The 144,179-nt window shown below is 48.2% G+C and overlaps 1 protein-coding gene across 2 annotated transcripts; it reads left to right on the top strand.

The window, feature by feature from the left end:
- The first annotated feature begins 72,746 nt into the window (after positions 1 to 72,746).
- On the top strand, positions 72,747 to 120,995 carry HRH2 (histamine receptor H2). 2 transcript variants are annotated; one of them, XM_032625032.1, is made up of 4 exons: positions 72,747 to 72,897; positions 97,540 to 99,125; positions 118,223 to 118,385; positions 119,469 to 120,995. In XM_032625032.1, the coding sequence occupies exons 2-4, from the start codon at positions 98,050 to 98,052 to the stop codon at positions 119,493 to 119,495; spliced, it is 1,266 nt and encodes a 421-aa protein (XP_032480923.1). In that variant the 5' UTR covers positions 72,747 to 72,897; positions 97,540 to 98,049; the 3' UTR covers positions 119,496 to 120,995. The 2 variants fall into 2 exon arrangements, with proteins under 2 accessions (XP_032480923.1, XP_032480922.1); XM_032625031.1 differs by lacking the exon at positions 119,469 to 120,995 and having other exon boundaries at positions 118,223 to 119,284.
- The last annotated feature ends 23,184 nt before the right edge of the window (positions 120,996 to 144,179 follow it).

Genomic DNA, 144,179 nt, shown 5'->3' with positions numbered 1-144,179 from the left:
AAAAAACAGACCCAGTACTTGTCCTCAAGGAGCTCAGAGTAGCAGGAGAGATGGCACGTGCAAAACACTCAGATATGTGTTATTCAATTCTTTTGTCCATTCATTCACTCATGTGTTTGCACAACACAAATATTTCAGCACACACTATGTGCAGGGTTGCAGCAATGCAGCAGTAGCCAAAGAGACAAGCGCTTGATCTGCTGGAGCCCTCATTCCAGTGAGGAAGACAGACACCACACAAGTGAACAAAGGAACCCGACAATGTCTGACAGCAATATGTGTGATGAGAACAACAAAACTGGATAGATCTGCTTGGAGTGGGGGAGAGAGGTGCCTGGCGTGATCAACATGGACTTCACTAAGGAGAAGACCTTTGAGTGGAGACCCTGATGCAAAACGATGAGGAGGCGCCGCCAGGTAAAGATTGGGGAGAAGCACACCCAGATAGAGAGAGCCAGGAACAGGTAGGCCGGTCGGCTGAGGGTTGGATACAAGGGAAGAGGCGTAGGAGGTGAGGACAGGAATGTGGGAAAGGGCTAGATGGGGCAGGATGTGCCAGAAGACCGCAGTGGGAAATGTGAATTGTATCTCAACTGCAATAAGGTGCCTTGGAAGGGTTTTAAGCAGAGGGGCATATAGGATTGAGGAGTCTAAGATTGGATTTAAGAAGCTAATACAGGATCCAGGAGAGAGGGTGCCTTTGTCTAAGGGTGTGGAGTCAACATAGAAAGAAAAGGGGGCTTCCCTGGTGGCACAGTGGTTAAGAATCTGCCTGCTATTGCAGGGGACACAGGTTCGAGCCCTGGTCCGGGCAGATCCCACATGCCGTGGAGCAACTAAGCCCGTGCTCCACAACTACTGAGCCTGCGCTCTAGAGCCCATGAGCCACAACTACTGAAGTCCATGCACCTAGAGCCCGTGCTCCGCAACAAGAGGAGCCACCGCGATGAGAAGCCCGCACACTGCAACGAAGAATAGCCCCCGCTCGCCGCAACCAGAGAAAGCCCACGCACAGCAACGAAGACCCAACACAGCCAAAAATAAATTAATTAATTAATTTAAAAGAAAGAAAACGATGCGTTCGAAATGGAACTCGTAGGGGAGGGAGAGTAGAACCAACAGGACTGGCAGGTGGATGGGATTGGGCAGGTAGAGAACCAAGTAGACAGATAACAGCTAGCTTGAGCTCAGAGGTGGATAGTGATGTCATTTACTTAGATGGGGAGGAAGTGGTTGTTTGGGGGGCAAGGGGAGTGGGGATTGAGGGATTGAGGTTCTGGATGTGTATTAGGTATCCGAGTGACTGTGTTAGTAGAGCAGTTGGATATACAAATTCCCAGCTCAGTGGAGAACTCAAGGATGGAGATATAAATGTGAGTCATGGGTGCGTGGCCCTGATAGAAGCATAGCTGTGGGCTCACGGTCTCACCAGAAGGGAAGGAGCAATTCTTCCCCAGAGTGAGTGAAGGAGGGAAAGTCCCTTGACACCTAGTGTGTCACTCAGGGCCTTTTGATTATGAGCCACGGAAATCAATCCTGGCTACTGAGCATCTCAGAGACTGAGATTCAAGAAGGAAACAATCCAGACAGGGCTGAATCTCAGCAGCAGAAATTCAAGGACCATCTTGGGATGTCTTGGTTCCAGCTGCCTTCTGTCCCTTTAAGACACCTTGGCAAATGGAGAGTCCCAGGAATAAGGTCTGAAGGACCCGTATCTTGGCTGTGGGATGGAGGTGGGGTACACCTGGTTTCTCTAGTACCTCATGGGATATGGAATGCAGGAGGCGATTTCTCAGAGAAAACCTGCATGCTGTCTTCAGTGAAGGGAGGAAGGAAGCTGGGAAGGCAAGAGCAGCGGCCATCTTCTCCACCTGGCCTGCCTGGAAACTCCTGCACATCTTTCAAGAGATAGGTCAAAGGTCAAATTCTCTCCGAAGATTTCCTTGGCCTTCACAAATGAGTTTATATGCTCCTCCTCTGTGCTCCCACTCTCTGAATTGTAAGCACCTGTGGGTCTACCCATCTAACCCCCCAACCCCCCACCCCATAGACTGTAAGCACACCAAGGTCAGAAACGCACTCCTATTCATCAGTGAAACCCCAGCAGCTCACACAGGGCCTGGCATATAATCAGAACTCAGTTTAAAAAATTGCTGCACTGAATGTGGTGCCATCAGCTGAAGATAATTGGGATCACAACCCCGAGATTTCTTTTAATGTACCATTCTGTATTCATTTTAAAGTCCAGGGAGAGCTGAGTGACAAATTGCAGAGATCTCTCCCAAATGTCTTTCAAGTCACACAGCCAAATCAGTTCGGCAAATTATATGTAATCAACGAGGAAATCAATAAGTACTGGAAGTGCATTAAACAGTTTAGCAGATTCATTATGTATTTAGCACATTCAGTCCAATTTGCAGGCAGTTCAGAGAAAAACAGGCTTTAGCATGTAAACAGTGGCTCTGATTGAGCCTTTGGAGAGCCCTGGCTGCACAGCCTTTGGAGGTCAGAGCAGATCAGGAATCTCAGAGCCTTCCCACCCTGTCTAGCCCTGCCAGCCCAGGCCAGTCCCATGAGTCAGGGGTTTCCCCTCCAAAGGTGGTGAAAGTGATCTCACAAGCCCTTTCTTCTTGGAAATTTTAAGGGAGATGAAAGAAGGGAGGGGAGGGCGGGAGAAAAAATACAGAGAAAAAATACAAAAAAGACTTCTTGGAATTTTTGCCTTTCTCTCAATTTCTCAAAAGCCTCATGCCTCTGAAAAGCGGTCATTTACTAATTAATTCAACAAAGCTTGTCTGAACACTTGCTCTGTGCCAGGTCACAGGCCAAGCTCTGGGGCACAAGCTGAACCCGACCTGTACCTGCCTTCAGGCAGCTCACAGCACAAACAACAAGCCAAGTAAAGGCTCTGAGCCTTTCTGTCCGAGGAGGAAGAGGGGATATTTGAGCAGAGTGCTGAGGAATTATGAGTGCATGAGGGTGGCGTCTCACGGGGAGACAAACGTCCTCAAAGGGACAGAGACAAAACAATTTGTTTGGAGAATGACATACAGGTCAATGTCACCAGAGCATTAAGACCAGAGGCAGGACAGCACAGGCAATGCCTCTTGCATACAAGTCACAGGGCCTCCTCCAGTCCTCCTGGTTCAAACCCCTCTCACTGCAGATTCAGTCACTGGTGCTGAGGGAGGGAAAGTGATTGCTCAGCATCACCCAGCAAGTGGCAGGCACTAAATGTGGCTTCTGGCCACCGCCCCAAGTCCTTTGCAAATTCCCTCACTCACCTCTGGCCACAAATCTTCCCATCCTCCAATTTCTGAATTGGGTTGAGAAGTGGCCCCAACTTGGGAAATCATGGAGCACAGAGCCACTAAAATTCCCTTTTATTGATTTGGAACAATTAACACCAATAAAAGAATAATTCACCCTGGCAAGAATATAGTATGCACACCCACGCTAGATTGCAGCTCCCATGGCAGACATTGCTAATCAAGCCCTGCATTGTTTCCCACTGATTTCTTAACCCAGCCCTCCAGGCAGCCAATTAGGAAAGAGTTGTCACTTACATGAAAGCTTTTTCCTGCATACACGTTTAACTCTACCAGCTGTTACCATGGGTCAAGCAGTAAGGAGTGAAATAATAAAGGGAAAAAGAACAAATATTTAGCACAAATTATAAGAAGCCAAAGAAGATCCAAAACAGTGCCCAAGCAGTGACTGCATAGCAGCCATGCAATACTTAACAGCAAACACAGGTTATCAGATTTGGTAGCTACTGGGGCCTTCTGTCACTCCCTCGGCAATAGAAAACCAACTCAAGTGAACTTTAGCAGAAAACAGGAATCCACCGGCACATTAATACTGAAGTGGGCCTAGCTTTGAGGCAGGGGCTTACAGGATGTCATCTGATGCTTTCTTGGCCTCTCTTCTCTCAGCCCTGCTTTCCCTCACTCTGGCTTCCTTCCAAGGCAGAACTGCCCTTTGAGGGGACAAGTTGGCACAGCCTACATCCCCACAGCTCCCAGCCAGGGAGGGGAATGTCCTTCTTCCCCGTGGTTTCCACTCAAGTTCTAACTCGGGCTCTCACTGGCCCATCCTGGTACACTGCGCATGGGGAAGTCTCCCACAGGAAAGGAAAGTGATGTTAGCAAAAGGGGTGGATAGGTAAGTAAAAACTGATAGCATTTAGATAGCATGAAACAGCTATCAGCCATTACACTAATGATTGCCCACATAAAGGGGAGGAAACAGCCTCAAAGAGTGAGCCGGGCCCAGCGTGGAGGGAGGAGGGGAACCTGATGTGACCATTCTCGTCTTTAGGCTTCCCGTCTGTCCCTCTTCCTCCCCGCTCCTCAGTGAAACAGACAATTAAGAGAGGAACCCTCCATGCAGGCCAGGGTTAGCCGTGAGGGTGGAAGATGTCCTGGTGGCCTCAAAGTGCTTTTGATAGAGAGCCCTGCAAGGGCCAGCAGCTTCCTGATAAAAGAGCTTCTACTGACTCCCTGCCTTCCCTGGACAGACCCCTGGCCCCGCTCCGAACTGCAGGGCTGACTGACATAATGCTGTCCCTCCCAAACTGCAGTGTCAGAATTCCCTGGGGAGGCTGCTGAAATGCAGAGTCCTTGGCCCCCACATAGACAGTTTGATTCCGCAGTTCTGGAACGCAGCCTAGGAGTCAACGTTTTCAACAGGCTCTCCAGGGGATGCCGATGCCAGGGGCAGGTCTCTGTGCCACACTTTGAGAAACTCTAGTAAAACCGGGTTTGGAGTCCAATGGACGTGGCATCCAGTAGGTGCTCAGAAAGGGGTAGCTAGCTTAAGGCTCTGACAGCTGGCCCTGTCTTGCAAGACTCCCCAGGGTGCCGATGCAGATGAATTCTCATCTGTTAACAGACAGGCTGCCCCACAGCCTGATCTGGAGAACTGCCCCTTGGCCGCCAACCCCTTCTCCCAGTGGCCAGCACGACTGGGCCAGGAGTGGATATTATTCCAGGTGATCTGGGACCATCAGCTCCTCCCTTGGAAAGGCTGGAGTTCAAAGGCATGAGCCCTGCAAACAACCTGAAGGGGTGGGGCAAGCTGGGCTTTAAAAAAAGCCCGGGGCTGTCAGACCTTCTGAGTTTTTCTTTTTTTAAGAGAGGCCAGAAATGTTCAATCTTATAATATTTAAATGTCTGATCATGTTTTTAAGCATTCAGAATTGTCAAGGCCAGCCAAGATACATCTACAAACCACACTGTGAGTTTCTAATTTTGCTGTAATCAGCCTCATTTCCCAGCCTCCTTTGCATTTAAGTATGGCCATTGACTAAGTTCTGGCCAATTAAAATCTTGTGTAGCCAATCTAGCTGGAGGTTTCCTTAAAAGGGAGTCATTCTTCCTTTCCTCATTCCTGGTGCCTGAAGTACAGAAGTGATGGCTGGTGCTTTAGCAATCATATGAGGCACCAAGGTGACTTTGAGGATGGAAGAATGCTGAGGATGACAGGGCAGAAAAATAAGGATCTGAGTCTTTTATGACAGTGAGAAGCTGTCATACTAGCCCTGAGTTTCTGACTTCTATATTTCTTTTATATTTCTCATATATTTTATTTCAGTTATACGCAGCCAAACTTAGTCCCCTACCCCCTTCCCGGTTTAGATGAGGCCTGACCATTCTGCCTACCCTTTGGTTCCATAAGAAGACCCTGGATCTTTCTAGTGAAACTCAACGTTAGCTGGACTAGTTTGGATGGGTTTTATCCCTTGGAAAGCAAACATTCTCTCTTTGCTCTCTATCCATCCCCACGCCCATTGTTTACTCACCACAGACTACACTAGCTATCATTTTCAAATTAAACAATTGTTAAAGGATCATTTTTTAAAAAGGCGAAATCATGACTGTCATACAAATACAAAATGAACCTGTGTCAAAGATATGATTTAGTTCATTAATCATGAAGGAACAAAGAAGCTATCACAAGAGGTTCCAGGAGAATCCAAGGAACAGACTTGAATCAGTAACCGGGGACACTGCCATGAATTTGTTAGTGGATGCAAATCCCGCCTTCCACATGACAGAAATCAACTGAGTTGCCACAGCAAAATTCACTTGCATCAATGTGGACAAGAGTCATTTGCTTTACTGTCAGTTTTCTACAGCTTACAGAGATGTAAAATAGCTCGCTCAAAGACCGTGAAGGGCACAGCCCCCTAGAGAATCAGAAAACCCCAAAGGGTCTGCCAGACATTGTTTTTAAACCCAACTACAGTCATTCTCTGAGCATCCCCAGCTACTGAAAAATAGAGAATGTCTCGTGTCTTCCCAGGGGCACCCTCCCCTAACCGCCCCCCAGCTGTGCCCTTGACTTTCCTGCCTCAAAAATACCTACAGGGCTTCCCCGGTGGCGCAGTGGTTGAGAGTCTGCCTGCCAATGCAGGGGATGCAGGTTCGTGCCCCGGTCCGGGAAGATCCCACGTGCCGTGGAGCGGCTGGGCCCGTGAGCCATGACCGCTGAGCCTGCGCATCCGCGTCCGGAGCCTGTGCTCTGCAATGGGAGGGGCCACAGCAGTGAGGGGCCTGCGTACCGCAAAAAAAAAAAAAAAGTTCTTTATTGCTGAAAAATACTAATGCTCATGCAAGCCTCCAGCAAGTCGTAATTTTTTGCAATGTGATGTCACAGATCACTGATCACAGGTCACCATAGCAAATATAATAACAATGAAGAAGTCTGAAATATTTCGAGAGTTACCAAGCTGCGACACAGGGACAGGAAGTGAGCAGAGGCTGTCAGAAAAATGGGACCAATAGACTTGCTCGCCACAGGTTGTAAAAAATGCAATGTCTGGGAAGCACAATAAAGCAGAGTGCAGTAAAACAAGGTCTGCCTGTATAAGTCTGATGGATGTCATTTTTCTGCTTAAAGTTAAATTCCCACGGAGTCCCCTTGCACTCAAAGAAAAGCCTTAGTTCTAATTTGGGCCGCCCACGAGGTCCGGGCCTGTGCCCTTTCTGACCCCCTCTGTGCCATGCTCCCCTCGCGCCCTCTGCTCCAGTAAGCCGAGGGCCTCTGCTCTGGCTCTGTGTCTGCTCGTTAGGGACGCCCTTCCCTGATGTCTCTGCTCAAGTGTCTCTTTCCCTGACCACCCTGATCTATGGTGGGTTTTTTGTGTGTGTGTGGTCTGTATTTCCCCAGGTAGAACATAAGCTCCCTGAGGGCAGGGAGCTTTATCTGTTTTGTTCATCAACTTATCCCCAAACACCTAAAACAGTGCCGGGCACATAGTAGCCGCTCAATGAGCAGCAGTCATTGAATTGCTCCACCCCAGGCCCTGAGCCAGCCACCTTCTGCGGCCATCCCATTTCAAGTCTCAACACTCCTGTGTGTAATTGCACAGGCAGAAAGGCAAGGCACCATGAGGTGCCCAAGGACACACAGTAAGTGCCAGTGCAGAAGCTACCCCCGAGCCTGGTTGGAGCCGATGGCAGAGATGCTGCCACGCAGCAGGCAGGGCCGATGCCAGACCCTAAAGGCCCAGGACACCCAGCTGATGAGGCTGGACATTGTCTAGGGCAGGGGTTCTCCCCCTTCAACAAGCATCAGGATCACCTGTGTGGGGGGGGAGGTTGATAAACACAGATTTCTGGGTACCACCCCCTGAGTCGGTAGGCCTGGGATGAAGCCAAGAATCTGCTTTTCTAACAAGTTCCTGGACGATGCTGCAGCTGGTCTGGGAACCTCACTTCGAGAACCGCTGGTCGAGTAATGGGGACCACAGAAGGGCTTTCATCAGGAGAGGCAGAGTCCTCTTTGCTTTGGAAAGGGCTGTGTTCAGGCTGGATTGGAGGTGAGGAACCCCCGCAGGGGCGAGACCAGGCTGCAGCCTGAAGCAGAGCAGAGGGTGGCCGGGCTGAAGAGCAGGTCGGCGGCTGCGCGTCCCGTTGGGCCCTCTCCTGCCGCTGATGAATACATCTCCTTGGAAGAAGATGCAGGCCTCCTGGCTCCTCCCTCACCTGAAATTTGAATTCTCTTCCAAAGTGTGATTTCCACAGCCGCCCGGACTAGAGGCGGGTGTGAGACAAGCCAAATAACTCCAAAACACATGATTTCAGCAAAAAGGAATCACGGTCTCCCTGGCAGCTCTGGGGAGCAGTGGTGATGAATCCAGAGGCAGCGGAGGGGGATGCGGCCAGGAGCCTTTGGACAAGCCCCAGGACTCAGTTCCCTCAATTGTCAGATCAGTTACCCAAGAACTACCCAGCAGCACCTGCTCTGCCCAGGCCCTGGATGCTGAAGATTCAAGATAGGCCTTCCCTGCCAGCATCGAAGGGACCAGATTTATCCACCCTCCTAAGATGTGAAGTGCACACTGCAGTCTTCATTTTAATAGCTGTGCGCTTATTCAGAAGTAAATGAGAAAAATGTATAACTCACATATCCAGTCTGTGCTGCTGTGGAGAACTATTTCTTAGAGTAGAGCTACACAAGTTTTTTTTAAAGTGAACTGAGCTCAAGAAAATATTAATTAAACAATGTGTATCCAGCAATTCTATAATGCTTACTCGTTATTCATGGATTAATTCATTAAAGCCTTATAATAATCCTATAAGGTAGGTGCCATGATTATACCCATTTTACAGATGGAGAAAACAGAGGTACACAGTGGTGGGGTAATGCACCCACGGCCACACAGTAGGGAGTAGAGGGAGAATCTGAACCTAGACAGCTGAGACGTAGGTTCTGTGCTCTTAACAGCCTCTTCATGACACAGGCAGGACATGGGGATGTCCTCCAAACACTAGCATTTGGGAAGCACCCAGCAAGTCATCCCTTCTGCCTCAGCCATTCTAAGGCCTCAAAATGCACCAAAGTAGTGATTCAGGAGGCATGATGTAAAGAGCTGCCTGGATCCTTCCAACCACTCATTGAGCCTCCCGAGAGGACAGAGACGGACCAGTGCTTGGGTCTGCTTCTCCAAACATGAAGGGCCCATACTGTCTGTCTTGAATGCCCTTCCTTGATTGTGGGTAAGCAGGGAGGGATGCGGGGAGCCTGTCACTTGGGGGTGACAGAGGCCAGAGGGCAGAGCAGGGAGGAGACACGTCCTGGGGGGGACCCCCGAGGCCAGGATATGAGCCTTGAATTCTGCAGAGACCGATGTAATTTGGACTCTTCCAGATCTGAGGTTCCCAGTCCTCATACACACAATACCCACCATTTCATAACAAATATTTGAAAGTGAATCAGAAATATGTGTAACTGGCGTATCCAATCTGTGCTGTTACGAAGAGTTCTCTCTTACGGTGAAGCTGAATTTGCTTAAGTGTTCTTTTTAAAGTGTTCCCTTCACTATCCTGAAGTTTAGATATACACATGATTTTAATATATATGCACATATAGATGAACTCTCCCACCCATAGTGTAAAAGAAAAGAATTCATAATACAATAATACATATTTCAATATGTCGGTGCACTGACCTGACTACATTAGAAGATGGTTCCTATTTATATGGTCAACTGAAAATCCTACCAGAGTAAAAATGGAAAATCACAGGCAACGCCCAGATAAATAAATTTAATGTGTAACTTTTAGGACATAGATTTCTCTCATCATTAGGCCAAAAGAAAATGTTAAATTATTTTGAACAGCAAGAATTTTGAATATTTTAGAAATTTTTAGTGATGAAATTTAGTGAGGATTCTACACGTCACATATCACCACTAATTTAATACAACTTGGTTCTAAGTCTCTTGCAAGGAATATGCAAGGAGTGACTGCTTTACAGTCTTCTGGAAGCCCTTTTCAACTAAATATGGAGGTGGAAACTGGATGGGAGAAGATGAGTTAGAGGCGTGTCACAGAGAAATTGGCTATAGCTATACCACCCTGAACGCACCCGATCTCAGAAGCTAAGCAGGGTGGGACCTGCTTAGTACTTGGATGGGAGAAATTGGTCAATAACCTCAAGAGAGAATTTTTCTTCCATTTAAGTCTCTCCCTCTGTAAGAATCTTCTCCTGAATTACTGGGACTTCACGCAGCGTATTGTAAAAAGTTTTCCTTTAAAATATTGAAGTGTTATTATTTATATTTATACTGTTTAGCCTGGGGGAGACATTTTAAAGCCTGGAGAAATGCGGACAATTCTTCCTTGTACCTTGCTGTGTGGGACCCTCATGCCCAGAGCAGGACTCAAGCATCCTGGCCCCCTCCCCCAAATGCCAGCAGCGTTCCCAATCCTTGTGACAATAAGAATCACTGCTCTCCATTTGCAAAATGCCCCCTAGCTTGGAGATCTTATTATCCAGGAAAGAATCCCAGGTCTACGTGGTAAAGGAAAACTTCTGATCTGTGGCTTTATTGAGTCCCCACTGTGTGCCAGGTTCTCAGTGAATCCTGACAGCAGTCCAGAAGACCATTTTATTATCCCCGTTTTACACATAAAGAAGTGAAAGTGCAGAGGGGGAAAGTGACTTGGCCAAGGTCACCCAGCTGGTAAGCCCTTGGCTCTGTAACTCCACTGTCCTCATGTGTAAAATGGCTAGGAAGCAAGCACTCAGTACATATTTAAGGAATGAGTGAATAAAGAAATGAACAGATTGGGAGAGTTGTCTGGAAGGCTTTCTTCATTCTAGCACGCAATCCAGTATGTTTCTGGAATGTGTAAAATAAGAAATGAACTTCTGGTCTGATAAATCATGGAATAAGAATTCCTACTTCATATGAAGTTTATAAAAGTTAAACGAGATCCACATTTTGAAAGCACTTGGCATATAATATTCCTGCCCCTTCCTACATTCTTTACTCCACCCTCACTCTCCAAGGTCAAGATAAAAATTCACCTTAAAGGAACCCTCCTGCCTTGTTGGTGGGAATGTAAACTGATACAACCACTATGGAGAACAGTATGGAGTTTCCCTAAAAAACTAAAAATAGAACTACCATATGACCCAGCAATTCCACTACTGGGCATATACCCTGAGAAAACCATAATTCAAAAAGAGTCATGTACCACAATGTTCATTGCAGCTCTATTTACAATAGCCAGGGCATGGAAGCAACCTAAATGTCCATGAACAGATGAATGGATAAAGAAGATGTGGCACATATATACAATGGAATATACTCAGCCATAAAAGGAAACGAAATTGAGTTATTTGTAGTGAGGTAGATGGACCTAGAGTCTGCCACACAGAGTGAAGTAAGTCAGAAAGAGAAAAACAAATACCATATGTTAACACATGGAATCTAAAAAAAAAGAAAAAAAAATGGAACTGATGAACAGGGCAGGAATAAAGACGTAGACAAAGAGAGTGGACTTGTCGACATATATACACTGCAGAGTGTAAAATAGTTAGCTAGTGGGAAGCGGCAGCACAGCACAGGGAGATCAGCTCTGTGCGTTGCGATGACCTAGAGGGGTGGGATAGGGAGGGTGGGAGGGAGGCTCAGAGGGGAGGGGATGTGGGGATGTATGTGTGCACGTGGCTGATTCACTTTGTTGTACGACAGAGACCAACAGTATTGTGAAGAATTATACTCCAGTAAAATCCATTTTAAAAAAAAGATAAAAATTCACCTTAATAAAGAAAATCTTTCACTCGACTACAGCATTTTACAGATGGCAAAAGCACTTCTACATGCTCTCACTTGATCTTCAGGTAATTTGAAATGTTCAAAGAGTTGGTTTTGATCACCCACGAGATATCCAGAGACACCAGCTCAGGGAGGAAGATAGATCCCAGTTCTTAGCCCCTCTCAGATTCTCACATTTTCTCCCTCCACTCTTCAAGGATTCTGCTTAATTAACATTGCAAACAAGCCTTTGGCTAAGCCCCGTCCAGCACAATCTGGCCTTGGGTGAAAATTACTGCAACCAGCTCTGCTGGACTATTTCCCTTCCAAGCTTACATTGGCTCTTAAAGGAGCTTCTCCTCTTTCCTTCTGAAAACACCTTGAAGATACTCTTTGAATGCCCGTCCCTAAAGGGTTTACTTAGCAGATCCTTTTCCAGCCTCCTCCCCTTGTGGTGGCAGGTGGGAGCTGATGTTCTATTTTAAGGAGAAGGCGAAAACAGAGGGCAGGAGCTGGAGATGGCAGGACCAGGGGCAAAGCTCTTCTTGTTTGGAGCTGAGCATAGAGTCTCCACCCGGCCCCCAGGTGTGACACCCCGCATCTGCAATGGGGAAGGGACAGGAAGTTAGAAGTGGCGAAAATAAGGACAAAACAGCATCGCCAGCAGACACTTGGTGATCCTTGGGAGGACATTTGCATGTGAGGGACGTGAGTGGACAGAAGCCAGGGATTGTCAGTCCTTCTCACAACGAACCACTGTGCCTAACCCTGGGACATGGCGGTGCAGGCAGGCAGGAAAGGGGACCAGCGCTTGCAGTCGTGCAGGGGCAGGGGTTGGTCTCCCAAAGCAGCAAAGGAGACATCTGTTTTCTTCCAGAGTTCCCAGCTTGGACTCTTCCCGATGCCTGCCCCAGGATCCCTGGCCCAACCAAGGGTATGCTTTTGTTGTTGTTCATGCCACAGAAAAATTCAGGGCAAGAGACAAGACAAATTGTGACTGAGCTGCAGGGAAGGGGTGGGTCCATTCTGCAAATGTAAGCTCTCCGCTCAGTCCAGCTAAAGCCCTGGATCGCAAGTGCCTCAGACAGGGTCCAGCACCCACAATAGGTGCTTAGAAAGGACTTGTTTGTGGAGGAAAGAAGGAAGAGAAGGCAGAAAGACATACCTTTTCTGGCTGGTCATCCTTTTCCCTCATGTTTGTAGAGGGCTATGAAATGCGTGAATTCCAAGTATATTATCTTACTGCCTTCCAAAAGCCACCAGAACTGAACTTTTAACTAGAGCCTTTGTGTTTTAGATTAAACAGGTTTAAAATATCTTTTCAGGGGAGTGCAATGGATAAACCCTTAAGAAATACTAAAATTTCCAGCCCTTTGAGGAATTGACTATTGAACTCTTTTCCTTAAAAGGGAAAGAAATTCCTAATGGATTAGTGGATCCAGGCCTTGATCATCAGTGTCTGCTCCCATTTTAAAAAGAGGCGTCGTCTTGCAAAAGAAAGAAAATAAAGATCAATCCTCATACTGATTCAGCCTCGACTGGACCCAGCCAGCAACGAACAGGAAGTGCAGGAGACAGAGGACCACGTTAAACCACGCCAGGTGGCTGCAGTCAGCAAACGTGGGGAACGGGACGGGTAGAAGCAACAAGACAAATGAACACATTTCCTCAACAACAAACAATTGCTTTTAAAAACTGAGAGAGAGAGAGAGATGGCAGGGGAACCTTAAAAGGGGTCTAGGAGGAGAACACATCAATCATTATGGTGCGATCCATGCCATACTTGGATCCCATTAGAGCATGCGTTTTTAAGAGAGGGAAGAGGGGGGCAGTCACCCCCTAAGGGATCAAAACTTGCTTCTTGGGGGAGTGGAAAAATCTTAGCTATTACAATGGAATGTGGCCCTCCAAAGGACCGCAGTACATAAAGAAATATACAGTTCATCGGTGGTTTTAAAATTTCACGGAGCAGGGTGGGTAGGGTTGTGACTGGGGGGAGAAAATGTCTTAAATCGCTCCTTAAGGGGGCCGTGATGAAGAAACGGTTTGGAAACATACAAATTGTGAAGTACGCAATGTGAGGCAGCAGGGGAAATGTTGACAATTTACTGCGTATCTGATGAAGTATTGTTAATTTTTTAGGTACGATAATGGTATTGTGGTTACATTTTTAGAGTCCTTATCTTTCGAGACAACTACTGACAGAGTGGCAGATAAAGTAGATAGCAGGAGAGAGACGAAGACAGAGATTGAGAGCCAGAGATAAAGAGAGTTTCATTGATGTTTCTCAGAGCAGTAGACTTCCTTGTTGTTGTGTTTGGCGGGGTCCATCTTTTCTTAGACAGTGGTTGCTAACTAGTGGCCCATGGATCAAACTCAGCCCACGGTTATGTTTTGTTGGACCCTCGCAGTGTTTTAAAACTATTTGAGCCAACGTTTTCAAATGAGAGATTTCACTTCCCATTTCCAGCTTCTTCTGAGAAATCAGATCCTCTTGCACTTGGACCTGAGCCCTTAAACAGAGCCTCTGTTCTTCTGGTCACCACAGCCACCCTGGGTCATACTGGAAATACCCACGCTCACACTCTGTTCGCCTTCCCACCTTTCCCTTCCCTGCCAGCCCTCAGTGTATGGAAATTATATCAATAACAATGGCCACTAACCCCTGTCCACCAAATGAGAGCCAGACAGAGTTTGGTCCCATGATCTCATTGTACCCTCCAATCAAAGCAGAAGGTAGGTGCTAGATCATCTCTACTTTACAGGTGTCAACACTGAGGCTCAGAGAGGTGCAGTGACTTACTCAAGGCCACACAGCTACTTAAACCTGCTCCTTTGATTCCAAAGCTGGTGTTTTCATCTGTCACACCAGCTGCTGCCTCCTTCATGTGACGACAACACACAGGCTCAGTCTCCCAGACTGAGCAGTCCTGCTCTGAGGGGGGAAGGCAGGAGCCACTTCAGCTCCCCCAGGGACCTGGCCTCAGCCTGGCTGGTCCCCTGGCAGGAGTGTACCTGCCATATTTGACACCCAGAGTGGGTCATTTTTTAGCATTCCTTCCTCTATATGAGAGGGATATTCAATTATAATAATCTGAAATAAAATCATATTCTAAAGTGAAATTGACATATTTTGTGTATAAACTAAAATTTGCACTGTCAAACAAAAATATTACACCTCACAGTTGGTACTTTGTTCCACTGTTTTAAATTTTAAACACAAATACAAGCTCTAAGTAGCCACGTGGAATAACATAATTGAAGAAACGCAAGTTCAGTTTCCTTGTCTTTGCGGTTACTATGCTTTCATTTATTTCAAGTCTATTGTCCAAACTTGGGAATACACAGCATCATTAACCCCTCCCAAAGAGAAAACAATTTCAAATCGTTATGAACTTACTCTTAAAACGAGAGCTTGTAGCTGAGCCTGGGTGTATCACGGGCAACTGTACAATTGGGTGTTCTCAGAATTAATTTCCAGGTAGAACGATATATTTTTAAAGAATATGTAATATGTAATAAAAATGTGCTAATAGGAAGCCGACATATATTATTAAAACTCTCAACCAGGACCAAAGCAAGTGTTTAGAATTTGCATCAACAAATATATTTTCAGGGAGGAATATTTTATCACTAACATTATTTAGAATTGCAGGCACATGGTGGTAATAAGCAAACTGACGTTTTGTTCGTTTTGTCATTATTGTTCAATTCTGAGACAATGTACCCCTTATTGCTTCCCTGGTCACCCTGTGTGCTCGGTTCCTCCAGGACACCCTTCGCTGAGCCCAGCAGGGACCCTGTGTGGGCTCCCCACTGAAGCAACAGAATGGAGGAAAGTCCAAAATTTGTTGTCAAATTTGGTACCCTAAGCGAAAGTTCTTTATAAACCATGAGGCAGTGTATAAAACCCATCAGTATTCTCAATGCACAAGCTTTTCAATAGATTCAGCACAGTTGGAAGGTGCATAGCTGCTCTTTATTGAGTGATCACTTCTCACCTGTGAACTGATTCTTTTCAACGCCAACAATCGGGTCTGATACAGACTCTCTGGACATCAGCTGGGTGTTCTACAATTTAATTCAATTCTGACACTGTCTGGAGATAGTGCAGGCCCCTCAAGTTGAGGCCTCAGTCCCACAAACTGCCCCACTTAAGACAGCAGTCACAAGTCCCAGGTTGCCACGTGTACTTCTGACCAACTAGCTCTAAATTCAGGGGATTCCCACAACCTCCTCGTCAGGCTTAATACTTTGCCAGAATGATTCACAGGATTCAGGAAAGTGCTTTACTTACTAGTTCCAGTTCACTATAAAAAAGATGTAACTCAGGAAGCGTCCGTTGGAAGAGGTACATAAGGCAAGGTATGGGGGAGGGAAGGGGTGCTTCCATGCCCTCTCTGGACGTACCACCCTCCCAGCACCTCGCTGTGTTCACCAACCCAGAAGCCCTCTGAGCTCCACTGTTTAGGGATTTTTATGGAGGTCTCATTCCATAGGCATAAATCATTGGCCATTAGTGATTAACTCAATCTCCAGCCCCTCAGCCTTCCCCAGAGCTTAAGGGAGAGGCTGAAAGTTCAAACCCTCCAGTCATGCCCCGTCTTTTAGCAGCCATTCCCCCTCCTGAAGCTATTTAGGAGCCCCCAGACACCAGTCATCTCATTAGCATATAAAAGACATTCTTCTTTTTATTGAAGTAGAGTTGATTTACAACATTGTGTTAGTTTCAGAAGTACAGTATAGTGATTACGGGGTTTTTTCAGCACATTATATTCCGCTATAGGTTATTACAAGATATTGGGTATAATTCCCTGTGCTATTGAGTAAATCCCTGTTGTTATCTATTTTGTGTATAGTAGTGTGTATCTGTTAATCCCGTACTCCTAATTCATCCCTCCCCCACCTCCCTGTCCCCTATGTAACCATTAAGTTTGTTTTCTCTGTGAGGCTGTTTCTGTCTTTGTATATAGATTGATTTGTATTATTAAAAGCGTTCTTGCCACTCCCGAGTCGAGTGTTCCAAGGGTTTTAGGAGCTCTGTGCCAGGAACCAGGAACAAAGAGCAAATATATAGTTGTCACAATCTGTCACTTGGAGTGTCTAATGGCTTCCTCACCATAAGTCTGGAAGGTCAGTGCTGTCATCTCCATTTAAATGATTAAGAAACCGAGGCTCAGAGAGGTTAGTGGATTTGCCCACGGCGTCACAGCCAAGCCAGGATTCAAATCCAGGCCCTGGACATTCCCAGGTCTTCCAGATCCAAAGAAGGGATGACCTTACCCTGTTTGGCATGGGGTAAAAAGGAGACAGGTCCCCTCTGGGCATCACCCTGAAGCCAGGGATGCGAGAATCCAGCCCCACTGGATTGTGGGGCTGGGGTTGTTGACCATGGGCGAGAAGTTACCAGGAAGCTGACTTGAGCGGCAAGGAGGGAAGATGGATATGCTTGCCTGTTCCTGCCTATTTAAAGGACGTTTTAACAACTGAGTGAAACAGGGATCAAAGTGACCTTGTGCTCTGGGCCAGGCAGTGAGACACCTTCTAGATCAAGTTAAGAATGTGCCTTGGGCGTCCAGCTGGCAAACTACCAGGGAGATAGTACAAGTGCTCAGTCCTAGAGGAGACAGAGTGACAGGACAGATCTGCATCCCTATTTTAGGATTTGGAAACTAAAGCTGAGACAGGCAAAATGACTTGGCCAAGGTCACGCAGCCCCCAAGCGCCAGAGTCAGGCGCTGAACCCCCAGTTCACGTGATTGCGTGTTCAGGGACGTGTCCGCAGTGCGGGGACACCCCAGGACGAGCGAAAGGCTCCAGGGTCCTGATTTCTTCCTTGGAAGCCACAAACACAGCAAGAAGTTCCCACAGCAGTGACGACTCTGCCTACGACTTTTTCTATTCTGGGTGCAGGTTATGCAATTAGCATAAATCTGAATACATTTCTTGTTTTTTAACAGGAAATAGAAATACATGAGGAAAGAGATTAAAAAGCTCACGTTAACTAGTGAAATTATGTGTCATCCCTAGGCAGCCTTTGCTCTTATCTGCTACTTCCTCTGAGTTCTCACCCTCCGCGCTATCTTTGTCTCCCTGCCCCACCCCACACTGGATGCAGGCCTGATTACTTCGCTCCCCCAAATTACCAGGAACAAAAGGTTCTGTGTGTACCAGATTTTCACTCAACGTTTAGGAGGATGGAGGGTGGATATTGCACATCACTCAGCATAGGCAACGGCTTTAGCTTGAATATTATCCTAAAATCCCACCAGGAGGAATCTCTCGCTGGCCACATGGACCCTCTGATGCTAGATGCTTGCTTGTTGACATTTTCCAGGTCTTTCCCTTCCAGGACAGCCCGGCAGCCCCTCTCAGTTCCCTTTCTTTCCATTTTAAATCTCCTCTTGACTAGGAGACTTTAGTTCTCTCGTTCCTACTCTGTTAGAAGCTTGGGGCACACCCACAGCCCATCCAAGTGCCGTCCATGCCTGCTAGCCATCCTTGAGCTGCACGGAGAGCCTGCAAGGCATTGATTTAATCGTTTCCCTTTCTGTGACCAACTTCTAGGTCAAGGATCCCATCACCTGTCCCTAGGCGCAAAGGAAGTCCCAGGGCTTGTGTGTTGCTGTTCTTCTTTCTGATTCATCTCACCAGTCCCGTTTCTCTCCAGAGCCAGGGAAGGATGATGGAAGAGAGAAAGAAATGAATGGATGGCGGGCCCACAAACCAAGAGAAAGGGAGGGAACAAGGGGGCACTTTGGAGTTGGAGTCAGCCATGAATTTACTGATTATCACACATCCCTGGAGGGGTCCAGTCATGTGGAAAAGTGCCAATCTATCTCTTTGATGTGGATCAGATCATCTGAACGGTCATCGTGGTCTACTGTATTCGCTCCCGTCCTGCACCCTGTGAGCAGACTATACACCCTTAACCCATGGACTTGGACTTGGCCATGTGGCTTGCTTTGACCAATGGAACCTGAGTGGATTTTACAGTGTGGCCATTCTAAGCAGAGAATTTAAGATGCATTGCCTATTTGTGTTCTTACTCTCACGCTTACAGCGTTGACCGTGAGAAGAGCTCACTTCAGGAAGACCAAGAATTGGAGACACACGGAGCAGATTCGAATCCAAGCCCAGACGAGCCACAGCTGACCCACAGATCAGGGAGTGAAAAATAACCACTTATTGTTGCAAGCTGCTGACTGTTGGGGGAGGTTGTTTGTTATCCAGTACACACTGACTAATGTGGGCATCTAGTCCAACCTCTGTCCAAGGCCTAAAGCCACTCCTCACCAGTACTGCCCATTTGAAATCAAGCCTCAGCTTTCACATCTCCAGTGATGGGAGCTCACTACCTTACAAGGCTGCTTAATCCCATCTCTGGATAGTTAGATCCCAACCTACCCCCCACCCCACTTGAGCTCATGCATTAGTCTTAGTTCCCTCTGTTCTTCCTTCCTGGCCTCGCAAAGCAAGACCACCCCAGCACAGCCTGGCAGAGACTGAAGCAGTATGGTGATGCAGCCCTACCCCTTACCTCCTCTGACCTCCAGCTGTTCCTATACAACACGCACCCCTGTGCCTTCACCTCTCTACCTACTAGCATTGCCTATCCTCCACAAATGCAGAGTCTGGAATTGACCATTGCAGCCCATCAGCGTGGCCAGCGGCCAGACCCTCGTCTCTATTGGTCTAGACAAAAATGCCTGTTTAGAAGCAGACTCTGGAGCTGGACAGACCCAGGGGCAAGTCCCAGACCTGCTGTGTCACCTTGGACATGCCACTTCATTCTCGGAACCTCAATTTTCTCATCTGTAACATGAGGACAATAATTGTCTCTACCTTATAAAAGTAGTAATAGGCACCGAACACTTAACGCAGCACCCTACATATAGAAAGCACTCAACCTTACCTGAACAATTACAAGAGTAATTGTTTACTCTGGAGGCCTATTATATTTACTGTTACCTACCTTTCCTGAAGAATGTTTTCTTTCAAAATGGGTGTTTTAAACTATATTAAAATACCTATACAACACCAGAAAGAACAAAGAGAGAAAATCTGATCACCCACAGACAACATTGTTAAAATATTAGCTAACACTCTTTGGCAGAGATGTTTAACATTTCATGAGCCAAACGCTACCCCTCACCTTCCTCACCCAGTCCTGGGGGAGGTCGCAGAAGCAAAAGAATGAAGCAGCCTTTGGGGTCCTGCAGACTACTCTCGGATCCCAGGTTTGTCACTTGTCGGTGTGTGACCCTGGGTCAGTAACTTCACCTCCTGGAGCCTAATTGCATCTTTGGAATGTGAAAGGATTTTTTTTAAAACAGCTTTATTGAGATATAATTCACATATCATACAATTCACCCTTAAGGTATACAATTCAATGACCTTTAGGGTATTCAGAGAATTTTGCATCCATCACCACAATCAATTTTTAAAAATCTTCATTACACCAAAAAGAAACCCTGCCCTCCTCTGGAATTTCATAGAAATGGAATCATATAATATGCTGTCTTTTATGACTGGCTCATTTCCTTAGCTTTTTGTTTTCAAGATGCATTTATGTCATGTGAAGGAATTTTTAAATTATTAACCTGGACTTTTTCACATGCCATCTTCACACCCTGGAATCAGGGCTGGCAATATTAACCCTGTCAGCCCCTGTGAATAGGAAAGGCCAGGTATCTTCCATCTTTTCACATTCAATCCTCACAACAAACCCAAACAGGGCTTGGGACATTTTACTGATGGGAACACGGAGGATCCTTAAGTGGGGATGCAAGGAATTCCTAGAAAAGATGTTCCCTGCTTGCCTACTTTGCATTGCTCTGCCCACAAACTGGACCTCAGGAGGCAACAACCACCAGAGTCCCCAGAAGATGTTCCAGCAGACCCGTCTACATGGTCTCCTGGTCCCCGGACTCTGGGCTCTGGACCTCTGGGTCAGGGTCCCAAACCACACTGAGATCATTTTGTATTTTAACATCTTTCATTGGCCTTTTTTTTTTTTAATATAAAAAGCAATTTACTTCACCTAAGCATTTCAAAGCATACATATGCACACAAATAAAGCCTTTTAGTTAGACTCAGATTCTTATTTGTTTGACTATTATTGCATTTTTTAAAAAAACATCTTTATTGGAGTATAATTGCTTTACAATGGTGTGTTAGTTTCTGCTTTATAACAAAGTGAATCCGCTATACATATACATATGTCCCCATATCTCCTCCCTCTTGCATCTCCCTCCCACCCTCCCTATCCCACCCCTCTAGGTGGTCACAAAGCACTGAGCTGATCTCCCTGTGCTATGCGGCTGATTCCCACGAGCTATCTATTTTACGTTTCGTAGTGTATATATGTCCATGCCACTCTCTCACTTCGTCCCAGCTTACCCTTCCCACTCCCTGTGATCTCAAGTCCATTCTCTACGTCTCCATCTTTATTCCTATCCTGCCCCTAGCTTCTTCAGAACCATTTTTTTTTTTGTATTCCATATATATGTGTTAGCATATGGTATTTGTTTTTCTCTTTCTGACTTACTTCACTCTGTATGACAGACTCTAGGTCCATCCACCTCACTACAAATAACTCAATTTTGGTTCTTTTTATGGCTGAGTAATATTCCATTGTATATATGTGTCACATCTTCTTTATCCATTCATCTGTTGTTGGACACTTAGGTTGCTTCCATGTCCTGGCTATTGTAAATAGAGCTGCAATGAACACTGTGGTACATGACTCTTTTTGAATTATGGTTATCTCAGGCTATATGCCCAGTAGTGGGATTGCTGGTTTGTATGGTAATTTGTTTTTTTTTTTTCGGTTCATGGGCCTCTCACTGCTGTGGCCTCTCCCGTTGCGGAGCACAGGCTCCGGACGGGCAGGCCCAGTGGCCATGGCTCACGGTCCCAGCCGCTCCACATCATGTGGGATCTTCCCAGACTGGAGCACAAACCCATGTCCCCTGCATCGGCAGGCAGACTCTCAACCACTGCGCCACCAGGGAAGCCCAGTAGTTTTATTTTTAGTTTTTTAAGGAACCTCCATACTGTTCTCCATAGTGGCTGTATCAATTTACATTCCCATCAGCAGTGCAAGAGGGTTCCCTTTTCTCCACACCCTCTCCAGCATTTATTGTTTGTAGATTTTTTGCTCGTGGCCATTCTGACAAGTATGAGGTGATAGCTCACTGTAGTTTTGATTTGTATTTCTCTAATGATTAGTGATGTTAAGCATCCTCTCATGTGCTTGTTGGCAATCTGTATGTCTTCTTCGGAGAAATGTCTATTTAGGTCTTCTGCCCATTTTTGGATTGGGTTTTTTGGTTTTTTGACATTGAGCTGCCTGAGCTGCTGGTAAATATTGGAGATGAATCCTTTGTCAGTTGCTTCATTTGCAAATATTTTCCCCCATTCTGAGGGTTGTCTTTTGGTCTTGTTTATCGTTTCCTTTGTTGTGCAGAAGCTTTTAAGTTTCATTAGGTCCCATTTGTCTATTTCTGTTTTTATTTCCATTTCTCTAGGAGGTGGGTTAAAAAGGATCTTGCTGTGATTTGTGTCATAGAGTGTTCTGCCTATGTTTTCCTCTAAGAGTTTGATAGTGTCTGGCCTTACATTTAGGTCTCAAATCCATTTTGAGTTTATTTTTGTGTATGGTGCTAGGGAGTGTTCTAATTTCAGTCTTTTACATGTAGCTGTCCAGTTTTCCCAGCACCACTTATTGAAGAGGCTGTCTTTTCTCCACTGTGTATTCTTGCCTCCTTTATCAAAAATAAGGTGACCATATGTGCATGGGTTTATTTCTGGGCTTTCTATCCTGTTCCATTGATCTATATTTTGGTTTTTGTGCCAGTACCATACTATCTTGATTACTGTAGCTTTGTAGTATAGTCTGAGGTCCAGGTGCCTGATTCCTCCAGCTCCATTTTTCTTTCTCAATATTGCTTTGGCTGTTCAGGGTCTTTTGTGTTTCCATACAAATTATGAAATTTTTTATTCTAGTTCTGTGAAAAATGCCATTGGTAGTTTGGTAGAGATTGCATTGAATCTGTAGATTGCTTTGGGTCGTATAGTCATTTTCACAATGTTGATTCTTCCAGTCAAGAGCATGGTATATATCTCCATCTGTTTGTATCATCTTCAATTTCTTTAATCAGTGTCTTATAGTTTTCTTCATAGAGGTCTTTTGTCTCCCTAGGTAAGTTTATTCCTAGGTATTTTATTCTTTTTGTTGCAATGGTAAATGGGAGTGTTTTCTTAATTTCCCTTTCAGATTTTTCATCATCAGTGTATAGGAATGCAAGAGATTTCTGTGCATTAATTTTATATCCTGTTACTTTACCAAATTCATTGATTAGCTCTAGTAGTTTTCTGGTAGAGTCTTTAGGATTCTCTATGTATAGTATAATGTCATGTGCAAACAGTGACAGCTTTACTTCTTCTTTTCCAATTTGGATTCCTTTTATTTCTTTTTCTTCTCTGATTGCTGTGGCTAAAATTTCCAAAACTATGTCAAATGATAGTGGTGAGAGTGGACAACTTTCTCTTGTTCCTGATCATAGAGGAAATGGTTTCCATTTTTCACCATTGAGAATGATGTTGTCTATGGGTTTCTCATATATGGCCTTTATTATGTTGAGGTAAGTTCCCTCTATGCCTACTTTCTGGAGGGTTTTCCTCATAAAATAGTGTTGAATTTTGTCAAAAGCTTTTTCTGCATCTATTGAGATGATCATATGGCTTTTCTCCTTTAATTTGTTAATATGGTTTATCACATTGATTGATTTGCATTTATTGAAGAATCTTTGCATTCCTGGGATAAACCCCAGTTGATCATGGTGTATGATCCTTTTAATACTAGCATTTTTTTGCTAGTATTTTGTTGAGGATTTTTGCATCTATGCATCTATGTTCATCAGTGATATTGGCCTGTAGTTTTCTTTCTTTGTGACATCTTTGTCTGCTTTTGGCGTCAGGGTGAGGGTGGCCTCATAGAATGAGTTTGGGAGTCTTCCTCCCTCTGATATATTTTGGAAGAGTTTGAGAAGGATAGGTGTTAACTATGCTCTAAATGTTTGATAGAATTCGCCTGTGAGCCATCTGGTCCTGGGCTTTTGTTTGTTGGAAGATTTTTAATCAGAGTCTCAATTTCGGGACTTGTGATTGGTCTGTTTATATTTCTTCCTGGTTCAATGTCGGAAGGTTGTGCTTTTCTAAGAATTTGTCCATTTCTTCCAGGTTGTCCATTTTATTGGCATATAGTTGCTTGTAGTAATCTCTCATGATCCTTTGTATTTCTGCAGTGTCAGTTGTTGCTTCTCCTTTTTCATTTCTAATTCTACTGATTTGAGTTTTCTCCCTTTTTTTCTTTATGAGTCTGGCTAATGGTTTATCAGTTTTGTTTATCTTCTCAAAGAACCAGGTTTCAGTATTATTGATCTTTGCTCTTGTTTCCTTCATTTCTTTTTCATTTATTTCTGATCTGATCTTTTTGATTTCTTTCCTTTGCTAACTTTAGGGGGATTTGGTTCTTCTTTCTCTAATTGCTTTAAGCATAAGTTTAGGTTGTTTATTCGAGATGTTTCTTGTTTCTTGAGGTAGGATTTTATTGCTATAAACTTCCCTCTTAGAACTGCTTTTGCAGCATCCCATAGGTTTTGGGTAGTCATGTTTTCATTGTCATTTGTTTCTAGGTATTTTTTGATTTCCTCTGATTTTTTTCAGTGATCTCCTTGTTATTAGTATTGTATTGTATTGTATTGTATTGTATCCACACCTCCATGTGTTTGTATTTTGTACAGATTTTTTCCTGTAATTGATATCTAGTCTCATAGCGTTGTGGTCGATAAAGATACTTGATACGATTTCAATTTTCTCAAAATTACCAAGGCTTGATTTGTAACACAAGAATGAACTATCTTGGAGAATGTTCCATAAGCACTTGAGAAGAAAGTGTATTCTGTTGTTTTTGGATGAAATGTCCTATAAATATCAATTAAGTCCATCTTGTTTAATGTACCATTTAATGCTTGTGCTTCTTTATTTATTTTCATTTTGGATGATCTGTCCATTGTTGAAAGTGGGGTGTTAAAGTCCCCTACTATGAATGTGTTACTGCTAATTTCCCCTTTTATGGCTGTTAGCATTTGCCTTTTGTATTGAGGTGCTCCCATGTTGGGTGCATAAACATTGACAATTGTTATATCTTCTTCTTGGATTGATCCCTTGATCATTATGTAGTGCCCTTTTTTGTCTCTTGTAAGTCTTTATTTTAAAGTCTATTTTGTCTTATATGAGAATTGCTACTCCAGCTTTCTTCTGATTTCTATTTGCATGGAATATCTTTTTCCATCCACTCACTTTCAGTCTGTATATGCCCCTAGGTCTGAAGTGGGACTCTTGTAGACAGCATATATATGGGTCTTGTTTTTGTATCCATTCAGCCAGTCTGTGTCTTCTGGTTTGAGCATTTAATCCATTTACATTTAAGGTAATTATCGATATGTATGTTCCTATTACCATTTTCTTGATTGTTTGGGTTTGTTATTGTAGGTCTTTTCCTTCTCTTGTGTTTCCTGCCTAGAGAAGTTTCTTTAGCATTTGTTGTAAAGCTGGTTTGGTGGTACTGAATTCTCTTGGATTTTGCTTGTCTGTAAACATTTTAATTTCTCCATTGAATCTGAATGATATCCTTGCTGGGTAGAGTAATCTTGCTTGTAGGTTTTTCCCTTTCATCACTTTAAATATGTCTTGCCACTCCCTTCTGGCTTACAGAGTTTCTGCTGAAAGACCAGCTGTTAACCTTATAGGGATTCCCTTGTATGTTATCTGTTGTTTTTCTCTTGCTGCTTTTAATATTCTTTTCTTTGTATTTAATTTTTGATTGTTTGATTAATATGTGTCTTGGCGTGCTTCTCCTTGGATTTATCCTGTATGGGACTCTGTGCTTCCTGGACTTGATTGACTATTTCCTTTCCCATATTAGGGAAGTTTTCAACTATAATCTCTTCAAATATTTTCTGAGTCTGTTACTTTTTCTCTTCTTCTTCTGGGACCCTTATAATTCAAATGTTGGTGTGTTTCATGTTGTCCCAGAGGTCTCTGATACTGTCCTCAATTCTTTTCATTCTTTTTTCTTTATTCTGCTGTGTGGTAGTTATTTCCACTATTTTATCTTCCAGGTCACTTATCCGTTCTTCTGCCTCAGTTATTCTGCTATTGACTCCTTCTGCAGAATTTTTAATTTCATTTATTGTGTTGTTCATCATTGTTTGTTTTCTCTTTACCTCTTCTAGGTCCTTGTTAAACGTTTCTTGTATTTTCTCCATTCTATTTCCAAGATTTTGGATCATCTTTACTATCATTACTCTGAATTCTTTTTCAGGTAGACTGCCTGTTTGTTCTGGTGGGTGTTTACCTTGCTCCTTCATCTGCTGTGTGTTTCTCTGTCTTCTCATTTTGCTTAACTTACTGTGTTTGGGGTCTCCTTTGTGCAGGCTACATGTTCATTGTTCCCATTGTTTTTGGTGTCTGCCCACATTGGCTAAGGTTGGTTCCATGGGTTGTGCAGGCTTCCTGGTGGAGGGGGCTGGTGCCTCTGTTCTGGTGGATGAGACTGGATCTTGTCTTTTTCACTAGCCTTTAAAATAGCTCAGGACCATAAAACTCTTAGAATAAAACAGGTCAAATTTTTATGGCATTGGATTTAGAATGATTTCTTGGGTTATGACACCAAAGGCACAGACAAGAAAGGTAAAAATAGATATATTGGACTATATCAAAATTTAAAACATCTGCACATTAAAGGACACAATCCACTGAGTGAAAAGCCAACCCAACAGGAGAAAACGATTGCAAATCTTATATCAGATAAGGGTTTAATATCAGAATATATGGAGAACTAATAAATCTCAACCTCAAAAGAACCAACAGCCCAATTAAAAGATGGGCAAAGGACTTGAACAGACATTCCCTCAAAAAAGATAACATAGAATGAAATCTTACCATTTGCTACAGCATGGATGCACCTTGAGAATATTATGCTACATGAAATAAGTCAGGCAGAGAAAGATGAATACTGTATGATCTCTCTTATACGTGGACTCTAAAATATCAAACAAACAAAGGAAAACAAAACTCATAGATACAGAAAACAGAATGATGGTTGCTGGGGGAGGGGGATGAAAGGGTGCAGGAAATGAAGAGGGTCAAGAGGTATAAACGTCCTCCAGTTATAAAATAAATAAGTCATTTCAATGTGATGTAAAAAAAAGGAAGAAAAGAATTCACAGTAAATAAAAGATAAAAGAATATATTAAAAAATGAAGATACACAAATGGCCAAAAAGCACATGAAAATATGCTCACCATCACTAATCATTAGGGAAATGCAAATCAAAGCCACAATGAGACACCACTTCACATCCATTAGGATGACTACTATAAAAATGAATAACAAGTATCAGTAAAGGTGTGGAGAAATTGAAACTGTTGGTGGGAGTGTCAGATGGTACAGATGCTGTGGAAAACAGTGTGGAGGTTCCTTAAAACATTAAAATAGAATTACCATATGATCTAGCAATTTCACTTCTGCGTATATCCCCACAGGAACTGAAAGCAGGAACAAAGAGATATTTGTACAGCCAAAAATCACAGCAGCAATATTTCCAGTAGCCAAAAGGTAGAAGAAACTCAAATGCCCACTGATGGATAGATGGATAAGCAAAATGTGGTGCATACATACAATGGAATTCAGTCTTAGAAGAAATTCTGACATATGCTACAACATGGAAGGAACTTGAAAACGTTACACTAATTGAAATAAACCAGTTACAAAAAGACAAATACTGCGTGAATCCACTTATATGAGGTGGAGTAGTCAAATTCCTAATGACAGAAAGTAGAATGGTGGTTTCCAGGGGCTGGAGAAGGGAGAAATGGGGAGTTATTGTTGAACGGTTACAGAATTTCAGTTTTTCAAGGTAAAAAAGTTCTGTGGATGGATGGTGGTGATGGTAGTACAACAATGTGAATGCACTTAATACCACTGAACTGTACACTTTAAAAGATGTTAAATTTATGTTATATGTATTTTAACCACAATTAGAAATATAAATATGTGAGTGAATGAATGAATGAAAACAGCCCAGAGTTTTCTATATTTTCTTAAAGCCCACAGTCCTGCAAACTCCAAGAAGACCCAAATGTGTTCCCAAGGGGTGGGTGGAGGGTTGGTCCCTCCCTCCCCCCGGTGGGGCTGTAAGTTGTTTTTTAGGCAGGTGTGGGGTCTGCTGTACCTAACACCCTTTTGGTCCAGGCCTGGGAAGGCAGCACAGGGCGAGGGACAAACAAGAAGAGTGTCCCCACACTCCCAGCAGCACACAAAGCACTTACACTCACTCATCAGATTCATTTTGCAGAATGCTGCTCAGGGAACAATTTTATAGATAAAGAAGAAGAGGCTCAGAGAGGTTGAGTCACTTGCCCAAGGTCACACAGCTAGTAAGCCATAGAGCAAGGCCTCAAACCCACGTATGTTTTCCAAAGCCTGTACTCTTTCCTCAACCTCTCAGAGGCCTGGCCCAGAGGCTGAGTGATGCTACCAGCTACCTCAGAAATGCTCTCAGTATCATTTCTCCTCCCAGGTCTTCATCCTCCTCTTATAGAAAATGAAAGGTCCAGGGCAAAGATGTCTGTGAATGTCACTCATTCAGTCCTTCAGCAGGTATCAGTGAGAACATTCTGGGCTCCAGGCACTGCCCTGGCCCGTGGATGCGGCAGGGACAAGATGGACAAGGCCTCTGGCTTCACAGAGCTCACAGACAATAAACATGTAAGCAAATAGGAGACTCCCAGAGTAAAAGTGCCCCAAAAGACAAGCCCAAGGGTTTCTGGGAAAGGCTGCTTTTAAGGGCAGCCAGAGAAATCAGGTCTCCCAGAAAAAGTGACGTTCCAGCTGAGAATTAGAAAGGAGCCAGACATTAAAGGAACAGCAGAGAACATTCCAGGCAGAAATAACAGCAAAAGTGATGGGAATAAACTTGGTTTCTCAGAAAAACAGCCAGGAGGCCAGCGTGGCTGGAGGGTGGTGAGCGAGGGGTTGGGAAGGCAGGAGGAAGGTGCTGAGGGCAGGAAGCCAGGGAGCAGGGTTTGGATTTTGTGCCAACTGAGGAGTAACATCTTGGAGGAAGTTACAAGAAGAAGGACGCATCGTGGCCCCAAATGTGCTGTGTGAACTGTAGTGTGCTGTACACCTGTGAGATGTGACACCCTTGCCCTTCTGGGGTCACCTTTTGTGTCAAGTGAAGAATTCATCTCCCAGGAGCTCTGTTTTCTCCCTTTAGGCCAGTCTTAATACTCTGGGCAAACAGACACACCTAGGAGCTAAGTAAGCAATAAATTGTTCTTCTCATTTCCTTCCCTGTTTACCTCTCCGGCTCTGATAGGGTCTGGCCCTGGATTCTGACCTTTCCCAGGAACTCCCTATCTGAGCCTTCAACGGGCAGGCAAGGGTGACCTTCACCACTTGGGCAGTGGAGCCAGGGGTGAGCACCACCCTGGGCGGGCCCTGAAGGAGAAAAGGCTTAGAAGGAAGAGGGCCATGAGAAAGCTCCAGAAAAGGGGAAAATTAATGCTGGGTGGAACCTTGGAGAGCAGGTGGGGAAACTGAGGTCTGGAGAGAAAAAGCGACTGATCTAAGGTCACATAACAAGTCGACCCCAGTGTGAGGCTTTTTTACCACGCCCAGTAATCTGAGTGGTCCTGGTACATAACAATAATATTAATAACAATAACAACAGTATAGCTAATAATCATCAGGCTTTCGCTCTGTGCCGGACACTGTCCTAAGGCATTTACATGTTTAACTTCTTTGCTTCTCACAGCAACCATATGAGGTAAGAGCTATTAGAGCCCCAATTTCTAGAGGAGGACGTAGGCAAAGAGATTCAGCTACTGGTTAGGGTTCACACTCACATCTGTTGCCTCCAGAATTCCACTCTTTTTTTTTTTTTTTTTTTTTAAATTAGAGTATAGTTTTTTACAATGTTGTGTTAGTTTCAGGTGTACAGCAAAGTGATTTGGTTACATATATCTAGTCATATATCTATTCTTTTTCAGATTCTTTTCCATTATAGGCTATTTTAAGACATCAAATGTAGTTTCCTGTGCTATACAGTAGGTCCTTGCCATTTATCTATTTTATACATCTGTTGTGTCTGTTAATCCCAAACTCCTAATGTATCCCTCCCCCCACTTTCCCCTTTGGTAACTGTAAGTTTGTTTTCTATGTTTATGAGTCTATTTCTGTTTTGTAAGTTCATCTGTATCATTTTTTTAGATTCCACATATAAGTGATATCATATGGCATTTGTCTTTCTCTGTCTGACTTATTTTACTTAGGATGGTAATCTTTAGGTCCATCCACGTTGCTGCAGTTGGCAAAATTTCATTCTTTTTAATGGCTGAGTAGTATTCCATCGTGTGTATATGTGTGTGTGTGTGTGTGTGTGTGTGTGTGTGTGTGTGTGTGTGTGTATCTCACATCATCTTTATCCATTCATCTGTTGTTAGATACTTAGGTTTCTCCCATATCTTGGCTATTGTAAGTAGTGATACTATGAACATTGGGGTTTATGTGTCTTTTCGAATAAGAGTTTTTGTCTTTTCCAAATATATGCCTAGGAGTGGGATTGCTGGATCATGTGGTAACTCTATTTTCAGTTTTTTAAGGGACCTCCATAGTAACTGCATCAATTTACATTCCCACCAGCAGTGTAGGAGCAGGGCCCCGCTCTTAACAACTGCACCACCACACGGAGGCTCAGAGTGGGGAAATCCCTTGCCCAGGGTCACTCTAGCTCACTCACACTCATACTGTAGTCACTGCCAGACACTGTCCTCTAAAGAATATGTCATACGCATCTTTATATTGATGGCACCAAACACAGAAAAGGCTTGGCACAGAAAACACTGGTTGAATTGAAACTAATTGTGGTAACAAGTGTTGCTTAAATGTTGCAGATTCATTTTGTACATGCAGGGGGAAGAGAAGGGAATTGCAGGAAGGAAGCAGATCGAACACCCCAGCTGGTGACTGTTGTAGTAGAAAGCACATGGGCTTTCTGTGAAGTCAGAGACTGCTCATTGCAAGTCTGTGGCATCTTCAGCAAGTCATTTGGACACACGGAGCCTCAGTTTCCTTACCTAGAAAAGTTAGCATAACATCCTGAGCCTCACAGGACATGGATTCTCAACTGACGGACATAAAGCAGGAGTTGGCCAATTTTTTCTGCAAAGGGCCAGGTAATAAATGTTCTCAGCTTTGTCGGCTGTGCAGTCTCTGTCATAGCTTCTCAACTGCTTTTGTAGTAGCCATAGGCAACACGTATTTACAAAAAACAGGCAGCAGGCTGATTGGTCCACGGGCCATGGTTTGCTGATACAAAGTGCCTAGCCAAGGCTGAGCACATACAGAGCTGTATGTGACTTTCATGGGCCCAAGGCCTTTTTTTTTTTTTTTTTTTTGCAGTACGCAGGCTTCTCTCACTGCTGTGGCCTCTCCCGTTGCGGAGCACAGGCTCCGGACGTGCAGGCTCAGTGGCCATGGCTCACGGGCCCAGCCGCTCCACAGCATGTGGGATCTTCCCGGACCGGGGCACGAACCCGTGTCCCCTGCATCGGCAGGCAGACTCTCAACCACTGCGCCACCAGGGAAGCCCGGGCCCAAGGAACTTTTGCCTTTGTGGATCTCTTCCACTATAATAGAAATTTCTGTTTTTTAATGCAAATTTTTTTCTTATGATTTTAAAATAAACTATTTTTATATACACTAAAAGTATTGTGGGCCATAGACTCTGTGCCTATGTGCCTGATGGATGGGTCAGCACTTGGCAGACAGCAGACACTCAATAAATGAGATTCCCCTTCCCACCCCCTTTTCTTTGCTGAGTGGGACTGTGTCTTTGTTGTCTTGAGGTTTAGTAAGAAGGTATCAGAGAGTGGGTGGCTTAAACCACCCAAATTTATTTTCTCATGGTTCTGGAGGCTTGATCCAAGATCAAGGAACTAGCATGGTCAGGTTCTGGTGAGACCTTTCTTCCTGGCTTGCAAACAGCCATTACCTGACCGTGTGCTCACACGACCTTTTTTGTGCGATAGAGAAAGGGTGTGGGGGAGAGAGAGAGGAGAAGCTCTCTGATGTCTCTTCTTATGAGGAAACTAATTTTATTAGATCAGGGCCCCTCCTTTATGACCTCATTTAAGCTTCATTACTTCCTTAGAGTTCCCATCTCCAAATACAGCCACGCTGGGGGCTAAGGCTTCAACATATGAATTTGGGGTGGTGGGGAAGCACAAACATTTAGTCCATCACAGCCTGGAACTAGGCAAGGGGGCAGGACAGCTGCTACTTGGAGGTAACTATGAGCTCAGGCTTTGCAGTGAGGCCAAGTGGGCGTTAGATCCTGGTGGACCCTCCCCGGCATTTATCAGAGAAATCATTTCACTTTTCCTGCCCCCAGGTTCTTCATCTATAAAATGGGGATAATTAAAACTTCTATGTCTTCGGCTGCCATGGGATGTATGGCGAGCATTCAGCAGAGGCTCCCGCATGGTAAGCACACAATCAATGTTAGTAATAGTGCGTCAAGTGCGGACCCGTCCATCAGGCGCATGGGCACAGCACATAGGGCCCACAATACTTTTAGTGTCCCATGAAAATCATTTAATTTATTTTAAAATCATGATAAAAAATGTTCGTATTAAAAAAAAGACATTTCGAGGATCCACAAAATTCTGTTATGGTAGAACAGACCCAGAAGGCACAAGTTCCTAGGGACCATGAAAGTCATACACAGCGCTGTGTGTGCCTGGCCCTGGCTAGGCGCTTTTCATCAGAAGTCAGCAAACCGTGGTGCACAGGCCAAATCAGCATACTGCCTGGTTTTGTAAATACATATTGTCTATTGCTACTTGTGTACTGCAAAAGCAGTTGAGAAGCTGTGACAGAGACTCTGTGGCTCACAAAGCTGAGAACATTGATCACCTGCAAATTTTTTTGGCAGAAAAAACTCCCACTTTACATCCATCAGTTGAGTTAATCCATGCCCTGTGTTGGTGACGATGTTGTTGATGGTGATGGTGATGGTGATGGTGAAGATGAAGGGATAAGAATGATGATGAGGTGATAATGATAACCATCATGATGTTGATGATGATAATTGTGAGGATCGTCTCATTAAAAAAACAGAAACAGAGAGTGATCGGTTGGTCCCAGTGGCTGGGGTTTTTCAGCATAAGTCTCTTCCATCTCCAATGCAAGGAAGACCCACCAAAAAGAGTGGATGCTGGCATCTCTGGGTGGGTAGTCTGACACACTGAATCCCTTTTTCTGGGCTTCTTGCACACAGCCTTTCTGTTCAAACTCTTCCTCCAGATGAACTAATACTCGTGGCCACATTTATATGCTGACACCAGTTCTCTGAGGCCAGCTGGATATCCTGGAGCTAGCATCATACCCCATAAAAGTCTAAGAGCTCCTCCACAAGACCGTCTCCACTTGAGATGCCAGCCACCAGTCTCAGGAGCCACCCACACTTCTGACCGGCTGACTATAAATTTCCAGGTTCCCATGGCTCCCACAGACTTGATAATTCTTTAGAATGATTCACAGAACTCACTGAAAGTGCTATACTTATCATTACAGTTTTATTTTAAAAGATACAGATCGGCACCAGCCAGAAGAGACACATAGGATGAGGTCTGAAGAGAGGGATGCAGAGCTTCTTTGCCCTCTGTTTGTGGAATTAAGACACATCACCCTCCTGGCACAGCAATGTGTTCACCAACCAGGAAGCTCCACCATGCCACGGTATCAGAGTTTTTAGGTAGGCATGATGGAGTAAATCACCGGTCACATAACTGAACTCAGTCTCCAACACCCTCCCCTCCCTGGAAGTCAAGCTGGCCCAAAGTTCCAACCTTCTAATCACAGGGTTGGTCTTTCCGGTGACCAGCCCCCCTCCTGAAGCCAGCTAGGGCTCCACCGTGGGTCTCCTCACTAGCGCAACAAAGACACTCCTATCTCTCAGGAAATTCTAAAGGCTTTTAGCGCTACATGCCAGGATGAAAACCAGATATATTCTCTATTATACAACATCTCCCTTGGGAAGCCCCCTTTCTCTCCCTCCCCAAAGCTTTGATTGAATTCCCAGTCTCTGCACTTATTGTTCTCAACCTGGGAGACATCTTGCCCCTGGAAATGGCCTCTGCAGGGGCTGAACTCATCTTTCAACCATATATGGATTCATTCTGCTCACCTTTAGGTACCCACAGACCTTCCCTAAATCCCCCTCTGACCTGGATCCTGAACTTCAGCCCTCACCTGCTTATATCATCTCCTAGATCTGCCCAGATTCCCCATCTCACCCAACCACTGCCCAAGAACTCTTGCTGTACTTTCATAGCTCATCCCTACCTCAGACCCTGAGCTTGCCTAGCCTTCAAGAGGAGCCTTGAATTCTGGCTTGAAATGAGTCCTGAAAAGACTTACGTCCAATTGTCAGCAGCACATTCCCAGCTTTGCCATTCCTCAGTTGGGTGACCTTGACCAAGTCACTTCAAGTCCAGAAGGTTACCTTTCCTCATCTGGAAAAGAGAAAAATAATTCTCCGTTGGTCAGGATTTGGCTAGGATTTGCTGCAGTGACAAATGCATCCTCACATAACAGAGGTTCTTCCTCACTCATGCCCTCACTCACAGCACTGTTCTGTCCTATAACTACATCATCTAGAGCACATGGTCTCCAGGGTCACCAGGGCAGAGGGAATAGAAGGGGTGGAGGAGGCACATTGGCCCTCAGTTGTCTTGGCCCAGAAGTGACCGGCCTCACTTCCATTCACAAGCTACTGGCCCACAGTCTTTACATGGCTCCCACATACCTGCAGGGATTGCTGGGGGCTGTCTATGTGCTGTTTGGCAAGAGCCCAAATCTCTCCACAGGCTCTTTGACTCACTGAGAGGTAGGGAAAATCAAGAAAGCTCATGTATGTGAAAACTCCAGCCGCGGAGCAGGTGATGGGTAATCAGTTTCCGGATTCCACCAAGGGCCTCTGTGTGGCTTGGTGAGCCCTTCAGTTTTGATAAGAGACATGGGTCCCGTTTGTGCTGTTTCACAGTGCAGCCTCCTTGCTTACTGGCTGCCAGGATAGGACAGGTCCTGGTGGTCTGGCTTCTGGGGCTGTTCACTGTAGGCTGAGATAAGCCCTGCAGTTACTTATCCCAACTGCCCACGCCCAACCCCACCCCCGGATCAGAGATCCTAATTTCCCAGCCCTCAAATCAAAGCCAGAGACAGAGCTCAGCTCAAATGTCACTGACTTTTACCTTGGCAGTCAATGGTCCAAAACAATCTTCCAGTGCTGTCACTTTCTATTTTCTGGCAAAGTTTAGTCCGTGTATCTGTAACCAAGTTGGTTAGCAGAATGGCGTGCGAGACATGGATTCACGGTAACGATGACAGCAAAAATCACAGCAGACATACTGTCTCAGTGAAATCTCTCAACATCGCTGTGAAGGAGATCCTATTGTTATCCCCATTTTACAAGTGCAAAAATGGAGACCTGTCCCTGTGTTCCCGTGTCACAGTACACCCAGGTCTATTGGATTCCATGGCCTAAGATATGGACCACCCAGCTCCACGCCTGGGATCAAACAGATTTTGCTCAGGACCAGTGGTAGGCATATCTCCCAAACACAAAGGATCCCCAACTCCTAGGGTGTGTGAGGATTAAATTAATTCATCTTTCAGCACGTGTTTACTAAGTGTATGCCATGTCCGAGGACCTGGCTAGGTTCTGGGGTTAAGGAGATGAATCAGACATGGCGTCTTTAAGGAGCTCATGGGCCAGGGTATCATTACTTCCCAAACAGTATGAAAGAGGCCATGGAAGAATAAGAGGGAGGAACCTGGAAGCTGGAGACAGGGCAAGAAGAGCTCAAGAAAGGGCTGAGCCCTGATGAATAGATAGGAGTCAGGAAGCTAAAAAAGGAGGGTATTGCAGGCAGAAAATGGTATGTGCAAAGACATAGAGGCATGAAAGGCCATCGTCCGGGAACTGCAAAGGGCTCTGTATTGTTGGAACATAAAATCAAGGACGGGGACAGGGTGAGGATACTGTTAGGAGATGTGGGTGGAAAGGTAGCTGGGGCCAGATCATTCCTTCATTTGTTCCTCCATTTAAGGGCTATCCACTGAGCACCAAAGGCTCCAGGCGCTGTGCGAGACGCTACAGGTGCAACAGCGTTGCAAGAGGCAGAGCTTAAAGTGGGCAGGAGGGAGACAGGCAAGAAACCAGTGGATGAATAAATGAGAAAGTTTCAGAGACATGCGAGTAAGGGCAAGGGCCTTGAATGCCAGGCCAAGGGATCGGGGTGGTAGGAGCCCTGAAAGGGCTGTGGGCAGAGGAGAGATGAGGTTAGATCTGTATTTTAGAAGCCCACTCCATGTAGAAGGGGTGGTTGGTGCACAGCCTAGGCAGGTACCCTCAGCACAGGGCTGGGCACACAGTGGGTGCTCAGATGATGGCAGGGATCCAGCTCTCAGTTGTGGTATGCTTCCTGACCTGGGGCCTGTACTCTCCCCCTGCCCGGCCTCTGTGTCCCCAGGGACATCTGCTAGCGGCCTCCTAATCATTCAGCTGGCTCTGCGCCCAGCAAGGACTGGAGGGAAGGGACATCTTGATAAGCATCGAAGCTCCAGCTTTGACGTGTAGAGGAGGAGACAGGCCGAGTCCCTTGTGCTCTGCGGCTGACGACCCAGCCGGCTTTCTCCAGGGCCTCTTCCATCCCCTGAATGGATGGTGGATAGAGATCTGGAAGTCAAGAGTCTTGAGCATGACCCCTGTGTCCACCCCTTGACTTGCCGTATGCCCGAGACAGCCTGCTCGCCCACTCCGTGCCTCTGTTTCCTTCTTGGCGAAACAAGGACAATAATCCAGCCTCCCACCTCCCAGGACTATGACGGGGGCAAGAGAGACGAGCCATTTGCTCCTCAAGCAGCAGGTTCTTACTGAGCGTTTCCTGGGGGCTCTCCGTGTCGGCCGGGAGGGGAAGGACTGTGCAGCCGACAGAACAAGAGAAAGAAGTTGCTCGTCTTTATTGAGCACTGCCCAGGACCCAGGCTCTGCTCTAATAAGATTACACGGATTTGCTTCATTTAATTTTCAGAGCAACCCAGTGAGATGGGTCCGCCCCTCACCCCCTTTCTCAGACTAGGAAAATAAGGCAGAAGGAAGCTGCAAAACTTGCCCATGGGACGGACCACAAAGAGTAACAAACTAGGATGTGAACGTGGTCTGAGTCCAGAGCCCGTCCTCCTAACCCACTAGTCCGCACTGCCTCGCTGCCCACATGGGGCTCACAGCTTAGGTGAGGCTTGAAAATACTCAGAAATCGAACGTAGAGTCACACACTGAAAAGTTCTGTGGTATAAAGTTATGGGACAGGAGACAGAGACAGGAGGAGCCGGTGGAAGTGAAACCTGAAGGAGGTGGGTGCCTGGGGAAGGGTTTCTGAGCAGGGCAGCGGGGGCGAGGCTTTGACAGCAGTGGGGGGTGTCCTGAGAGCTCAGCAGGGGTGCAGGCCTGGCAGGCCTCGTGGGGAGTTTGCACTTTCCTCCAGGAGCGATGAGATTCACTGGAGGGATGTAAGCTGATTGTGTTTTGTTTTGTTTTGTTTGCGGTACGCGGGCCTCCCACTGCTGTGGCCTCTCCTGTTGCGGAGCACAGGCTCCGGATGCACAGGCTCAGTGGCCATGGCTCACGGGCCCAGCTGCTCCGCGGCATGTGGGATCTTCCCGGACCGGGGAACGCACCCGTGCCCCCTGCATCGGCAGGCAGACTCTCTACCACTGCGCCACCAGGGAAGCCCGCTGATTGTGTTTTGAAAAGAGTCCCCTGGACTTGAGGGACCACAATAGGACATGGGAAGACCAGTCATAGGACACTGCAGTGACCCCAGTGATGGGGGGTTGGCCTTGGGGGAGGAGAGAAGGCAGCTTTGGGAGGTAGAATTCACAGGACTGGATAGTTGAGAGAGGGTGACGCTGGGAAGCATGAATCGTGGAGAAGCTACAGGTCCCAGAGAGCATCTCGACAGGCTGGTTCTCTAGGGAAACGAAGGTTTAGTAAGAGTCATTATGACACACCCAACTAGAGAAGGCTCAGACAAACTTAGTCAGACCTGGAAACCCTGGCTCCACTGCCGACCAGCCAGCCATGTGACTTATGGCAAACCACTTCACCTTCCTGACCCTCATTTTCCGTCTCTCAAAAACAGAGATGTAAACACCCACCTCACAGAATTGTGGGGATAATGAAGGTCATAGCTCCTGCCACTTGGGTTTAAAATCACTGCTTATCCCTAGCTACAGTTTACTGAGCACGGACTATGTGTCAGATTCTACATTGTGTGTTATATACATGATCTTGGTAATCCTCCCGACGTCTCAGTGAGGTAGTCAGAGTTATTCCCTTCATTTCTCAGTAAGGAAACAGAGGCTCAGAGAGGTGAAGTGGTTTGCCCAAGGTCACGCAGCGGCTAAAAGAAGAGGTAGACTTTAAGCACAGAAAGTTCTTGTTTCAAAGCCTGTGCGTTTCATCACCACACTAGCCAGCAAGGGATGCGTTCAGGGGCAAGAAACAGAAAGTGCAGGCAAAGGTGCTTCTACATTGGGGGTTTATTACTTTCACATTTCAAGAAATCTGATCATAAATGATTCCAAGGTAGAGGTAATAGCTCAACCGTGTCATCAAGGACCCACATGCTTCCTAATTTCCCAGTCTATCCCTATCATTCTATTAGCAGTATCTTCCCTCATGCTAACAGTACGACTGCCACAGTTCCGAGCATCACAAATGTATCCTAAGAAGGAAGGAAGGGAGATGGCATAAAGAGCTTATCCTCTCTTATTATGCAGGAAAAAAGAATTCCCCAGAAACTTCCAGTAGACTTCTCTGTATGTCTCATTGGCCAGAAATACATCACATAAACAATCCTAAAACAATCAGTGGCGGAAGAGAGCAGAGATGACGTGATGTAGCAGCTTTCAAGGATGTCTGCATATTTTTGTCACTCTTCTCATCAAGAGGTGGGATCCCCTTAAATTTAAGCCAACCTTAGGAAGTTCCTGACCAATAAAATGTGGCATAAATGACACCATGTGACTTCGGAGGCTAGGTCATAAAAGGAGATTCATTTTCTACCCAGTTCACTGGAGCACATGTGCTGGAATCCTTAGCTGTCATATCAGTCTTATCTTGAGGCTGCCATATTGTGAGGAGGCCCAATTAGCCATCACAGAGATTCCACATGGAGAGGGCCTACATGAAGAGAGAGAGATGCCTGGCCAGCCCCAAGTGCTCCAGCCACACGTGACTGCAACTTCCAGAACAAGCCGGCCGAGGCTTTCCTAAATTCCTGAACCCACAGAAACCATGTAAGATATAAGATGATTTGTTGTTTCAAACTGGTAATGTTTGGGGTAACTTGTTACACAGGAGTAGATTACCAGATCACACGATCAGCTTAGGCAAACCATGCTTCATCCTGTGGAGTTAGACATGTCCGTGAGAGAGATACAGAAGGAATTCAGAGCCAAGCAGTCTCTTCTGAATTTGGGGAGGTGGGAGATGGGTGAGGAGGGGCTTTTCAGTAGCAGCGTCAGTGCAAAGCATGGCAGCTCTCCTGCCCACCTCTCTTCCTGTTCTCTCTCTCACTGCTTTCCCACTACATGGCCTTCTTTCTTCCGGGAACTCCTCATGCTCATTCCTGCCCCAGGACATTTGCACTTGCTGTTCATGTTTGGGGAACACGAAATCCACATTTAAGGAATATAGAAATAAGCGAGAGATAAACAGACACTCGAGTTGCCCTCCCAGTGGGCAATGGGCTTCCTGTCCACCCTCGAGTGCTCCAGTTCAGGACCATGGCCAGGGCTCCTGCACAGGTGGCAGACCTACCTGGGGCCCACAACAACTGCCATGAGTATGCTGGGCACAGTGTGAGGGGTTTTACAAACCTCCACTTGCTTCATCCTCACAACAGTCCTGTGAGGTGGGTGTCAACATCCCATTGTACAGATGAGAAGATGGAGGCCCAGGGATATCGATGAACGGTTTGCCCACTACTGCACTGCTTCCAAAGAGAGGTGGGCCAACACCAGGGCCCACACTGTTCCTTCTGCAGGGCTTATCAGAAATAGGGGGGATCCTAGAACTACAGGCCCCAGAGTCACAAAGAGAGACCCCTACCAGCCTTGGCTTGAATATTCACAATGACAAGGAACTCAGCCTATGACATTGACAAAAGTTCCTACCTGGCACGTTTGGGGAAGAGCGGAAGAACATGGGTCCAGGAAGGAGATCCTAGCAAAAGGCTGAAAGGCCTTGGAGTGGCTCTAATGGGAGACGGAACAGATTTTTTTTTTTTTTTTTTTAAACATCTTTATTGGGGTATAATTGCTTTACAATGGTGTGTTAGTTTCTGCTTTACAACAAAGTGAATCAGCTATACATATACATATGTTCCCATATGTCTTCACTCTTGCGTCTCCCTCCCTCCCACTCTCCCCATCCCACCCTTCCAGGCTGTCCCAAAGCACCGAGCTAATATCCCTGTGCCTTGCGGCTGCTTCCCCCCAGCTATCTACCTTACTACGTTTGTTAGTGTGTATATGTCCATGACTCTCTCTCGCCCTGTCAAAACTCACCCTTCCCCCTCCCCATATCCTTAAGTCCGTTCTCCAGTAGGTCTGCGTCTTTATTCCTATCTTACCCCTAGGTTCTTCATGACATTTTTTTCCCTTAAATTCCATATATATGTGTTAGCATACGGTATTTGTCTTTTTCTTTCTGACTTACTTCACTCTGTATGACAGATTCTAGGTCTATCCATCTCATTACAAATAGCTCAATTTCATTTCTTTTTAAGGCTGAGTAATATTCCATTGTGTATATGTGCCACATCTTCTTTATCCATTCATCCGATGATGGGCGCTTAGGTTGTTTCCATGTCCTGGCTATTGTGACGGAACAGATTTGATTTGAGCTTCGGGGACCTCTCCAGGGATGAGAGGAAAGGCTGCAGCGAAGCCAGGGGACCTGGAGGCCAGGGAGAGCAAGGCGGACGTGCTGTCATCACAGACACTGGCTGTGGATGGCCACTGGGAGATGACGGGCCATTTGCTCATCAAGGACAGCACAGACAGCGACTGGACTGGGGTGGTGGTGGTGTCTTCTTGCTGTACCGGGCCCCCTAAGACTGTCTTTTGCATGTATCCCAGAGGGAGTGCCGTTGTGTAGCTGGTGCCCTCCTGCTACAGATAAGATTAGTGGGTAAGGTCACAGGGAGGCCTGTTGCCTGTTAGTCTGGGGCCCTGGCAGCCACATCACTCGTTAGCTGGTTATTAGAGGCCTCCAGAAGCTGTGCTCTTCTGCAGAACAACCTGTGCCCAGCAGTTTCCCACCAGGCGCCCAAACGGTGCCCACCTCCCACCCCGCCAATCAACGTCCCTTGCAGGAATCTTGACTCTGCTAGGTTCCTAGCCAAGGGCTTGAACAACTTTCTCCCCACATGCATTGGAGGATAGAAGACCATTCGAGCCTGCTGTCACTGAATCGGAGGGGTTTCATTATTGCCCCTCAGGTAGCCTAATGCATCAACCATGTCTGGCTCTGCCCTCCCTGGACCTGGGTTCAAATCCTGCTATGAGCTTTAGTGGGTCCCTCTGTCAATCAGAGAAAGCGTTGTTGTGAGGATGTGAAGGTAAGAACTCAAGAGATGATCCTCTTCCCATGTCATCCTTCTGTTGACTCTTACTGTCCAAAAGAAAGATAATAGGTTTTCTGAAAGAGGCCAAACCCCATCCTGGCTGTAAGTCCTTCTAACCTAAATTTCACAGGCGGAGTGATGACTGTGTGTCCATCCATAGAATGCACTCGGGAATGGGAATGCCACCAGGCAATCTGGATTCTTCTTTTATCATTCAGCAAACCGTTGCTGAGTGTCCATTCTATGTGCTGAGAGCTGGGCATACAAGATGAAGATTTACGACCCCTGCCAACAGAGGGGCATCCGTATGAATAAACAGTTCCAATCGACCCGATAATTGCTGTCAACGACATGTGGGCATTTTCAGTGGGAACACTGGAGAGGGAGTCCTGCCTGATACTGCCTTTGAACAAAAGTTGAAAACTCATGTTTCCTTAATTCCAAGGAGTTTAGAGTTTAGAACAGAAGCAAGCACATTAATAAAAATATCAATACTGGGCTTCCCTGGTGGCGCAGTGGTTAAGAATCCACCTGCCAATGCAGGGGACACGGGTTCGAGCCCTGGTCCGGGAAGATCCCACATGCCACAGAGCGACTACTCCCGTGGGCCACAGCTACGGAGCCTGTGCTCTAGAGCCCATGAGCCACAACTACTGAAGCCCACGTGCCACAACTACTGAAGCCCACGTGCCACAACTACTGAGCCCACGTGCCACAACTACTGAAGCCCACGTGCCACAACTACTGAACCCACGTGCCACAACTACTGAACCCACGTGCCACAACTACTGAAGCCCATGTGCCTAGAGCCCGTGCTCCACAACGAGAAGCCACCGCAATGAGAAGCCGGCACACTGCAGCGAAGAGTAGCCCCCGCTCGCCGCAAGAGAAAGCCCGCGCACAGCAACGAAGACCCAATGCAGCCAAAAATATAATTAATTAATTAGTTAATTAATTTAAAAAAAATCAATACAACCAGATGATGGCATTCACAGATGTGTGGGCCATTTTCAGCGGGAGAACTGGAGAAGGGGCAGCTAATTCTGCCCGGGGGAGATAAACCAGGCTTCCAGGACAGACAGTAAGTGAAATTTGGGAGACCACAGGGACTCTATACCTTCTGAACATCCACAGCCTCCCTCCACACCACCCGGAGTGTCCTGCCCCTGGGAACTCCCCGCCTCGCTCGCTCAGCTCTGCTCACACGTGGCAACGTCCCCACGTCTGCTCCTGGGGGACCATCGGTGCTGGGCCCTCCCACCATTCCCCAAGGTGTCCACTGGCATGAAGCCAGCCTCAGGCTTCAAGGAAGGTGGGGCCAGTCAGGTGCTTGGCCCTTGGGGGTTTTTGAAAAATGTGCTTTTTCGGCTTTCTCTCTCTCTGCTTCTGGAAGCTGCTAATTCATGTTCTCCACCCCCTTCAGATTTCACAAACACACCAAAAATTGACTTACCCTCCCCCTAAAAGTGAGTTCATAGCCTGTATGGTTAACTCATTACACACTTTTTAGAGAAGAGAAAAAAAAAGCCTCAAAGCATTCAGATAAAAAAATGGCAGAGATGGAGTGAACTCCAGGTTCAGGGCTTCATCCAGCACAGCACGGCTGCCATGCGTCCTACCACAGGTCAATCAGAATCAGGTGGCTGTGAACTGGTCTCCAGTGAAAGGCTAAAAGTAGTCACCATTTATTCAACAAACAGTTATGGAACTCTTCACATGTGCCAGGCGTTGCTCTACACCCCGGCAATTCGTCGAGGAACGAGCCAGACAAACACGGACCTGGATTCCACTGAAAAAAAGAGCGAACAGTGAAATAAATGAGCAAAAAAACGGGTAAATAAGTCCATTTCAGAGAGTGACATACACCGTCAAGAAAATAAAACAGGCTAATGGGATAGAGAGTGATGGGAAAGGAGAGCTAATATTCATTGAGACAGAGTGGTCAGGGGGAGCCTGAATGATGAGAGGTGTCCAGTCGTATAAACTGATCAGACCAAGAAAGCAGCAAGTACAAAGGCCCTGAGGTAGAATGAGCACAGTGTGTTCATGAAATAGCCAGTGTGGCTGGAGCAGAGTGAGGAAGAGGCCGAGTGCTATGAGATGAAGAGTCAGAGAGGAAGGTGAGGCCCAGTCGTGTAGGGCCTTCTCATTTGGGAAAGAGGCCAGGACTGACCACCCCAGAGAAAAGTCAGCTGAGCGCTTGTCACAGAACTTAGGTGGACTGTCCACTTGCTGGGCAGGAGAACAGGATGCAAGGCCTGAGGTCCCAGCTATCCACTTAGTGACGTCACAGGGTCTGCTTACTGGAGGCTGCCTGACCTTCTGACGCATCCTTTTCTACTATTATGCCTGGTACTATTTACCAGATTAAAGCCTCTCTCTTTTATTTTTCCACTATGCACATGAACACCAGCTTGACCTTAGAGGCCTTTGAGTTGTCCAAGAACTCTGAAGTCTCTCTTAGTCCAAAGGTGGAGTGCCGTCCTGCTTCTAAACATCATGGAGAGAAGAGGGAGTATTAAATCATCCACCAATGCTGCTTCTTCGTTTTTCCACAAGGTGTCGCTGTTGAACACCGGTCTTTCACAGTCCTGTGGCCACATCTACCATAGCAGCTCACCCTGACTGCTCTGACCCTCCCTGTTGATGCCGCAGATGTGCCTCGGCTTGGCACCGAATTTCAGCTCCCCTGGGGAACATCCTACTCTCAGCTCTTCTTTCTGAAGCACCATTCCAAGCTTCAGAAAGTAGTTGGGTCCAGAGGGGTTTTCAGCCATATGAACTCTGCTCCTCCCACAAACCCAGACTTTCCTAGTTCCTTACTGAGGAATTCTTCTCTGGGGATGACTAGCAGATTCAGATCAGGAACATCCCAATGAAATTTCCTAATTTTAAATATCAGAGACCAGGGCTTGGGGGTTCCAGTACCTTCCTTTTCAAAAGACCCTGATATAATTTGTTTTAGAAAAGAAATTCGTTTAAGCTCATCGTTGCAAATCTTCCCATTTTTATTCAGTAGAAGCCAGAATGTCTTATTTTTATGTGAAATTTCCAGACCTTAAAAATACCACAAAGGCCTGTCAACTACAAAAAAAAGCACTATTAATAAATCATTTATTTATTTCTGTCATACAAACACATTATACTTATATGTGTGTGTGTGTGTACTTTTCCAAATTTAGAAATCCTTTTTTTTCTTTTATCAATGAGAAAGTAAAAAATGGCTCTGCTGTCAGCCAGACCCTGATGTTCCCATCTGAATATAAATGATACTCCATGCTCACAGAATACAAATTTAGTCCCGATGGTGTGGGGCTCAGACTGGGCCACGCCGCGTCTGTGTTTTGAACATGGCAGAGAAAAAGCCATTCAGAGCCACAAAAATAACTGATTTGACTAACGTGAATGATTCCTGCCTTTTTACTGCCTCCTCCAAGATGAAGTGCTTTAAGATACTCAATGACCAAACTGCCCTTCCTCCCTGACCACATCCAATGCAGCACATGCTTCCTTAATCCCACCTTAGAATCATCCAAGGACAAGGTCTCTAAGAAACCTTGTCAATCCACCCCCCACCCTGTGGTTCCTCTGAGCGATACTCCTTGCTGCTGCAAGACAAACAAACCTACCTTTTGATTACAGGTGTACTCCTGGTGGTCTTTGGACGCGGGCCTTTGACAAGAGCCTATCTTCAGCACCTTTCCATACCGGTCATGAGGGCTATCGACACCGTCTTTAACAGCTGCATCACAGCGCACTGTTTGGATGGCAACGTCTATGTTACTTCCATGTTTTCAATACTCCCCATCACATGTTCCTTTATCGTGGTATCTCACCACGCAGTGTAGCTATTTCGTCGCATTGTATTTACTTGTATTATTTATTTGCTTTATGGTAACTCTTTGCTTATTTTCTGTCTTCCCCACAGGACCATAACGTCCGTGAGGGAGGGCAGACCCCACCCTGCCCCCAACCAAAAGTCTGAGAAGAGCTCAGTGAATGGTGAACAGAATCCGATAAGTACTAGAAGACTGTTCATCACCAAAGGAAAGACAGCAAGAGGAATAGTGCAAGTTGCAATCTGGAGCACTGGCCCCAGAAGGAAGTTGCAGCCCGTGCAGGAAGGGGATGAGCAGGCCTTGGCTGGCTGCTTGCAAGCTGAGACTTCTCAGGGTCTATGAATAGCCTTCACACAGGGGAGCTCAGCAGCGTCTGAGGTCCTGGGACCAGAATCAGTGCTCTACTAATAAGGACAGCCTTGTGGTCGGGGCCGGGGTGACACCCACCGTTCACCCTGGAACTGAGCTTTTCCTCTGCATCCTTGTCCGCAACTCTGAAATTGATTGAGACAGACAGCGTTCTGTCTTTTAGCTCAGAGAATTGCAAAATGCCAATGGTCCCCACTGTCCTTGCTTGCCCAGCTATGCTATTAAACATTCTGGAAATCCAGAGAAACTCCCTGACTCTGCTAGGAAACAGAACTTAAGAGGAATGTCACTAACAGCTTAGTAGGTGTTGACCCCTATGTCGAGTTGAATCTGAGGAACCCCTGGGGAAGAAGTGTCCTCTGTGCTGAGTTTGGAAGGGAAGACCCTACACTTCAGAGCTGGGATGGGGTAGAATCAGACAGGGGAACTCATACTTATGTTACGGGCAAGACATGAGCCGGAATGTGATTGAGGAAAAAGAGATTGTGAACCCCAAACTAGAGGTTAGGAGACGAGTTGTGGGGCCTTGAGCCAGCTCCTGTTCCCCTCCACTTGCCATTCTAGAAAACAGAAGAGCGGGAATACATAGTCACCAAGGGCTCTCTCTGCTCTACGAATGGTCTGTGTTATGTGCTTTGGAACAAATCACATGTCCTTTCTGATCCTCGGTTTTTCTGCCTGTGGGGAGAAGAGGGAAAGAGAGACAGAAGGGAATAAGTGCTGATTAGAGTCATGTAGACTCTGGGCAGGACGTCATGCTGGGCACTGGGGGTGCAGAGATCAAAGACGCTCTCTGGGTCCTCAGGAAGCCCGTCATCCAGACAGTGGACAAGTAAACAGCTCATCATAATTCTTGAGCGGCAATCAGAGGCGCTGATGGAAGGAGGCTTCTTCAAGGTGCGACAGCTGAACCTCAGAGAATGAGTAGGAGTTTCTCCCCTTTCTCAGGGGAGAAAGGGAGAAGGACATGCAGGGGAGGAAGTGACGGCAGGGAGGCATGTTTTGTTTGGTGAGTGCCTAGCAGGCAAGGACTCGTGTATGTATGTTAGAATTTTGCAGCAAAAGTCACATAGTCCAGTGCCTGCGGGGGCTGGGGAGGTGATGTACGTGAGTGAGATGGGCAGGCGTCTGAGACCAGAGGACGTGTGGGAACTTCAGTGAAGTAAAGAACTCATGCTCTGCAGAAAGAGAGAGACGTTACTCAGTTCCATCCAATGGCCCTTGGTAAGAATTAGCCCAATATCTGACATTTTAGGAGAAGACCAAAATCTGGATTTTTATGTGAAATCCTCTAATTTGTCAATATCAACTGCAATGTGCCCCACAGATGAAAGAGGCTGGACATGACTCTTAGCTCCCCAGTTTGCAAGCTCTGGGAAAGGTAGTCTCTGGAGTCCCTCCCAGCATTTCTTTTCTAAAAAGGCATGTGGCATGGTGATTGAGAGCATGGGCTGGGGAGCCAGTAAGATCTTAGTTCAAATCTTGGCACTGGCTCTTCCCAGCTAATTCACATAGTTTATGAATGTCACCACCTGGAGTTGTGCAGTGTACAGCCTGAGCAGCTGTTTATGGTTGCCTTGTTTGTAACTATAAGCAAGGCCCTTCTCTCCAAGCCCCAATTTCCTCACTTGTGAATGAGGGATGATTATTTATGACAGTAAAACGAACTTACATAGGCTAAGTTGGCTCAATTTTGGGGCAGATAGTAAATACTCAAAATAGGACATTTTTTACCCTAGGGTCTTTCTGAGGACTCCAGCTAAAACTACAGGCTCTCTGGGGAGAAGCATTCCTTTGTGCCGGAGAATTCTGGCTGAGGGTTGGTAGGGAAGTCCCCCTCTCTTTGGAGCTGGGCTGGAGTAGAATCAGGGGAGCTTATGCTTTTCCTGGCAAGACATGACACAGGATTTGAATGTGGGAAAAGAGATTCTGTAAAATCTGGGCACCAGATTCAGGTTTCGAGAGAATTTTTTAAGGAATTTATTGGGAGAATCAGTTTGGAATAGATTTGGAAGTCTTAATTTTTTTTAAGCTTCCTGCACAATAAGGAAAAAGGAAGCACCCCTCCACTCCCCACCACCACCCTCACCCCCATCGAATGCCTGGCAAACACAAGGCCAGGGTCTTGGACAAAAAATGCAAATGGATTCATTGAAGGTTTGTTTACCAGAACCATTCTCAGAACCCTCCCTGCGCCCTCCCTGCACTCTCTCCCTGGCCAATTACCTCTCTGATCTCTTCCCTCCTGTCACCTGTTTATGGGTTTTTCAGTGTTTTTTTTTTTTTAAGGGTAACACCCTTTATTTATTTATTATTTATTTATTTATTTACTTATTATTTATTTATTTAGGCTGCGTTGGGTCTTCGTTGTGGTGCGCAGGCTTCTCATTGCGGTGGCTTCTCTTGTTGCGGAGCACGGGCTCTAGGCGTGCGGGTTTCAGTAGCTGCAGCACTCAGGCTCAGTAGTTGTGGCTCGTGGGCTCTAGAGCACAGGCTCAGTAGTTGTGGCTCACGGGCTTAGCTGCTCCTTGGCATGTGGGATCCTCCCGGACCAGGGCTCAAACCCGTGTCTCCTGCATTGACAGGCGGATCCTTAACCACTGCGCCACCAGGGAAGTCCCCTGTTTATGGGTTTACCTCTCTGGGTTTCAAACATATTGACACCAGGGAACTGGTCCTCATGTCTTTGCCTCTCCAACGTGCAGGACACGGTACACATTAGATGCTCATTAGAGTTATAGAGGGAGTGAAGGAAGGACTGAATAAATGTCTCAGCTCTTAAGGTGGCTGGAATGACAATGTTATCAGCTGAATTGTGTTCCCCCCCAAAAGTTGCTGTTAACTTCCAGTGCCTGTGAATGGGAACTTGTTTGGAAATAGGAATTTTGCAGATGATCAAGATAAAGTCACTAGGATGGCACCTAAGCCAAGGCGACTGTTGTCCCTATAAAAGGGGGAAATTGGGACACAGAAGTGCATACAGAGGGAAGCAGACACAGGGAGATCACCATCTACAAGCTGAGGAATGTCTGAGGCCACCAGAGGCAAGGAGAATGGCATGAACAGATTCTCCTTCACGGTGCTCAAGAGGAACCAGCCCTGCCGATGTCTTGATCTCCGACTTCTGGCTCCAAAACTGTGAGAAATAAATGTTTGTTATAGCAGCTGTCTTTGGTGTTTTGTTACGGAAGCCCAGACCCAGCTGGTAAGTGATGGAGCTGGGACTCACACCGGGAATCTGGCCACCCATCCGGTCCAGAGATACAAGACAACTTCACAGCTGAGGGCTTGGGTCCAGGGCTCTCACTGGGACTAGGGAGCTGAAATGCTGATTTAAACACACACAGGGGACTGCAGGCCATCAGCTGATGCAGACAACATGATTGCCCTTTACATTTGCTGCCAGCTTGATACCTTGCCATCGGCTCACCCCTGAGTAAAGTCCTTGAGTAAGATCTTATCACATCTGGGTCCATCCCAACCCTAGTGCATTTCACAGTGCAGAGGCATTCATTGGAAGGCAGCTCCCCTGGGGTCCCTGATGTGGGAGTTGGGGGACAGCACAGTGTTGTGTCTGGGCTGGACTGCCTGGATCCAGGTCCCAGCTCTGCCTCTCGGTAGCTGGGTGACCCTGGGCAAGTACCTGACCTCTCTGAGCCTAGTTTCCCTATGAGAAATGCTGACAATAATAGTGTGGGGCCTTTAGGGACTTTCCACCCCCTCACTTGTTCCCGTAAACCAATTCTTCTCCCTATCGTGCGCCACTCCTTCTCCCTATCGAAACCAATTCTTCTCCCTATCGTGCGCCACTCCTTCTCCCTATCGAAACCAATTCTTGGAGTTTTTCAGTTGACGGGGACTTGCCAGACAGCGGGTAATTTTCCAGTTGCCCGTAACAGGTATACGCCCTAACCGCCACAATGAACAGACAACTATAACGGCCAGAAGGTGGGACAAAAGTTCCTAAGCCAATGAATTCAAAAGTCACCACATTTACCCAATCATTGTGAGAATATACCCGCCCTATGAGTAAATAAACCTATAAAAAGTATGTGATTCCGCTTTTAGGGGTTCCCCATCGGCCTCCTGCGTGAGGTTCAGGGAACCCCGGTGCATCGGCTCCTAATAAACCTCTTGCGTGTTGCAGCGGCTCTCGACTCTTGGCGGTTCTTGGGCGAGTTGGAATCCCTCGTAGACCGTTTGGGTCTAACAATAGCACCTACCTCAGAGGACTGTAGTGGGGATTAAATACGTAAAAACAAATGAAGTCCTTACAAAGAGGCTGGCAAGTGGGCAGTGCTGTGTGTTCGCCGTTACTCTCCTGGAGACCGACGTGTGTTTCCCAGCTGTGACGGCCAACTTCTCCCTGGCCCTCCAGACCCTCTCTCTACCCCAGAGGCCCACTGTTTCAAAGAGCTCCCTTGCCCCCTGACATCTCATTGTGCTCAGCCAATGGGCAGTGCTGTCTGGAGGGAGGGGAGAGTGAGGTTGGTTCCGTATCCTCCACTTTTCCACTGTGTGGTCCCAAGGGCACAGTTGCTGCCTTCCACCCAAGGATGCAGCTCCTTCTAGGCAGTTCTTTCCCCCCACCCCCGTGTCCTGGTGTTAAAACCTGCTAGCTCTCTTGTCCCTTCAGCCCTGGAGGTAAAGATGCTCAGCTGTGGCCAGCTGAAGGTGCCATACCATCTTTCGTGGCTTCCCTGCATCCTGCCTTCTCCTTTGTAAAAAGCCCCTCTGCCTCATGCCTCAAATTACCCAATCAGAGTGTGCCACCCGTTTTCTGCCAGGACATTTCCTAATGCACGTGCCCTGTAGGAGTTATGTCAGGAAAATCACTTGGGGCCCAACAATAAGAAAACACACTTATTCAGACATGGTGTTAGCAGGAAATAAGCTGTGTCATCAGAGGGACTCGATGCTGAATTTCAGACTGGGTGGATGAAAGGGTCGGGTCAGGGATGGAAGTGGGGCTGCGTAGAGGAAGCGGGGGAGGGGTGGTGGTAGTTAAAGTCTTCCAACGTTGGTAAACTCACTGAGTTGGGGAAACGGTGCCCAGCTCGCAGGAGCAGCCATTGGGGAGGGCTCCGGTGCAGGGAACAAGCCTCTGGCCTCCCTCCCCACACCCACGTCTACAGGGCTGTAGGTCCCCCTGGGCAGGGACTCGGCAGTCAGGGGGCCTGAGGGGCCTTCAGGGGACCTATTATAGGCAGGTGCAGCTCAGAGCTAGGTCCAGGTGCTCTGTCTGGAGGCTCAAGGGCCCCTTGGAAAGAGCCAGACAGATGTCTGGGCCAGGGTGGAGGAGGCTCAAAACTTCCTTGCTTGGCCATTAAGATCTTGTGCTTTATAATAAGAAATATATATTCGGTCTTTGTCCTAATTTCTGGCACACAGCCCTAACACCCTTGGAATTTCCTAGCTGTTAAAAGCAACAAAAGTGTCTTGATATTCATAACAAAGCGCTTTCAACCACACCTGAATTTATGTTAATCAGGTGAGTTCTGAAAAGCACCTAAGGGGGCGGGGGGCTGGTTGCCAGGGGAACCAACGTGATTAAAAGTTTGGAACTTTCAGCTCCTGCCCACCTCTGGGAAGGGAAGATGGATGGGAGGTTGAGTCAACTGCCAAAGGCCACGATTTAATCAATCTTTCCTATTTGTAATGAGTCCTTCATAAAAACCCCGAAGGACTGGATTTGTAGAACTTCTGGGCTGGAGAATGCGTGGAGATTTGGGGAGAGTGGTGCGCTCCTGGAGGGCGTGCAAGTTCTGCACCCTTTCCCTTACATTGCCCTGTGCATCTCTTCCAGCTGGCTGTTTCTGAGTTATGTCCTTTTATAATTAACTGGAGATCTAGTAAGTAAAAGGTTTCTCTGAGTTCTGTGAGCCACTCTAGGAAAGTAATCAAATGCAAGGTCATGGGAACCTCTAATCTACAGCTGGTCAGTCAGAAGCAGGAGTGACAACTTGGATTTGTGACTGGGATCTGAAGTGGGGCAGCGGGACAGTCTTGCAGGATTGATGGGGGATCTGATGCCACATCCAGGTAGATAGGGTCAGAACTGAGTTGAACTGTAGGACTCCCAGCTGGTGTCAGAGAAATGCCAGGTGGTGTTAGAAAAAAACAAGCCACACATGGTAGCCATGATAGTGAGTAGGAGTAGAGAAGATAGGAAGAGGTGAGATTACCCCCCCAAATCCCCTTGACGTTTGATACTTCTCCTCTGCCCTCCTCTCCCATCCCCTGGTCTCTCTCTCTCTCACTCCCCAGAATACTCCTCGTATATCTTCCTCATCCCTCTCAAGATTTCCTATCTCCCAGCTCCAGTCTCCATCAGGTCTTAGGCAGAGCAATGTCACTCTTCCAGCATGTCCACATCAGGATCACCTTCAATAATCTGAAAGGTCATTAGACTGAGTACTTGACACACGTGCTTAGTGAACAGAAAGGCCTCCCAGCTACCAAAGGGGTGAGGTGGGGGGAGGGATTAGAAATATTTTTTGTATATAGTAGTAATAAAACCCCCAGCATGACAGTACATTGCTTAGAGTTATAAACTATTTGTTATTAAAATTACTAAATAATCCTAGTAGCAGATATTTATTGCATATTTGCACATTACCTAGTGTTAGACCCAAGCGGTCTACGAGGGATTCCAACTCGCCCAAGAACCGCCAAGAGTCGAGAGCCGTTGCAACATGCAAGAGGTTTATTAGGAGCCGATGCACCGGGGTTCCCTGAACCTCACGCAGGAGGCCGATGGGGAACCCCTAAAAGCGGAATCACATACTTTTTATAGGTTTATTTACTCATAGGGCGAGTATATTCTCACAATGATTGGGTAAATGTGGTGACTTTTGAATTCATTGGCTTAGGAACTTTTGTCCCACCTTCTGGCCGTTATAGTTGTCTGTTCATTGTGGCGGTTAGGGCGTATACCTGTTACGGGCAATTGGAAAATTACCCGCTGTCTGGCAAGTCCCCGTCAACTGAAAAACTCCAAGAATTGGTTTCGATAGGGAGAAGGAGTGGCGCACGATGGGAGAAGAATTGGTTTACGGGAACAAGTGAGGGGGTGGAAAGTCCCTAAAGGCCCCACACTAGCAGCATCCTAACGGCTTCACCTACAACATCTCAAGCTTCACAGTGAGCCTGTGGAGTGGGCTGGGAAACTGAGACTCAGGGTGGTGGGTGATTTCTCAAGTTCACACCCCTATTAAGTGGATTCGCACTCAGACCTGCTGGACACCAGAGCCACGGATGCCAGCAGGAGGGAATCCAACCCGAGACCCTAGGCGCTCAGTCACTACAATAGACAGGAGATGGCTTCAAAGGAGCAAGAGAAATGGCAAAAATATCCAGGAATAAACTTAGAGGCAAGCAGGCAAGGCCAATACAGCTTAGCAAAGCTCAACAAAGGGCAGCTGGGATGAGGGAGCGTAGATCACATTCCTGAGGTTGTAAGGTTGATGCTCCTCAAATTACCCCATTAATTTGTTGTAATGCCAATAAAAATCCCATTAATGCTTGGGAGAAGATCTTGACAGATTAGTTAAAATTAATTTGAAGAAAAACGTGCTCAAGGATAGCCAAGAAAATGTTCAAGAGATGAAAGAAGGAGGGGAGCTCATACTACTCATTCATTCTTTCAGTGGATATCTATTGAGTACCTATTATATAGGTCTGAAGATATAGACACCATCTTTGTCCTCAAGAAGCTTACAGTCTAGCGGATACTAAAATAAGCTACAGAGCTAGGGGCGTGTAAGTGGTGTTGTGGGGCCTTTAGGGACTTTCCACCCCCTCACTTGTTCCCGTAAACCAATTCTTCTCCCTATCGTGCGCCACTCCTTCTCCCTATCGAAACCAATTCTTCTCCCTATCGTGCGCCACTCCTTCTCCCTATCGAAACCAATTCTTGGAGTTTTTCAGTTGACGGGGACTTGCCAGACAGCGGGTAATTTTCCGGTTGCCCGTAACAGGTATACGCCCTAACCGCCACAATGAACAGACAACTATAACGGCCAGAAGGTGGGACAAAAGTTCCTAAGCCAATGAATTCAAAAGTCACCACATTTACCCAATCATTGTGAGAATATACCCGCCCTATGAGTAAATAAACCTATAAAAAGTATGTGATTCCGCTTTTAGGGGTTCCCCATCGGCCTCCTGCGTGAGGTTCAGGGAACCCCGGTGTATCGGCTCCTAATAAACCTCTTGCGTGTTGCAGCGGCTCTCGACTCTTGGCGGTTCTTGGGCGAGTTGGAATCCCTCGTAGACCGCTTGGGTCTAACATTTGGGGGCTCGTCCGGGATCCCCACTCGCCCCCGGGTCACAAGAACATCGGGAGTCGGAGGTATCAGGTAGGCTCGAGCCCAATTGTCTGTTTGTTTGTCGTTTGTTTGTTGCTAGCCGCCATTAGGAAAAAGCCGTGTGAACCGGCTTGCTGTGGAATCTGTATTGGACTCCTGGCTAGGCAGACGTGCCGAAAGCTGGTGTCCACGGGCCCCGGGGGACGCCCTGGTGGTCCATCTGGAAGGAGAAACAAATTTTGTCTCCCCTTCATCTGGTTCTGGCAGGTTATATAAGCTGCCATCTGAATTTGAGTTGGTTTCGGGTTTAAGTTCGCGGCGGCTGGTTCTGGCAGGTTATATAAGCTGCCATCTGAATTTGAGTTGGTTTCGGGTTTAAGTTCGCGGCGGCAATATCAATGTGTGTCTTTTGAAATTTTATTGTTTTTCTGTACTATTATCTTTCTTTTGACGGACGACAATGGGACAAACTATGACGACTCCTCTTTCTCTTACCCTAAGCCACTGGACCGAAGTTAGGGCTAGGGCCCACAACCTTTCGGTAGAAGTAAGGAAAGGAAAATGGCAAACGCTGTGTACCTCTGAGTGGCCTACATTTCAGACAGGGTGGTCACCCGAAGGATCTTTTTTGTTAGATAAGGTTGGGCTAGTCAAGTCTAGGGTCTTTAACACAGGACCCCACGGACACCCAGACCAGATACCATATATCTTGGTCTGGGAAGATCTAGTTCTCTCCCCGCCTCCGTGGGTCCGGCCCTTTGTTTCCTCAACAGGCACGTCTGCATGCGCTCCAGCACAATCGGAGATATTGGCCCTGAAGAAAACCCCAGACACGGAAAAGTCATCTGCTGCCCCGGACCCGCCAAAGGCGATATATCCTGACCTGCAGTCTGATTTGCTTCTTCTAGATTCCCCACCTCCTTATCCTCCGGCCCTAAATCCCATGTCGCCCCTAGGACCCCCAGCTTCACAACCCTCCACACCAGTAGGGCCACCTGTTATGGCGGAAAGGGGGTGTCCCTCGGCGGGCACCAGAAGCCGGAGGGCTGTTTCCCCGGATTCTACTGCTTTACCCCTTAGAGAATATGGCCCCCCCCCCGATAACCACGGGAATAGGCCCCTTCAATACTGGCCCTTTTCCTCCGCAGATCTTTATAATTGGAAGATGCATAACCCTACTTTCTCTGAAAACCCACAGGCTCTTACTGCTCTAATAGAGTCTCTTGTCTTCTCCCACCAACCCACCTGGGATGATTGTCAACAGCTCCTCCAGACTCTCCTCACAACTGAGGAGAGGCAACGGGTTCTCCTGGAGGCTAGAAAGAATGTGTTAGGCGCCAATGGACAACCTACCCAGTTGCCTAATGAGATTGATGCCGGTTTTCCACTCGTCAGGCCGAATTGGGACTTTAATACCCTGGAAGGTAAGGAGCACCTGAAAATGTATCGCCAGGCTCTGGTGGCGGGTCTCCATGGAGCGGCCAGGCGCCCCACGAATTTGGCTAAGGTAAGAGAGGTAACTCAGGGGCCCCAGGAATCGCCAACCGTGTTCCTAGAACGCTTAATGGAGGCTTTTAGACGATTCACTCCTTATGATCCAACCTCTGAGGAACATAAGGCCACCATAGCAATGGCCTTTATTGACCAGGCGGCCCCTGATATTAGAAAGAAGTTACAAAGGCTGGATGGCCTACAAGGTTTCTCCCTTCAGGACTTAGTAAAAGAGGCAGATAAGGTATATAATAAGAGGGAGACAGAGGAAGAAAGGGAAGAAAGAAAGCAGAAGGAACAAGAGGCTCGTGAGGTAAGACGAGATAAGAGGCAAAAAAGACATTTGAGTAAGATACTGGCCACTGTAGTCAGAGGAGGAAACAGTAGAGACAGAAATAGACAGGAAGGGCGAACAACGGATAGAAGGCGGCCATTAGACAAGGACCAATGTGCCTACTGTAAAGAAAAAGGTCATTGGGCAAGAGAATGCCCTAAAAAAAGGAACGGGGGAAGGCCAACCAGAGATAAAATCTTAACATTGGAAGAGGAAGATTAGGAAAGTCAGGGCTCGGACCCTCTCCCCGAGCCCAGGGTAACTCTTAAAGTGGAGGGGGAACCCGTCCAGTTCTTGGTGGACACCGGAGCCCAGCACTCAGTCCTCCTTCATTCAAAGGGCCCCCTTTCAACTAAAAGGTCATGGGTCCAGGGGGCCACTGGAAATAAGCAGTACTCATGGACCACCCGAAGGACAGTAGATCTTGGGGTGGGACGAGTAACCCACTCATTCTTGGTCATACCTGAGTGCCCATACCCTCTGCTAGGTAGAGACTTACTCTCTAAGGTGGGGGCCCAAATCCACTTTCAACCAGAAGGGCCCACCATAACTGACAACCAAGGGAGATTACTCCAAATCTTGACCATGAAACTGGAAGATGAACACAGGATATATGAAACACCCTCGCCTCCACAAGCTGACATGCAGGATTGGATGACTAGGTTTCCACAGGCTTGGGCAGAAACTGCCGGTATGGGAATGGCAAAATATCGGCCCCCTGTGGTGGTAAAACTTAAAACAACCGCCACCCCAGTAACGGTCCGCCAATACCCCATGAGTAAAGAAGCCCGAGATGGCATCCGTCCTCAAATACAAAGGTTACTGGAATTAGGGATCCTGGTAAGGTGCCAATCTGCATGGAATACCCCTCTTTTGCCAGTTAAAAAGCCAGGAACTAATAATTACCGACCGGTACAAGACCTACGAGAGGTAAATAAGCGGGTGATGGACCTCCACCCCACGGTACCCAACCCCTACAATCTCTTAAGTACTCTTCCACCTCAGCACACTTGGTACACTGTTTTGGATCTTAAAGATGCTTTCTTCTGCCTGAGACTTTCTTCTCTCAGTCAGCCTTACTTTGCCTTCGAGTGGAAGGATCCAGCCTCTGGGATGTCAGGCCAGCTGACATGGACTCGCCTGCCACAAGGATTCAAGAACTCCCCCACCATTTTTGATGAGGCTCTCCACCAGGATTTGGCATCTTATAGAGAATCCAATCCCCAGGTAACTCTACTTCAATATGTCGATGATATTCTTTTAGCTGCTGAAACCCAAGAAGACTGCATCAAGGGAACCGAGAGGCTGTTAACAGAACTGGGAACATTGGGATATCGGGCTTCAGCAAAGAAAGCACAAATATGTCAACGACAGGTTAGTTACCTGGGGTACTTGTTAAAAGGAGGACAGAGATGGCTTTCGGAAAGCAGGAAAGACACTGTTGCCCGGATACCGGCCCCCAAGAGTCCCAAACAAGTTAGGGAATTTTGGGGGACGGCCGGATTTTGTAGGCTATGGATTCCGGGGTTTGCTGAATTAGCAGCCCCTTTATATCCCCTGACCAAAAATGGCATCCCTTTTGCTTGGGGTGATAAAGAACAACGGGCTTTTGACCGAATTAAACGAGCCCTACTATCAGCCCCGGCTCTGGGGCTACCAGATGTTACTAAGCCTTTTCATCTGTACGTGGCCGAGAATAAAGGCATCGCAAAGGGAGTACTAACTCAGAAACTGGGCCCCTGGAATCGCCCGGTTGCGTACCTATCAAAGAAATTGGATCCTGTGGCAGCAGGATGGCCCGCCTGTTTAAAAATAATCGCCGCGGTGGCCGCTTTGGTCAAAGATGCTGACAAACTGACTTTGGGGCAGAACCTAACGATAACAGCCCCCCATGCATTAGAAAATGTAATTCGCCAGCCACCCGACAGATGGCTAACAAATGCCAGGATGACTCATTACCAAGCCCTGCTGTTAAACTCAGATCGTATTAAGTTTACCTCAGCCACAGGACTCAACCCGGCCACCTTGCTACCCGACCCTGACCTGGAAAGCACTACCGTCATCCATGATTGTCAGGAAGTACTGGCTGCAGCACACCGTAGCAGACCAGACTTGATGGATCAGCCCCTCCCCAACGCCGACGTTACCTGGTTTACTGACGGAAGCAGTTTCCTAGAGGAAGGTAAGCGTCGGGCGGGAGCTGCCGTGGTAGACGGGAAAGAGGTCATCTGGGCAGCCGCATTACCACAAGGGACATCGGCCCAATGGGCTGAACTAATCGCCATGACTAGAACATTGGAACTAGCAGAAAACAAAAAGGTAAACATCTATACGGACAGTAGGTACGCATTTGCTACCGCCCATGTCCATGGGGCCATTTACCAACAAAGAGGGTTGCTCACCTCGGCGGGCAAAGAAATTAAAAACAAAGAAGAAATAGTGGCACTGCTAGCTGCCCTCATGCTCCCCACTAAAGTCAGCATCATTCATTGCCCCGGACACCAGAAGGACAATACCCCGGTGACAAGAGGCAACAACATGGCAGATAGGGTGGCACGAGAAGTGGCTCTACGGGAAATCATACTAGAACTATCAGATGAAAGTCCTGGGAAACCAAATGATAGGGGAACAATTACCCCAGCCATAACTAAAGGAACATTATCTCCTCAACAAGCAAAATCCATGCTACAACAGATTCACAGATGGACACACTTGGGAACCAAGAAGATGGTATCCCTATTACATAAGACAGGTTATGATACCTCTGGATTAACCAAAATAGCTGAGCAGATTGCACGAGAGTGCATTCCATGCCAACAGGTAAACTCCCATAAAGGAAAACTTGAGGTCAGAAAAAGGCTCAGAGGAGACCGCCCAGGAGCCTATTGGGAGGTCGACTTCACTGAAATATGCCCTGGAAGGTACGGTAACAGGTATCTTCTAGTTTTTATAGATACCTTCTCAGGATGGGTAGAAGCTTTCCCGACAAAGAAGGAGACAACTACTGTGGTGGCCAAAAAGATCTTAGAAAAAATTTTCCCCCGGTTCGGGGCACCAAAGGTAATAGGATCAGATAATGGTCCCGCCTTCGTCGCCCAGGTAAGTCAGGGTGTGGCCAAATACCTGGGGACTGATTGGAAATTACATTGTGCCTATAGACCCCAGAGTTCAGGACAGGTAGAGAGAATGAATAGAACTCTAAAAGAGACCCTAACTAAATTGTCCATAGAGACTGGCGGTACAGATTGGACGGTGCTCCTTCCCTTAGCCCTGTTCCGGGCTAGAAATACCCCCTCCCGCTATTATCTTACTCCATTTGAAATACTATACGGGGCCCCACCTCCTCTTTTTACGCTAAGGGAGAAATTAAGTCCTGACTGCCAGAATAACACTGACTTATGTGCTAGGCTGTTGGGACTCCAGTTGGTCCAAAAGGAGGTGTGGTCCCAGCTGGCAGAGGCTTACCGACCAGGAACACCAGCAGAGGCTCATCCCTTCCAAGTCGGAGATTCCGTGTACGTCCGTCGGCACCGAACCCAGACTCTAGAGCCTCGGTGGAAAGGACCATACATCGTCCTGCTCACCACCCCCACGGCTATAAAGGTAGACGGCATCGCTGCGTGGATCCACGCTTCACACGTGAAGGCCGCACCAGCATCTGCAACATCGGAATGGCGAGCCCAAAAGACCAGCAACCCGCTCAAGCTCAAGCTTCTGCGATCATCAGATTTATAACTTTAACTCTGTTACCCCTACTGACTGTGAGTAATTTTAGTCCTCACCTGCCCCAGCATTTAACCTGGCAGGTAATTTCCCAAACTGGAGATGTAATATGGTCTGTTAGCCATACTGCTGCTCCTTGGACCTGGTGGCCAGACCTTTTCCCCGATGTTTGTAAATTAGCCATAGGAGCTCCCAATTGGGACACAGCACACTCCCATGATCGTCAAAATGCCCCATCCATACCCGGTCGGGCCGGCCAATACGGCTGCCAAAACTCGGGTACGCGACAGAAACTTAGCAACCCTACCTTTTATGTATGCCCGGGATTTCATCGCCATAGGCCCCTAAATTATCAATGTGGGGGAAAGGAACATTTTTATTGTAAAAGCTGGGGGTGTGAAACCACAGGAGACACCTATTGGAAGCCCACCTCTGGCTGGGACTTTATTAAGGTGACAGCCAATTATACACACCCAACCAACCCCTTAACTTATAGGCCTGAATGTACTAAATGGTGCCATCCCCTTAAGATCTCTTTTAGTAAACCAGGAAAAAAGGATAAAAACTGGATAAATGGCCATTCATGGGGAATCAGGTTTTATAAAGAAGGATATAATGATGGATTACTAATGACCATCAAACTAAAAATTGAAACCCCTACTCCAGTTCCTATAAGCCCCAACCCTGAGATAGGGCACTCTTTGCTACCTTTGGTCCCTCCCACAGCATTACCAGAGATAAGAAACCAAACTTCTGAGCCAAAAGGAATAACAATCAAGCCCAAGACCCCCCGGGACCGAATGCTCTCATTGGTCCAGGCGGCTTTTGAGGTTTTAAATGCCACAAACCCGGAGGCTACCAAATCATGTTGGCTTTGCTATGCTGCTCCTCCCCCTTATTATGATGCTATAGGATATAATTCTAATTATAATAATGTTAACACTCCAGATCAATGTCGATGGAAACAAGAAGGAAATAGTAAATTGACCCTGGCCTCAGTATTAGGAAACGGTACATGTGTAGGAACGCCCCCCTCGTCCCACCGACATCTTTGTGCCAATTTAAGCCTCCCACAGGGCTCAGGGTATCTCCTCCCTCCTCCGGATGGATGGTGGGCATGTAACACAGGATTGACCCCCTGCATTTCTTTAGAGGTCCTTAAAGCTTCAACCGATTTTTGTGTGTTAGTTCAGCTGGTCCCCAGACTCATTTATCATTCAGATTCATCCTTTCTAGATGAATATGAGGGCAGAGGAAGGTTTAAGAGGGAACCCATAACACTCACCCTGGCTGTACTCCTAGGACTAGGAATGGCAGCCGGGGTAGGAACGGGTACAACAGCCCTCATCCAACAACCCCACTATTATGATGCCTTAAGGCAAGCTGTAGATGTTGACCTCCGGGCATTAGAAAGTTCCATAACTCAGTTAAAAGAATCCCTCACCTCGTTTTCAGAGGTGGTAATGCAAAACAGGAGGGGATTAGATCTGCTGTTCCTTAAGGAGGGCGGACTATGTGCTGCACTAAAAGAAGAATGCTGTTTTTATATTGATCATTCTGGGGCTATTACCAAAACAATGGACAAACTTAGGGAGCGCCTGGACAAAAGACAACAGGAAAGGGAAAATCAAAAAGGATGGTTTCAATCATGGTTTGATAAATCTCCCTGGCTTACTACTTTAGTTTCCACCTTGTTAGGGCCCCTCATTATTTTATTGTTGCTTTTAACTTTTGGACCATGCATTCTGAATCGCCTGATAGCCTTTATTAGAGAACGCATTAGTACGGTACAAGTTTTAATGCTAAGGCAACAATACCAAAACTCGCAAAAAGAAACTGAAACTCCATGATTGGAATTAGTTACAAAAAAAAAAAAAAGGGGGGAATGTGGGGCCTTTAGGGACTTTCCACCCCCTCACTTGTTCCCGTAAACCAATTCTTCTCCCTATCGTGCGCCACTCCTTCTCCCTATCGAAACCAATTCTTGGAGTTTTTCAGTTGACGGGGACTTGCCAGACAGCGGGTAATTTTCCAGTTGCCCGTAACAGGTATACGCCCTAACCGCCACAATGAACAGACAACTATAACGGCCAGAAGGTGGGACAAAAGTTCCTAAGCCAATGAATTCAAAAGTCACCACATTTACCCAATCATTGTGAGAATATACCCGCCCTATGAATAAATAAACCTATAAAAAGTATGTGATTCCGCTTTTAGGGGTTCCCCATCGGCCTCCTGCGTGAGGTTCAGGGAACCCCGGTGCATCGGCTCCTAATAAACCTCTTGCGTGTTGCAACGGCTCTCGACTCTTGGCGGTTCTTGGGCGAGTTGGAATCCCTCGTAGACCGCTTGGGTCTAACAGTGTGGCTCTGGGGCAGAAGCAGACAGAAACAGTGAGGGCCCAGATATAGGCTCTTGAAAAGCGAGAGGTAGGGACTTGGGAAATAATAATCCTGAAGATGTTTATTGAGTGCTCTGAATGTGTTGCATCATTGCATCCCCCAGCAGTCCTGTGAATCAGGAACCCTGATGACCTCCACTTTACACATCAGGAAACGTAAGCCCAGAGACCTTAACCTGCTCAAGGTCACATAGTCAGTGAGTAGCAGAGTAGGACCCAGAATCCAAGTCTGTCCAACTCCAATGTCCCTGCTCAGAACCCCTACACACAATGATGTGATAAGACTAGATCAGTATGAAAGCATGGCTTAGTCAACCGACTGTGTTGGAATAATTATTTGAGAGAAGATTAACTTGATTTTAAAAACAAATTTGAAATGGATTAGCTATTTAAATGTAAGGCAAAAGCCATAAAAGCAATAGAGAAAGTAAAGGGAAATGGATAGGATATTTACATGTAGGACAAAAGCCATGAAAGGAAGAGAGAAAATAAAGGGGGAAAGGGTTTATAATTTTGAGTTGAGAAAGGTGTTTCCCAGCATGACATGAAGGTCAGTAATGATAAAAGAAAAGATCAACACATACAATCACATCGTGATTTAAAACTTCTTTATAGCACAAAGCACAAAGAAGAAGAACAAAATGAGAAAATACATTCACAACATATTTGATGGACGACACTTGATATTCAAGGAGCTCTTGGAAGTCCATAAGGAAAAGAAAAGCACCTAACAGAAAAATGGGCAGAGGACACAAACAGGCAACACTGGAAGGAGAGAGAATCCAAGAGTATTGGGCATGTTGCTTGCCCCACACACTGCCCCTTCCATATAATGCAATATCACTTGGGAATTAATAAGAATTAGGTTCAATCTACGTATACATGAAAAAATGCAGGAAATGAAACGTGATATTTTAAACTATATTTTTAAACTATATTAAAAACACTTTTTTTTATTTGTGGTGTGTGTATGTGTGTGTGTGTTTCAGATTCAGATTGCCTGGGTTGGAATCCCGGCTCTGACATATTAGCCATATGGCCTTGGGCAAATTACTTAACCTCAGTTTCCTCATCTATAAAATGAGGAATAACTGGGTCATCTTCAAATGGTTGTCTTATGAGTATTAAAACATATGATATCTTAGAACAATGCTAGGAGCATACTAAATGTTCAGTAGGTGGGAGCTACCATCATCATCATTCATAGAGCAAAAAAAAAAAAACAAAAAACTAGAACGATACACATCAAATTGTGAATGTCCACAGATGTGAGAGAAGGGATTGGGGTGGGGATAACACTATTACATTTGACTTCAGGCACATCTCTATTAATTAAAATTTTCATAACAAGTATGTTTTCTTTGGAAACTAATAGAAAGCAATGAGGAAGATTTCTCTTCTAAGTGGAGGAGCTGTCAGTAAAGAAGGAGAAAAGAGAGGAGCTGATGGGTGGAGAGAAGCAGAGACCCCTCCTGGTCCCCAGAGGGGGATCAGTGAATGAAGTAGCTGCAGGGAGTGGGGATGAGTGACTTTGGTTTCCTGTAAGGCAAGGCAGTGACTTGTTGATGGTGTTGCTGGGTTCTTACAAAAAACAGCCTCTTTTTTTTTTTTTAAACTTAAATGAGTTCAAATAGCTTTTTGTTCCTGGTAACCAAAAAATCCTGACCAAAACAAGTAGCTGATAACATAAGAAAATATACCCAACCTTACTGAGAAACAGTCAACGTTCACACACGGGCTGAAAGAACACATTTGGTCGATCTTTGGGAGAGCACTTACCCATGAATCTATTTGCTCTTAGATTTGGAGATTCCACCTTGAAGAATTTTCCAAAGAAAATATTGGACCAGTTCATGAAGATGCAAGTTCAAGGATGATGACATTGTTGGTGAGAAAACTAGAAACAACCTAGGTGTTCATCAATAGGAAAATCATTAACTAAGTGGGACAGCATGTCAGACAGTGGCCCTGTGATGCCTGGCTCCTGGTATTCACACCATTGTTTAATGTCCTCCCCTTGAGCGTGGGCAGGACCCATAACTTGCTTCTAACCAATAGAACACCTCAAAGTTGAGTGGGTATCACTCTGTGATTGGATAATAAAAGATCCTGACTTCTGTCCTGCTAACAGATTCTCTGCCTCTCGGCTTTGATAAAACTAATTGCTGTGTTGGGGAGGGCCGTTTGACAAGGAACTGAGGATACCTTCAGGCCAACAGTCACTGGGGAGCTCAGGCCGTCAACCAAAAGGAAACAAATCCTGTTAACAACTCTGTAAGTAAACTTGAAAGCAGATCCTTACCCCCCTCAAGCCTTCAGAAGAGAACCCAACCCAGCTGATACCTTGGCTACAGTCTAGTAAGAGACCTTGAAGAGAGGACCCAGCTAAGCTGCACCCAGACTCCTGACTCACAGAAACTGTGCGATGATAAATGTGTGTTGTTCTGAGCCAGTAGGTTTGTGGTCATTACTTGTGCAGCAGGAGATCACACTTTTCAAAAAAGTTACATTAGATTTATTTGCATAAATGTGGGGAAATGTCCATGTTACTCTTGCGTTTAAAAAAAAGTAGATGGGGCTTCCTCGGTGGTACTGTGGTTGGAAATCCGCCTGCCAATGCAGGGGACACGGGTTCGAACCCTGGTCTGGGAAGATCCCACATGCCGCAGAGCAGCTAAGCCCATGCGCCACAACTGCTGAGCCTGCGCTCTAGAGCCCGTGAGCCACGACTACTGAGGCCTGTGCGCCTAGAGCCGCTGCTCCACAACAAGAGAAGCCACCGCAATGAGAAGCCCGCTCACCGCAACAGAGAGTAGCCCCCGCTCACCGCAACTAGAGAAAGACTGCGCGCCGCAACGAAGACCCAGTGCAGCCCAAAATAAATAAATTTTAAAAAATAGAAATAAATTTAAAAAGTAGATGGCAGAATAGTATATGTGATATGATCCCATTTTTACAAATAAATGTCTAAAAATATTTGTATGAATAGCTAAAAGTCTGGAATGAGATATAGATCAAGCTACTCATAAGCTTATCTCTGGGAGTAAGATTTTGGGAAACTCATGAAGGCCATATGGTTTGAATTTTTAAAACAAGCTTTATTGCTTTGAGAATCAAAATAATAATCATGAAATTATTTCCATTTAGAAAAAACAATAATAATATGCAGTTAAAATATCAGAGAACTTTAAAAAATATATTTGGTCGTGTGTGGGAGATACTGCTTAATGGCCAACCCAACACTTCCATTCCCAGCCCTCTTCTCCTTTGCCTGCTGTCCACATAGAGGCTGGAAGGGTGACATGGGATGGCCATGTGATAGGTCTGGACAAACGAGACATAAGTGGAAGTCCAAAAGGAGGACAAATGTCACTGCCTTCTCCCGTTCCCCTTTCTTCCTGGCCTCACAAAGCGTCCCCTGGTGGAAAGAGGCCATTGCAAAACCATATGATGTGTGCTATGATAGCGAACGGGCATCAGGTGAAGGCTTCATGGAGGGGCATGGGATCCAGAATGGGAGCTTGAAGCTGAACTTCCAGAGAAAGTTAATACCTAAGCTTGGCAGGGGAACAGGTGGAGAGGAAAAAGGGAGAATGCCACAACAGAGGAAAATTGCCTTAGTTGCGGCATGCATGTGGGATCTAGGTCCCTGACCACGGATCAAACCCAGGCCCCCTGCATTGGGAGTACAGTCTTATCCACTGTGCCAGCAGGGAAGTCCCTGGGACCTTGTTAATCCAGTGTGAGCTACGGACCAACATCATCAGCATCACCTGTGAGCTTTTAGACATGCAGACTCTCAGGTCTCAGTCCTACTTAATTAGAATCTACATTTTAACAAGGTCCCTAGGTGGTTTGTATGAATATTAGAGCTTGAGAAGGACTGGTCAGACACAGGTTCTCAAACTTACCTTCACGTTGGAATTACGGGGGGAGATTTAAAAGCTACCAATGCCTGGCGTGGCGGAGGGATCGACTGGGAGTTTGGGATTAGCAGATGCAAATTATTATATATAGAATGGATAAACAACAGGTCCTACTGTATAGCACAGGGAACTATATTCAATATCCTGTGATAAATCATAATGGAAAAGAATATGAAAAAGAATGTGTATATATATATATATGTATAGAATGTGTGTATATGTATAACTGAATCACTTTGCTGTACAGCAGAAATTAACACAACATTGTAAATCAACTATACTTCAATAAAATACTTTTTTTTTGCTGTACGCGGGCCTCTCACTGTTGTGGCCTCTCCCGTTGCGGAGCACAGGCTCCGGACGCGCAGGCTCAGCGGCCGTGGCTCACGGGCCCAGCCGCTCCGCGGCATGTGGGATCTTCCCGGACCGGGGCACGAACCCGTGTCCCCTGCATCGGCAGGCGGACTCTCAACCACTGCGCCACCAGGGAATCCCTAAAATACATTTTAAAAAACTGAAAAAAAAAAAAAAAGAATGCCCCAACAGAGGAAAATTGAGTCACCATATTCTCAAAGAGCAGCAGATTGAGGATTGAGGATGGGATCCCATTTTCTGCACATGTGTATTATTTCTTCCTCGAAGCAAGGTGTGTTCAGCTGTAAATTGTAAAATCCCTGAATCACAGTGGGTGTTTCATTGCTTCACAAGGGAAAAAGTTGGCAGGTCGGTGTTTCTGGGGCTGGTGCAGGAGCCCTACAGCGTGTGGGTTCTGAGTCCATTTCTCCCATCTTTTTTCCCTCACGGTCACAACATGGCTGCCTCAGCTGCACGATCCAAAGGAGGAAGTAGCAGAACAAGCAGGCAGGGCAGCAGGAGAAGGTGTGCCCTCCATCCCTCTTTCTTGTTACAGGTGGGAAATTTCCCACCCCTGCCCCAGAGATTTCCCCTTCGTCTCATTGGCCAAACCGGGTCACGTGATAGTCTCCATCTATAATGGAGGTTGGCAAAACAAGTCTTGGACTTTCCAGCCTTTGAGGTAGGTAAAGCAAGGACAAAGCAGGGGTGGAAACCGGTGTGGTAGACAACAGCTCTCTGCTCTCTGCCCCTGCCTGGATGAGGGACAGGCTGCCTAAGACTTCTTAAGCTGGGCCCCAGTCTCACCTCCAAACTCCTTGCCTCCCAGGACTCTGATTAATGACCCAGCCTGGCTCCCAGAGGATCAGCCTAGCGTGATGCCCAGACCTGGCTTTTCCTTTATTCCAGGAGTCCTCAGTTCTGGGCTGCCTGTGTCCACCAACACATCCTCCAGCTGCTCTAAATATTGCCTCCCATCCTTGTTTTAAGACGTGGCTAATAGCTCCTATTCTGTGCGTTAGGGTTCTTCAGAGAACAGAACCGATAGAATGTGGAGAGAGAGAGAGAAAGAGAATTATTTTAAGGAACTGGCTCATGCCATTAAGGAGGCTGACAAGTCCAAAATCCACAGGGTGGGCTGGCTGGTTAGAGACCCAGGATGAATGCATCATCTCCTTCTTTGGATTCCCACGGAACAGTGTATTTTCTAGCGGAGTGGGCTGGGAGAGCAGACTATTTAAAAGCAGGGGCTTTGGAGGTAGTCAAGTGAATCCCCCAGCTAACTGCAGGACCTTGGAGAAAACTCGGATTTTCTGAGCCTCAGTTTCCTCATCTGCAACCTGGGGGAAATAATAGTATTTACCTCACAGGGCTGTGGTGAGAATTATTTGAGATGATGTGCTATACAAAGAACACAGCATAGTGTACAGAAGACGGTAGCTGCTCAACAAATTGTGTTACCTCCTATCCTGTGAGCCAGAACTGGGGCATCATGCAATCTTAAAGTCACAGGGAAAATAGCCAAGTTGGGCTCCTTGGAGTAGCCCCAGCGGGGTGGGAAACTGCTGCATCCGTCTGGGGACTCCAGCCCTGAGACCTTTCTGATGCTTCTCTCAAGACTCAGAGCACATCACGGTCAGCGAGTGCACCCCACGCATCCCAACCACAGTCTAAGGTGCCCTACGACAAACCCAGAGCCACCTCAGAGCGCAGAACGGAGACAAGAAATAACTGATGACAAAACCAGTGGGTTTCATTGGAATTTTCTGCAGACCACTTCAGTAAATATTATCGCTATACCATGTCATTCGTTATGTTAATTGCCGCAAAGTTTTTGGTTTTTTTTTTTTTTTGCAATTTTAAGCTGTCAGACTTGGCAGAGATTACTCATCCAAAGATGAGTAATCTCTCTCTCTCTCTCTCTCTCTCTCTCTCTTTTTTTTTTTTTTGGTCAAATAGTGATTTGGGTTTCCTCAGAATGAGAAAGTTCTTCTGGCTTCCTTTGATAGATGGTTCTTACCTATTCAGAGCAAGGAGGAATTTGAGGCCATCAGATCCCAAGGCCCTCTTGCATGGTGAGCAGCCTACCAGTAATAATGATGACGTCTTCTATGATCAAAGTGCTTAGCTTCCAAAGGGCTTCAGATTTTTAGTACAGAACTGGAAACTTTCAGAGCTGGAAGAGTTTGCAAATGTCATCCCAATCTGTTGGGTGGCCAACCATGGATTGCCTCATTTTACAGCGTATGAAGGGTGTCAGTTCTCTATTAAAAGCCTCCAGTGACTGCATTTCATTTAGGATGAAATCCACATGCCTCTTCATGACCTTGCACCGATACCATTTCCAGCCATGGTCCCTCCCCCTCCTACACTCAGCCATGATGAACTTCTTCATGTTCCTTGCCGAGTCCAAGCGTGTCCCTACCTTGGGGCATTTGCACCTACTGCTCCTTCTACATGGGACACTTCTTCCCCTTATCTTCATAATCCTGGCTCAGCTCCAATGTCACAAGCTCAGAAAAACTTTCTCCAACTGTCTTAAACAAAGTACTGCTCCCAGTCACGTTCAACTACATTACCCTGCTTTGCTTTTCTCATAGCAATTCTCTTTAGCTAAAATGATCTGGCTTGTTCATTGTCTTTTTATGCCTTCTAGCATGTCAGATCTTTGTCTATCTTGTTCATCACTGTATCCCAGAGTTAACTCAGTGCCTGACACATTGTAGGTCCAGTACATCACGTGTTGAAAGAATGAATGCATTTAATATTCGTTTCTTTTTTCATGTGAGCCTCGTCCAAACCCTTTGAGGCAGAAGTTACTGTTATGCTTATTTAATGGTGAGTTGACATGTTTGAAATAAAGACACCTTTACAGATATCCAAGAAATGTATAGGTAACCCTTCAGTAAAAGGTCATAAAATGAATATCCATCCATGTTTTCTAAATGATTAGCCTCAGTTTTGTAAACCATAAAAACTGTAATTCTCAGGCCATTATATCAGAAGAACAAGAATGTTTCTGAACGCTTTTAATCTGTATTTTGATTAAGGATCCTACAGTGGATTTTGAAAGGTTTTATTTAGACCATGTGTGAACTTCACACATGTTAACTAATAAAACCGAATGTTTTTTAATGTGTTTAAAAAAAAAAAAAGCCTATCTCCTAAGTGGGCTTAGAGATGCAAACTGATTCCCAAGGCCCCTTATCTAGTTATTCATTGTTTTGTAATAAACCACCCCAGAGCTTACTGGTGTAAAACAACAAGAATATGTCATTTCTTTCAGTTTTGTGGGATGGCTGGGTGAGTCTTCTGCTGGGCTTGCCTGAGCTCACCCATATGGCTATAAGAGTGGGAACAGCTGACCTTCTTCCTCCATGTGGTCCTTCAGATGTCTTCGCAGCCTGGTGGCCTCAGGGCCTTATCCCAAGAGAGTAAAATCTGAAGCACCAAGGTCTCTTAAGGCCTAGCCTCGGAAACGGCACAGCATTGCTTGCTCTGGGTTCTAGCCATCAAAGGCAGGCCCAAACTAGGGGAAAGGACATACACTCCACTCTCAGTGGGAGGTGCTGTCACATTGCAAAGGAGCCAGGGCCACATCGTGGCCATCTTTGAAAATCTGTCACAGATAGTAAGTGCTGGAACCAGCTTGACTGAAGCTCTGACTCAGCAAGGAAGACCAAGGGACCACGATTACCCGTGACTCCGCAAATCTAAATGGCCTAAAACAAATTTATCTCTCGCTCACATTACGTGTCCACCAGGGGCTGGTTGGGCTTCCGAGACTTCACTCTGGGACCCAAATTAAGGGAGCAACCTCTTCCTGGCATATCTCCTGAACAGAGCCAGTCTCGTGACACACAGGAAAGGGAAATGACAAGGACTCACTGGCCCAGAGCCTCTGCACAGAAGTGACACAAATCACATCCACCAATACATCAGTGCCCAATCAGGTCACAGACATTTCCTCCTCTCCTGGGAGGGGCACTGAATATGGGTGGACAATAATCTCATCTGCATGGAGCCCATTTTCCTCTTCAGATCCTTTAAAAAAAAAAAATATCCTTCACAGAGCCAAAACCTGTCTCATTCTATTTCTACTGTTGGTCCAAGTGCTGCTGTCTCATCTGCTCCCTCTGCCCACAGAGCAGAGAGAAAAAGGTCACTGGAGCCGTTTCTTCTCCAGGACGCACATCCCGGCCCTTCCAGCCACCCAGTGCAATAACCTGCCATAGCTTCCCATTGCTCCAAAGTCCTACCTGTGTCCTTATAAGCCCCCCACTGTCTGATTCCTGCCGGGCCTGCCAGTCTGCACTCCATGAATGCCCCAGGCTGTTTGATGCCTTGTGTGGGTCTCCATGCTGTTTCCTCTGCCTCTGTGGCCCTTCCACTGTGAAATGTTTTCCTTTTAAGATCTGCCTCGAAAACCACTCCTCTCTGAAGACAAGTTTTGTTTCCTTTGGCAGGGTCAACCAACTTTTCCTTTTTCTAAACCTCTTCATTATAGCATCTATTCATTCACTCGTTTGACCAACACTTTTTGATCGTTTATGACTGCTCCAGGCTCTGAGGAGACACAGGAATAATACAAACAAGGTCCTTGCTCCTTCCCTCGTTCCATTCTGGTGCATTAAAGCAGGCGATAAGCACATAAACAAATGAATAAAAAAAATAATTTTAGACAGTGATACGTGTTCTCATTACAATAGAAAAGGGATGATAGGAAGAACCCAGGGGCATGGAGGTGACTGCTGTAGGTACGATGATCAGGTTCCGTGGCCTCTTTGATATTTGGGCAGCCGTGGGAAGATGTGGGGAAGAGCATTCCCGGCAGAGGGAACAGCCAGTGCAGATGGCCTGTCGTGTGGTCCAGCGTGGCCTGTTCTGGGCACAAGGAGGAAGCTACTGCCGCTGAGGCACACAGGGGGAGGAGGAGGATGGTGAGACATGAGCTCAGAGAGGTGGGCCGTGGCCAGATCACGTTGATGGTGAGAAGAAGCTTGGATTTAATTCTAACGACAACAAGAAGTCCTGGAAGGGTTTTCGTCAGGGGGGTGGAGAGGTGTGATCTGATTTATACTTTTCTGAGATGACCTATATTGCTTTGTGAATGGCTGGTGAATAAGAGTAGAGGCTGCGAGACCAGCTTGGAGGCTCTTGCCGTCATTCCAAGATGCCGGTGACCTGGATGCACAGCCTTCAGCAGCCTCCCAGAAGCTGTGACCTCAGAGGTCCAGGGAACCGTGACCTTAGTCTCTGCATCTCAGCACACACATAGCACAGGGTGGGCCCACAGTGACAGAATGACTTAGGATGCTGTGTCAGTCATCAGTAGCACAGGCCTGAAACTGACACTCAGCAGAACCAGCCCCCTTTCCCTCTCCTTTGTCACGCTCCTGCTGAAACTCCCCTCCAGGTATCATATGGGGCAGCCCACCTGACCACCTGCCTCGCTTACTCTGGGTTAGCAAGCCAGGCCTGGCACAGCCCTCGCCATCCTGCCCACCCAGGCTCCGCTCCACCGAGGTCTGCGTGGTTAGCGCAGCAGCCTTGACATCTTGATATTTAAGTGAGGTTTCTCCCATTGAGCCTCCATGTTTTCATCTGGAAGGTGGGTGTTATTTTCCCTGCCCCAAGAGCCCCTTTTCCCAAGACCCTCCTCTCCCTACCTCTTCTCTCCTTCCACCTATCCCTTCAACTAGAGCAAATCCACTCTGGGGGTTTCTGAAGCTCCACTGATTTTGTTTTTTCTTTTCCTAACTTTTTTTTTTTTTTTTTTTTTTGCAGTACACGGGCCTCTCACTGTTGTGGCCTCTCCCATCGCGGAGCACAGGCTCTGGACGCACAGGCCCAGCGGCCGTGGCACACGGGCCCAGCCGCTCCGCGGCATGTGAGATCTTCCCGGACCGGGGCACGAACCCGTGTTCCCTGCATCGGCAGGCGGACTCTCAACCACTGCGCCACCAGGGAAGCCCGATTTTGTTTTTGTTTTTTTTAAAATTAATAACCCCTGAACGAACTGATTTCCCTGTGCCTTAAGCCTCGGGCCCTCTGTCTTTCCAGACTTCAGATCCCAGAATTATCCAGACTTTTCCCTTGAAACTAGTTCTTTCTCCCTCTTCTAGCTTGATTCCAGGTGGCTAAGAGCTGGGCACCCAAGGGAAGGGGTGTCACCTGATCCCCTGGGTCTAGCCCTCCCGGGGCAGGCCCTACAGCTATGGGCAGAAGCCAGCGCTGGGCCACAGAGGGAAGTCCCCTTCCACTCAGCCGGTTACTGCACAGCTGGAAGCTGGCTCCCAGGCCAGGCAGTGGGGGGAGGGCGGGGAGTGCGGGGAGTGGGCGGGAGGGAGGAGGGGGAAAGCCAGAGAAATAGGGGGCAGCCTGACAGAAAGAAAGGCAGAGGGAAAGTGTCAGAGCCAGAGAGAGAAGGAAAGAAGGTCCAGGAGAAAGGAAAAGAGAGGATGTGGGAGAGCGTGCGGGGAGGGAGAAAAGCCAAGGAAGAGAGAATGTGAGTGTGCGTGCGCCGCGCGCACGGAGTGGGAGAAAGAGAGGAGAGAGGAGGAGGAGAGAAAGAGACTTGGAGAGGGAAGGAGCGGTTGGAAGCCAGGAGGAGCGAGCTGGAGGCGGAGACGAGGAAGTGGGGGCGAGGCGCAGGGCGCGGGCGGGGCGCACCGCCAGCTCCATCCCTGGCCGGAGCGCCTCCGGCGCGGGCGCTGGACGGAGGCGAGCCGGAGCGGAGCCACTTCAGCGGCAGCAGCTCCAGGTAGCGCCGCCGCCGCCTCCCCGCGGGGCCTGAGCTCGGGGTGGGGTCCCCTGGCGGGCGCTGGTGAGGAAGGGGGGCCGCCTTGGGCGGCTGCTCCCGGTTCGCCGCCGCCGTCTTGACTCTGACCCCGGGTTCGAACCCCGGCCCCTCCGCGCGCGCTGACTGTGCCTGACCTTGGGAAAGTCGCTTCGCTTGTGAGCCTCAGTTACCTTCTGTGACTCGCGGGGCCGGGGGCGGGGGGTGGCGCCCTGGGACGCCTTGCGAGCGCGGGATGCAACCCTGGTCGGCCTGCGGCAGTGACTCTGGGCGCGGGGTCGGGTGGATGTGCGCTCAAACCCCCTTGGGGGTGGATTTGGAAAATCCACTTTCGCCGAAATAGCCCCTGTTTTGTTCCCGGGTCTGGGCGCTGGCGTGTTCTCAGGGCCATGTGTCTGTGGGCACAGGGCACGACTTTCTGCTTAAGGAAAGCAGGTAGGGCGCAGGGGGTGGGCGGGGAGGAGACCCCTGGCTCCTCAGGCAGCCTTCGTCCTCCTGGATGCCCGATGCCCGGGGGGCTGGAGCTTCCAGGATGAGCCAGGCAAGTGGCCTCGGCTTAGCGGCTTGGAAATCCAATTGTGCCTCTTAAGTAGTACAGCTGACCTTGAGCGTGGGAGCCTCAGTTTCCTCCCCCATGAGAAGGACCATGTTAACGCCGCCTTTGAAGTGGTTGTGAGGGTAAGGAGGTGGGGCGGGGGGGGGGGGAAGTACCTGCGGGTTGTGGTATTCCCCAGTGGCAGCTGTCATATCCTAACTCGCGTGGCCAGAGTCCTGGCGATGGTTGCCTCCTGGGAACTCATTTGTACTTGCCAGGTCCTCTCTGGTCTCCTTTGCCAGAGATGGTTAGTGGTCCAGCTGGGCATGAAGCCGGGCCCAGAGAATGGGGGGCAGTGGTGTCAGGGGTCCCACTCCCCAACTCAGACGTACATCTTGGTGGTTCTTTTAGACATGAAATCTTTGAGATGACAGCTTATGTCCAAGCCTGGCTGAATCTCTCCAAGCCTCAGTTTCTTTATTTGTGATAGAAAGTTATGAATTCCTCTCTATTCATGAGTTTCCTGTTGCTGGAGGTTATGAAAGGCAATTAGTAAATTAGATTTATTGACATCTCTAGCTTGAGATATGAGGAGATTGAATAGAATGAGAAAAGAACGCTTTTCTTGCACCTGCCCCGTGAAGGCCTGGTACTCAAAGCATTATGTATACAGTATTGGCTGCAGTCATCACAATAATCATGGAAGCCAGCGCCATTCAACCCCAATTTACAGATAAGAAAATCAAGGCTCACAGGGTCTGTGATTTCCACAGGGTCACACTGGTGGGATGTGCCTGCCCTGGGATTGGCCCCAGCTCTGCCTGACTGTACAGTGCTTCTCATAGGGACAAAACCACCCCCAAAATATGACTGTGAATGGTGTTCCTGGCACCTGGTTAGTTGGTCTCTTGTCAAACATGTAATAGGAAGAGCTGCTACATAATCACTGGAGAAAGTGGGTCTGAAGGCTGGCAGTGGGGTGGGGCGTGCCTTTGCCAGGTGATTTCTCTCGGGGTCTGGAAGCAGGGAAGGTCACGACTCAACACCACATAGGAAGCAGACACCAGGCTGACTCACTCCAGCCCACCAACTTCTCTTCCTTCCTCTACCACCTTGACCCAGTTCACCTCACCTCAATTAACCTTAGCCTAGACTTCTTTGGGCTGTGAGAACAATTTCTGCATCCTTCCCTGATGACTAATGCAACTGACCCTACCAGCTGATGTGTCCAATGAGAAAAGAAGGCCAGCTGATGTCCATCTCCACTAATGCCCCCAGAGAAAGGGAAACAGGATTAAGTCCCAATCCCAAGGATTTAGCTCAGCTTAGGGAGAAAGTCTCTGGTGATGGGAAAATGGTCTCCTTGCTATGGGAAAATGGGTGTCCCAGCAGGCTGGAGAGGTTCCTTTGCCAAAAATGTTTTAAGAGAAGAGGAGGACATCCAAACAAAAGGATGGAAATATGGACAAAGTCTCTTTCAATTGGAAAGATATTCATCAACAATCAGAGAGCACCTAAATGTCTGACAGTAGGAGATAAACAAACTATGGGACAGCCATTGGCTACTAAAAATGGACAGTTCTTTTCTTTTTTAATGATAAATTTTATGTTATGTCTATTTTGCTACAATATTAAAATAAAAAACAAACTTGAATGGTCACCCATCTCAGGCTAAAAGCCTAAATTCTTTTTTTTTTTTAAATGATAGTTGATTTACAATGTTGTGTTAATCTCTGCAGTACGGCAAAGTGATTCAGTTATACGTATACATAGATATATGATTTCTTTTGTTAATATTCTTTTCCATTATGGTTTATCATAGGCTATTGAATATAGTTCTCTGTGCTATACAGTAGGACCTTGTTGCTTTTCCGTTCTATATACAACAGCTTACATCTACTAATCCCAACCTCCCACTCCATCCCTCCCCGAACCCTCTCCCCCTTGGCCACCACCAGTCTCTTCTCTAAGAAAAAATGGACAGTTCTTAGTGGACGGGGACATGCTTATGTTTATGCATATGCGTATATATGGCATAGTCACAAGTTGGTGACAAGCACATAAAAAAGACTGGAAGGAGATAAGTCAAATGGTGTTAACAGTGTTTGCCAGTGGGAGATTTATTCTTTCTTTATAATTTTTGAACTTTCCAGATTTGATGCAATGAGCATATACTATAATAATTAGCAGACATAGAACTGTCTGACTTCTAATGACAATAGACCCCACCCTCTCCCACCTCCTCCTGGCCAACACCCAGGACAGGGCTGGCGCATGGATGCTTGTCAGTAATAAGGACACCTCTGTGTTGAGGTCTGGCAGGCACCTTAGAAGGAAGAAGGAATACTAAAATTTTAATACCACTAATATCTGGCATTGGTTATGTTCTTACTGTGTGCTCGTGATAACCCTATGAGGCAGGTACTAGCAATAGCCCATTTTACAGAGAAGAAACCAAGATTCAGATACCTTCAGCCACTTGCCTAGTGTCACACAGGATTCAAGCCCAGGCCATCTAAATTCAGAGTCTACATTCCTAGCCAGAGCCAGGAAGTGTCAACAGACTCCATTGGCTGACATTTTAGTACCTATTACAGAAACCCTGGGGGAAGCAATGCATCTCTGCACTTTACAGGTAAAGAAATGGCTCAGGGAATTCCCTGGTGGTCCAGTGGTTAAGACTCGGCACTTTCACTGTGGGCCCCGGGTTCGATCCCTGGTCATGGAACTAAAATAATAAATAAATAAAGATGGCAGCATCAACACCAATGTTCATAACAGCACTATTTACAATAGCCAAGACATGGAAGCAACCTAAATGTCCATCAACAGATGAATGGGTAAAGAAGATGTGGTACATACATACAGTGGAATACCTACTCAGCCATGAAAAAAAAAATATATATATATATATATATTTATATATATCTCCTAATGGTTCTGTTTCTCTTCTCTGAAGAACTCTGACTTATACTTAGCATGTCAGAAATGGAACTCCTGTCCTTCCCCGAAGTCTGACCTACCTGCTCTCTTATTCATCTCAATTCATTGGCAACTCCATCCTTTTGGTTGCCCAGACTGAAAATCCCAGAGCCATCCTTTTCTTTTGTATTTATTTTAAAAAATTTTAATCAATTTTTTAAGTTGAAGTGTCATTGATTTGCAGTGTTGTGTTGGTTTCGGGTGTGCAGCAAAGTGATTCAGATACCTATATGTACATGTGTTCTTTTTCAGATTCTTTTCCATTGTGGGTTGTTACGGGATGTTGAGTATGGTTCCTGGAGCCATCCTTAAAAGTTCTCTTTTTCTCATATATCACATGCAATGCATCATCAAATACCATTGGCTTTATCTTAAAAATATGTCCAAACTTACAGACTGGGAGAAAATATTTGCAAATGATGCAGCCGACAAGGACTTAATTTCCAAAATATACAAACAGCTCATACAACTCAATAACAAAAAAACAACCTGGACTTCCCTGGTGGCTCAGTGGTTAAGAATCTGCCTGCCAATGCAGGGGATGTGGGTTTGATCCGGTCTGGGAACATCCCACATGCCATGGAGCAACTAAGCCCATGCACCACAACTACTGAGCCTGCGCTCTAGAGCTCATGAGCCACAACTACTGAGCCCACGTGCCACAACTACTGAAGCCCATGCACCTAGAGCCCATGTTCCACAACAAGAGAAGCCACCACAATGAGAAGCCCACACACTGCAACGAAGAGTAGCCCCTGCTTTCCGCAACTAGAGAAAGTCCACGTGCAGCAACGAAGACCCAACGCAGCCAAAAATAAATTTATTAAAAAAAAAATCCAGTCAAAAAATGGGCAGAAGACCTAAATAGACATTTCTACAAAGAAGACATACAGATGGGCAATAGGCATATGAAAAGATGCTCAACATCACTAATTACTAGAGAAATGCAAGTCAAAACTACAGTGAGGTGCCACCTCTCACCACTCAGAATGGCCATCATTAAAAAGTCCACAAATAACAAATGCTGGAGAGGGTGTGGAGAAAAGGGAACCCTCCTACACTGTTGGTGGGAATGTAAATTGGCATAGCCACTATGGGAAACAGTATGAAGGTTCCTCAAAAAACTAAAAATAAAGTTGCCAGATGATCCTGCAATCCCATTTCTGGGCATATATCTGGAGGAAACTATAATTCGAAAAGATACATTCACCCCAATGTTCATTGCACTATTTATAATTAGCCAACCTAAATGTCCGTTGACAGATGAATGGATAAAGAAGATGTGGTACATATATACAGTGGAATACTACTCAGCCATAAAAAAGAACAAAATAATGCCATTTGCAGCAACATGGATGCAACTAGAGATTATCATACTAAGTGAAGTAAGGCAGACAGAGAAAGACAAATACCACACGATATCACTTATATGTGGAATCTAAAATATGTCACAGATGAATGTATCTACGAAAAAGAAACAGACTCACAGACATAGGGAACAGACTTGTGGTTGCTGGGGGCGTGGGGAGAGGATGGAGTGGGAGTTTGGGGTTAGCAGATGCAAACTATCGTATATAGAATGGATGAACAACAAGGTCCTACTGTATAGTGCAGGGAATTATATTCAATATCTTGTGATAAACCATAATGGAAAAGAATATGAAAAAGAATGTATGTGTATGTATAACTGAATCACTTTGCTGTACGGTAGAAATTAACACAACATTGTAAATCAGCTATACTTCAATTAAAAATTTTTTTTTTAATGTCAAAAAAAAAAAAGATCCTACAAGCCGCATGGCATGGCCAATAAAAAGAAAAAAATAATTAAATTAATTTTTTTTTTTAAAAGAAAAGAAATGGCACAGCAGTGACCTCCAAAGTGCCAGGGCTTGTGCTGGATGCTGGGGACCCAAAGGTACATAAGATGCCCTCCCTACACGGGTGTGGGGAAGAGTGGTGTGTAAACAGTGTCCTCAGGGCTTTCAGGCAGGTGGAGTTGTTTAGGAAACTGTGGGACCTCAGAGGACGAAGGGTGAAGGCTCCCCAGACAAGATGATATCTGAAATGCTTCTGGAATTATAAGCAGGAATCCACCAGGTGAGTAAGAGAGGTTAGAACAGTGGTTCGCAACGGGGCACAGTTTGGTCCCCAGGGACATTTGTCAATGTCTGGAGATCGTTTTGATTGTTACAACTGGGGTGGGGGGGCTGTGCAGACATCTAGCGGGTAGAGGGCAGGTGTGCTGTTAAACATCCCACAATGCCCCCATGACAAAGAATTAACCTGTCCAAAATGTCAACAATGCTGAGTTGAGAAACCCTGGCTCAGGAGAGAAGGGCCTTCCTGAACCATGGATATTTACTAAGTGCCTCCTTTGAGCCTGTGATTGCATTACTGGCTGTCTGGCCTCCCTGCTGCCCCTCTTTCCCCACCACCAACCAGAGCGGTCTCTTATTTTAAAACATAAAAGCTGTATAGAGATATAAATCTCATGCCAGAAAATTCACCCCCTTAAATTACACAAGTCAGTTGCTTTGGGTATATTCACAGAACTGTACAACCATTACTGCTATCTAATTCCAGAACGTTTTCATCACCCCAAAAAGAAACTTTGTAAACATTGGCCGTCACTCCCTATCCACCCCTGCTCCCACCCAACCACTGATCTACTTTCTCTCTTTGTAGATGTGCCTGTTGGGACATTTCATACCAACGGAATCATACGCTTGTGTGGCCTTCTGTGTCTGGCTTATTTCGCTTAGCATAATGTCCTCAAGGTTCATCTATGTTGTAGCGTGTGTCAGTACTTCATTGTTTTTTTATGGCCCAAATGATATTCCATTGTACAGATAGACCGCATTTTATTTATCCATTCATCAGTTGATGGCTATTTGGGTTGTTTCCACTTTTTTGGCTACTATGAATAATGTCGCTCTGAACATTTGTGTACAGGTTTTTGTCAGGACATACATTTTCATTTCTTTGGGGTATATACCTAAAAGTCGAATTATTAAGTCATATGATAGCGCTGTGTTTAATCCTTTGGGGAACTGTCAGAGTGTTTTCCAAAGCAGGGTTCCCATTTTACATTCCCACCAGCAGTGTCTGAGGTTTCCAGTTTCGCCGCACCCTCACCGATGCTTACGATCTGACGTTTGGATTCTAGCCATCCTAGTGGGTGTGAAGCGATATCATTGTGGTTTTGATTTGCATTCCCCTGACGGATAATGAACTTGAACATCTTTTCGGGTGCTTATTGGCCATTTGTGTATCTTGTTTGCAGCACCGTCTATTCAGATCAGAAACATCTTTTGAAACTTGGTTGCGTCCTTCCCTTACTTAGTCTGAAATGCAAACCCCGTTAAGGTGTACAGGCCCTACGGGACTGGGCCTTGTCCCCGCCTTCTACTGCATCTCCCCTCACTCACTCTGCTCTGGCCACGCTGGCCTCGAAGCAGCAAGCTGGTCCCCATGCAAGACCTTTGCACGGTTGGTCGAAAGGTTGGTTGTTTCCTCTGCCCAGGTCATCATTTGCATAGCAGGTCTGGGGTCAGCCTCAGAGAGGGCTTCACTGTTCTTTCAAGGGGCTCCCTCCACCCCTAGGCCTTTTCTAGCACATCTCAAGGTTTCTTCTGATCGTTCTTTTTACTATCTGGTAAGATCCAGAGGAACTGGCCTCCCATGTGACCCTGGGCAAGCATATGCCCCTCTCTGGGTCCCAGATGCCCCATCTGAAAACCAGAGGGGGCCGTATTGGCTGATCTCATAGGGCCTTCTCAGCTCTGCCCTTCTTTGATGCCGGCTTCCCCGTGGCAGTGCTGCCAGGAGGGCGCAGGCTTGGCGCCGTGGCAGTGAGAGAGAGCTGTCTGGAGCCAAGTTGGTCACGGATCGGAACGGAGCAGGTGGTGTGACTGATTGTCGCCAGCCCCGTGGGGACAGTCTCTAGGAGCGTGTGGCAGCCTGGACCTGGTGCCCAGCCTCCAGGAGCAGCAGGAAGAACTGTCAACAGCTCCAACAAGGTCTCCAGCTTGGCCACTTTCAGCTCTGGAGTCACCCACTTTTCCCACGAGAGTAATCTTCTAACTTCCAAACCCTCTCTGAGCACTAGAGCCATTCGGCCCCGGGGGGCTGCTTGTGCTTAGTCCTGCGCAGTGTGACACAGAGATGGATGAATGTGACACCTGCCAAAAGATTCCAGTGTAGTGGGGAAGGCGGACGTGTAACCCACAGTGGGACAGATGCAGCCCTGAAGCCATGAGCAAACCTCAGGGACTCCATTACCCACCACCCTGGGGGGAATCGGGGGAGGATTCGCAGAGCTGGATGTTCGGGTGGAATGGAGTGCAGCAGGTAGACAGAGGGTGTCCGGGTACTAAAGGTGGGGAAAGAGGTGTGCAGAGACACAGCTGCGAACCCTCCAGGTGTGCTCAGGGCATTCAGAACAATTAGGTTTTGCCTGAGGCGCCAGGGACAGTGGAAGGAGGTAACGGAGGATTCGATTTGCCAGGGCCCTGATCATGAAAAGCCTGCAATGCCAAGCTGAAGAGTTTGGACTTTGCCCTGTAGGCTGCAGGAGTCACGCAGAGACTTTAGGCTGAGGATAGAGGCGATCAGGTTGCACTTCTGAAAATGCCCTTTCTTCAGACAGCAAGAAGGCAGGTGGGGCTGAGGAGAGAGCTGGAGGCCAGGCACCTAATCGGGATGGCCTTGCTCTTGTCCAGGTGAGCAGGGGTAAAGGCTGAAATGCTGCAGCTGGAGAGAAGACAATAGATCCAAAAGCTGTTTGGGAGGTAAAAGCACGTGAAGGAGATGGGAGAGTCTAAATAATGCACGACACGGGAAGAGCTGATGCCAGCCTCCCAGGGGTCCCAGCTATGACGAAGGAGGCACGGGCGCTGCGGGAGCTGGTGCATGAGTGTGGCATTTTCCGGGTGGCTGAGAGACAGGACAGAGGCCTCGGGAGAGGGTGATCCAGACCCAGGGGTCAGGATGTACAAAGGCACGGAGGTGTGAGAATGTCGAGAGTTAAGGAAAGGGTGAGGCTTTCTGGTTGACTGGAGCACAGAGGGCCTGATAGGAGGGGAGGGGAAACTGAGACGGGGGAGGGCAGAAGGGGCAGAGACTCTGGCATCGGGAGGCTGTGAGATGCCGGAGCAGAAGTCCCGGCTACAGCACTATTAAACCATCACTTCCAGACGCAGAGCGCTCACTACCCCCGAGGGAGCCCACTGCTAGGGTTAGTCACCCCTCTCCTGGACTCCTTAGCCGACTTCCAGGGCAGAGATGGGTAAATGTCGGCCTCATCTTCAACCAGGAAGAAGGCAGACTCCGCCCCCCGAACAACTGACCAATGAATTTGGTCTAGGGCAGAATTCTCAAAGGCATAATGAAAGGTGGGAGGGTGGTTAGAGAAGCAAGGAAATCCTGGGGTCTGACCTTGCTCTGCGAGAATGCCCGGAGCGTGCCGAGATCATAGACGGTAGCTGGTGGAGGACATGCGCAGGGAACTCTAAGATATTGTTTTTTTAAAAAAAGCGCCAACATTTAAAAATGAGGTTTCATTGAAAAGTTTGGATATTTTATTTTAAAGCCAGAAGAATTCACGTAAAAGCCAGATTTCCAGCTTCTCTTGCAGAATGTGGTGACTGGGGGCACTGGGCCCATAATGATCACAGTGGCCACCCCTCTGGCCCAGGCACGCATCCTCTCTCTGCGTCACCACGCCCGCACCCACACAGTCCCACAGAGGGTGCAGACAGTTCACTCACAGCCCGCCTGGGTCAGGAGGCCTTTGGATCTGGGAGGCAGAACCAGCCTCCTAACTTTCTCTTCCTTAGTGCCTTTCCCTTGCCCTGCATTCCCTCAACGGGTCCTGGGAGCATCATTCTCAGGGGAGGTAAAAAAAAGGGCTGGGTGTGGGGGGGCAGGCAGCAGAGAGAGGGTTCTAGGACCTTATTTGACCTTTTGGAAGCCCTGCAATCCATAGCCCCTGTCAGTCACAGCACACGCCCGTGAGCTCAGTCAAGGCCACAGTAAGACCCCAGCTGACTTCATTTGCCCCTGATTCATTCCCAGCACAGATTCCTTTGTTTAAGTAGCACCCTGTCCCCATTTGGGGAAATACTGCCTTTTTCGAAAGGTTTATTAGATAGGCCTTTTTCTTTTCACTTTATGATTAAATAAAACACTGATACGGTTCAGAAGTGCAACATACAAAGGCGTGTGGTGTACAGTATACAAAGGCCCCCTCCACCCTGGCCCTGTCTGCCCTGCCCAAAAGAGGGGGTCAATTTTGTTATTTTGTTGTGATGTATCTTTTCAGATTTTCTTTATCCGAAAACATATACACTTCATATATAAACACATGTCTATGTACATATGTATTCTCACCTTTGACACAAGGGGAGCATATTATACACAATTTTGCATCTTCGTGTTGATTTTTTTTTTTTTTTTTTTTGGTACACGGGCCTCTCACTGCCATGGCCTCTCCCGTTACGGAGCACAGGCTCCAGACGCACAGGCCCAGCGGCCATGGCTCACGGGCCCAGCTGCTCCATGGCACGTGGGATCCTCCCGGACTGGGGCACGAACCCGTGTCCCCTGCATCGGCAGGCGGACTCTCAACCACTGCGCCACCAGGGAAGCCCCCTTCGTGTTGATTTTTAGTCCCTGTAGAATTAATTCTTAGTGTAGAAGATTTTGAATAAGGAGATGTAGAAGAAAACAGCAACAAATCATTGTACTACCATCCAAAGAAAATCACTATCACCATTCAGCCTACCCTTCTACACATAATTTTTTTTTTTTTTTTTTTTTTTGCCGTACGCGGGCCTCTCACTGCTGTGGCCTCTCCCGTTGCGGAGCACAGGCTCCGGACGCGCAGGCTCAGCGGCCATGGCTCACGGGCCCAGCCGCTCCGCGGCATGTGGGATCTTCCCGGACCGGGGCAAGAACCCGTGTCCCCTGCATCGGCAGGCGGACTCTCAACCACTGCGCCACCGGGGAAGCCCTACACATAAATTTTATTTGTTGTGTTTCTCCCCTGCAGTTTAACAGGCTAGGCATAGTTACAGTCACCGTCTATACACAATCTGAATCCTGCTGTTTTATTACTTAAATATAAGCATTTTCCCTTATTTCATAGTTTCCAAAATGTTTTAGCAACAGCTCTAGTAATTCCATTACGGCATCATTTACTCAACTGTTCTTCTAGTTTTGACCGTGTAAAAGTCATTTGCGGTATTCACCTATCGTGAATAATAGTGAAACCTACAGTTTTGTATGTCTTTGGAGTTGTGTTGAGTGGGCACCTTCAGAAAGCCTGGCATCTAGAGCAGAAGCTGAGTAGCCGTGAGTTGGTCCCCCAGGGCTGGTGGCTGGGGGGCTGGGGGAGCATAGCTGAGGGAGGGGATGTGGGTGAGGTCCTGGAAGGCGAAGGGACCAGGAGGCCAGTGGGCAGCTGCAGGAAGGCGGGTTCTGGGCCCAGCGTCGTGCTGAGTGCTTGTACATCCGTAGAGCGTTCACACCTGCTGAGGGCTTGGTAAGCGCTGGGGCTTCACACACATTTGCCCAGTTACTCCTCACAACAGACAGATAATGTGAGGATTATTGTTATTTCCATTCTGCCAGGTGAGGAACCTGAGGTGGGAAGAATGCAAGCCGTTGTTCCCTACGGCTGCAGAGAGAAGCAGTGCGGCCCGAATAGGACCCAGGTAGCTGGTTCTAGGGGCACCTTGCTCTGAACCCCCACAAGCCTCTCGACACCCTTGTGTAGTTGGGATTATTATCCCCTCTTCTCAGGAAGAAAAACTGAGGCTCAAGGCAGAGCCACCCAGCTAACTGTGCCTCCCTGGCAAGTAGCAGAGCTGAGATTCGAACCCGCAGCAGCTGCTGGAAAAGACCTGATTTTCATCAGGGTCCTGGAGGCTGAGATGGGGGTGGGGTGAGGGGTGCGCTGGGAGGAGAAGCCTTCTGCCCCAAACTCAGACTCCGGGAACCGCCCCTGTACTCAGACTCTTACAGATGAAGACGTGTTTACTTGGGTGCCTTCTCTCGCACCCAACTAGAGGAGGATAAGAAGACCAGAGAATGGCCATGGGGAGGGGAGGGACATTTACTGAGGAGCCATCACGCCTCTAGTGCCATCCCCTTGCCTTCACATTTCATCTTCCCAGCATCACATGCTGTGTTTTTATGCCCATTTACAGGTGGGAAAACTGAGCCTCTGACTGGTTCCGGGTTCCTTTCCACTACACGGTGTTAGCTTCCTGACATGAGCAAAATACTCCCTTAAACGTGGGGCAGGCAGTCCTGGGGGTCCTGAAGTGGACTTGGGTGGTCAGTGGCACAGATAACAACAACCATCCAATCATACAGTGAACGGGGTTTTGCTTTTCGGTTCTCCTTCAGGCTTTCCTGTTTGTGTCAAAGAAAGTTATCAGTTAGGTGCTAATCTGTCTTTAATGCCTTATAGCACAGCCTTTCTAATCAGGAGAGGGTTAGGCGGGCTTTTCAGGCAGCAGTAGCTACGCAGAATGTAACAGCATCGTCTGTGTTTCCACTGCCTTTATTTTCAGGGTAATCTATTTGAGGGAAAGTGATTCTGGTGGTTACTGTAATGATAAAACAATTCCGTTTGCAATTAATTCCATCACTTTAAAGAAAAATGTTAAGTACAAAATAGAACTGTGGGTTTGGCAAAAATCATGGAGTTGGTACCTGAACGCATGAGGTTTGGGAAACACAGGAGGCTTAGGACAGGGTACACTGTTGGCAGTTGGAAACTCAGAGGGCTCTTCCCGCCTCTGACCAGCTGTGTGGCCTCGGCCCAGGCATTTGGCCTCTCTGTGGCATCTTTGCCAAGTGGAGTAATAGTGACTCTGCCCTGGCGGTTCTACAGAGTTCTCCGGCAGGACTCAGGATGAGGTAATGAGCCGGTGGAGGGGCCATGGAAAGTGGGGGAGGGCAAAGAGGATTACATAAGATAACCAGTGTGTGTGAATGTTCCTGGCAAGCGTTAGCTGTTTGCTGTGGATATCTTTAAGGTGACCCAGCCGGCTTCAGGACTTTTGCCTTGTAAGAGCAAGCTGTACCCTGCTGGAAGGGCAACACCTTTCTGGAGTGAGTTTGGGGGAAAGAAGAACAGAGAGAAAGGAAAGTATGATGTTGCTGGGGGTGGTTCTGGTGCCCAGCTCTGCTGCCGCCGCTGGTGGTGATGAAGGTGGTGGTGGTGATGATGGTAGTGATTTTGGTGAGGGCAATTCTGGCAGTGAAAATGGCAATGATGTGTCCAGTTGGAGGGCCTGAGGGCTTTTGTATCCATAGAGAAGCAACAACTCGGGAGCTCTGTGGGGCTGCCCGGAGGAAGGGACTTAGATTTGTTCTCTGGGCCTTCAGAGCTTTTCAGGAGCCTACAAAAATGTCTGCAAACTCACACACACACACACACACACACACACACACACACACACAAATACCAGATCTAAAATACAAAAAAGACCCCACAAAATTTCAAGTAATAATTGTTTAATTGGAAATTTATGACAGCTAGTCAGTGTCAGCTCATTATACTGAACAGCTAAATATGAATCCTATTTTCTATGAAATGTATTCTATGGATATTACAATGCATTTATTATGCAGTATGGGGTATGCCTCCAGAAAAAAGAATACGTAGGGCTCTATAAGGTTTTTAAATAGCCATGACTGAGTGGCAAATAACTTGTAAGATAGTAAGCCCCCCATCGTTGGAAGTATGCAAGGCAATCAGGGATGACTGCCTCTCTGGGCTGCTATAGAAGGGGTTCCTGAACACCAGATGACCACTGAGTTTTGTTTCTACCCAGAGCCCTCCTATTTTATTATTTTGGGGGCTCCTCATTCCTTCCCTCCCACCCCCTCCAGACACACACACACACATCAGGTTGCTGGAGGAAACCTTTGAAATATTCTAAGCTTTTTTGCTGAGGAAACTGGGGGTACTAAACTAGTGGGAGGTAACATGGCAAGTCAGAGTCACACCAGGGACTCAAACTCAGGGTCCAAATTCCCAGCCCAGTGCCCTCTCCACCCCTCCCCTCCCCGCAGGGGAGTTTTGCCCCTGGGTGTCAGAGATTCAGACCCCCCGCTGCAAACATTGGTGATCCAGGGTCTCACCTCCCCCAGAAGAACCAAGGTAGAATTTTCATTTGGCCCTGTCCAACCCCTGCCCTGAAAAGTCCACCTCAGGTCTTTCCCACACTTGCCAGTCCACTGCTGGCTGTGGGCTTTGGCCAAGTTACAAAACACCATAAACCTCAATTTCCTCATCTATAAAATGGAGACGAGTAATGGTGTCCACGTAAGAGGGTTGTTGCAGAGAGATTAAATTGGATAATATAAAATAATTAGAACATTGCCTACACTTTCCAAGCGCCCCATAAATAGGATATTATATTATGATGGTTGTTTTCAGTATACATCAGTCAATCCAATAAATATTAATTTATTTAATAAATTAAGAGCCCCCATTAAGTGCCTGTCCAGGAACAAAAAATTGATCCTGGGGCTTCCCTGGTGGCGCAGTGGTTGAGAGTCCGCCTACCGATACAGGGGATGCGGGTTCGTGCCACGGTCTGGGAAGATCCCACATGCCGCGGGAGCGGCTGGGTCCGTGAGCCATGGCCGCTGAGCCTGCGCGTCCGGAGCCTGTGCTCCGCAACGGGAGAGGCCACAACAGTGAGGGTCCCGCGTACCGCAAAAAAATAAAAACAAAAAAATTGATCCTGGTCCTCACGATGCCTACATTTCACTTGGGAGAGAGATATAGGGAACAAATAGGGAAGCAAGAAAAAAAAGCCAAGAAAAATTGTGCTCTGCAGAAATGGCAGGGATGTGATGGAAGGTCAAGGGAGCTGCTTTGGGGGTCAAGGAGGACCCCCTCCACAGAACTGATATTTGCTCCAAGGTGCCAACGTCCACATCTGCAGCAGATAACAGGCAGAGCCCCAAGGAGGAGGGTGCAGCATGTCCAAGGCACTGGGGTAGGGGCACTGTGGCCAGGTAGCCACTGAGTCCTGAGGGTAAGGTAGGAGGTCAGAGAGGTGGGGCACAGATCGCGTGGGGCACAGATCGCGTGGGGCCTTGTGAGCCAGAGGGAGTGTGTAAAGGGACAGTGTGGGCGTGACAGAAGCAGGAGGGTGGTGCTGGGGACTGAAGGGAGTTGCAGGATGCCTGTCGGAAGCAAAAGTCCAGGCAAGAGATGGTGCTGGCTTGAACTAGGACCAGGACGGCAGCAACCAAGGAAAGTAGCCGCATCCGAGATGTAGGTATTTCAGAGGCAGGATCCACTGGCTTGCTGATGGGTTGGATGCTGGGGATGAAGGAAAGACAGGAGTCCAGGACGATGCTTGAATATGTAGCCTGATCCCCTAGGTGGATGAAGGGGAGGCAGAGGCTAGATAAGAGACTCAGGGATCCTCCCTCAGTCCCAAGTTACGTGCACTTTGTGCCCACGATGTCCAGAATAGTCAAATCTGTGGAGCCAGAAAGCAGGTTGGTGGTTGCCAGGGACCAGGGAGAGGGAGTGATTGCTTAATGGCCGCAGAGTTTCCTTTTGGGGTGATGAAAATGTTTTAAAAGCAAATAGAGATGGTAGTTACACAACATTGTGAATGGACTGAGTGCTACTGAATTGTACACTTTGATTTTACGTTATGTGCCTTTCACCTACATTGAAAAAAAATATATGAAGGAGAAATAAAGACTCTCTTAAACAAGCAGTGACCGAGGGAATTTGTTGTCACCAGGTGCGGCTTCAGGTTCCCATATCAGCCATTAGCAGAAGCCAGGTAGATGGTCTGGGGTCTTTCACTGAAAAGAAAACACCACAAAAAGAACTGGTCGCACAAATAGTCAGCGAATGAACTGGATTAGATGCATGTCTTGGAGGGGTGGTTGGCTTGGACACTCAGAGACTATGGAGTCAGTCAAAGCCCTGCCTGCCTCTTTACCAGCTGTGTGCTCTCGGACAAGTGACTTAACCTCTCTGAACCTGAGTTTCACCATCTGTCAAATGGGAATAATAATAATCTCTGCCTCACAAAGGTATTAAATTATCTGTGGGTGCTCAGTAAATGGAAAAGGTCAGTGTCCTGGCCTCTGGTCCAGGTCACCTTCCCCCTCACCGTGATGCTCGAGTGATGACATTCACCATAAGAAAATGTCTACTTTGATGCCACCATCCCTTTCTGGGCTGGTAGACACACATAGAAAGGGTGGGTGGGGCTCTTCAGTCACAGTTACAGAACCTGCCCCCAATTCCAGACAATATTTGAGTCTGTTCACCTCTCAGGTGGTGCAGAGGGGACCCCCCCCCCCCCCCCGCCACCCAGGAGGCTGCAGTGCTTGGGACAAGATGAGCTTGAGAACAGAAGTGAAAATGAAAACAATCCTGGCTTCTGGCCCCTCGTGGCTCAGAAGAAATGAAAGAGTGGGACAAAAACTCAGACCACCAGCAGCCCAGGGCCTTTCTCTCTAATGAACAGCCTCAACCAGAAATCTGTTAACTGCCTTAAGAGGCTTTTACCAAAGGTCTAGCCCACTGTGGGGAAATAGTTAGAAATCTGCAACCACAAAGATCAAAGACACCCTGGAATGGTATTGCAAAGGTGGAAGTATTTTCTGCTGCAAATGCCCGGGCACTCGAGCCGTCTCTTTGAAAAGCCCTAAGGGTGGTTTCTTTCTCTATAGGAAAAGTGAAATAGTAACAACTGAGAACAGGGATTCTGGAGTCAGACAGACTGGGGTTCAAATCCTGACTTTTCCACTTGGTGATGTTGAGACTTTGGGCAACTTAACTTTTCCGAGCCTGGGTTTCTGCATTTGTAAAATGAGGAAAAGGTCCCTTGCCACAGGATCTTGCAATAAAGCATAAGTGAGAGGATGTTCAGAGAGCAGAGGGCCCCAGGCGTGTTATGAAGTAAGCATCCTACAGATGTTAATGAGTGAGAGAGGCCTCATTGATTGATGGCTGACTGGGATCCAGAGATCTGGGGTCCCAGATGCTACCAGTTCCCTGTTGATTGAACCTTCAGGGCTGCCTATTGCCTTCAAAACTGAATCCAAACTCCTTAGCACGACACCCACAGCTACATTTCCACCCCCACCCTGAGAATCAGCTGGAGAGGCTGGCAGAGGCCAGATCAGGCAGGGCCAGGGCTTGGCAGGCACTGGCATCTTTGTGCAAACAACAGGGGAAGCATTGGAGGGGCCTGGCCTGACCGGCCCAAGGCCTGCGCAGTGACTGCAGGGAGAGAGGTCCCTGAGGGTGACGAGCTTGGAGCGGTGGACTTACTATTAAGGGGCTCCTGACTGAGCAGACCGAGCGCCAGCCCTGGCCTGGAGCCCTGATCAACCAGGTCCCGCTCCTAAGCTCCACCTGAGCACACAGCTGCCTTTCCTTTGCTGTTGTTCCCTCTACCCAGTGTGCCCTCCCTCTTCCCTTCTCCACCCGCCAAACCGTGTGGCCTGGATGTTAGTTTGGCAATAGGTGACATCTACCCCAGGTAAGAAGATTCAAAAGGCCCCAAAGGACATATGGTGAAAGAAGTCTTGCCCCCACTCTTTGCCCAGCCCCCATATCCCTCCCTGGAAGCAATCAGTCCCTTTGCACGTGTGCCCTTCCTGGGCCAGTCTGTGTGTCAATGCATGACTGCACGCACACGTTTTCCCCTTAGGCATGTCACACTCCACACATGTGGAATCCATCCCACATCAGCCCGAAAGCCTGCGACAGTCCTTTTTTTTAATTCTAATTTTTATTTGATTTTTATTTTTTTGCGGTACGCGGGCCTCTCACTGTTGTGGCCTCTCCCGTTGCGGAGCACGGGCTCCGGACGCGCAGGCTCAGCGGCCATGGCTCACGGGCCCAGCCGCTCCGCGGCGTGTGGGATCCTCCCGGACCGGGGCACGAACCCGTGTCCCCCGCATCGGCAGGCGGACTCTCAACCACTGCACCACCAGGGAAGCCCTAATTTTTATTTATTTTTTATTGACGCATAGTTGATGTACAATATGATGTAAGTTACAGGTATACAATATAGTAATTCACAATTTTTTGATTAAACTCCATTTATAGTTATTATAAAATATTGGCTATATTCCCTGTGTTGTACAATATATCCTTGTAGCTTATTTTATACATAATAGTTTGTACCTCTTAATCCCCTACCCCTATATCACCCCTCCCCCCTTCCCTCTCCCTACTGGTAACCACTAGTTTGTTCTCTATAACTGAGTCTGCTTCTTTTTGTGGAAAATAGTGTGGAGGTTTCTCAAAAAACTGTATAAAGAGCTACCATGTGACCCAGCAATTCCACTCTTGGGTATATATCTGAAAACAACAAAAACACTAATTTGAAAAGACACATGCACCCCAATGTTCATAGCAGCACTATTTACAATAGCCAGGTCATGGAAGCAACCTAAGTGTCCATCAACAGGTGAATGGATAAAGAAGATGTGGTACATATATACAACAGAATAGTACTCAGCCATAGCGAAGAACGAAATCTTGCCATTTGCGGCAACGTGGATGGACTTGGAGGGTATTATGCTACGTGAAGTAAGTCAGACAGACAAAGACAAATACTGTATGATCTCACTTATATGTGGGATCTAAAACCTACAACAAACCAGGGCAGCAGTCCTTTTGATGACCGCACTGCATACTGTCACCACAGGCAATTTTACACCATTTCCAGGTCACACGACAAATTCCCAGGAGTGCAACTGCTGGTCTGTTTTTAATATTCATGGGGTTTTCCAGGCCCGAAGAAACGTTGCCTTCTGCACACACGTGTGCACACACACACATGCACACAGCTGTCACCGGCCACCACCCCCAGCATCAAACCTCATTCCTCCAGTTCGCACAGCCTCTTCCTGCCCCCATCACGGGCCCTGCGACTCACCGCTAGGCTGTGTCTGAACCGCCGGGGGCTGGGACCCCCCTCGTCCTTTAGGTTAGTCTCCCGGCCCTGGGCCCACATCTTGCCCTGGGCTCCTGTGTGAAGGTAAGAAGGAGCTCCAAAGCGCTGTCGGCCTTTTGGAAGTGGAGCTGCAGCCACCGTCCGGGCCTCAGTCATATGGGTCAGCATCCCCTGTGCGGCGGCCACTGTGGGGTTTGGAAGGCTTGTCTTCCCTCCTTAAAGAATGAAAGTCACCCCGCTGATGTAACTCCCGCCTCTCAGGTCCCTTTGGGACTCCTGCCAGGGGCAGAGCTCCCGAGGGTCTGATGCTGCAGCCAATCGCTGATGCCCTCGGCACCAGGTACCCAGGACGTTCAAAACGGCCAGTGACAGGGGGAGCGTTCTGAGACATTACGGCTCATAAAACTGAGGGACTGACTGCCAGCGGCCCAGTGACACCAGCATCTCATTACCTGTGGTGGTAACTGGGAGCGGCCAGCAGGGCCCAGCTGGGCTGACCCCCGTGCCGCTCCCCCCAGCGCCTGATGTCCCAGCAGGATTAGCCGGACCGGAGCAGTCTTCTGCCTTCCAGTCACATCAGCCTCCGCTCACACTCCCCCTTCCGCCCCCGAGGCTTCCCATGGTTCTGTGGTTAAAATCCACCATCTCTCTGCCTCCAAGTGTTATAGGGGCTGTTCTCTGTGGAATTTGCTTGTTCCCCCGTTTTCACTGAGTTACCTTTTTCCTGTCTGTACAGATCTCAACTCACATATCCCCCAGACCAAGTCAGGTCTCCACACTACATATTCCTGTGGCTCCCTATGCTGCCCCTTTATATAACTGTCAACACACTGCAGTTAAATCAGCAGATCTGCCGTGAGTTACTTCACGTTCGCCCCACGCCAAGCTGTCGTAGAAGCTCCAAGATGTGTCTGCCGGGCTCACCGCTGTACCCCAGCACCCAGCACAGTGTCTGCCTCTAAACAGCATTCCATAACTATATGGAACATACGTGAATGCTATTTCTTGGTTGTGCCGCCTCAGACAATAATAAAACATAATATTTATTATTATGAAATAATAATCTTATACTATTATTACGTGTAATGTAACCTGCCATGCGCCAGGTACTAAGTGTTTTACAGACCTTTACTCTCTGCATTTTCACATTCACCAAGCGAAGAAGGACATATTATTATCCCCATTTTACAAATGAGAAAACTAAGGCTCGGAGAAGTTGCAGTCTTGTGCCCGAGGTCACAAAGTTATTAAATGACACCACTGGGATTAAAACCCAGATCTGTCGAATGTCTAAGTCCTTGCCCTTCAGCCCCTGGGGCTCCCTTCGCTTCTCTGAGTGTCAGTTTTTGGAGAATAAGGATCAAACGACCTACTCCGCAGACTTGCCCACCGGCTCCCCCAGAAGGTGCCTGGCACGCAGTGGTTACCTGCTGAATATCGTTTAAAGAAAACAATTGTAAATGATTGCCTGGAAAATCAGATTCATCTTCAAGGTCAAGTGAGAAACCCAAAGGAGCCTTAACTGATTCCCCCAAATTGCTGGCTACTCCCCCAGTGGCTGTGCCTGGGGTAACAGAAAAGGGGAGCTTCATTTTACTTCCTAATGAAAAGAGAAAAGTGTTGGACTTGGTTTGATAAAATTTGATGGGAGGAGACTCCAGCCCCCAGACTAGTTAATCTTCTAGATGACCTCGCCCCTCTGTTGGCAAACAGAACGTACCACCTGTGGCATCTCTTCTGGGATTTTGTGGGTGAGGATCAGTGAGAGGGGAGTTGGGGCATCAGGCAGACCCGGTTGGCCTTTGGGCTGTACCTCCGCTGGTGGGGTGACCTTCAACCCTTCAAGCCCCCATTTTCTTTGCTGCCACGGGGGAGGATTGAGGAGGGTAATGATATTCTGGATTCCATCCACCAAAACTCATTCCTAGGGAGACACATTCTGATGGGGAATCACCAAGGACCACACTCAGAGGAGAATTTTCCTAGGGCCCTGGAAACTCAGAATTCTACCCACTGGGGTTAAAGAACCCCTCCTTCCTGTGCACCCCAGATATCACAAGCCTCTGCCAGAGGTGGGTATAAGTGGGAGGTAAAAAGTGAGAGGGGATGGAGCAAGAAGACTCTGGAAGACTTCCTGGAGGAGGTGACAGAGGAAGCCAAGTCTTGAAGGAAGAGTGAGAGATCCCCAGGCATGGAAGGGAGGAAGAGCACTCCAGGCAGTGGGAATAGCACGTGCAAAGGCACAGAGTCAGTATGGGCCTAGGACTTTCAAAACCAGGAGGAATTAACTGCCACCAGAGCTGTTTTTCAAAGTGTTGTCCAACTAAAGGGCACTTGGCAGCAGGAGCTAAGGCTAAAGAGAGAAGACAGGACCAGGTCACGAAGAACCTTAAATGTCACATCAAAGATCTATCTATACTTAAAGGCAACCAAGGCTGGTATTGGGAAGTGATCAAAGCAGACTTCCCCGGGCAGAGCCCAGCACAGTGGGTTTAATACACACCTGTGAGCACATTGAGTGCATTTAACATACTCAGCTGTGGCTGCTCTTCAGGGCCAATTGGCCACCGTGGCCTCCCAGAGGCACTTGATGAGGTGAGTCAGACCGAGTGGGGCCCTGCCTTTTGCTACCACCGCATTTGCTAGGTGATGACTGTAGGTGAAGGTCAGAAGCCTCCCCAGGGAGCAGTGAGGGGCACAGCAACCCATGAGCAAATTCTCCAGAAAGTGCCTTTTCAGAGGTCCTTAAGGCAAAGATGAGATGATGTTAAGAGGAAGCAGTGTGACACATAGAACTGCAGCATCTGTGGTCAACCTGCGAGATGGGGAGAGGAAGTGGCTGAAGCCGGTTTTAGTGAATTCCATATCATTTTCACACACGCACACACACACTCTGTGTACCCTGGACCTCTCCCTTAGACAACGAGAAATGTTTGCTGGATGGATGGATGGACGGGACAGATGGATAGGTGGATGGAAGGTGGAGAGAGGTGGTCCAGATCCAGGACCTGCTTGCGGACAGACACAGAGGCATATTAACAATGCAAGGTGACAGCCGTATGACTCAGTACAAAGTGCAGGAGAGGGTGCCCCTGCCTGCAGGCATTCAGGACATGTTCAGGGTGTCCCTGATTTTTGAAAGTTCACTTTACCCCACTTCTCTTTTACAAAAGATCTACATTAGTACCTGTTTTTGCTAACTGAAGGAAACCCAAGGAGGATTTTTGCTTTGATGGAAAAAAGTGAAAAGCAAAAATAGCGTTCCGGTTTGTCTTGCAGTAAGCCATTATAGAGGCAGCCTGCACCCCAAGCATAAGGTGGTGCCCCCCAGGGCTCCTTCCCCAGGAACCACATTCAGCACCTCAGCATCGAGCCCCCATAGCTGTGAACTGTGTCTGAGCATCTGTGCTTTATCTCGATTTATTTTGTGCATCCGTTGGCAAGATGTGTCCTAAGGTAACTTCTTTGCTTTATGCCATTTCAGCTTTCTAAAGCTTTCAAAAGAATGCTGTACTTTCAGATTGGGGCGGGTTGGTGGTGAGGGGGGGAACGTGTTTGAGCCAGGCCTTGAAAAGGGAGTAGTTGACTGAAGACAGGGAAGAATGGGACTCCAGGTGAGGAGACAGCAAAGGCGAAGGCAGGAGGGAAGAGATGTGCTGCATTTGGGCAAAGTCCCGGTTGCCTGAACGGCAGAGTTAGGGGGACAATTACAGGGCTGTTTGGTGAGATCCACTTAGAAGGACGAGTTGAATTCTGGTGCAAGAACGGGCATGAGGGCAGGCTGGAAGTGTGTGAGCTGAGTTTGAATCCAGGCTCTCTGGACACTTAATGGGGTGAGACGTCACTTGGCCTCTCCAAGCCTTGCTCTCCTCAACTGTTAAATAGAGACAGTGATTCCCCTCACTTGGGGGTTATTGTGAGGATGAGATGATATTTCACTTAATACGTATGATATCACCTTGCCCAGGACTCTTCTATAGTACAGATGTGCCATCCTTGGTCGAACCATTCCCCTGCTGATGGACGCTTGGGTTGTCTCCCTTTCTTTGCCACTTGCACACCTGCTGACGCAGACGTCCTTCTTCATGGCTCTTCTCATGGTGGTGGTTGTATTGCCACAGCCTAGGTTCCCAAAAGAATGAGTTAGATCTAAGTGATCCAGAGGGGTATCCGTTATATAATAGGAATTTTAAAAGAAATGAGGCAAAGAAGTAGCAATGTAATGTGTGCAGTGTGTATAAAACAGTGTCCTACACGGGTCTGGTATGTGCAGAGCCTCAGAGAAAGAATGTATGGTCTCCATCACACCAAATGGTGAGCAACGGTCACCTCCCTGGCGTGAGGGCTTGGGTATGTGATGGCCCAAATAGTTGGCCCTTCCTGTATACCTCAGGACCCTTGCTTTACTGCAATAAGCATGTCATTGCTTTTAACATTTGAAAGTTCAAGAAAGTGGTTTTTTATATGAACCGTGCTAGTGACAATGACGGTGATCATGGTAACAGCGATCTTGGGGGTGCCTTGACCCTCTAGGGCCATCATTCTACCCACAGATTGGCAAAAGATGCTGCCTTCACAAAGGTCACTGGAAAATTCTGGGAGTTAGGCTGCAAGACAGAAACATGACAGGGGTGGTTCTTATTTGGAACTCCAAGAAAAAAAGGAACCACCACTCTAGCCCAGCCTGCTAGAGTGGCAGAAGGTGACCAGGAGTTGGTGATCCCTGCACCAACACAGTGGTTATGACTAAACGATGCCTCTCGTATTCAGGTTGCAAAACCCCTCCAGGCAGGAGCCTAGGAGAGGCTTAATTTATGTCAGATGGTAATGAGCTTGTTTCTCAGAGGGGTTCCACTGTCAGCTTGATTTTCTACACACTCCCGGATCCCAGGAGATTGCCTGCTCTCTGGAAAACCAGGATCAGCTTGAGATAAAGGGTCCAGGAATCAATCAGGGCCTTAGCTTGTTTTGTATCAGTTGGAATCATAGAATATCACCAGTAGGAAGGAGTTTAATCTGAGATTTAACCAAGAAGCATTGCATGTGCAGCCATCCTGTTGAAGTGACGTTTGCCGTGAGACAGGAGGTAAGAAGGAAGGAGGAAGGAAGGAACTAGAAACAACCGGAATACCTGTGATAGAGTGATGATGAATAAAGCACAGCCTGCCATCCTGGGGACTGTTATGCAGCCATTAGAAAGACTGAGTGAGCTCTGTACCAGCTGACCTGGAAAGTGAGGTTTAGAGAGATGTTAAGAGCGGGTGTGGAGAGGGGCTGCAGTTGGCAGACTACAACAGCAGGCTAGATCTGGTCCTCTTCCTGGTTTTGTGCAGCCCATGATCTGAGAATAGCATTTACATTTTTAGCTTGGAAATTGTTTTAAAGAGTTTGAGAAAAAAAAATCAAAGAAGAAGAAGATTTTGCAACACGTGAAAATGATGTAAGATTCAAATTTCAGTGTCCGTAGTAAAGTCTTCTTGGAGCACAGCCATGATCACTCATCTGCACATTGTCTGTGGAGGTGCTTTCACACTAAACAAGAATTGACTAATTTCAGCAGACACCTTGAAGAATGCAAACAGAAAATATGCGCCACCTGGCCCTTTCCTGAAAAGGTCTTTTGGCTCCGCATTTAGAGTATGGTGACATTTTGTAAAACGAGAGTGTGGAATACCGTTTTCGGCGCTTTGTCGGAGTAAATGTATTACCTTTGCTTATTTTTTCATTCATTTTATCATTTATTCATCATAGGCTTAATGCCTACTGGTGGGGCCAGGCACTGGGAACTAGCAGTGAACAAGCAGATACAGCCCCTGTTTTCATGGAGCTTAGAGTCTGTGTCTAGATCTTTCTTTCTCTAGTATAAACAACCCTAGCCCCTCCAACCGTATCTCACACGATGACTTGGTGGTCCAGCCCCTTGCATCCTGTCTCCCATCCTCCTCCCTCTATGTATCTTGATTGCTTCTGTCCCTTCTAAGGAGTGGTGCCGGACTGGTCTCATGCCTCCTGGTGTCTCGAAGGGAGGTCAAGGTCTAGAAGGGTTCGTCTTGAATCAGGTCACGCTCTTGGTCTGGTTTCAACATGCTCAACACTCAATCTTTGCATTTCTAGCTCACGCTCTCCAGTCGACTCCAGAGGGAGAGGCAACAGTGCTAGACCCCCGTCATGTGGATGGGAGCAGCCGCCCGCTATGGAGAAGGCTGCAGCCATGTCTCCACGTGATGCCTCCCAAATAAAACCAAAGCCACCTCCAGACTCATGCCCCAGTGCATCAGTCTCTATGCAAAACCTGGAGAGTGGAGATCTGTTCAGTCCCAGGAGGAAGCCGGCTCTGCCAAGTGGTCATTTGAGGACTGGGGTTTGAACCAGGAAGCTTGCTTCAAGGACTAGCTTTCCCTCATCTTCCTTCATACTCGTGCCCAACACCTCCTAAGAGACAGCTTTATTTATCTCTAGAAAAACAGCACTGGATCGGTCATTGCAGCCTCTCCACATTTGGACACTTCTCTTGGCTCTGTTGGGCAGCTTGGAGCCCAGTGGTTGACATAATTGACCCTTTGGGGAGCTGGAAGAGAAGCAGCCAGGGGCCGGAGGCAGGGGAAGGAGCCATAGGGTCCCAGGATGGCGTCCAATGGCACGACCTCTTCCTTTTGTCTGGACCCTGCTGCACTGAAGATCACCGTCAGCGTGGTCCTCACCCTCTTCATCCTCGTCACCATCGCCGGCAATGTAGTCGTCTGCCTGGCAGTGGGCTTGAACCGCCGGCTCCGCAGTCTGACCAACTGCTTCATCGTGTCCTTGGCCATCACTGACCTACTCCTCGGCCTCCTGGTGCTGCCCTTTTCGGCCTTCCACCAGCTGTCCTGCAGGTGGAGCTTCGGCAAGGTCTTCTGCAATATCTATACCAGCCTAGATGTCATGCTCTGCACGGCCTCCATCCTCAACCTCTTCATGATCAGCCTCGACCGGTACTGCGCCGTCACAGATCCCCTACGCTACCCCACGCTGGTCACCCCTGTCCGTGTCACCATCTCCCTGGTCTTAATTTGGGTCATCTCCATCACCCTATCCTTCCTGTCTATCCACCTGGGATGGAACAGCAGAACTGAGACCAGCAGTGCCAATCACACCGTCCCCAAGTGCAAAGTCCAGGTCAACTTGGTGTATGGCCTGGTGGATGGACTGGTCACCTTCTACCTGCCTCTGCTGGTCATGTGCATCACCTACTACCGCATCTTCAAGATCGCGTGGGATCAGGCCAAGAGGATCCATAACGTCGGCTCCTGGAGGGCAGCCACCATCAGGGAACACAAAGCCACAGTGACCCTGGCAGCCGTGATGGGGGCCTTCATCGTCTGCTGGTTCCCCTACTTCACCGTCTTTGTTTACCGTGGGCTAAAAGGGGATAATGCCATCAACGAGACCTTCGAAGCCGTGGTTCTGTGGCTGGGCTATGCCAACTCAGCCCTGAACCCCATCCTGTACGCCGCTCTGAATAGAGACTTCCGCACAGCGTACCAGCGGCTCTTCTGCTGCAGCCCCTCCGACCACAGCACCCACAGAACTTCTCTGAAGTCCAACAGCTCTCAGCCGACGAGGATTCCAAGCCGAGGACCCAGGTGGCAGGAAGAGAGGTCCCTGAGGCTCCAGGTGTGGAGTGGGACAGAGGTCACGGCCCCCCAGGGAGCCACAGACAGGTAACTTCCCCGGCAGCTTGTGTGTGGGACGGGGCACAGGGACGGGGTCCCACTCTTGGTAACAGCTGTTCATGAGGTGCTGCTTTGGCTGTTATGTGCTGGGAATTCTTCATGAGCACTTGGCAGACCTCGTGTTATTCCATCCTCCCAAACAAGCCCCTGAGGTAGAACTTTTTACCTCCATTTTTAAAAGGAGTAAGTCAAATCGCAGAGAACCTGGCCAGGGCCACACAGCTGGGATCTGGATAGAGCTCCCCTGACTCAGAACTGGTGGACCTTTTTTCTAGCTACCTTGTCCTTAAAATCATGAGTCCTAAGTTTGAGGTCCAACTCGGCCACTTAGTTAATGGTCATAAGTGTTCACCTAAATCTGCCAGGACGGCCCTCAAATGGCCATGGAATAATGCTGCTGCCTGGGGGTTAAATCAGAGACCCCACTCAGCCCACCGTCACTGAGCACCTTTTATGCATCAGCTCTTACTTTGGGGGTGCTCAAGTGGAAGGAGAAAGAGGACTGGCCAAGGTGGGAAGGCAAAGCCTTGAAAGCCAGGCTTGGACATTGTACTATAGGTCTTAGGGGAAGATGCAAGGATTAGAAGCAAGGATGGGTATAACCCATGCATCTGTCTACTTTGGAAAGAGGGCTCTGGTTGTCCCCTAAGATATGGACCAGAAGAATGAGATGGGGACAGCAGTGAAGGGGGGATGTGGTACTGGTCCATGAGAGAGAAGAGAACAGAGCAAAATCTAGGAGGCTATTAAAACATAGTCTTGTAGACCATTGGATGTCCGGGATGCAGGAGAGGCAAGAGAGAGGATGCCCCAGGACTCCACCCCCGAGAGGTACCCAGGCTGAAAAGATAAACAGGATCAGAATGACACTGAGATCAATTCACTGCTGACAAAGCCCATGCAAGGTATTAAGGGGTACCTCACCAAAGACTTGAGTGGCCTGAGGAAGCTCACACATGGAGAGAAGGTTTATAGGTCTGAGCAAGGTCTATCTAGCTGTCGAGAGGAATAAATGAAAGGATGCTGGTAGAACATCTGGCACATACAAATGCTCAATAAATGTCACTTTCCTTTGTCTTCCCACAGACCATGCCTTTGCCCCCCAGAATGCTGGTCTGTGTGACTGACTCATCCATCCATCCATTCATTCATTCATTCACAAACATCTGTCAACTTCCTGTCACATGCCAGGAACAGTGCTGAGCGCCAGGGATGTAGAAGTGACATTGTGGCACCTGTTTTGATGGACAGGTATGGCAAGTCAACTGTACAGCCTCGGTCTCAGCTCTGTGGCTTGAGCAAGTCTCTGCCCCTCTTGCGCCTCAGTTTCCTCATCTTGTAGAACGTGGGGTCTGTCCTCAAGCAGCCTGCCCAGAGCCACCTGAAGCACACATGTGCTAAGGGGCACCAACAGGCTCTATGACCCCCGGTAGGATACTTGTCCTCTCTCGACCTTTGAGCATCAGACTTGAGAAAAGCTTGCATGGACTCTGCACACTCACGCCCTCTGGGTGCTGGTCCCTGTGGAGCATTGTGGGGGTGAAACTGCCCAACTGGAACCCTCGGCCTTGTGTCCCTCTGGTCCTTGCAGGAACCAGGTGTGGAGGGTCCCGCCATAGACTTTGGTCCTGGGCCCTCCACCCGTCCCCTGCTATCCTTATGGAACAAGCTTCATTGCTCCTGCAACCAGCCTCCTCCAGGCCTCCCTGCCTCTAGACTCTCCCTCTCAAATCCATCCTCCAAGCCACCTAAAGGCATCTCTCCAAAATGCAGACGGGGAAGCTTCCACATCTGGCCTTGATAGATAAGATGACCCTGTCCTCCCACACTGCCTCATTCAGGAAGCAGACTCTGGTACAAAGCAAATTTAGTTCACAAAACAAACAAAGGACAAAGCACGGGGTGTGGACTCTAGAGAAGGCTGTTGACCCTGTTCATTCTGTTGCCATCCCACTTCCTACTGCTCTTACCTGTGGGACCCGGGTTAATAGGCTGCCTCTACCCCCAATCCTTAGGGAGCCACACAGCAGGCACTCACCAGCAATGGCCAGGCCTCACTGAACACCCACTAGGTACCAGTGTTAGGTTTGCCGCTATTTCTATGTATTCATCTTTCTGTGACGGCATCTCATCCCCACCCCTGTACGAGGTGCTAGGGTACAAAGGGAAATAAAGCCAGCCCCCCATCTCATGCCACCACCTGTCTGGTTGAGGAACAGACTGGCCACGGTTCAGAGCAGGGTGCCCAGGCTTGAAATCCAGTGCGCAGGGCAGCCAGAGGAGGCAGCACCTGGCCCAGAGAGCCCATCCCCGGGAGCAGACCTCTGAGCTGAGCCTCAAATGCGGAGGGGAGAGACCCGTTCCTCCAGGGTGGCACGCTGGGGCAGGGAGCGTCCACCTCCTCTTCTGATCATCACAGCCACCCTGGCCACCAAGGCCAGCGGAGAGGCCGTGCCTGCCTGGGTCACACACAGCAGCTGCGGAGCAGAGGGGTCCAGCAGAGAAGGATGGGGAACCAGCTGAAGGGCCTCATACTATGGTTGGGGGCATGGGGATCCAGGAAGCCAGGAACAGCCTGAGTTTGATTTTCCAGTAGAGGCTGCCAGGGCGACTGGGGACTTGGGTGGCCCTCCATAAGGTTGGCTTCTAGCTTCCCTGATGACCAATAGTGTGTCCTTCCTGCTTCCCATCTGGGAACAAAACCCAGCATTGGCCTGACAGAGAGCCCTTATCCCTGCCAAGGGGCCAGGTGTCTGCCCTTGGTTGGTGATGGCGGAGGTTGTAGGGGGTTCGGGCGGGGGGCGGCACAGTCGCGCAAGGGGAGACTCCAGGAGACAGTGGCTGAGCTGTCTGGGCCTCCCTGCCCTGAGGCCAGCCAGCAGCCATCTCGCCAGCAGGATGCTCTGTCTGCCCCTTCCCGATCCCATTGTCCACCCTTACCCCGCCCCTCGTCACCTCCACCCTTCTCTGATCCCAGCTCCCCAACCTCACCCCTTCTGCTCCACCAACCCTGCTCAGTAACTCCCACTGCTTCTACTGAATACAGGCCTGCATTCGTTTCCAAGGTGGGGCTGCCGTAACAAATGACGGTGAACTTGGTGACCGGAAACGAGACAGATTTCTTTTCTTACAGTTTGGGAGATCAAGATGTTGGTAGGGCTGCTTCGTTCTGGAGGCTTCAGAGGAGAATCCGTCTCCTTTGCCTTTTCCGGCTTCTGGGGGCCACCCACACTCCTTGGCTTGTGGCCCCTTGCTCACATAATGCTGACCTCTCGCCTCCACGGTCACATCTCCTTCCCCTCTTCGGTAGCCAAATCTCCCTCTGCCTCCTTCTTTTAATAAGGGCACTTGTGATTCCATTTAGGGCCCACTGGGATAATCCCGGATAACCTCCCCATCCCAAAGTCCTTAACTTAATCACATCTGCAAAGTCCTTTTTGCCATATAAGATAACTTTCTCAGGTTCCAGCAATGAGGATGTAGGTGTCTGGGGTCCACGTTCAGCTACCACAAGTCCCAGCTCCCCGGCTTAGCACTAGAGACCCTTCATGATTTGGTCCCTGACCACCTCCTGACACCATCCCCAGGCCCACACGCCCACCCTCCAGCCCCTTCTGCCCCCACCGAAACAAACCACTCAGAGTTCATTCATTCACAAGCACTCACCAAGAATTTGCTACATGCCAGCACTGTTGGGGGTGTAGCGGGGAGCCACGCAGAGGCCCTCCTCCCAGAGGGATGTTATTCTAGGGCAGTGGTTCTCAAAACGTGGGCCCCCAGCCAGCAGCAGTCTTCTGGGAGCAAAGTAGCTGACGTCAGGCCACACAGCCTCATCCATCCGTGGCAGAGCTAGGATTCCAGCCCAAGCCCATCTGACCCCAAAGCCAGGCTCTTTCCATGAGGAAATGCTGAATGGACTTGAATTTAGCCCAGGCTCTGAGTGCTACTCCCATAGACAGCAGATGGGGAAACTAAGGCCCAGGGAGACAAGTGACCTGAGGCCCAGAGCAAGCTGGGGTTGGGGCAGGGAGCAGACCCTGTATCTCTGGACCCCTGCCCAGGGCTCTTGGGTCTTTCCCCATACACTCCCTTGCCCTGCGTAATCTCCCCCAGGCAGGGAGAGAAGACTCCTGGGCACCAGCTGTCTCTCTCCGGGGCAGGCGGGCACTTCCTCCTCTCTGCAGAGGCCCTGTGCTTGCGGCTGTCACCCTCCCAGGGGCTGGAGTTTGAGCTCAGGAAGAAGAGGCACAAAGGGAGGCCAGGAGCCACAGGTGACCCCTGCTGCCAGCTCTCTCCCCTCACAGGCCTCTTGCCAGCAATGCCAGGGCCCGCCCTCCTTCTGCTGCCAGTGAGAGAGCGTTTCATCCAGCTGGGAATGGGCCTCTGCTCTGCCCTTCTGGTGCTCTTGGACTATGATACAGAGCTCTTATCCTGACCAACAAGGCCCTGCCCTGGCCGACTCTCCACTGCCCTAACTCCTTCTCTGAGCCCCTCGGTCCTGTCCCCAGGCCACGCTTAGTCCCATCCCACGCACCCTACTCTCAGCCCAAGGCAGTCTTCTTACCCGTCTTGGGACATCCTGTCTGTTCTGTGTCTGCTCCCCAAGACCGCAAGCTCCCTGAGGGCAGGCTCACATCTCTGTTGGTCCCTGTCCAACACCTAGCACAGTGCCTGGCACAGGCGCCCAGTAATATTTGTTGAATGAATAAGTGAATGAATGAATGCGTGAATATCTCATTCTAGGTCCCCAAGAGCCCTGAGAAGTGACTAATACCACCAGTCGCTTTAGAGTTCGGGGAACCAAGTCTCGAAATGCCAAGCTCCAGGAACACAGTGGGAACTCAGAAATTCCTGGTTCCCTTTTCTAACTTTGACATCACCGTGGGCCTCCCGCCAAGTAGTGACGTCAGCAGCGGGCCTCACAGAGGGATCCACCGGCCGCTCTAAATCATAGAGTCTGCGGGTGGAAAGACTCACACCCCTCACCCTGCCTCCCAGGAAAGATGAAGGGATCCCGGAGTTGGGGTAGGAATCCAGACTTCAGACAACCTGGAAGCGGTCCATTGCGTCTCCACGCCATGTCCCCATTTGGCCAGAGTCTGGGGGCTGGGGGAGGGCTGCAGTTCCCTTAGCAGTAAAAAGGTTACATGACTGATGTACACACACTTCTTAAGAAGGAGGGAGCTTTGCTCAGAAAGGAAGCTTTGCATAATTTACCCTTTCAAGAGCCCAGACTTGTTCATTTGTATCATTTGGGTCCTGAAATAGTCTTAACATTTTGGCACATTGATTCCAGCATCTCCTAAGGGGCCTTTCTGAGCACTCTTTGCAGAGGCGCCCAGAGCAGCTGGTCCCCCTCCCTTCTCCCCCACCCCCACCCCCAGCCCCCGCCCTACCCCCAGCTAAGGGGCCCTGGCTGCCCCCTGCACACTGGCATCCTGCTGGCTGCTGCTTTGTCACCTCTGCCCTCTGTGCCTGGCTTGGTCACACCACAAGGCTCCTGGGGTGTCTTCCTGCCTCCGTGTGGAAGTTAGGGAGCCCGGTATGAGTCCTGGTCCCCCGCTAGTTAGGGGTTGGGTGATGTTAGACAAGTCATTGACAGTGTGAGCTGAAGTTTCCTTACCTATAAAACTATGATAATTATCAGACCTACTTTGCAGAATTGTGAGAATAAAATGGAGTCAGGGATACAGGCACTTAGCACAGTTCCTGGCAGGTGGCAGGTGCTTCAACAGACCGAACAGACATGAATTCTCCTCCTTTGCCATCCGTCTCTTTCTCTTTTTCTTTCTTTTCATTTTGTCTCTTTTCTGTCATTTTCTCTCTTTCTTTCCTATAACAGTTTTATTGAGATATACTTCACATGCTATACGATTCACTCATGTCAAGTGTACAGTTCACTGGTTTTTGGTCTGTTCACAGAGCTGTACAACCATCACCACAATCAATTTTAGAACATTTTCATTGCCCCAAAGGAACCCTGTAGCCTTCAGCTATCAACCTCCCCATCCCTGCATTCCCCAGACAACCACAAATCTACTTTCTATCTCTATACGTGTGCTTATTCTGGACATTTCAGATAATCCGTGTGGTTTTTTTTTTTTTTTTTTTTTTTTTTTTTTGCGGTACGCGGGCCTCTCACTGCTGTGGCCTCTCCCGTTGCGGAGCACAGGCTCCAGACGCGCAGGCTCAGCGGCTATGGCTCACGGGCCCAGCCGCTCCGCGGCATGTGGGATCTTCCCAGACCGGGGCACGAACCCGTGTCCCCTGCATCAGCAGGCGGACTCTCAACCACTGCGCCACCGGGGAAGCCCCAATCCGCGTGCTTTCTTGCCTGGTTGTTTCACTTAGCATAAGGCTGTTGAGGTTCTTTCTTTATTTTCTGTCTGTTCTTCCTTCCTTTCCTTTTTCCGTTCTGTTTTGTGTTTTCTTTCCCTCCCTTCCCCCATTCCCTTCTGTGTCCATGGTCCCGTTTCTCCTTCACCGAGGGCTTGGGCTTTATGGAAGCTCTTGGCAGTTGGTAGGCCCTTGGGGAGGGGGCCGGGAGGCTGCATCCTGGATCCACAGGCGGCCCACGTTCCTACCTCCCGCCTGGGTGGGCTCGGAAAGGCCGTTCTCAGGCCTGCAGGGCCGGCGCTTCTACACAGCTGCGGGCAGAACAGCGGGCTGCAACAAGGTATTAACCCTTTTCATCTTCTGTCTCTTCAGAGAGTTTGGGGAGTGAGACCCCCTTCCCAGCCCTGGAGAGGAAATCATGGGAAGAGCAGAGGGAGAGGAGGTGGGAAGCCTTTTACAACCTCAAAAGTCAAGGAGAATAAATCGTGGCCCCTCCCAGGAGTCACTTGAAAGGTAGAGAACCCCTCCTTTACCTCCCTGGTGATTGTGCCTTTGAAGCGAGCTGGAGGCCCCGTCAGTGCCCCACCAGCCTCCTTCCCTCCCTGGCTTTGCACAGACCCCTGCCTCAGCCCTTTCCCCACCTTCCCTCTGGCTCCTTGTGCCGCAGATCTGACAGGACTGCTATGAAGCTGCCTTCCCAGGGGCTGTGAAGGGGAGGGAAGGGGAGCCATGCCTTTCGGGGGCGCTGCTAGTAGCTTTGTACCCATGAGAAAAAGGTGAACACTCTAGGTGAACAAATTAAGAGAAAGCCCTTTCTCCAGGGGACCCAGCCCCAGGCCACGCAGCTTGGCAAGCAGAAAGAGGTCTGGATTTCAGCCCCCATGCTCTTGTGCAGAGAACAGCCCGCGCAACTACAGGGAGGCCCTGCAGACCTTCCAGACCCCTGGGAGACAGCAGGGTGGAGGGCGGGGCTCTGCACGCCTCTTCTGCAAAGGGCCACATAGTAAATAAGTTAGCTTTGCGGCGCCTATGCTCTCCGTCACCACCACTCAACCCTGGTGGCATGGCGCAAAAGCAGCCCCAGACAATACTTAAGTGAATGGGGGCGGCTGTCTTCCAATAAAACTTCATTTGTGGGCACCAAAATTGGCGTTCCATATCATTTTCACCAGTCACAAAATGTTATTCTTCTATTCACTTTTTTTTCCAAACATTTCAACACAATAGGTGGTGGGCTGAGTTTGGCCCACAGGCTATTGTCTGCCAGCCGCTGGTGCAGGGGAAAGGAAAGGGTGCCAATTCCAGCCCCAGCACTTGCCGGCTCCTTGACTTTAGGCAGGTGGCTTGCCCTTTCTGAGTCTCAGCTTGCTTATCTGCAAAATAGGGATAAAAATACCTCCCTGTGAGGACTGTGATGAGCCCCAGCACCAATTTGTGCAAAGCTCCCGACACAGGGTAGATGCTTGTAAGGAGTAATTTTTCTTTCTTCCTTTCTTTTCCCTTTATTTCTTCCTTCCCCCCTCCCTCCTTCCCTCCCTCTCTTCCTTCCTTCCTTCCCTCCTTCCCTCCTTCCCTCCTGTGGCCCCTTTGTAAAGGAGAAGCTGAAAAGTCCATGGCAGGCTCTGTGGACTAGTGTCTCAGCTGTACCACTGAATCGCTCAGTTTGGACCCTGACCCTGAGCCTCGTGTCCCTCCTCTGAAAATGGGGGGCTTGGATCCATCTCAGGGGACCATTCCAACACTAATTATATATAAATGCTTAACAAGAGAGAGAAGTTATGCCAACCCCCAACTGTGTTTGTGTCAAAAATCTTCTGGCGAGGGCGAGGGGGAACCTGTTTCTCATACTAATGAATCTCCCTGAGTAGGCAGGCAAATTCAGTAAAACACGTCCTTGTCGCAAGCTGAGCTTTGAGTGCAGGGGTCACAGGCAGGTAGGGATGCAGATTGGGTACAGGACAGAACTCCTAGAGAGACCCAGCCTGGCAGACAGGGGACCGGGGTTTCTCACTGCCTCTGCCACTGACAGGCTGTATGGCCTTTAGAAGATCACATCCCTCTCTAAGCCCCAGTTTCCTCAACTGTCAAAGAGAGCTAAGGCTTCCATCAGATGTCACTGCTCTTAAAGAAACAGCAGTGAGTCACAGGGCTCTGTGTTTTAGGGTGATGCTGTGTTCATTAAACCTACAGCAGCTGTTTGTGGTAGTGTCAGGGGACAGGGATGGGGTGTGCCTGAGACCCAACGGGTATTTTAGGGTGACCTTTTCTTTTCTTAATAAATTTATTTTATTTACTTTTAGTTTTGGCTGCGTTGGGTCTTCGTTGAGGTGCGCGGGCTTCTCATCGCAGTGGCTTCTCTTATTGCAGAGCGCGGCGCGCGGGCTTCGGTAGTTGCTCCGCGGCATGTGGGATCTGCCTGGGCCAGGGCTCAAACCCATGTCCCCTGCATTGGCAGGCAGATTCTCAACCACTGCGCCACCAGGGAAGCCCTAAGGTGTCCTTTTAATGCAAGGCTGAATAAATCTTTGTGTCTTCTTCTCCCGGCCTGAGGCTCCCCTGAGAAGTGAGGACCATTCCCTCCCTGCCCATCTCTGGGCAGGGAGGTGGGGGGCAGGGGAGTTTGTCCTAGTTCCCCAAAGTGGCACGTGGCTCTGCTTGTCCACATCTGATCGTGCAGAAGGCTGCAGCTTGCAGGGAGGGCCACAGGCTTTGGGACTCACAGGCGGGTGGATGAGACTCAGGCCTTCCTCATTCCAGGACTGAGCACATGCCAACGTCACCCAGGGACAGACGCTCTGGGTGGGCAGCAGGGCAATCCCCAGCACCCAGAGGATTTGGGGGAACTTCCCTTTTCCACGCTGACTTGGGAAACACAGAATATTTATAAATATTTCATCATCATTGAAATGGAACGCTGAAAGTCAAAGAGAAACTCCATTCCTGTTGCCATCTTACACAAGCCCTGAAGCCGCGCTCCGTACTCCCTTTCTGTCGCTCACGAGAGAGGTGGTCCTGATATCATGGCGACAAGAGGATCCACATATGGAGACCCTAAGCAGGTCTCTGCGTTAGGGGCTGCTGAGTCTCACTGATTCATTCACTCAGTCGTTCTTTAGTGCCCCTTCCCCGTAGGGGGTGTGTGTGGGGGCGGTAAAGGGGGTGACTAATGGATCTACGAGATGGGCTGTTAGGGTACAAACATGTGGGATAAGTGCTGGGACCTGGCAGGTATGGGGACCAAGAGGGCCCCGGGGTGGCCCGGGAATCGGGCAAAGCCTCCTGGAAGGGGTGATGGCTCAGCTGACTCCTGAGGGACAAGCGGGAGTTTTCTAAGCTGAAGGGCAGAGGTTAGAGGTGCCATCCTAGGCAGAGGAGGCTGGAAGTGGGGGAGGAAAGGAGGGACGGGGAGGGGAGAGAGGGACTGGGAATTCACAGACGATGGGAAGGCGACTGATGGGCAGGTACTTCCTTTTCTGAAACTTTGTCCCCATCTGAAAAGTAGGACTGATCATCCCAGCCCCTCCCTCCCAGGGCTGGGAAAAGGACCAAGGGCGTTAATGCTTGGCTTGGGACGGAAGCTTAGAGCAGAGCACGGGGAGTCCGCTCAGGTGTAAGAGTCTTTGCTTCATTCTGCTGTGGATGCCCACAGGCCAGCACTTCATGGATGGTGGAGAAACGTACATTTTCCAGGTCAGGGGCTCTCAGGCACTTCCAGCTGTAAACATGGTGACTTTGGAAGTTGAACCCAGTCAATCCGAGAGTCTCTCCACTGCCCCCTCCTTCCCTCCAGGGCAAGCTAAGTTCCCGGAGGCTGTCTGGCCCCCATGGCTTCCTTCTCCATCCATGGTGCCCATGCCATGCCTGGGCCCTGGGGACACAGCTGGCCTGCTCCAGGCCTTACCTGGATTGCTAAGGAAGAGCCACACCCTCCCAAGGGCCTCGGCCTCTGCTACAGGCCCCCAAGAATTGCCCAGCAGGCAGGCCCCAAGGCCCAGCCACAAGCTAGGGCTCACTGTAGGTCTGGGAGATTTTAGGGGCCTCTTGTGCCCCATGTGAGAGCAGAGGACCTGGGGTACAGAGCTCCATGAAGCCTCCTCATGGCCATGTCTGCAGGCCCACCCACCTTGTCCTAGGAAGTAGGACACAAGCCCCTCTACTTTCAGACCCTCACCTCACCTCCAATGATCATTCTGACCCTCAAAGGAGAGGCTGGGGGCAGGGCCCACTCTAGCAGCTAACTCAGCCTCCTGCCCCAGCCTCCTCTCTGGGTGGTGGGGAACTGCTCTCACAGGCTCCTGAAAGCCAAATGCCCTTGAACTCTCTCACCATTGTTTCTGCTTCTGTTCCAAGTCACTGCCTGAATGGCAGGGGGGTGTGGCACTGGCAATGGGGACAAGCCCACTATATCTCAAATTAGTATCCTCTCCTACCCCACCAGCGACGCACCACACACCTGACACACTGGCCCACGTTCAACACCTAACTAGCCGGTGATGGTGACTAGTAACCACCACTGCCCTGGGAATGGTTGAGCCTGCTAGAGTCAGACTGCCTGATTGACCTTGGGCACGTTACCTCTCCGTGCCTCCATTTCTTCATCTGTAAATGGGGATGTTGCTAGAGAATAGATATACAGGCCCGAGAACAGTGTCGTCCACAGTAGTTCACTGGCAGGCATGGGGCTCCATGAGGAGACTCGAGACCGACTAAAATGTTCCCCTATTGTATTTTGCCCTCGTCTCGACGTCATTTTTGCTCTTATAGGTAGTCCTGTGATGAACATCTCCATGCAGAGAACATATGTTTCTTTCAAATTATTTCCCCAGAAACTGAGTTTCTGGAACCGGAACTACTGGTGAAAGGAGAGGGATATTTGAGGCCTTTTATTACACTTTGCTTAATTGTTTTCTAGACTGGCTGTACAGGGGCCCACCAGCCACCTCTGAAGGCATTACTTACTGGACGCCACTCAGGGGGAGGGTCCTAGAAGGGCTGTGAGGGGGACTGACTAGGGCAGAGGTATAGCTGGCAAGGAGAAGGGGTCTCTGGCATTTAAGGATGGACAGAGGGGCAGGGAAGAGGGAGAAGAAGGAGCTAAGGAGGAACCATCAGAGAGGTGAGCCCACGTCCAGGACCTGAGCCGTTCAGAGACTACAGAGCAAATAAGTCTTCAGTCAAAAGAACTGGCATAGTGATGCCAGGAGCTGAGCCCAGGAGGCAGCGCCCGACCCACCTGGATGACCTTGGGCAAATGGCAGCCTCTCTGAGCCTCAATTTCCCATCTATGAAATGGGCGTGACCTTTCGCCTGCCTCAGAGGGGTGGGATGGAGTGAGTGATAGGACATGACTTTGAGAGTTGCCTTGGGCACTGTGGGTTCTTTTTCCGTGAGCACCCACTGGCGTGAGTGGGCAGGGTTTTGGGGGTTTCCTTCGGTTTTACAAAACATTCCAGAGTTTCAGGGAGAGGATTGGGCAAGCCAGCCAGTCTCAAATAGAGGTTACTTAGGATTGAAGCAGCCAGGCAGGGTAAACACAAGATCTCCCTTGGGACTGGGGAGATCTGAGCATGGCCCAGAGTCCACATGCATTGGACAGGGAGGGGAGGTGGGGGCAGGGAATCTCCAGCTTTGCAGGTGGGCCAAGCTGGGCTCTTTCAATCCTCCACCACTTATTTGCTGTGCAAGTGAACTGAAGTTCTTTGGGAAGTTCAGACTTCCTCACCTGTTGAGGATAAAAATATCGTAACTCTATCATATGTATCACGTGGATATTGTGAGAGTTCAACGTTAAGTGCCTGACCCATGATCGCTCTCAACATTTTATTATTCTGCCGTCTCATTCATCAGCGAAAAGTGGGTGACACGGAGGCAAAGGAAGGGTTGAGTGGAAGTAAGCCGCACCACGCCTTCACTTCTCCTTCAAGCAGCAAGCCCGGCGTGCTATAACAATGCCCAACACTCCTCACGGGCTATGTGACCTTGGGCAAGTTTCCTAACCTCTCTGTGCCTTAGTTTCCTCCTCCATCAAATAGGGGACTAATAGTACCTACCCCTTGAGGTCGAGCTAATATTTACAAAACGCCCAGAACCAGGCCTGGCTCAGTGCATGGTGGCTGTCATTTGGTAGCTCTTAGGGCTCAGAGCACAGGCTTTGGACCTAGCAGACGTGGCACAGAGCCCTGTTCCTCCACGCACTGCCGTGACCTTGGTCAGGCAGGTCACTTAATCCCAGGAAGAGCCAGTTCCCTCATCTGTAAAGAAGTGGGTGGTGGGGCCCCCAAGGCACCCCAAACACACAGTAAGCACTCAACGTGACTATTGACTGAGGGCCAGACCCATGCCCTGAGGCCTTGGCTCTCCCAGTGGTGGGTGCATGCTTCTCCCACCTTATTTGTCATGAAAATGAACACTGTTTTTGCAAAACTCCTGCAGGAAGCCTTTGCCCAGCTTGAAGGACAGAAAGAGAGCTCCATCTATGGACTTGGCCATGGGCGCCCATCATCCTGCCCCGGCCCTCCACCCTTCAAAGCAGACGCTGACACAGGCAAACCCTCTGTGTTTACTTCCGGAAGAGTGTGAGAAGGCCCTGAAAAAAATCATTTCTTTCATGAGTGGAGGGCTGACGTTTGGTCCTTTCGGCCAAATACTGGGAAGTACTGGTTTGTGGTAGAAAACAAAGTTATTTGAAGATAACACTCATATGAGTGGGCTCTGGGTAACTTGGCAGCCTGAAATTTCCACCTCATAGCTTATTTTAGGACAACCAGAAATTATGTCTGCTTGGAGAAGAGGGTCACCTCTGATTTTGGCAAAAGTGTAAGGCAAGGGAACAGACACTTGGTGGGTTGCAGCTGGCTCCCAGGGCACTAGAGGGCCACTTCCCCTTTCTAAGCTCTCCCACTTCCCTTTCCTCAAAAAGGAGAGGGGACTTTGCACTGACCCAGTTCCCAAGATACACGTGAAACTGCCCTTCTGGGTGTGGCAGTTCCCCCAGACGCTTGGGTGCAGGATAAGCAAGGGTCTGGGTTCAGGGAGCAGCCCAGCCTACAACACGCAGCCCCTCAAGGGCCAGTTCTTGGTGACCCTCAGGAAAAAGCAGCTAATGGCTGTACCCGTCTTGGGAAACAAAGGAGGAGGGAGAAAGGGAGAATCTTCTGGAATTTCTAAACATTTCTCCCATCACTTCTCCTGGCTTCTACAGCACTTCCCCTGGGATTATGCCCATTTTTACAGATGAGGAGATGGGCTTCGATAGGGAGGTGGAGTTGTCTGAGACCCGACAGCAGGGGAGTGAGGAAGCCTCAAACTGAATGCATGACTCCTGCTTCTAAATCTCACATTTTGTCCCAATCATCCCAACGCAGGGCTGGTGCTCAGCAGGTATTTGCTGAAATGGTCACCATGCCTCACTGTCTGTCCCAAGGTCCTGGCTCACAATCCTCTTCTGGGCTGGTAGGAGTGGGAAGGTAGATATAGAAATAAAGCCAGCATGAGACACCACACAGAGTGGGGTAAGGGCTGCCCCACAGCCAGGGGAAGTGCTTTTGCTTCTGCTGATCTGTGGACTTGGGAAGTCAGAAAATGGGAGAATCGCTATCGAAAATGAGATTGGCTGAGTTTTTCATTCATTAGTTCACACACACGATTGAGCACCTGCTATAAACTTGGACAGTGGGGTAGATGACAAAAGATCCAACACCTGCCTTTAGTCTGGGAGATAGACGGGTAAATTGATGGTTAACCCAAGGAGGTAAGTGTCTCAGCAGAGGGGCTGTAGGAGCCAGGAGGGAATCAGTAATCCTGGGAGACCTCAGAGACAGCTTCCCAGAGGAGGTGATGCCTGAACAGAACCTTGAAACACTTCAAAGTGCACAGCAAAGAAGGTAAAGGAATTGCAAGCCATGGGGATGACATGTGTATAGGTGCAAGGTCAAGACAGAGCAGAGTAATGTGTGCATGTGGTGATTCTGTGTGATAATTTGTACTATAAGCCGTAGATGGTAATGGAAAAGGTCACTGACAGTCATTATCTGTAGTCCTTACAATAGTCCTGTGAGCTTGATATTATTACCATATTTCACAGATGAGGAAACCGAGGTTCAGAGCGAGACTGAGCAAGGCTTCTCACTGAAACTGGGTCCTGACCCCTGGTGGCTGAACATATTATAGCACCCTCATGTGAAAAGATATTCAAAGAACATTTATTTAAGAATGCTATTAGGACACTGTGAACTGTCAGTAGCAGAAACCCAGTTAAAAGAGGCTGGGATTGGTGGAGGTAGGGAATTAGCTTATAGAACTGAAGAAATCAAGGGTAGCTTCAAGTTGGATTCAGGAGCTCAAATGTCATCATGAATTTGTCTTTCTCCAGCTTTCAACTCAGTTTCACCCTGTGTTGCCTTCATTTTCAGTTAGAGTCTCCCCATGGGGCCACCAGGAGCTCCAAGCTTACATCTTACCATCTTAGTAGCCCCAATGGAAAATATTCTCCTTTCCTCCCGTTCCAACAGAAAGTTTTAGGCTTAAGTTTCATTGGCTGGATGGGGTCCTGTGTTTACCTCTGTACCCAGACCTGGAGCCAATGCAATGAATAAGGTAAATCTCACCTCACCCACATGGGCAAAGAGTAAGGAAGTTTGGATCCCAAAGAAGAATCAAGGTGTTATTACCAAGAGAAGGGGAATTGATGATGGGAAGGTAAAAATAAGATGTTTACCATAAGCACTTGGCAGACAACCTATTATGTGCTCTCCTAGAACCCCATACACATCTCCGAGCCTCAAGTGTCAGAGCTCAGGGCAAAGATGGGCCATAAGGGAGTCCAGGAATATTAGACGTACAAGTATCTCTAGATGTGTGTAATGTAATAAAGTCTACACAGTGTGGGACTCCAGCTTAGTGTCTCATCCCAACTTACATTTGGCATGGATGGCAAGCTAAGTAAAGGAGGAAGGGCTCCGTACCACTAGACACTATTAAGTTAAATATGCATGGCAAACAAATTTAATAAGAGGATGGAAATTCCATATGGGAAGGAGGAAAGAGAAGGAGAAAAAAGGCAGTTTAAAACAAAGCAAAGAAAAAAAAAGACAGGAAATTTTAGAAAAGATGGGACAAATGTAGAACACAAAATCACATTGAAGAAATCAGTCAAAATATATCAGTAATCACAGGACATGTAAATGGAATAACCTGGGCCAATTAAAAAAAATGGAGATTGTCAGATTTGATTTTTTTTAAACCCAAACAAATATTTTTACAAGAGATAGACTTAAGAAAACAAAAAAGTTGAAAGTATAAGGAAGGAAAAATAAGATGTACTAAGCAAAACTAACCAAAAGAAATCTGGGTAGCTATATTAATATCAGACAAAGTGAACTGTAAGCAAAAAGGATTACTAAAGATAAAGACCATCTTTTGAAAAAAGACTCAATTCACTAGAAGGATAAGAATTCTAAACTTGTATGTACCAAATAAACCAGCTGCAAAAAGTAAAACTGACAAAGTAACATTGACAAAGCCACAAAGAGAAATTAATCATTAACATCGTAAGCAAACAATATTAAGACTAAAAGGGAGATATTATTATAGATTTTACAGCGATTAAGAAAGATGATAAGAACATTGTGGTCAATTTTATGCCCCAAACAAGGGAAAATTCAGATACAGCGCACGAATTCCTAGCAACAGAACTTACCAAAACTGACTTGGGAAGAAATAGAAAACCCGAATGGTCCTATAAACATTAAAAAGTAAAGAAAGTGGGCTTCCCTGGTGGCGCAGTGCTTGAGAGTCTGCCTGCCGATGCAGGGGACACGGATTCGAGCCCCAGTCCGGGAAGATCCCACATGCTGCGGAGCGGCTGTGCCCGTGAGCCGTGGCCGCTGAGCCTGCGCGTCCGGAGCCTGTGCTCCGCAACGGGAGAGGCCACAGCAGTGAGAGGCCCGCGTACCACAAAAAAAAATAAAAAAAATAAAGAAAGTGAATGAAACACCGGTAGTAATTGGTTTTGCTAAGGAGTTCTACCAAACACTCAAGGAAAAGATCGTTCCAGTCCTGTTCAAACTCTTCAGAGAAGAGAAAAAGGGAAACTCTCCTGTTTATTTGATGAGGCCAGTAGAGTGTAGATTCAAAAACAAGTATGAGAAGGGAGAAGATAAAAATGAGAAACAACCCAGATGTCCACCAGCAGGTGAATGGATAAATAAATTGGAGTATCTTCCCATAATGGAATATTTTATGACTGTGAAAATGAACTACAGGTTCACGCATTGACAGAGTTTAATCTCAAAAGTATAATGTTGAACAACAACTAAAAAAAGGAAGCTGCAGAAAAGAATCCTAAAACATGATTCCATTTATATAAAAGAAAAATCCTGGCAGAACAACACAGTATACTATTCAGGGGTACATACATATTTGCTGAAACAAATCAGGGGCTGGTAAATTCTATTTCTTAACCTGAGAGGTGGTTACACTTGTATTCATTTTAATATTCTTTAATATTTTAAGCCACACACGTGTTTTTTTTATATAGCCTCTTTGATGTATTTCATTTAAAAATATTTTTTGACACAATCTCCATGTAGCAAAAAGATATGTCTGAGTAGTGGAGTTATTTGAGATGTTTATTTTCTTCTTTTTGTTAGTCTCTATGTTCTGAATTTTTTACTATGAACATGTGATCCTTCCATAATAATATTATTTTAAATGATTTCACAGCCTTTTAGAAGAAGGGAGGTAATTTCCTAGCCTAGAGCTAGCTTGTCTTTGATAATTTCAATCTAATCTACGTGAAAGTCACTTTATCACACTTCAGGCTCCATCTGGAATGTTAATCCAAGGGTAGATACCTGCCTACTTGGTCAAATATGTACACTGCTGGCATGGAGAAGAACCGGAGCCTCTGAAGTGCAGGGGTGTGACCTGGAGGTCCAGGTGAGGGCAGGTGTTCTGGGGACGGTGGGGCTGGCCAAACCCACGAGAGAGCTCGGGCCATGCAAGGCCTCCAGTACTGGCTAAGCCAGAACATACCATGCGTCCAAGGAAGCTTGGGTGTTGGCTGTGGGTGTTGGCTGTGTCGTTGTTCACAAAGCCTTTGCAAAAGCCGGCATCCAAATCTATACTCCCCTCCGAGGGACTCTAAGGGGAAGCATGATGTTTTCTCTCTCTCCATGTGGAAGAGAGTGAGTCTGATTCCTCTGGTGGCCAGAATACCTTAACAGATGAGGGCTAGAGCTGAGGCCAGGCACGAGTTTCACAGGGCATCCGGAGGACCCGCAGTGAGTGTCAGGACCAAGCAAGGGCTAGCTTCCAGCCTGAAACTGGATGAAGAAAATTACTGCTCCAGCCAAGGCAGGGAAGCAAGAAACTAAGTAGCATCCATTGCCTTAGACAGAGCTAAAGCCAGATTTTTGTCCTGCCCTGGAGCTGCAGAGACCCCAGGCAAAGTGTCTAGGGACACCAAGACACTTTGCAATGCAGCTAAGCAATGCTTAGCTTCTCCTGCATTGGGTCCAAGCATGAGACAGGATGGGCCGGGGCTTGCAAGGACACTCCTCAAACCACAGTTGCTTGCAAATCCCCTTCCCTGTGCAGCCCATAGTCCTCTCCCAACTGCATAATTTACACTTAAGTCTCTACACCACCTGGCTGTTTTCACTGAAATATATTTATAAGACTTTGTATCATCACCATAAATGGAAATGCAGTATCACTTGTGGAAAACAGAAAGTACTTGTGATCATAGAAACAATGACACAAAACAATGCCACCCAAGTTTGGCCAGATCCCATTGCCTGATTAAAGCTCTGAGCCTGCCCCAACTCCGGGTTATAAAGGGACACCTGCGTGTTGAGTACTAAAAACACAGGCCCTCCACACTGAGGCTTTTTCTCTTGACCTCAGAAGGCTTGAAATAAAAACGATGAAGGAATTCTTACTCACTGAAAGTATCGGAAGGAAAAAGCAGGTCAGCTGTCCACATCTTAGCAGGCAATAGGCCAAAGGAATTTTGTATACCCAGATATGGGGGAAGTCTTCATCTTTCTGAAAATGTATGTCAAATACTTTGTTAAAAACTTTCCTCCCAAGTGTTTGGCTAACTTACGTTCAGTGACCTTCAATCAGCTTGACTCAATGGACATAACTGAGGACCTACTATGTGCCAGCAGCCACTTAGCAGGGGTTTGAAAGGCAAGCGCCTTGCCTTCAGGGACCACACATTCTAATGGAGAGACAGACACATTCACAACTGATTTTAATGCAAGGCTGAATAAATCTTTGTGTCTTCTTCTCCCAGCCTTCCCCCAACTCATGCAAAACATGATGTAGGTGTTCAGGAATCATTTTATTCAGACACAGAAATAGCAAACATTCACTGGGCTCCTACCATGAGCCAGGCAATGTGTGGGATACTTTTAAACATATTTTATAACACTTAATGCTTTCAAGAATTGGAAAGGTGGTTATTTTTACCTTCACTTAAGGTTCAGAGAGGTTAAGTAACTTGACCAAGGGTACACAGCATGTTAGAAGCTGATTTGGGGTTTGAAAGCAAGTCTCCTGGATGCTCCCCATTGTGGGTTGAGGGAACAAGTCCCTGTTTCACGTGGGAGGTTCCCCGCCCCATACCACCCCACCCTTCCCAGCTCCCGGCTTAGAAGAAGCAAAGGCCAGAGGCAAAGTCTGGCCCAACTGGCCTTGCTCAGTGGTCACCTCAGCCCTAACCTACACTTGTGTCTCCCCAGGAAGCCAGCGATGTCCTGCACCCTGTGCTCCAGCAATCTTCTGAGCTGCTGCAAGAGCCTGTGGGCGCTTAGTTTCCTCCAGAGACACGTGGGAGGCCCCTTGGAGGAGCAGCCGGGAGAGCCACTGTCTGAGGAGCTGCTAAGGACACTGGCCCAGGAATCGGTGAGGATGCTGCCCTCTGAGGCTGTCTAGACCCAGCCCCAGAATGCTGAAGATCCTGCTTCTAGTCACCAAAATTTGACTCCTGGAGCCACTAAGGACCCAGCAGCCGCCCCCAAACCACCGAGGACACACCCTAGCCTGAGTCTGGGGACTCCCAGAGCACACGGTGGGTGCTGGGGTCCTCTGGCCTAGGATGGAGCAGCCTGCTCTGCGCTCAGACTCCCCTGGGTCTGGGTCTGCTGAATCCCATGGGTTCAAAGCTCAGGTTGGTGCTGGCCCTGAGTCACGGGCAGAGACGGTGGGACTTTCGGGGATGTGCACACAGGTGCGTACACAGAGGTGTATGTGCCGACACACGCCTGCCCTCTGAGCACGGCAGAGGGCTATTGCCATGAAGTATTGGCCTCTCACTCCCTCGTGGTTCCTGCGGGATGAAGGGAGGGAAGGGAAGGGAAAGGAAGGACGTTAGCCTTTAATGAACACCTCCTGTGTGCCGAGTACGTCACCCGCCTGAGCTCACGTCATCCTCGTTACATGTGGCAGGGATGGTCGACCTGTCTTTACAGGAATGGAGACTGAGGCTCAGAGGAGTAAGGGGCCACTCAGCTAGAAAGTGTGTCTGGCACATAGGAGGCACTTGAGAATAGTTGCTAAAGGAAGGAAGGAACAAACAGACGAACAGACAAATGGGAGGATGGGTAGAAGCCCATGCTCTTGACACAACACCTCACTGCCTCTCAGGAGAGGCCACGATATTTCCTTGACTCAGCAGCCCCTCCTGCTAGCGAGGCTCAGACCCGGAGCTTGTGGGGGGGGGGGTCCCTTCATGCTGCAGTTCTGACCCTCTCTGGTGCTTTCTATCAACAAGGAGTGGCATGGAACAGACTTGCTGGGGCAAGTGTGCGGGGCCACAGGGAGGGACAGGGAGAGGTGGGGGTGGTGAGGACATGACAGGCAGGGGTGGGGAAGTTGGCCCCGCTGCACCCTCTACTGGATGCGGGACCGTGGGTGTGGCGGCAGACACCTTGGAGCAGCTCTTTTCTCCTCCGTCCTAGGGGCTACGCTCTCCTTTCCTATTTTCAGGGTTGTGGAAGAGACCCAAGGAGGTGAAGGAGGTGGCAGCCCCAGAGAGATGAGGGTGTTCCTGGGCTCTCCTCGCTGACCGCTGCCCCTCCCTGAGCCCACTCTTCCCTTGGCTCCAAGAACCCCTGTTGTGGTCCCCCTTCCCCATCCACCCCTGCCTTTTCAGTCCCTCTTTCAGCCCACCGTTCTCTCCCCAGCCACCACATGCGCTGTTCCCCAAGGCTCAGTCCTGAGTCTTCTCCTCTCACTGCGATTTCTCGCCCTCTGTGGCCTCGTCTCCACCCACTGAAGGTACCAAGAGACTTACCTCTAAGGAGATTACTCACACATGTGTACCTGGAGCCCAGGCTCCTTCTGGGAGCCTTTGACTAACTTTCAACCTCACCGTGAGCATGTCCACAGCTGCACCTTGACCATCTCCCTGCACCGCTCCTCTCCCAGGGTCCCCCTTCTTGGACAGAAGCCCTGCCATGGGCTCCAAAAGTCAATCTTGGCATCAACTTTCTCCTGGCTCCGCATGGTCCATCCTCTTGTGTCCTAGCTCCCGCTTGTATCCACCATTTACCTGGTTCTCTCCACCTGCCCTGTCATCACTCAGTACCACTGCCATCCCCTCCATCAGGACAATTGAAACAGCTTCCCGTACTCCCCACTGGCCTCCCCCAAGCCCACCGTCCACCCCACGGCCACACTGGGCTGTGCAAAATGCAAACCCATACAGAAAAACATCTTTCCCACAGCCCTCAGGCCCCGCGTGGTGGGCTCCGACGTGCCTTCCAGCCTCCTGTTGCCCCACACTCCCTTCCATCTCTTCATCCCAACCCTAGCGGCCTTCTCCGTTGGGTTTATTTATCTCACTGCTCCTCCAGCTACCAGGACACACACAGAGCTGTTTCCATGACTTGAAAAGCTCCTCTTGCCCTTTCAGCCACAGGATCTCAGCCAAAACATCACTTCTTGAGGGAGTCTTCTTTGACCCTCCCTATTGGGTCAGTCCTCCCACCCGTACCCACAGAACTGTCCTTGGAAGCCATGGGCATGGTTGTCATTTACAGTCATCTGTGTGGTTCCCTGACCCCTGTCCTTCTCCCCTACTCAGGAGCTCATGAGTCCTGCCTATTTCTGTTGACCAGTGTATGTCTAGCCCTTAGAAGACTGTTTGGCCTATATAAGGCATGATTTGCCCCAATGGCCCCCAGAGATGCTCAGTCTCTTGGCTGGATTCCTTCTGGAAACCCCAGAATCCCCTTCTTGGAAATTTCCCCAGGAGTCTGAGACAGGTGAATCTCTAAGTCATGGCCAAGTAGATGGAGCATAAGACTGGTCTGGCTGATCACAGACTCAGCTGGTCAGGGCCGAGGTCAATGTGCTCACATGCCACTTGCCACTGCAGGTCTGGCTCTAGCTGCCCCTGCCCCCCCGGGGGTCTCCTGGAGCCCCTGATGGCTGCAGAAGTGGGGCATATGCTCCCTAGAGGGGAAGCATCTGTGGTGGGCCCTCAAATCCCTGTTTTGTGTTACCATCGTGTTCCAATAAAGCTATCAAAACAGATGCTGCCTTGCGGTTTTATTTTTTCACTTCCTGGTGAGGAAATACTCCCCAAACTTCATCATATGGTGTGTCTTGATTTAGAAAAAGAATTATCATAAAATGTTGGGGTAAAGGCCAACTGGGAAATTGCCTTAAAAGGTAAAAGAGTTTTCAGGTAATTAGGTCTCACCTTGAAATGCCCTGTTAGAAATGAGGGGCGGGCTGATCAGAAGGGTCAGATCTTCTTCCCGCTCACGTAGTGAGCCAGGTACATGGTCAGCACTCAGTAAGTGTTTGTGGAATGGAATATTTCAGAAATTGTCAGATCCAGAGATGCTTTTGGTAGGTGGGAGAAAAAGACATCTTTAAAATGGAAAACTTGTCAATCGGGGAAGTCTTCCACAGTCAAGAGTAGGTGGGTGAAGTGTAGGTAAAAAACCAGGTCAACGAAAAAAATTCATTGATTCTGTGCAAGGAATGATTCCCAAAGGCACCCATGAAAGGGTTTGGAAAATGGAGGGAGCTGACCAGTGTCAAGGTCACCGTTTGATAACTGCAGTGTCGGCGGTGAGCAGTGTCCCCTGGGGTGGAAGGAGGAGGCTGTAGGAGGCTGTGAAATCCTGAACTTCGGGCCTTGCAGAAGACACACCTTGATGCATTTCCACAGGAGGCAGAGAAGAGATGGTGAGTCATCACAATCAAAGCTTACAGGAGCTGATCTGCCAGAAATGGATTTTGATATATTTCAGGGCAGAGAAGACAGAGCGTGTTAAGAGGTCCTTGGGGAAGATGAAAGCAGTAGACCAATGGAGTCGTTAGATGATGTGAAGCAGTTCTATGTAGATAGTATAAAAAGGATGGGGAAGTGTCCCCTGAATGGTAACTGTGCGTGCAGTAAATATCGGGGCACTTTATAGGCACCCAGCCAGGGCTGGAAGCCTGGGAACCACAATTTCCAGAATCCTGTTCCAACAGGTTCAGCTTCCACCAGTGGGAAGCAGAGGAGAAGCAAAAAACCATTGTTGCTAAGGTCAAGGGAGGAGGGACAGCGGGAGGGGAAGTAGGCCCAGGTGGGTACAAGGGCCTACCGCAGGAGTCTTGGAGCAGAGAAGTTCTGGAGGGAGCTGCACTAGGGAGCATTGTCTCATCCTGTGGGTAATGGGAAGGCTTCGAAAGGCCCTCATCAAGAGGGGACTAAAATGATGAGGTCTGTATATAAAAAGACCTTTCAGAGTCCAGTCTGGGAAATCCACTGAGGGGGCTGGAGGTAGAGGCAGAGTGAGTACAGGCAGCTCCATTGCAGGGGTGGGTTGACAGCGGCATCTTATTAGGATCTACTCCAGACCCTACAGCAGACTTCAGGCTACAGGCTGGGAACCCAAAGGAATCAAACCCTCCATGCCCTCCAGAGAGACAGGCATTACCAGGGAATCAGAGAAGGAATGGGACAGGGGGGCCAGTGCTGGGGTCGCTCGGGGTGGAAAGTGTGGGAGTTGTGTATGTGTGTGTGTGTGTGTGTGTGTGTGTGTGTGTGTAATGTGGAAGGATGTGGACCAAAGAAGCATGAACTTCTAAGTGGAAACATTCCTGGTGCGCATCGGGCTGTGTTTAAACGCAGGGTAGAAGTGTGGCAGGTGGTGGAAATGCTCGGAGCCAGGATGGAGGGAATCCACTTGGCATCTCGTCTCAGCTAAACCGCTGACAGTCAACACTTGGCTGATCAGACTCCATCTGGAGCTTCGGGGGAGAGTTTATCGTCTTCATTGTCCATTTTAGGGGGCTCTTTCCAGGTCACTCAAGCAAGGAATGACAGCCTAGAACACACTTCTCCCACCCCGATTCCCAAATCCCACCAGAATTCCAAGCATTCCAGTGATAATTCAGGAGCCCTCACTGGTCACCAACAGCCCACAGGGTGACTGGGAAAAGGCTCCCTTCACCTTGCCAGCAGCCCTACGGGGCTCATAATTTTGTGATTTTGGAGGCCATTGCACCATGACCGCAACCTCCCCATTCGGGGTCACGCAGAACAACATGTTTCTCACACCCTGAGATGCCACCTTGCGAATCAGAGCACTGGCCTGGCTGGACCTCGGCCCTCACTCCCTGGGGCTTTGCGAAGGCTCTCATGTGCCCGACGGGCCTGGCAGGATTCTCAAGGAAATAGAGCCCCAGAGGGACATGCCCTCTGGGCTGTGGTATTCCCAGATAAACCAGTCCTTCACTTTCAACTGACAATTCCAAGCCCTTTCACGCATCTAGACGTTACGTCAGCCCCTCCACAGGCACTGGTCCAGTTTTTCTACTGGGCACAGGCAGAGGTTAGCATCCCCACCACCTGGGGCCTGAACAGGGACAGGGCTCACCCCAAGTTAAAAATCCAAGTGACATGGTTTCCAGCCCAGACCTGCTTGTCTCCAAAGTCCAGGTATTTTTTTAATCATTCATATTATGAAATTAATTTGTAAGGATTAAGCAATAATCAGACACGGCCTCTTTTCAAAATTGTGACATTACAGAGAAAGCCAGAGTTCCTGGGACCACTCCTCCCCATCCTTTTCCTCTAGTGATTTCCAAGGCAACCACTGCTAACAAGTTTGCTGTATGGCGTTTGGTTCCGTTTTGCTTGGTTTTCAACATAAAACTTATACTGCACCTCAGGAACTGAACTCAATAATCTGTCTTCAAGTTTCAACCATATTAGCACATAAAGGGCTCCCTCCTTATTTTGTCCCATGGTATCGGTACCCACAGTTCATTTAGCTGTTTCCCCTAGCCGTGGACATCTGAATCGCTTCTAATTTCTAGCTATTTAAATAATAATATGCTTTTCCATTATAGGTTATTGCAAGATATTGAATATAGCTCCCTGTGCTATACAATAGACCCTTGTTGTTTATCTATTTTATATATGGTAGTTTGTATCTGTTAATCCCAAACTCCTAATTTATCCCTTGCCTGACCCTTTCCCGTTTGGTAACCCATAAATTTGTTTTCTGTGTCTGTGAGTGGTTTCTGTTTTGTAAGTAAGTTCATTTGAAGCACTTTTCTGTACACCTGAAACTAACACAACATTGTAAATCAACTGTACTTCAATTAAAAAAATAATAATATGCTGACCATCTGAAACAATGTTTCCTTGTGTACACCTGCAAGTGGGTTCTGTTGTTACTGAGGGTGGTCCGTGTGTGTGTCCGTCTGTCTATGCACGTGTGTTTAGCATACCTACAAGTGTAACTGTGGATATGGAGCACGTGTGTGGCTGAACAGCCCTCCAGAGAGGCACAGCTCGTTCAAGCTCCCACCAATAACACTAGGCGGGGCCTGGCTCCCCAAAGCCCCACCATCCACTTGTGCCTTTTCTACCATGCCCTCTGGCTTCTTTCATCTCTGAGAAATTAGAATATTCCTCCTAGAGATGCCCTACCTCCAGTCAGTGCAGGCAGGTCATTTGTGTAGAAGAAATTTTCAGAGACCCCCTTGGGATCACCCCAGGTTTCCCATGAGCTCTACCAAGCCTTGCCTTCCTCCTTGGGGTCTCTTTAGCAGAGGGCAGCCTTGCCGAAGCCACACCACTGCAGAGAGGTTGTATCAGTTCACAAGAGCCGCAGTAGTGCTGCGTAACAAACATCCACAAACACTCTCAGCATATGACAGTAACATTTGTATAACTCATGAAGTTGTAGGCTGGCTAACAAGGATAAGCTCTGCTGGGGGTTGCTCATCTTTGCCCCATAAGTCTCTCTTTTTCTCTTGGGACCAGCAGGCCGACCCAGGCATGTTCTTCTCACAAAAAATGGCAGGGACACAAGAGAGCAAGCCCAGGAACACAAGTGCATTTCAGGTTCCTGAGCATCTTGCCTGCAAACATACATACCATCAACAAAAGTAAGTCTCATGGGCAAGTGAAGGACGGAGTGAGTATACCTACCCCTCCCACGGAATTGAGGTGGAGTGAGAGGAATGTTAACTGGATGACCATCTAATGCACTACAGTGGCAGAGCCTGGGTGGGAACTGAAGTCTGCCTGGCTCCAGAGCTCGACATCCTCAGGATGGAGGAGACCTGGGTCTCCCAAGTGATTGGAAATTCCCTGGAGCTCCCTAAAACTCCTACTCCTCAGTATTACAGTTGCTTCCAGCCTCCTACATACCTTATGCTCGTTCTTTACCCTGGCCTACAGCAAGATCTTTAAGACTCAAATCTGGGCCTTGGTATTGCCTGGCTGTGTTCCACCACCCTTCAGTGTTCCACCACCCTTCAGTGTTCCACCGCCACCATTTCTACTGTTCCCTCAAATTATCATCACTTGAGCAGGGCATTCAGGGACACACTATGGTCTGGGCTCTGCCTAGTGGTCCAGGCTTATCTTGTACCTCTCTCCCTATGCTCCACCCTCCCCATCCAGCCCAAGACCCTAGCCTCTTGCACAATCTCACTCTATGACTATGTCCCCTGCAGAATTCCCTTCCAAACCTGAAGAATCTCCCTTAGCCATACTTCAAATTTCAGCTTTAGCATCACCTCCATTTCAAAACTATCCCTGCCCCTTCTTAGAATAGCTTATCACTTTCTCCCTGGTGCACGTCTCTGTCACAGGACGCATCTCACTCATCCCAGGGGTTCCCAGACTCAGGTGACCAGAGGGGCCACCTAAGTTCACTGGTGTAAGACAACAGAAAAGGGCACACTGGTGGTTTTTGACCAACATTCCTGCAGTTGGTCTATGCCCCTGCCATACTAATTATATATATTCTGAGTAACACCCCAGCTGAAAGGGGCTGCAGCAACTCTGTGCGCAGTGATGTTACTTTTGGGGGATGTGGGGCCTGATTCTATTTTTTAAGAGAAGCCATAACTCTGGATTTCTATTAGTAATTTTCAATGAATTAATATTTGTAAAGATCTCAGAAAAGTGCTGGGCATATAATAAATATCACAGAAGTGTTAGAATAAATGAATGGATAGGTGGATAGATAATAGAAAGATAGATAAATAAGAGAGAGACAGATAGATGATTGATAGATAGATAGGTAGATAGATAGATAGATCTATCTTTGAAAAGATAGATAGATCTTTGAAAAGATGGCAAAAATTTTTTAAAACACTGTACAGGCAAAACCAAGACTTTTCACAGGCTACATTTGACAAGAAGGCCCAGTTCTCGGCCTCAGATACAGGAGAAGTGCCCTGTTTCTCTGCAGGAAACCCTGGAGGAAAGAGCAGGGATATGGCATGTGGCTTCCCACTCAGAGCAGACATCACTGAGGCTATCCCCACCACCCACACTCCCAGCCCTTCCTGCTTGCCTTCTCCCTCTGGGTGAGGTGGTGAGGGTGAGGAGAGAGCAGAGGAGAAAAATCATGGAGAAAATGTGAATTGCTTCTGTCTTGAGAAAGGTTTCTCTGCAGCGCTTGAGAGATCCAAAGAGCCTCCGGGTCCTCCAAAAGGGTCTTCGATGTGCTCTCTCCTCCTATCTTCATGGCCAGCAGCCTGGATCAGGCCTAGCTGTGCTTTCTTGGGTTCCAACTAGCTTTGCAGTCTCACTTCTCTCCTCCTCTAATATGTCCGGCCACCTCGTTGCACCCACAAAGGGTGAGTAGATCATGGTCTCAGTCCGGCTTTGAAATCTGGTTGTACGAACAAGTTACTTTACCTCCTTGCACACCAGGGTTGCTGGAGATCATGCTTGCAAGGTACTTAGAACAATGCAATAAAAGACCTTAGATATTAATACATGCTCAATAAACGTCAACCATTGCTACTGCTAAAAGGCAAATCATTCTCAGCACTCTTGTGCTTAAGTACCTGTGTGGTTTTCATCACCTGTGGATACAAACCAGGCTACTTGGCTTGGCATTCACAACACTGCCTGATCTAGGCCATGCTGTCCCTTGGTGCTCCCATCTGGTCGTAGGTTCCAGTCGTGAGATGTACACACCCTACCCTGAATGGCTGTGCATTCTTGCTTTGTCAGTTCTGAGCCTTCCAAATGCTGAGACCTGGCAAGCCACCCCTTCCCCAAAGTTGGGGAAATCCCCCACCACCCTTGGAGCTCAGTCCAGGATGTGAGACCAAGTCAGGGCTGCTCTGGGTACCCAATATCTCATAGAGATTTAGGGATGAAGATCATTCTGAGTTTACTTCAAGCCCTTCTCCCTGGGATGTGCATCCCTTCTCCCAGCGTGCATCTGATCTAGTGGGCTGAGCCAGACAGGACAATGAGAGCGACAGATGCAGTCCTGTCTGACCCTCATTTCCTCATCCATGAAATGGTGGTGCTGCATACATTCTCCTTTATGCTATTTCTAACCTAAATGACCTTTTTAAGAGAAGGCTCCTTTATTGTTAACTGAGTCCCCTTTTTTTCTGTTTAGCATCTGCATGAATCTGAAAACACATCTATTTGCAAAATGATGGGAGAAGAATTTGGAGTTCCTGAGGCACAGTCTGGGGTGGCAGATGGTGAGGAGGAGGGATGGGAAAAGAGGAAGGAGACAAGAGCCACCAAGATGGGAATCATGCACATTCCCCAAATGACACTTCAAGGAAAAGGGAATGCCTAGTGTTCATGTTGCTTTTGTGAGCATTGATGTGATGTAAACCCTTCTCCACCCCTCCTCCTCCAAAAAGATCTCCAGAAGGGTCCACTGTCCTTGTGCGTATTTTGTATGAGTGGCTTTTGGGGGGGAAGCTGGGAAGTGGAATTTCACACCTGGGTCCATGTAGAACATAACAGAAGGGACCCTAGAGGAGCTGGGTACCTAGAGGCAGAGGAGACTGTAAGAATCTGAGAGCCTGAGCCCTTTGGGAAGCCACCAGAGTTTTGGGGAAGGCTGTGGACTTCTTAGAGGGTAGTGAATGAGTGGGATCAAACCAACCTTGTCCAGATCTCAAGGGATCGGGAGGCCTCAGATGTCATTTTGGTTACACAGTGTTCATAAAATCTACCTTGTAGGTTTAAGAGATATGATGAATCCAAGCATTGATGAATACACTGAGACAATTATTTGAAGTGGATTTTTCTCATGGTTACACCCTCCAAAAAATGGCTGCCTCATAAGGCTAGACACAGCGTGATGAAATTTCTAATTTGAAGAGCAGGCCTCACAAACATCAAATGCTAAAGCACCAGGTGGATCGAAGCAGGTGTTTCAAATGGTCTGGAAAAGTTTAGACTCGTATTACGCGTGGGAAGAGGAGAAGAGAGGGTCCTCTCAGTTCTTAGAGCCTGTCTCCACTGACACAGGTCACTAAGGACAGGCTCAGCCCAAGCTGAGCTATGGTTTGAGCCAGGCAGGCAGGGTAGGGAACTCTGAAACACCATGGAAATAAGCCTCAAATATGTTCACTCTGATTCCGGACCATTCTTTTCCCTTAGATGGCAAAATGTGTATTGACCCCTACACTTGCAACAAAGTAAATGTCACCCTCTTTTGGAATTTAAAAAAAAAAAAAAATCTCTTGCTGTGCTGATCCTTCTCTGGGTTTTCAATTTTTAAAATTGAGATATAATTCACATACTATAAAATCCACCCTTTTAAAATATACAATTCAGTACTTTTTAGTATTTTCACAAAGTTGTGCAACCATCACCACTAATTCCAGAACATCTTCATCATCCCCAAAGAAATCCCATGCCCTCTGGCAGTCACTGCCCCAGTTCTGACAACCACTAATCTCCTTTCTGTTCTCTGTGGAGTCACCCGTTTTGGACATTTTGCAGTATATACACGTGCGGTCGGAGAGCACTCGGAGTCCACAGTGATATCTGCTGAAATTTAGAAACTCAGTCGTTTCTGCTGCTTACCAGTAAAAATCACACGACTTACCAATAAAAATAAAATGTATTACCTAAAATTAAAACTCTTTGCTCTACCTCCCACTAAGTTATTTGATTTAGATACTCCCCAAAGGAACCTGAGGAAGGAACCATGATCACACACACACACACACACACACACACACACACACACACACACACACAAAGGAAATGTTCAGCTGAATATTTTCAGAACTGACTCTGCTGGGATGATGGACATGAAGGAGTAAATGACTTTCTTTCTGTATGTAGTTTTTACTAACAGAAAAATCAGTTTTCCCCTGACCCATCCGCATAAATGTGGGACAGAGATTGAAAGACATAGATGAGAAGGTGTACCAAACTATTTTACCTGCCTGGGTACCCACTCATCTAGGTCCAGCCCTGACAGTGGCAAAGATTTGCTCAGGAAACCCCTTTTCTACTGTTAAGAAAATTCATTCAAAACTTGGGAATAAAGCTAAAGGGTGACAACATGTCCTTTGAATGTCATACGGGAGTGTACCTAGCAGGCCTGACCGGGATTACTTGGTTCTCCAGGGGAACATCTCTTTGTTTGATTTACTGTTTACTATGGATTAGGGACCAGACTCTGCAAAGTTACATAACTTGTTTAAGAGTGCTAAGTTGCAAATAATTTTCTTTTGGACCAGGAGAAATGCAAAGGATTTCTGTACAGTAGAAAAGATAAGGCAAAGGTTATGGTTTATTGTTCTGTGGGACACCAGCCAGTTTTGTGTCTGATTTAGCAATTTCAAGATTCTTCCTTTCCAGATATATAGCTGCTTCTCAGATACTTCTTTGAGCTGGTTCTACCTTCCTTCTTGTTCCCTCATTAATGGGTTAAATTAATCTGTCACATGTTGACTGTACATTTGTATGTCATGATTTTAATCTTTCGAAAATTATACTTTAACAAAATGTTAGGTTTCTAACCACAGCCAGTGAGCATTAATGCTGCTGGAAGTGTCATTCTATCCATTGGACACCATGAGCACAAGCGATTCCAAGATGTACAAAGGTATTTGGGACCTGAAAAAAATTCAGAGCCTCCAAAATATGAAAAAAAAAATGTAAATTAAAGAATCAATAAATGCTTAGTTAAATATCTACAAAATACAATATTTTAAATGTCTATGTAAAGTATAGCTTATCACTCATAGATCACCTCAACCCATGATTATAAAGAAATTATTTTTAATATGGGATATTGTCCGTGGTCACAACTTCTGTTGTCAGGAATCCCTCAGGACAAAAGAGGGGTTGTGTGCCAGTCTCACCAACTGTAAAATGGAAATAAGAATAGCTATGTACTTGGAGACAATCTCTTAGAGGGACAGCTGGTCCCACCTGCCCTATTTCTAAGATGAGATTGATTCTAGCCTACAGAATCCCAGGTCCTCATGCCAAACCCACCTGGAATCCCCAGGATCTGGTGGGAGAGGGTGGGCACAATTTATGCCCTCCTGTGACTTCCTACATCTCCAAACCACTGTGTCATCTCTCTCTGTCAGTTGCCATGCTTCAGGGCCTCTGGGTTAGGCTGGGGTCGTGATGCACGTCAGCTGTCCATCCTGGCAACATTAAACCCACCTCCCCCTCTGCATAACCCACCAAACTTCATGGGAAACCATACTAATTGGAGGCTCCTTCTACTACCTGGTGACAACAGCCATCCAACCGATTTGGCGTCATAGAATCTTTGCTGCAGGCCGTGAGGACCTGGCACTAAGAAATACTAAGAATATTCTGGTTTTGAGCTGTCTTCTGGGTAATCCACTCACCACTGGTAACCATGGTAACATTTAGGGGCAAAGAAGAGGTCTCAACAGGGATTTCATGTCCTCACGTCCACAAGGTCGGGTCATCAGCTAGGTTTTTTAAAGATCCTCATCTCAATGTCTGATAATCTAGAAGTATCGATTTTGATCCTCCACGGACAGAAAGCAACATTATAAAATAGCATTACCATCTGTTTCAAGCACAAGAAACTGAACCACACCAAAATCACTCTTAACAACCATGGAGTGGAGGTTAAGGCTCCCATTCTTACTTCTCTGAGATTGTGGTCTGGCCCACCATATCACTGTTGGCAAAGCCAAACTCTATTTTGACCCAAGATAGGAGGAGAAAGCAAATACGTAAGCCTTGGATTTCAAGGTTTTTACTAAGAAGAACCCCACTCCTCTCTCAGCCTCAAAACCTTAAGATCTGAATTCCTGCTCCAGTTCAAGTCCTAAGGAAACTTTGGGGCTTGTCACTTACTCATTTGTACCTCAGTTTCCCCATCTGTAAAATGGGAGTGGTCATTAGTGTAAGGATCAGGTCATGATTGAATAAGACAATGTCTACCCAGTACCCAGCACCTATTTGGTACCTAGTAAATATTTGCTTTATAAGTCCCACAATTTTAAAGTAAATAACTATTTCACGTGTCACCAATTGAAGGTAGTAAAGGTTTCTAGGTTTTAAATAATTCTGTAGTTTGATGAGTGATGAAGATATACTAACCTGGGAGACTTACTCCACATCCTATCAACATATGAAGATGTTTTCAGACCCCATCTTAAATGACTATTAATGTTGAATTCAATTGCAGTTCACCAGCTGGCATATTACTGCTTGCAGAATATGTTTCAATATAAACATTGATTCGTTTCGATTTTGCAGTCTTATTTTTATATCCTGGAATAATGCGAGGCAGAAGCTACACGGGGGAGGGTGACGAACCAGTGAGAAGGGCAGGAAGCGCTGAGCTGAAGGTTATAAACTGCTGTTGGAGCACTCCTGGAGCTGTTTAAATATTTAACCAACGTTTAAATAGCATGTGACTTGCAAAGAATTGGAAAGGATCGAAATCCTTTATTTGGCAAGATCAGATCAATCCTTCTCCTTCCAACCAGTGGTCTCCAAAAACAAAAGTGACATGCTATTAGGAGAAAATGTAAATGTTTCACTTTTGCACGTTGCGAGTTAAGGCTGCTGGGTTCTCTCCCGCTAAACTTGTTCTTCCATCTAGTCTATTTCTTGCCCCGGCAGGCAGCTATCAATCATGGCTGCCCAAACCTGTGAGCACCCCCTCCCTTTTTCTGTAGTATCTTCTGTTGTGAATTTCTCCTGCCCAATGGAGAATGCAAGCATCTGCCTTTGCCAGCCTCCTCGGCCCCTCGGATGCAGGCATGTGACTTAGAATTTCCCCGATCAAAGGCAGTAAGAGCCTTTGATTTAAAAAGACGCTCTGTCGGGAATAAAGACACAGACCTACTAGAGAATGGACTTGAGGATACGGGGAGGGGGAAGGGTAAGCTGGGACAAAGTGAGAGAGTGGCATGGACGTATATACACTACCAAACGTAAAATAGATAGCTAGTGGGAAGCAGCTGCATAGCACAGGGAGATCAGCTCGGGGCTTTGTGACCACCTAGAGGGGTGGGATAGGGAGGGTGAGAGGGAGGGAGACGCAAGAGGGAGGAGATATGGGGATATATGTATATGTATAGCTGATTCACTTTGTTATAAAGCAGAAACTAACACACCACTGTAAAGCAATTATACTCCAATAAAGATGTTAAAATAAATAAAATAAAATAAAATAGAAAGAAGCTCTGTGCAGAAAGTGGTGGGTTCAGGCAGCAGTGCTGCAAGCTGGTGGGCGGGACGCAGTCACAGCTCCGGCCAGCCAGTTCTGCCACAAATCTCTGAACTTTCTAATAACCCCTGTGCTGATAAATCCTTTCCTGCCTAATACCCAGCTCCCGGCATGCAATAGGTACTCAGTGAATTCTCACTGAACGAGGGTCTGTCGAACCAAAACCTCTGCTGGGCACAGCTTTTCAAGAACCCGTATGCACGCTTGGGGAGAAGGACTGTTTCTGCTTTGAGTTATGTCTTCCCTGGTTCACTGAGAAGGCAGGGGCTGTGCCCTTCAAGTCCTCAGTTGCCTCGGCCTGGCAAGAGCTTGGCACAGAGTGGATCCCGATGAATATTGAATCAGGGAGGAGGGAGCAGATGTGTGGCACCAGCTCTGACCCTGGGCTGGTATTTTTTCATGACCTCTATCCTACCTTTCATTCCTGTCTCTCTGGGGTGGCTTTTGCTCAGGTGTATCCCTGGGGGTACCTCACCCATCTGAGAAGGTTGGAATGAGGGTCTCTCCCAAGGTCACCCACGGATGCGAAGCAAGAGGGCCCCCACTGTGGTTCCTGTGCTTTGGAAAATCCTTCTTTGGCCCTCCAGCTGCACCTCCCGGGGTCATGAGTCTGTCGGGCCAAGAGGATATGCTCACAGGAACCCACTCCTGCCTTGTAAAGCACACTTGGAGGAATTAGATCCCTGGATTTCTTTAGCCACACGGTGCTAAAGCCCAGTTCTAGGTCCTGTGCAGCCCTTGCACCAGATCTAACCCCGAGAGGGCAGACTATGCACTATATGCATGGCTGGGCCCCGGGTGGCTATGTGCAGGGGGAGATGTATGGGGTTTTAACCCTTGAGTATGTTACAAGACCTGGGTTATAGAGGATGGAGCCAGGGTGGAAGAGAGGAGGGGTGGCCTCATGCCGAGTTCTCTCCCACCATGTTCTGGTACAGATCTCCAAGGAGTCTAAAGATTCTAGATTTGAACCTGACCTTCCAGGTAGTTTTTAAAGTATACTTTGTCAAGGTCAAAGGATAGAACGTATGTAATTTTAATAGTTTGTCTGTGTACTGGTTACCTATTGCTGTATAACAAATTACCCCCCCAAACTTAGCAACTTAAAACAGCACATATTTATTACCTCACAGGGTCTAGCATCAGCAATCTGGGACCCGCTAAGTTGACTTTTCTGCTTCGCAGTCTCAGGAGGCTGCAACTAAGGTGCGTCGGCCCAGGGGCTACGGTCTCAACTGAAGGCCTGACTAGGTTCGCTCGGTGGTTGTGGGTAGCATTCTGTTCCTCACAGACCTTGGATCAGTTCCTTGCCACGTGGGCTTCACCAACATGGCAGCTGACCCAGAGGCAAGGAAGAGAGTCTGCTCTCAAGCCATTGAAACCATCATGGAGAGTTTTGTAAACTATTATGGAAGTGGCACCCATCACCTTTGTCATAGTCCGTTGGTTAAAAACAAGTCACTAAGCCAGAGTGTTCTCCTGCACTCAAGGGGAGAACACAAAGCACCCCCTTGACGTGCCCAAAACGTCCCACCCCAGGGGCTCCAGCAGAACCCAAAAGCCCTGGGCTGAGTGTCTATGGCTCTCGCCGCAGAGCCCAGGGCTCCCAGAGCACCACCCTGTACCCTGGACAGATAAGCAAAGCCCAATTCACAGGGAGCTTTCATGAAGGACAGAAATTACCACCTCCAGTTCCAATTACCAGCTGAGCTAATTGCAAAAGTAATTGCAATTGAAGGATCTAATTACCAGGCTGAGCCAGAGAAGCACCCCCTCCCCACGTTTGGGGAGATTCCTGCTGCCTCTTGGGGGCTACAGACACCGTGGAAATCCCATTCCTGGAGAAGCGGGAGTTCTGGCCTGCGTCCCGGAGACCAGATGGCCAGAGGTAGGCCACCCCCAGATAAGGCTCCGCAGGCGAGAGTGGCCTCTCCCCATGGGTTTCTGCCCCAGCCCTGGGCTCTTAAGCCACTTGACCTACTCCTGTGCTACACACAAGCGCCAAATACGAGCAGAGGGCTCTCTGTGCTGGCATTTGGGTCTTGGCCCTCTCGCTTGCCCTTCCCTCCCCATGGGTCTGTACACTAGGCACAGTCAGCCCTGAGGCTCTGTCTGGCCTAGAGTTTGTTACCAGCCTGGCTCCTCTTGGAATATCCCTCCTGCTTGTGTGCAGCCCCCGGCCTCTGGCTTCCACAGCCCACCTGCAGGACCCATTCTTGGCACTTCCTGCCAGCAACACCCAGGCCTGCAGAGCACATCCTAGCCAGGAAGCCCAGCCTGGCCCGGCCCTGGGTGAGCCCAGCGTAGGACACAGTGCAGGAGCTCATAGATCACTGTGGAGAGGATGAAGGTCAATGAAGAGAGGCCACAGAGGTGGCCTCCTCCCCTACCTGACAGCAGCTCCATTAGGCTTGCTCCAACTACCCCTCCACACCCCCAAAATAGCCACCCTTGGGCCTAGCCATGCACATACCATCGGTATGGTCCACCCTTGGGAGGCTGGAGCTGGGGCAAGGCCTGCACAGATCCTGGAATCAGGTCCCAGGTCCCCAGGATGCGATCTGGAAGAGGGGTTGGCAGTGGGCTCCAGGTGGCACATCCTCCAGGGCCCATGGACTCCTCGCCCATGGGGAGCGGCCCAGCTGGAGGGCCAGGACAGGGTCTTTCAAAGCACGGGGACCACGGCAGGGGTCCCTCTTGCCTGGGTCTGGGGGTTGCACTGGGAGAGCTCCTTGTCCTGCAGAAAACTTTCAGACTCAGGAGTGGCCTGACCGCTCTCCTGTTCCAGCCTTTTAATGGGACCCCATTGCCCTTAGGACAGAATCCACACTTCCCGGCTGGCCAACCTGCGGCTCTCTGCCTCTGTCACTTTATCCTCTTTATCCTGCCCCCGCTGCCGCCTTGGTTCCTCCAGGTTCGGTGGCGCTCCTGAAGCTTACTCAACCTGGTGGGACGGGGGTCTCCTAAAAGTAAAGAACACAAAATGATGAATGCAACGTGAATTCCCTGGAAAGGGAGGACCACCGAAGCTTTGGGCCATTGCATCACAGCTGACTTGCCTGTCTCTCCTGGACTCGTCTGACCCCAGCTCCCCTCTGACACTCACCCCACCTGCTACCTTCTTTGACCAGCCTTTCCCTGGCCCCTCCCTCCACTCCCCATTCCTGCCCAGTTTAGGGCTCCCAGGATGCTCTTGGGTGTGACTTCACAGTTCCCACATCTCCCTGCATCGTGGGTGTCTCTCAGAGGGTTCTACCCTCCCACAAGGCTGGGGGCTCCCTGCAGGCAAGGGCTGGGCCAAGTCATCAGCATCTTGGCTTGGGGCATCCAGGTGTCTCTGGAGACTTGTTGAATGATTTAATGGATGAAAAAATTTTCCACAAATACGTAAATACATGGACATCTCTAATCTGTTCTAGAAGACTTATACATTCAGCCGTCCAAAAGCAGGGCCTGCTCCGCCAGGAAGGTCTCCTGGAACCCACCCACAGCTGCAACCAGCCTGAAATTCCCAAGCTCAATACTCCCAGACCCCGGAGGCCAGGCATGGGGAGGCCACCAGGGGGCAGTGCGGGAACATAGATGTTCATCCAGCAGCACCTGCGAGCGCCGTTCCCTATGGCTTCTTTCTCCCTGAAGCAAGCATTTCCGCCCAGCCCCGTCATCCTGCAGCTCTGAGCTCCAGCTACTCATCTGCGCTGTTTAACAAGAAAAGCAGAGTCAGGCAGATTTGGATCCAAGCCAAGCGCTACCATTTTCATCCTGGCTGTGCGAATTCAGGCAAGTTCCTTCCCTTCTCTGAGCCTCCGTCTTCTAAACTTCAGGGTTGTTGCTACGTCCTTGGGAGTCCCGGAAACGGTGAACCGCCAAACACAGATTGATGATTGGTTAATTCATCGTTCACCAATAGTCTAAGTCCACTGTCTGATTCCCAAATGATGGCACATTAACCCAACTTTAGCTTTACGGGCAAAATGTTGAAAATGCCAACCCATAACAAGGTTATAAAAAGCTCCGATTTAGTCTCCATTAGGGACATCATGAACAGTTTATTGATTTTTTTTTTTTTTTTAGGGGAAATGAGAGGAAACAGAAGCAAACCCTTCGGGGTGCCAATTGAATTAACAGTCGGGAGTTTATTACACTGGAGATGGCAGGCACCGCAGAGCGCTGACACTGGGCCCTGCCCCTCCGCTATCTTCTTCCCCTGCCCATGGACTGTGAGCTCTCTGGACTACAAAGGAGAAGGAGAACCTCAGTGCTCAGCACAGGAGCTAGCACACAGTCAGTGCTTAATCATTGCTCTGCATTGCCGTGTGCACTGCATTGCTCTGAGTAAGGCTTTGGGAAATACTTTCTCTCCCACTGTCCGTTAGGGTTTCTGTCTGCATCATCAGGAGTGCTTGGCTGCAAGCCCTAAACCCTGACTCGAGGGAACTGAATCTATTGGAAGGATGTCAGCTCACAAAAATGAAGGGAACTCTGGAGGATGGAGGTGAGCAAATGCCGGAGCAGCTCTGGGGGCCCCAGATGGAGACAACTCATCTACTGTCTGCCAGGCTGCCACCACCGAGATGAATGATCGCTGGTGGTCTCTCCCGATGATTCAAACCCCCTGGAGTAATGCCCTCTCCCCGGCCTGGCCTGGTCTGGAGAACACATGCATCTTGATGGGCAGCCCCAGAACAACCCCACACAGAGCTCAGGAGGGGCAAGTCCACCAGTCTGCCCCCCTGAGTCTGCCAGCTCACTGAACTCTAAAGACCAGTGAAAGTCCACAACACAATTCAAAACTCCCTCTCCTGTCCCTGCGCCCAGCCCTGCAGCGTGGACCATGGAAAGTTGGGGTGCTGGGGGAGCAGGCAAGATTCCCCTTTCCCAGTGTCTGAGAGCCGGCTGAGGGGGCAAGGCCCACGGAGGACAGGGCAGAAAGAGAGAGAGAGGCCCTCGGTGCAGACAGTCCTGGGTGTTCCTCGCAGCTCGCCTGCCATTTGCTGTGCAACCTCACACAGGCCCCTGGCTTCTCTGGGCCTCAGTGGTATCATCGGTAAAGATCTTTCTGGGCAAGCAGATCTGCCTGCCATGGCCCCTCTGTCCAGCAGAATCCTGATTCATGGGGTCACTAAGGCCTACAGAGATGCCAGGGTTCCAGTGTCATTTACCACCTCCACTCACACACACTCACACACTCACCTGGCCCCAGTGAAATAGAAGCCCTTCCACATCTCAGTCATTAAACAGCAAACTTCTAGAGATGGGAAGCTGGCCTTGAGTTAGCCCCCTTGCTCGTTAGCTGTCACTAATCTTTAAGCTTCCTTTTTTTTTATTGCAGTATAGTTGACCTACTATGTGTTAGTTTCAGGTGTACAGCAAAGTGATTCAGTCACACACACACATATATATATTTTTTTCTTTTTCAGATTCTTTTCCATTATGTTATTATAAGATATTGATTCCCTGTGCTAGCTAGTAGGTCCTTGTTGTTAATCTATTTCATATATAGTAGTATGTATCTATTAATCCCAAACTCCTAATTTATCCCTCCCCCCTTCCCCCTTTGGTAACCATAAGTTTATTTTCTATGTCTGAAGAAGCTTCAGTTTCTTCATCTGAAAAATGTGAATAACACCTTCCTTATAGGTTTGGTGGAAGCATCAAATGAGATTACAGATGTGGGAGAACTTTGTCAATTGTAGAACTAAGCAAATACAAGATACTTCCCAAATCGTTTATTTCCTAGTTCTTACTTATGCCTTTGCGTTTGATTACGCAGGAGCTTGTTCTTGTTTTCAGTGGGAAAAGCCCGGGGCCTTTTATTTGGGGGTGAACAGAGCCCTTTTTGTCTCTCTCTGGACTTTGCAACTGGCTTATCGGGAATCCTGCAACCGTCTGAGTCCAGCCTTCTTCTTGCAGATGCATGCCACAGATTCCTGGGGAGCCATCCTGGGAGAAGTCTCATCCTTGCCATGCTGGATGTCTGAGCCAGTGTATGTATGGATGGATGGATGGACGGATGAACGGATGTATGGGTGTCTATGTATGCATGTCAAGGGTCCCGTTTATACCCAAAGGTGGTACTCACCAATTCCACCTGTGTAGTTAGGTAATGCTAGCAGCAAAAATAGACCCAGGGGTATAAGAAGGCTCAGACACAGCGGAAGTTTATTTTTTGTTCACACAATGTCCAAGTCAGAAAAATCCAACCAACCGAGAGTGGTCCCTCATTCCTGAACTCTATTTCCTTTCATTTCGGCTCACAGACTGGACAGTTCTCATCTGAGCTTGTGTCTTTCTTGTAATACCTTGCTATGGGCAGCAGAAAGAAATGAGTGCCCACTAGCTTTCAGGCTCTTTACCCCTTCTCCCAAAATGACCATGTCAATGGCCCATTTTAAGCAATGCTTCATTAGATGTTCTCAACTGCAGGCCACGAGTCCCCAGCCTTCCTGCCTGTGGTCTCTACATCCTCCCTACCCACTGCCCAGCCCTGGGCTGTGCCACACACTTTAGGTTTGTTGTTATGGCAACACCCTCACTTCAAGGTACCAATTTACATATTAATTAGAGTAATACAAGCTGCTGAAACATAGATCCAAGTAAATAAGGTCTCAACACATCAGAATTTGCGTGACAGTCCTGAGCCTGTATTCCTAGTCAGCAGGGGTTTCTTCATCGTGATGAGGGAGAAAGCTCCACTTGTAGCCATGTCCCCTTGAAAACAAGAACCTTGTCCCCATCTCCTTCAGCTTTAGGAGGGGGAGAAAATGAGGAGGGACACACCTGCTCCTTAAAAGCCTCAGGCCCAAAAGGGAGCCCAATGCATTTCATGGGTCAGAACTCAGAACTTAACCCATAGCCACAGCTAACTACACGGGAGGCAAGAACCAGGAAGAAAGTGGACTTTTCTGCAAATAAGCAGCAGTCAAGTCCAACCCCATCTTTGGGAGGTTTCTCTCTGACCTACCTCACTTGCCTAGTGGTGCGTCTCTTGTCATTCATTCATTCAACAGATATTTACTGTGCACCTACTATGTGCAGGCCCTGTGAGGGAAATCAGCAACACATTGATGAATCAGACACCGTCAGTGTCTTCAATGAGCTCAAAGCTTAGTGGAGAGACTTAAAAAAATGTGTAGTTATATGATCAAGCTGATGGGGCGTGCGCAAGGAAGGAGGCTGAAAACTCCATGGAGATGACATTTAAGCTGAGACCTGCAAGATGTGTGGCCATTGTCCCAATGGAGGATGACAGTCCAGAGCATGGCCCAGCCTGCCAGGTGGGGTGGGGCCGGTTGAGAAGAACAGACCAGAATCCTAACTTTCCTTCCACGGTGAGTCTCTGGGAAATGGTTCTATCTTTGGGGGAGGGAGGGAAACCGAAGTGGAGTAAGAGATTCAGAAGGTGAGATACCAGGTTCTAAGGGGTGTATTCGTTTCCTATGGCTGCTGTAACAAATTACCACAAGCTTAATGACTTCAAACAACACAAATGTATTATTGGACCATTTTGGGGGTCAGAAGTCCAAAATGGGTCTCAAGGAAGCTCCAGGGCAGGATCTAGGTCCCTGCCTTTCCTGCTTCTGTAGGCAGCCCGCATTCCCTGGCTCACGGCCCCCAGCCTACAGTGGCATCCCTCGCGTCTCTGCTTCTGCCCTCATATCCCCTCCTCGGCCTCTCCTGCTTCCTTCTTTCACTTATAAGCAGACTTACATAATAGGGGATTACATGCACACCAATCAGATAATCCAGGACCATCTCCTCATTTCAAGATACTTAACTTAATCATATCTGCCAAGTCCCTTTTGCTATATAAGGTCACAAGTTCCAGGGATTAGGATGTAGACATCTTGGGGGGTTGTTATGGTCACCAAGAGGATGCTCAGACAAGAAAAGGAACATCCGTGCAGGGGGCCGAAGAGCAGTGCCAAGGAAGCCAAGCATATTCAGAAGTCGGAAGGAAAGGTGGCAGCCATCCCAGCAGGAAGCCCATTGGCAGGACCGGGCCCTGTCCATGGACGTTTGCTTTTGCTTTGTCCTACATCCACTCTCCCTCTTCTGGTAACCGCACCCCGACTTTCCTTATGGAAATACTTCTGCACATTCTTATCCCAGGGGTTGGGCCATGACCCAGCTGAAGCCAACCAGAGCCTTTCATGCCTGGTTCAGGGACAGGAGAGCCCCAAGCCAGAATAATGGGAACTTTCTTGTAAGTTATTCTGGAGTGACTGGGGAATATACTGCTGCTTGGGACCATCTTTGGCCAACTCCTCTGAGAAAATACATGGAGAAAGAAGACGAGTAATGGAAAGAGACCATAACATTGTTTGAGAATCTGGATCTAGCTGTGCCTGAAGCCAGCTTCTCAACTATATGAACAATCACGACACCAGCAAAATCCCATTTGGGCTTAATCCTATTTCCAGCAGTGGCAACGAAACGGATGTTGACAAAGCCAGCCTCTGGCACCGGTTTCAGGTCTAGGGGCTACGGGCAATGTCTCTGCCCTTCTCCTCAATCTTCCCCATCCGTCAAGACTCTGTTTCATGCCACATTTCCAAGGAAGCTGTCCCTGATTCTCCACACTCCCAGCTCGCCTGGTCCTGGTTGGAATGCTTCCCATAGGATCCTGACCTCTTCCAGGTGGCCACCTCACCCAAGGGCCTTCCCAGAGCCCCCTTGACCTTCCCTGTCCTTTCACCCTTAGGTAATGAGCTGCCCATCTGTTCTCTGGCTACTCTCAGCTCCTGGAACATGAATCTGCCAGAACCAGATGCTAAGCTGGGGGAGAGTCAACAGCTGCCATCCTTGAGATCAGGGAAAGGGAACAGTTATTGCCCCTCGCCAAGGGTTACTGTGTCTCGTCCTTGACAGGGCCCCAAAAGCCAGCTCAAGGCTTCTCACCCTGGGGTCTTCTCGGCAAGGCCAAGGTCACCCAACAGAATAGCAGTCAGGTCATCTGGCATCCCCTAGAGAGAGAATCAGGAAGGGTCCTTGAGGTTTCTGGTGTCCTAGCCCTTCCATGTCTCTGCCCAACAGTCACGGGTATCTACCTGAATGCCTTCAGAGACAGTGAGCTTACCACTTCTCTGGAAAATCATCCTCTTGCTGGACAGTGGCTCCAAGTCTGCCCCCTAAACTTACTTTTCCCCCAGTCCTCTGGGAAGACCTGACTGGACACCTCTCCACACTGCACCTCCACTCCCAGTGATGGTTCCAGCCTCAGAACTCGTTGGCTGTGCACTGGGACAGTCTCTCAAGTTTCCCACCACTCCCGCCCCCCCCACACCCCGATATTTCCATAGTTCCCTCCCTCTTGCTCCAAATATCTCCAGCTCTTCCCTGAGGCATCCCTGACGTATCGTGCAGCTCTGAGGGCAGGAAACAAGGTTCCAGGACGTCCAGAGTTCCCAGCCTCACCCAGCTAAGTGCATGACGTTAGCCAAGCCGGGAGGGAGATTAGCAGAGTCCCCACCCTCTGCTACATCTGGTACCCGGCAGGATCTCAGTAACTGTCTCAGGAAGGAAAGGGGGGAGGAGGAAGAAGGAAAAAGCATCTCTGAGCACCTAGGCTCTGAGGGCATTTTACTGACCCCTCATTCACTTTACCCATTGAGACAGGGTGGTGACGGTTCCCGCCTTCAAGGAGGAAATGGGACGAGGCCAAGGTCACACAGCCAGTGAATGTCAGAGCGGGGATTTGAACCCAGCCTGTTCAATGCCGAGCCACCCTACGCCGTGTCGTTCCCTGCCCTTCCTTCCTTAAGAGGAGCACATCAAGGCTCCAGCCGTGTCAGAGGCTATTCCTGAAAGAACATGTATGGCGGCTGCCTCTCTTCCCGCAGAAGGAAGAGATTGCGGCTAAGAGGAAGATGCGATGAAAATTTGGGATGGAGGAGGGAGCGCAGTGATGTTTCCAGATAAGGACATCAGATTTCGTGAGCCCCGTAGCTTCTCGGGGCTGGCTGGGCAAGACCTCTGTTCTGCCCCAAACCACCCTCCTTCCAGAAGCCGCCGCAGCCCTGGTGTAAGGAGCCATGCTCTCCTCCCTAGCCAGTCACAGCCCAGTAACCTACCCCGGGTGACTCTGGTATTCAACAAGAGCCAAGGGATCCACAGTGGCAAGGGAGGAAGTGTGGAGCGCCTTCGTTCAGTTACTCCAAGAACATTTATCATTATTATAGATCTCACTCACTGAGCTCCCACCATGCGTGTTGTAGGTTCCAGCCGTGCAACTCCAGGCAAATCAGTTCTCCACTCTCGGTCGGTTTCTTAACTATAAAATATGCATTGTTCTACTGTCTGCCTTAAAAGATTGTTGGAATAAATAAACAGAATGAGTAAGCCCTCAAATAATGTTTGTTACTACTGTTATACTACTTCTATCCTGATGACAACACAGCTAAGAGGGTCCTGTTATTCCCGTTTCCCAGCATAGAAAACTGAGGCTCATCGAGGTTTAGGACTCTGCTCAAGGTCCAACAGGGAGACCTGGGGGTGATACCAGACACTCTCTTCTTACCAGCTCCATCTTTACTCCCAGCGGCATATCAGGGACCAGGGGCTATCAGGCACATCAGGCCTGATCACTGGTCCAGTGGGGGAAGACAGACACATAAATAGTTACAACTCCAGGGAGTAAGGGCTGTGATGGAGGGCCTAGGGAGCAGGGAGGCAGGGGGTGGGGTACGAAGGAGACGTCCTAACCCAGCTGGGGAGCCCTGGGGAGACTGCATGAGAGGTGACCTCTTAGCCAGGTCCAGAGGGTGAGGTCTATATACGGGAAGCAAGCTACAACAGTGGTAAGAACATGAGCTCAAAGCCTGGCTCTGCCCCTCAGCTGTGTGATCTTAGAGAAGTCAGTTTGCATCTCTGAGCCTCAGTTTCCTCATCTAAATAGCTTAGTAACTGTGAGACTGTACCGATGAAAATACCTTATCTGGCACCTGGGGGGTATTCGTCATTTACAGAGTTCTATCTCCTTTCGGTCTCCAGATGCTTATTGAGTGCCTCCTGCATGCCTGATCCTGGAGGCAGGGCTATGATCTCACTCTCAGGCAAAGATGTTCAACGAGCTGAAGCGACTCGCCTAAGGCCACACGGGTTCAGAGTCCACCCTGTGTTCACAGAGCACCTACAAAGAGCTCGTCACCTTGGCAAATCCTGTAAACATCTCTGGGAGGATGAAGTGATTGCTTCTATTTCACAGATGAGGGAACAAAGACCCAGGACGGTGATCTTGCATGAGATCACCAAGACCCACCCCCCCTTGACAAGGTCGTGACCCTGCCCACTCCCATCAGAGCACCTCTGCCACCAGGCCCCAAATAAAGCCCCGGACAGAGGCAGAAGTCAACACAGACAAGCTGGTTCCCAAAAAAGGGCTATATAAGTCGATTATCTTATGCCCAGGTCCCATCTTTCAGAGGAAGTAAGATTATCAGAGTGGGTTGAACTAGCTGCTCACAGACACAGGATGTTTCTTCAGTTGTGAAATAGAAATGAAAAGAATCTTACTGCTTGCTATTCCTCCGGCCTCAGATAGCGGATCCCTGTCCTGATTTACCTCTGGGACTCACCCCATGCCTCTCACAGCCCATGAGGTTAGAACGGCGAGGCTGAGCCGTCACCCCCAGCTGCAGGCACGGAACCCAGCAGGGCTGGCCAGCATGTCACAGTTCCCCAGCTGCAGCGTTTGGACCCAGACCCAAGA

The sequence above is a fragment of the Phocoena sinus genome, chromosome 3 (genome assembly GCF_008692025.1).
Source record: "Phocoena sinus isolate mPhoSin1 chromosome 3, mPhoSin1.pri, whole genome shotgun sequence".
Classification (NCBI taxonomy): Eukaryota; Metazoa; Chordata; class Mammalia; order Artiodactyla; family Phocoenidae; genus Phocoena; species Phocoena sinus.
Note: the sequence above shows the minus strand (reverse complement) of the source record. Positions and strands in the feature narration are given on the sequence as shown.

Excerpts from the sequence above, each read along its gene's own strand:
- HRH2 (XM_032625031.1), top strand. The coding sequence starts at position 98,050 with ATGGCGTCCAATGGCACGACCTCTTCCTTTTGTCTGGACCCTGCTGCA. Across the intron at positions 99,126-118,222 it reads CCCCAGGGAGCCACAGACAG|GAAGCCAGCGATGTCCTGCA; the intron begins GTAACTTCCCCG and ends GTGTCTCCCCAG.